General features: G+C 39.5%; 3 protein-coding genes and 2 long non-coding RNA genes across 7 annotated transcripts in view; 3 read left to right on the forward strand and 2 right to left on the reverse strand.

The window, feature by feature from the left end:
• The window catches only part of PCF11 (PCF11 cleavage and polyadenylation factor subunit), a 22814-nt gene extending 20258 nt beyond the window's left edge, over nucleotides 1-2556 (forward strand). For both annotated transcript variants that reach the window (XM_004763480.3, XM_004763481.3), the window contains exons 14-16: nucleotides 1-90; nucleotides 581-616; nucleotides 1451-2556. The exon at nucleotides 1-90 is cut by the window's left edge and continues 3 nt beyond it. In XM_004763480.3, the coding sequence (XP_004763537.2) occupies nucleotides 1-90; nucleotides 581-616; nucleotides 1451-1666 (342 nt within the window). In that variant the 3' untranslated portion in view covers nucleotides 1667-2556. The remainder of the gene's footprint in view (nucleotides 91-580; nucleotides 617-1450) is intronic.
• A 5157-nt stretch (nucleotides 2557-7713) lies between these two features.
• Nucleotides 7714-10595, reverse strand: LOC106006923. 2 transcript variants are annotated; one of them, XR_006604226.1, is made up of 5 exons: nucleotides 10389-10595; nucleotides 9575-9636; nucleotides 9371-9409; nucleotides 8585-8697; nucleotides 7714-7781 (listed from the first exon to the last, which is right to left on the reverse strand). It is a non-coding gene; the product is annotated as an uncharacterized LOC106006923 (long non-coding RNA). The 2 variants fall into 2 exon arrangements; XR_001181267.2 differs by having other exon boundaries at nucleotides 7714-8697.
• A 31-nt stretch (nucleotides 10596-10626) lies between these two features.
• Nucleotides 10627-66728, forward strand: ANKRD42 (ankyrin repeat domain 42). The gene is made up of 11 exons (XM_045071530.1): nucleotides 10627-11660; nucleotides 13687-13850; nucleotides 25725-25844; nucleotides 27454-27589; nucleotides 37304-37504; nucleotides 42268-42393; nucleotides 47060-47165; nucleotides 50542-50717; nucleotides 60101-60227; nucleotides 62672-62813; nucleotides 66594-66728. Exons 1-11 carry the CDS (start codon nucleotides 11603-11605, stop codon nucleotides 66681-66683), a joined length of 1446 nt encoding a protein of 481 aa, XP_044927465.1. The 5' UTR covers nucleotides 10627-11602; the 3' UTR covers nucleotides 66684-66728.
• Nucleotides 66729-70182: 3454 nt separating this feature from the next.
• CCDC90B (coiled-coil domain containing 90B) lies at nucleotides 70183-107960 on the reverse strand. The gene is made up of 9 exons (XM_004763477.3): nucleotides 107451-107960; nucleotides 101090-101209; nucleotides 99824-99927; nucleotides 84927-85028; nucleotides 84274-84315; nucleotides 84118-84189; nucleotides 83980-84033; nucleotides 82777-82891; nucleotides 70183-70722 (listed from the first exon to the last, which is right to left on the reverse strand). Exons 1-9 carry the CDS (start codon nucleotides 107548-107550, stop codon nucleotides 70667-70669), a joined length of 765 nt encoding a protein of 254 aa, XP_004763534.1. The 5' UTR covers nucleotides 107551-107960; the 3' UTR covers nucleotides 70183-70666.
• On the forward strand, nucleotides 70712-93298 carry LOC123389598. Its single transcript, XR_006604227.1, has 4 exons — nucleotides 70712-72214; nucleotides 75047-75113; nucleotides 76157-80905; nucleotides 92601-93298. It is a non-coding gene; the product is annotated as an uncharacterized LOC123389598 (long non-coding RNA).
• Nucleotides 107961-133933: the final 25973 nt, after the last annotated feature.

Here is a 133933-nt window from a genome sequence, read left to right on the forward strand (position 1 = left end):
TGTGAAATCTGTCAAGAACAATTTGAACAATACTGGGATGAAGAAGAGGAGGAATGGCATTTAAAGAATGCTATTCGAGTAGATGGAAAGGTAATTTCCAGTTCTTTGTAACTGTTAAGATTATTTTTTAGGGGGGAACTTGCCACTTTGAATGAAAAGTGTTTGTTTTTTTATTTTTATAAGAAAGTTGTTTGTCTTTAGTTACAGTGTTTGAGTTGGAACATATCTTGCCATCTTATTTTATATAAGAGGTCGCGTAACTAGGTAATGATAAACCCAGATGGGGTCTACTACATCTAGTCATTCTTCTTTCTGCCTAACCACACTACTTTAATTTTGAGTTTGTATTTCATTATAAAGAACTGTTACTGTCTTCAGAGTGTATCATGTTATCTGTTTAAGCGTATAAAGCAAGTTAAAGGAGAAATTGGGATGGAATTTTTTTTAACCCACATTTTTAACAGTTGGTTTTGTTACCTTTTCAAAGATAGCTATTTTCTGGTGTAAATTAATCATATCAGAATAGTCCCTTAGAAATGAATATACATGTGAATACCTACTTTTTCTCTTCTTGCTTCAGATTTATCATCCATCATGTTATGAAGATTATCAAAATGTAAGTTCTTTTTGGTTACGGTTTGTTTTCATTTACATGAGTAAATTTTGTTATTTTTTGCATCAGAGCAATATTTTTATTTTAACCTTATTGATGTATTGAGCTGCGTTGATGTATCATTTAGGTTGTTCAAATATTCATGCTAGATTGATAGGATCTGATTTAAATTTTTGAAACTTCTGTATTCCGTTCTAGAGCAGTAGGCCTAGTGAAGTGTTGGAGAAACTGAAGATAAGGATCATGATGGGAACAGGTTTCTAGAGTTAATGGGTAGCACTTAACTGCCCCCCCCCTTTTAGCCATGTAACATAGGAATAATTTTTAAATGATCACAAGTGAAATCTGAAATATCTGTTGACCTTAGATGTTCACACTTTCATGTTTGAGAGTAACCCCATTTCTTTAAGCCAAACCGTTCGGGAGGCAGTTTGGAAGATTTATTTAGATCATTAAAAGAGTAGAACTTTCTAGGACATTTTGATGGTTTGTGAGGTCAGAGTATTTGAAATTAGGATAGTCATAAAAATTCCAGAATATATGTAGGAGTTACCATGTTTGTGGGGTTAACTATAGAGGTATGTCTGATCAACTTCTTTTTGCCTTAAATTGGTTACTGCTTTTCTTGGCATAGATCATTGCTGAGCACGTATTAAATGCTCAGTATGTATACCTTTTATTTGGCTGCTTTCATGGCGTGTCTTATGGGGGAGGAGGTATTTCAATTGGATTTGATATATGTATGTTTCTTTGCCCATACAAGGGTCTTAAAAAACTAGTCATTTAATGTGGTATTTTGAACTTTAATCAGAACTTACAGAGCTTTTCATTTTGTAGACATCTTCATTTGATTGTACACCGTCTCCCAGCAAGACACCAGTTGAAAACCCTTTGAACATTATGTTGAACATTGTCAAAAACGAATTGCAGGAACCCTGTGAAAGTCCCAAAGTTAAGGAAGAACGAATTGATACCCCACCAGCTTGTACAGAGGAAAGCATAGCAGCACCCACTGAAATTAAAACAGAAAATGATACAGTCGAGTCAGTTTAAATAAAATGAGAAAGGTATGTTTTTCTTTTTAAAAAAAGCTGCTGTTGGATATAGAAGGTGAAGAATTTTTTATGTATATATAGACATATATCTATATAAATTGTCTAGCTGAGGCAGGGCCTTCAGCTATCATTTGGTTAATAAATACATTTTAGTATTTGCATTTCCTACTGCCTGCACAGTTTCAGGTGCTTCTTGTGTGAAAGTTCTGTAGATGTGTGCAAATTTAACAAAATGAAATTGTATGTGTAAAAATGTACGATTTTCACTTGTGAAACTGTAAATTATAAATAAAAAATATTTTTGCTATCCATGGAGTGTAATATTTATGCACACCATCAAATAAAGACAGTGTTTCTGTACTTTTTATTGGGTGAAAATGGAATTAAACAGCAACCTCAACGTAAGATTTTTTTTCTAGTAGCTTCCCATGATTAAAGAAGCAAATTCTGGTTAGTTTTATCCTTCAAAAGAGGGGTCTGAGAGAGCACTGCAGGACTTTTCTCAAATAGAAAAGCCAGATTTGAAAATTTTTAAAAACGAAATAAGACTTTGCATATATATCTCTCTAGCTGTAGAGAACCATCTAGATGTCCATTTTTGAAAAGTATCTAATGAAGCAACTTTTATTGAAATTGGACACTGATGCCATCAAACGATTAACAAATATATTTAAGTACTGAAGGTGATTTTTTTTTTAAATGACATTTTCAAGTATGTCAAACAATTTAATGCAGATGAACATATTTCTATTTTAATTTACAGGGGAATCTGTAAGAATGTTCATTTGAAACGTGGTTAACCTTTTTCCTTTGTTGGTTTTGACTGAATTAGATGGATACCATGAGATGTTAATATTCATACATGTAATAAATAGAATGATGAAGAAACTTCTGGTTTGTATCTGTTTATTTCTTGAATGGCTTTAGAAATGTGGCTTTTCTTAGGTCTTTAAAATCACCATTCTTTAACGTGAACATGGCACCTGCTATAAGCCAGGAACTCTGAGATGGAAGATGAATCTTTTCTGCCATCTATTGGAGGAGAGGGGCATATAAAACAATGAAAGCCAGTTTGTTGAACATTTACTGTGTGGTAGGCATTGGCAAATTTTTTAGATGTTTCTTCTTTGGTATTTATAATCATACATAGTAGATATTATCTACTATGTACAGATTGAATCACTGAGAAAGTTGTAGAATAGGAATGTAGACCTAGCTTTGCTTCATTTTATTCTGTAGTATTTCTGTAATTACAAAGCATTCCTTGAGTAGGTACATCAGACTACCTGGAAGTGGGTTAAGGAAGACTTCAGAGGTGGTGGTATTTGGGTTTAGGAGAACTAGGAGTGGAGTCCACATTGGTGGGAAGGGTATGTATGGAGAAAGGACAGCAAACAAAGGCTTGAAAACATGTGTTTTCAAATTGTTCTATATGGTTAAAACCCAACAACTTTGAAGATTATGAAGTCTTCTTAGTTATGCTTAGAAGTTTGTATTATACTGGTGAGCATGGGGGCCACCAGAAATTTAAACAAATCCTATCTGCATCTTTTTAAAGAATCAAGTGAACAGAAATTTATGAGATTGTTGACTGTCAATACAATTATTATAGAAAGGTCCAATAAGAAAAACCGGTAGGTGTCCACTGGATTTGAGAAGTGAGAACACATTGTGATAGTTGAACTTCCAAATGTAAATGAACACTGTCATGGAAGAAGTGCTGGGGTCTGAATCCAAAAACAGGCAAAATTTTCTGTTGTCTTCTTTTGGGGGGGGATCGTAACTTGTATCAAATGCTTAAAAGTATTTGATCAGAGGGGCACCTGGGTGGCTCAGTGGGTTAAAGGCTCTGCCTTTGGCTCAGGTCATGATCTCAGGATCCTGGGATCGAGACTGCATTGGGCTGTTCAGCAGGGAGCCTGCTTCCTCCTCTTTCTCTCTGCCTACTTGTAATCTCTATCTGTCAAATAAATAAATAAAATCTTAAAACAAAACAACGAAACAAGTATCTGACTGAAGAAAGGTGACATTCACATCTACCAGTGTATGAAGAATATCCATATAAAGGAAGAGGATCACGGAAAGGTTCTTGAGGAGCAAACATTAAACACTTAAATGGGAGGGTGGGAAAGAAGTACTACTGAGGGGAAAAAAAAAATCCACAAAATCCATAATGGTTGAAAAAAGGCAGTAAACAAAGCCAAGGAAATACGGGATGATAAAGAACCCCTAAAAATTGAACAGGTGAGTATTATGGGTGTTAACACTAGTTGCAATGGGGTAGTGAGGGTGAGCGGTGACAAAATTTTATGAGCTACTCTTCATTTAACTGTAGTTAGAATGAGACAAAAAGATGTCTAACATACATGTTAAAAGGAGTTCAATGGAGACCTGTTGAAGAGAGATGACTGACAGACCAGAGATTTATCAATAGCACAAAAGGAATTAGCTTTGAAGTGGCAGAGGGGTAATACTTCCTCCGAGATGATCACAGGTACTTAATAGTTGGAACTGAAAATCCAATTCCTAGTTTTTCTTCGAGGTAGGAGGTTGGATACTGGGCAGTGATTTAGATGTGTGGCCCCCAAATTTCACTGCATTACCATCAGCAAATATTAAGAACAGATGGTCTCTGAAGGATCTCATTTAGCAAACTCTGAGATCCCTCTACCATTTAGAAAGCTCCAACATGCAAATAATGTCAATTATATCTTAACTTTAAAAAACCCTTGGGTAACTTAAATGAATAGCTAGATCTGATAACTGATCTAGGAAACAACAATGACTTTGTAGCCCCAAAAGATGGAAAAGTAATAGTCAACACAGATCAATGGGAATTAAAACTAGTTAGTAAGCTACACTGGAAAGTGTAGCAAGGAAAACCCAAGAAAGCCTCATGTAAGATGAAATATTTTTTGAAGTAACAGCTGAAGTTTGTGAGAACTAACATTTCCCAAAACCTGAAAATTTCATTGTTAGTACCCTCTATGTTCTGATTTTAACATAATCTGCTTACTTAAAACCTAGTTTTAACTTTACTGTTCTGGAAAATACTATAGTTATCTGTTACTTAACTAAAAATAAGCTTCAGAAAAAAAAAAAGACCTACCTATATAATAAAAATTCAGATTTTCAAGTAAAAACTAAACCCAAAATAGACCATTTGTTTTGTTTTCCCAAACAAACTTTGTTTACAACCTGTTTAGCAACTACTAAATGCTACAATAAGTTTATACAAAATTTTCAGAAAAATACTTGGCATCTCACTGTGCTGGCAAGTGAAAAGTTTTTAGCAGACGAAAGAAGAGGTAATCTGGAGGTAGAAATGGAGTCAGGCTAAAAAAAAAAGGGGGGGGGGCTGAACTTCTCTCAAAGTACGGTTTCCTCCTAATCCTATACAGAGTTGTGCAGGTAGGAAAGAGCAAGTTAAGCAAGAGCAAAAAAGCACTGCGGGGTGAAAGTTTGGAGAGGTGTCCAATGAAAGGAGAACAAGAATGCCTGGGAAGCAAGAGAAGAGTATTTAGCTATTTAGGCATAAGGAAGTTGGTTACCAAAACACATTTAATTGAACTTTTGGCCTGGGGTTGGCCCCGCTCCCTCCTCTGGCACTAAATGCAAAAAGCTGATTTATGGGGGATTTAGGCAGAGCCCTCTGGAAAAACTAAGAGATGGAACCTTAAGTTTCCTACTTACACAGAGCTCCATTTCTCTAGAATGCCAAGATTCCCACTTCAGTGTGTTCTGGAATGGTTCACATGAGACATTTCCTTCAGTCAGTTCCTCACTTACCTTGACATCCTGTGCATCCGGGGTTTTTATATCTTGACTCCTCTGAGTGTTACCAATAATTGCTAACTGCCAAACCAGTGTTTTTCTTAGCTTCTTAATCTTTCCTGACCCATGTGCTCATAAGAAATACTTTTGTTTTATATAACAATACATGTTTTCCTGTGCTGCTGTATTTTTACTTAGAATTTTTGTAAAATTAAGAAATATAGAAAAGTCTTTTACATCTTTCTTGTTCTATACTGAGTTTTAATCTTCTACATTCTTTGAAAAAAAAAACTTTAAAAAACTAAATGAGGGGCGCCTGAGTGGCTCACTGGGTTAAAGCCTCAGCCTTCGGCTCTGGTCATGATCCCGGAGTCCTGGGATCGAGCCCCACATCGGGCTCTCTGCTCAGGGTGGGGGGGGAGCCTGCTTCCTCCTCTCTCTCTCTGCCTACTTGTGATCTCTGTCTGTCAAATAAATAAATAAAATCTAAAAAAAAACTAAACTAAAAGATTGCATATATATTGCCTTTCATTCACTTTATCTTTTTCTATGTTAATAATGTAGAACTCATTTCTACAACTGTGTATTTCATAGGCATGTAGCATAATTCAGCACTGTTTCACTGATGGATATTAAAGTGTCTAATTATTTACAACCATAACACTTTGCAATGACTAACCTACTACAACAGAACGTTATTTTGAAGATTTTACAACTGGATAGTTTCTGACTGAAGGGTAACATATGTTTAGAGTTTCAACAGATACTGCCAAACTGTCCTTCCTGGGTCATTCCAATTTAATCTCTCACCAGCAGGGTCTTCAGACCTCTTTTAGCACTCATTATCTATCTTTTAGTTTTTATCATAGTGCTGTGCAGAGCATTCCTAATGAGTTCAATAAATTTTGTTCACCACCCCCCCCAAATTGAAGTACAGTTGATGTACAACATTCATTAGTTTCAGGTGTACTTGCTTTTGGTATTTTTCATCATTTTTGCTCATTAGTTTTTCTAGAGTTACTCTTTCTCAGCCTTGATAATAAACATTGTCTACTTCTGGTCTAAACTTCATGGTAATGTATCTTTTAAATGTTTGTTTTCTCTGTGATCCCTGGGGCTGATATTACTTAAGAAGGACTTCCTAAAATATAAACAGCAAATTCCTGTATTTTCTTCTAGCACTTTGATAGTATCTTTAACTCTGAAATTTTTGCATATGAAAATGAAGAGCTTACATTTCTGTATCTGAAATGCTACCCCTATAATAAGTGTATACATATATTTCTGAATTCTAGTTTGTTCCACTACTTATCCAGTCTTATTCCAGTTACCTCCCTGTTATACATACCCTAGCTTTGTAGTTCTGATGGGTATTTGGGTGAGTTCTCATTCTTATTTTAAAAAAACCATTTTGGTTAATCTTGCACCTACATTCTTTGAGATAAAAAAACCATCTTGTGGGGCGCCTGCCTTTGGCTCAGGTCATGGTCTCAGGGTTCTGGGACCCAACCCCACATCAGGCTCTCTACTCAGCAGGGAGCCTCCTTTCCCCTCCCCCTCTGCCTGCCTCTCTGCCTACTTGTGATCTCTGTCAAATAAATAAATAAAATCTTAAAAAAAAAAAAGTATGGCTTTTCTTTAAAAAAAAAAAAAATCGCCTTTTTTTTCCATTAAAAATTGTTAGAATTTTTAATTGAAATGCAACAAATTTATAATCTGAGGAGAATCTCATCTTTAAACACTGAGCCTACTCACCTAGGAATAAAGCGTATCTTTCCATTTATTCTAATTCTAGTTTTACGTTTTTGTTTTTTTTTTTTAAGATTTTATTTGACAGAGAGAGATTACAAGTAGGCAGAGAGGCAGGCAGAGAGAGAGGAGGAAGCAGGCTCCCTGTTGAGCAGAGAGCCAGATGTGGAACTCGATCCCAGGACCCTGAGATCATGACCTGAGCTGAATGCAGTGGCTTAACCCACTGAGCCACCCAGGCACCCTAGTTTTACGTATTTTTAATGTAGGTTTGGCCTATTTCTTGATAGATTTCTAGAATGTTTCACCATTGTTGGTGCTAATTTGAGTTCTTTACATTTAAAAGTTGATTATATCGTTTACAAAAAATCATCTGGGGGCGCTTCCAAGTAAACGATATAATTTATCTTAATTTCTTGCTAATTTCATACCTTATCTCACTTACTGGATCCATACTATACTGGATCCAAAATTCTCAGAACAATGTTGAATTGTATGAATGACAGAAAAATATAACCTGGATCATGAAATTAAGTTTCTTTATTGCTGGTTGATACCCTTCATCCAGTTAAGCAAACTTCCTTTTGTTCCTTATTATAAAAAAATTTTTTTTTAAATCAGTAATAGATGTTAATTTCTCAAGTGTTTTTTCAGTATCAATTAAAGTTATATAGTTTTCCCCTTTATCTACTAATGTAGAAGATTTTCATTACCTGTCTAATGTTGACCATCCTTGTACAGGTATGATTAACCCAACTTGGTTATGACATTATTCTCTAAATGCACTGCTAGGTTTTTTTTGTTTTTTTTTTTTCCATGTATTTTTAAGTGAGACTGAGCTATATTTTATTTTACTATCTTTTAGATTCTGCTATGGTTATGTTCCTTTCATAGTTGGGACACACTCCCATTCATCTCTATGCTTTGTTCCTGGTGACCTTCATCAGGGATATATAGGGCATTCTTTCATGATTATCAGTTCATTATGGTTTTCTAACGGTAGAGCCAATTTTTCGGGATGTGTATTTTCCTAGAAAATTGTCCAGGTCAATTTTCAAGATTATCCATATAAGACTATTCTAGATTCACTTCCAATTTTCGAAGTCCCTCTTATCTGTAATATGTTCCATTTTTCCAAATATTTCTTTTCTTTAGATTTGTTAAGTGTCTATTTATTGTCCTTTTCAAACAGAAGGCATTACCATCAATTTTATTTTCTATTTCATGAATATCTTATTTTTAATTCCTTTACGTTTATTTTGGGAGATTTTCTGTTTTCTGCTTCTCTGCTGTTTTGGTTTTCTTTTCTAATCCTTCCTGCCATTTGTGCATCCTTTGAGGATGTGCTGACCCTCAATGAATTTACCCATATAGCAACAAATGAAACCTTTACCATTATTATGTAAGTGGCTACAAACTCTCTATTAATTTGGAGTCAGTCAGAGTGAGTTCCAATTCCCCACTTCCTATTATGTGATCTTGGCCAAATGTGAGCAGTTTCTTCATCTGTAAAAACAGAAATAATAATAGAGATTAAGTCTGAAACTATTTGTAAATCATTTAGCATAGAAACTGGCCCCTATTAAAATAACTCAATCGATGTCTGAGAAAACAAAACACCTCAGTTGCTCTATTTCTAAAAATAAGCAGACTGGGATGACTAATCCCAAATTCCCTCCTAGCTGTAAAAAAGATGATTTTCGGGGCACCTGGGTAGCTCAGTGGGTTAAAGCCTCTGCCTTCCGCTCAGGTCATGATCCCAGGGTCCTGGGATCGATCGAGCCCCACATTGGGCTCTCTGCTCAGCAGGGAGCCTGCTTCCCCCTGTCTCTTTGCCTGCCTCTCTGCCTACTTGTGATCTGTCAAATAAATAAATAAAATCTTAAAAAAAAAAAAAAAAAGATGATTTTCATTCTCTCAGTTCATCCACAACAAACAACTGACCATCAAGCCACATCCTAACCCACACCACAGCTACTAAGCTCTCCACAGTCCCTACCTCCCAGAAGCTCAGAGTCCTTGGGGAGTCAGGGTGAAGACCAACTGTTAAATAGGTAATTTTAAAATAATGTGAAAAGTGGTCTAATAAAGGCTGCGGAAATTCAGAGACTTTGAGAAGTATGTCCAGCAAAAATCAAAGATCTAGGTTGGATACCTAATTCAGGTACTTAATACTTACTAGCTGTGAATCTTCAGGCATAACTGGTGCTTTTTGTCTCTGTAAAAAGGAAGAATAATACGGTTCGGATAGGTTATGTTAGGATTAAATAACAAAACTAACAGAAAGTACTTAGTACAGTGTCAGACTCACAGGAACTCAGCAAATGGCAATTATTAGTATTACCACTATTACAAGAGGCTATGGAAGTTAAAGTCAACTTACTGTACTTCACGAGAGGTAAGACAGGGTCAGGGTAATTTCCCAAATGTGTTTAAGAACAAAACCTGTGGCAAAGAAAGAAGGATGGGGAAAGGGGAAAAAAAAAGTTGAAAGGGGAATTAAGGTGGGTGATACCCTTGGAGGGCAGAGAATTCTACTGTATTCTCTGCTGCTAGCACTAAATCCGACCCATGTATTTTCTTCTAATTTTCTTTTTTTAAGAAGGCTCCACGCCCAACGTGGGGTTGGAACTTCTCTCTGAGATCAAAGTCGCGTGCTCTACCAACTGAGCCACCCAAGTGCCTCGCGGCCCCTGGCCCCACCCGAGTATTTTCAATAAAGAGTGAATGGAAGAATATATGTTAAGCAATAAGGTTAGATAAAAAGATTTGGGCCAAACTGCTGAAAGTGAACATTTTACATTAAAAAGAGCCTTGGATTTGGGAGTCAGGAACCCTGGGGCAGTCTTCTGACTACTGACCTGTGTTTATACTGGTTCCGTAACTTACCTGTTTGTCCTTAACGAATTACTGATACCTTGAATCGGCTAACCTACAAACCAGAGACAACACCTACCTTACAAAAATTATTGAGAATTAAGTACCAAGCAATTACCGAAGAGCCTGGCACTAATAAGCATTCAATAATGAAAGCGGCTGCAGCTGCTAACTTTTCCTTTGGGTCTTTCTCCACACCTGTGAATCGCTAAGGTAAGAACCTATTTCCTCCGATGTTCCAGCGAGCACTGAGAAACTATACTAGATTTGTCAAGGACGAAGAAAGGCCCCACCCGGCCCGCGCGACACAGGTCACCTACGCAAACTGCAGTCCTGGAACCTCCACCTGCTTCGCTGAGCCATGGAAAGCGCGACGGATGCTAGGCCATTGGAGAAAAAGGGCCTAGATAATTTGGATGTGAGGCCGTACGGAATTTCACAAAAACCGGTCCTTACCACCCTCCGACGTCTCTAGAGGCGAAGCCTAGAAAAAGGTGGAGGGGAAGCCGGAAGTGACGCAAGACCGTGAGGAACAGGAAATGACCGCAGCACGCCGGAAGTTTACCCGTTTCCAAGGCAGCGGCTCCAGCACACCTCCAACAGGTTGGCTGGAGTCGGGAGGCTGGAAAGCAACTTGGAGGAGAGGGTACTAGCCCACGGCGGCCGCCGCCGGAGCGACTCGCGGGGAGTAGCGACCGAAGACGGCGGCCGCCTCAGTAGCCACCGCGTGTGGAGGATAAACGGCCGACACGGCCAACGCCGGGGCCAATTAAGGCAGAGAGTTAGCGAAGACCACGACTGTAGTCCCAGCGAAGACAGGGAAAGAATCCGTGAAGATGGCAGCCACCTCTGTAGGGACTCTAGCAGAAGACTAAGTGAAGACATCGGTTTCTCCGGCAGTGACTCTAGAAGAGTTAGTGAAGACCTGGGCAGTGTCTCTCTGGAGAGAGTTACGGGAGACGGTGGGCGCCGTCACAGTAGCTCCTGGGAGAGAGTAAGGGGAGACCAAAGCTTCAGCAGCAGTGACGTGAATTTAAGTGAAGTCGGGAGCCACCAAACTAGTGACTGCGAGGGACTGGTCAGAGAAGACCGCGGCCTGTGCTTCAGTGATTCTTGGGAGGGTGTCAGAGTAGTCCCGGACCCCCAACTCAGCCACTCCGGGGAGAGAGGCAGTGACTACAGCAGACGCCGCCTCAGTGGCTCTTGGGAGGAAGGGAGTGTCGATGGCGGCCACAGCCTCAGTAATTCCTGGGAGGGAGTAAGTGAAGACCGCGGTTACGCGGCCAGCGACTCCTCCGGGGTGAGCGTCAGCGTAGACGCCAGCCGCTGCCTCCGTGGCTTCTGGGAGAGAGAACGTATAGACGAGGGCTTCCGCAGCGGAAACTCTTGGGAGAAAACCCGGGAGGATCAGGTACCCAGTCTTAGCGACGACGAAGGCAGCCACTGCAGTGGCTCGTGGGTGACAGCAAGTGAAGACCGCCGCAGCAGCGGGGGCCTGGACTCGGGTCCTCCCCGGAGTCCAAGGGATCGCACCATGCCAGGGGCTTCCGATTCAGGCCCTTCCACCTCCTCTAGGGAGAGTGCAACCCCGTGTGAGTCAGACTACTTCGCTTGCCTTTGTCTCTGCCACTCTTTTCTGATTTCATCCACATCTGCTTTGGCCCTTTCTGGCAGTTTCCTTTCTCAGCTGTGACTCCTGATTTCCCTTAATTGACTTGTTTTAAGTGGGTCCCAAAGCTGTTCACCTGTTTCTTATCCTTCTTCACTCCAGCTTTCCTCTCATTCTTTCCACCTGCACTATTCCTGAGACTTCTAGTCCAGACTGACATAAACGCTTGTTAAATGTTAGACCCTTGGCTTCTCTGCAGCATTTGACCCTCTGGAGATGACTTTAGACTTACCTAGTTTTCTCCCTTCCACTCTATTGACTCTCCCTTTCCCGTAGTTAACTTTTCTTCCATCCTCTCCTTAAATCCTATTATTTCCCCCTGGATAATGCCATCACTGGTGCTTTTTTCCCTGGTCGTGTGCTGTTACTGAGAACTGACCGGGAAACTTGTGTGGCTGTGAGATTCTTGTGCCATCTTGGTTTGAGCAAGGACTACTGATAACACCCTTAATGACTTAATTTTTTGAGATTCAGTCCTTTTCTCTGATACATTATAGCCCCCAAAGAAAAATACTCCCAAGCATTCGAGGCCAGGTGGTATGGTTTCTTATATCCTGTTCACTGTCTTAGCTTCTGCCTGCCAAGCACTGTGATAATATTGAAAAAGGAAAAGGTTAAGGTGTAGGCAGGGAAAGATATTATGACAGTGCTTGGCACATGGTAGGTGCTCAGAAAGGATTTTTGAGTAAAATGTGCAGCATTTTGTTAAGGAGTGCTATAAGATATGATACTAGCCCTCAAGAAACTAGCATTTGAGTTGTGGAGAAAGGACATATACATAGATAAATAGTAGTATAGATTGCATAGATTATCTACCAAAAATTAAAAAACCATTTGAGGTCAGGAATCATGCCTTTTTGTTCAGGATATACTTTGATTAAATTCTCTTCTTTCTCTTCCAACAACTGTTCATGCTTAGGTACCTTTGTTGCTTCTGGCTTAAAATATTTCACAGTCACAGGGACGCCTGGGTGGCTCAGTTGGTTAAGCAGCTGCCTTCGGCTCAGGTCATGATCCCAGTGTCCTGGGATCAAGTCCCATATCCGGCTCCTTGCTCAGCAGGGAGCCTGCTTCTCCCTCTGCTTCTGCCTGCCTCTCTGTCTGCCTGTGCTCGCTCGCTCTCCCTCTCTCTCTCTGACAAATAAAATCTTAAAAAAAAAATTTCACAGTCACAATGTAGCTTTGATGTTTGGAACATTAAATTGTAAAATATAAGACCGCTGGAGTGTTATGAAGTAAACATTGTAACCTGCCATTCCTTTCTTAGTGTAGTACAAATGAGAAGGATAAGAAAAAGATTGTGGAATATATCAGCCTATGTGAGTTAGGGCTCTGTTAAAATCACTGGAGAGTAGGTCTCTCTTGTGGAGAATGCACTGGGTGTATTTCAGAATGGTTACTTTACCTCTTTCCCTGCCAAAGACATGAAGTAATTCTTTTCACAGTGATAACCTGGTGGGATTTACCCTGGTAGGGTAAAATCTATGAAAATGTGGGGGCATTTTAAGACTGTAGCCCTAGAGAGTTTCTCATTCGTAGGCTAATACTTGCCCAGCCTCTAGCAGTTTGTCAAAATTACCATTTCAGTGCTTGGAAGTTTATGGCTCCAGTGGCTTTTGCTCCAGGTAAGCTGAACTTGTTTGTGTTTCTCTGTATTTGTGTGTCCAGACTCAGGGAGGCAACTGGCTCCGAGAACTTGGTTCTCTGATGAGTCCAAGAAAAGTTGTTGATTTTCCTTTTGTCCAGCTTTTTCTTTACCTATGGGAGTGATAACTTCTGTGCTTTTTATGTGTTAGAGCTGAAATGGAAGTGTGATTGAACTGTTAATCAGTTCTTTGTAGTAAATTGTTTGGAAAGCCAAAGTGATTTTGTGCTTTCTGTTGAATCATTGCTTTAGTCTTTTTTTTTTTTTAAAGTTTTGTGATATATGTTAATTTGATTTTCAATAGGTGCCCGGAAGAAAGTGCATTTTGGTAACATACATGATGCTGTACGGGCTGGAGACGTAAAGCAGCTTTCAGATATAATAGAACGAGGAGCCAGCATAAATGAAGCAGACATTCTCCATAAGTTTACCCCTTTACATTGGGCAGCACATTCTGGAAGTTTGGAGGTAAGAGGCTGTATAAATTATTAAACTGAAGTAAGTTTACAACTGTTAGCAATTTTGAAATTTAGCAAATAGGACTGAGACTTTATACTAGGCACTGGAAATATTTTTTTCTTTTCATTTCGTTGTAATATTTGTTGTTCTGGTTACTGTGCCTTTGTAACAAATTGTCTCAAAAGGTAGTGGCATGAAATGACCATTGGTGCTCAGGAGTAAATTAGGAGTTTGGATCTCAGGGACAGCTTGTCCTGTTTTGTGATGTGTTGGGCTTCAGCTAGAAGATTTAAATGCTGAATCTGGAATCTTCTGAAGGCTTGTTCATGCAGGTGTCTGGTAGAAGATGCTAGCTACACCCTGGCCACCTTAATTCCTCTCCATGTGGGTTTTTATGTGAAGTCTCTCCACCTGGGCATGTTTGTGATTCCTCACAATGTAGTTACTATGTTCCAAAGGCAAGCATGGAGGGTAATTTATAGACGGTAGCATGGGAATATCCAGTTCTGTCAATCCTAAAATTTTTCCTATAGTTATTTTAGATTTTTAAAAAAGAGATGGAATATTATAGTCGCGTGTGAAGTCCCTTAGCACCCCCTTCAGGTGCCATTCCTCTCCTCCCAACTCATATGTTGTTATTACATATGATTATAGCATTGTTTTTAATGACATTTTATATAAATGACATCATACTATGTGTATCATCTTGTAGCTTTTTGTGTTCAATGATGTGTTTTGGATCTTAACTATGTGGCTACATTTATGTACTCCATTTCTTTGAGACATGTTACAATACCATCTACTTAGATTAATATCAGAATTTATCCACTTTTTGATTGATGGCTATTTAGTTGGTTTCCATTTTCAGCTAGTACAGGCAGTGCTTAGTGAATATTTTTATGCAGACTTTCTCTTGGGTTGTGTGAAAAGCCACCTGGACTTTTTCCTCATGATTCAAGATTGTGTGGAGCTTATTTTCGTGACTACAGCCTGTAGGCTGCAGTGGTTCTGTTCGGTACAAAGTCTCTTATTGCTCCAGACACACAGAGACTGCTTTCTCTGAATATGGTTTCTCTGTGTGATTTCCTGTTTGGGCTTCTCTGCTTCTTGGAACCAAATCTGGTCCTGAGGATTATATTAAATAGCTTGAACTTTATCCTGTAGGGGATGGGTTTTGGACTTAAGGAAGGTTTCAAGTAATATCAGATAATTAGTTTGAGAACGATAACTTTATACTCTCCACCAGTTTGTGTGCCCTGCTTGAACTGTTGTAAACAGGATTTTTGCTTTGGCCTTTTAGTGGCTCCCTTTCACCTAGGAGAAATGTGCCTTGACAGTTCTTTGTGAGTTTATAACCCTGGGTGGGTAATTTTTTCTGTTTCCTTCCACATCCCTTCTGGATCGACTTTGGTGGATCTCCCATCTCTTCTCTGGCTTCAGATGTCAGTCCTAGTTTCATTAAAGATGGGGTGTTCTTCCTGCTTATCTTGCCTTTTTTTTTAATGATTGCTAAGAGAGGAAGAAGTAGTGATCTCACTCTGCCATAATCAAATAAGATGGGGTTTCCTCTTTTTCCTGGTATCCTTCATCCTTTCTGATTACTCTCGGTCTTTTTTGATTAATGTCCTCTGCCTGCTCTACAAATAGAGGCATTTTTTTATTCCTCTGCTAATGACCTTTTCTCTCCTACTTTATATCCTTTCTTTAGGTCGTCTTTTAGAGTTCCTTGGCTTTACTGCTACAACAGAATAATTAATTGGTTTGCTTTTTCTCTTGAACTCTGGCTTATGTATCAGGTGCTTGATCAACACCTCAGGCATATCTGATAGGATCTCACATTGGTCTAAAACTAAACCAGTATCCTTTTCCCTCCCTTTCTTAGTTTTCCAGGCTAATAACTTTGCGTCATTATTGACTTGTCTTCATTTTTTCCAGAAGCAAACACAGTATCAACATTTGTCTGAAGGTGTACTTCATAATGCATATTGATGTAGTGAGAACTGATTACCAGATCCTTGATTTTGTTCCATCTTCATCTCCTGTTTGTCCTCTCCATCCTCCTAGCCATTGCTTTAGATCTAATTGATTTCTTCTTTTCTGTCTCATCCACCTTTAATTCATATTCAGTATAAAGTTATCCCTCTAAAACTAATATCTGATGTTACTTAAGTCCATGTAGTGACGCACTCCCCCATAAGTTATTATAAAGTTTAAGATATTTACTAGAAGGGACTTCTCTCTCCAACCTCATCTCCCATCATACTTGTTTTACTCTGTAGTACTGGTGACTACTGTCATGTCCTACACAAGTCTGCTGTTTCATGTTACTGTAAACTTATCTTGTTTTTATCTGCTTAGTCTCATCTCTTCATACTGGTTTCTTGGTTGAAAACTAGGCCAGGCAGCACCCATTTGGTAAAGCCTCTGTGTTCCCCACCCCCCTTATATTCCCCAATAAACTACCTAGGATCTACACCTAAGTCTTACACATATTTAAAAAGTTGTATTTGTATGTATCACATTGAATTTATCACCTTGAACCTCTTTTAGAGTTTTGAGCTTTTTGAAGGTGCCATTTAGGTTTTATTCCTCTTTTTTTCCCCCAGCATCTGGCATAATGTTTGGCATATTGGATTCATAATAAATGTTGACTGTATTGCTGAATTTTTTGATTTTTAAAAAATTTTTTAAATTTTTATTTTAAGTGTCTGGAACAGTGTATAACAGATATTCCAGAAATGTTTGTTGAAATTTTAACAAAAATAAATCTAAACCAAAAGATTTTGGTGACTTTCTACCTTCCCATGTAAAGATCATCTCCTAATTATCTACTTGAGTACTACATCAATGCTTTTACGTTTTGTTATCCTTTCTGAAATATCTTTTTTTTTTTTTTAAGAATTTTTTAATTTATTTGACACAGAGAACGAGAGAGGGAACACAAGCGGGAGGAGTGGGAGAGTGAGAAGCAGGCTTCCCGCTGAGCAGGGAACCTGATGCAGGGCTCCATCCCAGAAGCTTGGGATCATGACCTGAGCCGAGGGTAGACATTTAATGACTGAGCCACCCAGGCACTCCCTCTCTGAAATATCTTAAGACTGTGGTACTTATGTTGGTAATATGAAATGGTTACTAAATAAACAACTGGTAAAACCTGCTTTCTTAGACTTTAGTTCTTTTCCTTCTGTCAGATGATATCAGTTCTTGAGCCCCCTGTGGTAAACTTTATTTCAGGTATATTTTTCACTGCCAGAATTTATTTTCCTTCTTTCTTTTTTTGAAAAAATAATTTGTCTCTTTGTACAATTTTTTCCTTTTTTTTTTAAATTGTATTACATCTTTCACATTTTTGAAGTTAACTTTGGAAATACAATAGTATATCATGTATGTGGATGTGAATCAATATTTGAATATTCATGGTCACAGAATAATTAAAATTCAAAATTAAAATGAATCTTTATAAATAAATGTACTATAAATTATAGTCTCAAAAACAGAGATATTTATAGTTTTATTTAAATTTCATAACATTGATTTTTATCCTGAACGTTGAATTGTTTCCCAAACGTATTGTGAATTAGGCTTTTATCCTGAACGTTGAATTGTTTCCCAAACGTATTGTGAATTAGGCAAAACTTTAATTCAGTTAACACATTTTTATGAGTGTTTGTATGTAAAAAAATGTTTTTAAAGATTTTATTTATTTATTTATTTGACTAAGAGGGAGAGAGTACAAGCAGGGGGAACAGCAGAGGGGTAGGGAGAAGCAGGCTCCCTGCTGAGCAGGGAGACTGATATTGGGCTCTATCTCAGGACCCTAGGATCATGACCTGGGCTTAAGGCAGATAGTTAACTGACTGAGCCATCCAATGGCTCACCACTGAAGATTTTATTTAATTTTATTTTTTTAAAATCTCTACATCCAACATTGGGCTTGAACTCACATGCTCCACTGACTGAGCTAGGTAGGCACCCATATATATATTTTTTCATAAGTATACTCTTTCATCCCCATCACCTGTTTCAGCCACTCTCCACCTACTGCTTCTCTGATAACTATCATTTTGTTCTCTATAGTTAAGAGTCTGTTTCTTGGGTGCCTGGGTGGCTCAGTGGGTTAAGCCGCTGCCTTCGGCTCAGGTCATGATCTCAGGGTCCTGGGATCGAGTCCCGCATCGGGCTCTCTGCTCAGCAGGGAGCCTGCTTCCCTTCCTCTCTCTCTACCTGCCTTTCCGTCTGCTTGTGATTTCTCTCTGTCAAATAAATAAATAAAATCTTTAAAAAGAAAAAAAAAAGTCTGTTTCTTGGTTTGTCTTTTTTTCCTTTGCTCATTTGTTTTGTTTCTTAAATTACAAGTGAAAGATAGATCATATGGTATTTATCTTTCTCTTATTTCTGTTTGTCTGTATTTTCTATTGGATGAGTCATTGTCATCATACTTTAATTCTTTAGATATAAATTCTTTTAAAAATTGTTTCAGTTCTCTGGAGCTATTTATAATGGCTGCTTTGAAGTCACACTAAGTCCAACATCTGGGCCCTCTTAGAGATAGTTTCTATTGATTATTGTCTCCCCCGCTGCCCATGTATGGGTCACACATTCTTTGTATAATTATAATCTCATAATTTTTTAGTTTGCCTAGACATTTTGAAAACTGTACATTTTAGATTATCTATTGTAGCAGCTTTTAATTCTGTTCCTATTCACTGCATCCCTCCCAGATGTGCTTATTGCTGTGTATTTGCTTGTTGACTTGCTTGGACTAATTGTGTGGAGTCTGTTTCCCCACAATATGTAGTCACTACACCATTTTTTAAATTTGTTTGTTTTGGTTTTTAAAAATTCTTGTTAGTATTTTTAAGTCTGGCTAGGGGTCACTTTGGGTCAGTGATTGATCAGAGGTTGTGCTTGAATACCTTTACCTAGTAAGGATTAATCTTTTGCTGAGTCTGTGTGCGGAGAATGTTTTCAAAGTCCAGTTTACAGGTCAATTTGACTTTGTTGTTGTTGTTTTTCCCAAATGTGTTTGCAAGGCCTTAGGTTTAGCCAGGAATGTCTAGCCAACTTGGGCCCTCTTCAGTCTTTCCTGAATGTAAGCAATTTTGTACATGTACCCTGCCTTGTAGATGACAAGGGTTAAGGGGAATCTTAGCAAGGCCCACTTGTTGTCTCTTTTCTTGGCTTTTGTTCATTAATTTTCTAGGTGGTCTTTTGTTGTTTGTCTTCACCAGTATTGTGACTTCAGGTGAGTGCTAATGTTGGCTTTCCCAGGTTTTTGGCGCCAAAGGTTGGACTTGTTTATGACTTTGTGCGTGGGCATGGAGTCTTCATTCCTTCCTGCAGGGCAATGGAGTGGTCCGCTGGGTAGAACTTCTGCACCATGTAGCTCGGGTTAGGGATAGTTGTAGTCCCAGGCTTTCTGCTGCTGACTCCACCTGTTCTTATTGAGATTCAGAACACTTTCTTGAGTTAACGCTGCTTATTTTGTTTAGTGCCTCTGACATTCTCAGAGTCTTTACATTGTTGTTTTTGACAACTTTGCCTAGTTTTGTTTTTTTTTTTTTGAAGATTGTATTTATTTATTAGAGAGAGCGCGTGCACGCACACACACATGAGTGAGAGGAGGGGCAGAGGGAGAGGGACAATCAAGAATCCCTGCTGAGGGGGCGCCTGGGTGGCTCAGTGGGTTAAGCTGCTGCCTTGGGCTCAGGTCATGATCTCAGGGTTCTGGGATCGAGTCCCGTATCGGGCTCTCTGCTCAGCAGGGAGCCTGCTTCTCTCTCTCTCTCTCTCTCTCTCTCTCTCTGCCTGCCTCTCCATCTGCTTGTGATATCTCTCTGTCAAATAAATAAATAAAATCTTAAAAAAAAAAAAAAAAGAATCCCTGCTGAGGGTGGAGTCTGACCTAGGGCTCGATCCCAGGACCCTGAGATCATGCATGACTTGAGCCGAAGTCAGATGCTTAATTGACTGAGCCATTGAGGAGCCCCTACTTTGTCTAGTTTTATCACTGCTTCTTTGGGGGGTATTTTTCAAGCTCCTCACTTAGCCATTTCTGGCTCTTAGCCACATCAGTAAGATTGATCAGTTGATTTAAAAAAAAATAAATAAAAGATTTTATTTATTTATTTGAGAGAGAGAGAGCACAACTGGCAGGGAGCTGGGGGTGGAGCAGAGGGAAAGAGAGAAGCAGGCTTTCCGCTGAGCAGGGAGCCTGATGTAGGACTTGATCCCAGGACCCTGAAATCATGACCTGAGCTGAAGGCAGACATTAACTGGGTGTTAATGATCAGTAGTAACTGGGTGCCCTGATCAGTAGACTTTTGACAAAGATGCAAATGAGGTCCAATGGAGAACAGATAGTGTTTTCATTAAACGGTACTGGCACAATGGAACAGTCATATGTGAGAATATGATATATTTGGCACCTTATGTAAGAATGTATTCAAAACAGATCATAAACAAATGCAATACGTAATGTTCTAAAGCTTCTAGAAGAAAACATTAGAGAAAAATCTTTGCAAATCACATATCTTAAGAATTTATAACCAGAACATATGAAACTCTAATAGTTCCATAGTAAGAAATAAAAAAACTCAATTAAAAAAATGGGTAGATGGGGTACCTGGGTGGCTCAGTGGGTTGAAGCCTCTGCCTTTGGCTCGGGTCATGATCTCAGGGTCCTGGGGTCAAGCCCCTCATTGGGTTCTCTGCTGAGCAGGGAGCCTGCTTCCCCCTCTCTCTCTGCCTATATCTCTGCCTACTTGTGAACTCTCTGTCAAATAAATAAATAATACCTTAAAAAAAAAAGGTCAAATGACTTTGACACTTTGAAGGGACATATGGATGGCAATCAAGCACATGAAAAGGTATTCAACATCATTAGCCATTAAGGTAATGTAAACTAAAAACACAATCAGATGACAATACATTTCTATTAGAATGGCAAAACAAAAAACAAAAAATGATACTACCAATATTGGCAAGAATATGGAGCAGCTGCAACTCGTATATACTGCTAGTAGAAATGTAAAATGGTATAGCTACTTGGGAAGAGAGTGTGGCTGTTTCTTATAAAATTGAACATATACTAACCTATGTTCCGGTAATCCTACCTACATATTTACCCAGGAGAAATAGAAAACTAGTTACATGAATGTTTCCAGTGGTTTTTATTTTCCTATAACTGAATAATGTTAGCATGTAGTAGTCTCTCCATAAATATTTGTTGATAAATGGGTGACTTACTGTGATTAGTAGTGACACTGAGCTTCTTTTAAATCTTTTTATTTTCTTGGCCGCTTATCTCTGTGACAGGCCAATGATAATTAAATGTTAAGCCTTTCAACAAATGGTAATGGCTATGACTAATATGACAGTGTATACTAAAGATACAACCAATTCTTTAAAAAGAAACTTCTTGAAGATAGAATCCCCAAACTTGAACATATAAAAACAGTAACATCATATGTGGCACAGAACTCTAGTACTGTATTCTATTGAGATTTACATTAATTAAAATATTAAATGAAGATGCATTTGACTCTCCCCCTTTTTTTTGTAAGCCACTTTTTTTTCCTTTTTTTAGCAAATATCACCAAAATAACAATGTTTGCTCTGATACAGAAGCATCGGGGCTCATTTAAAGATTTGTGGCAGAGGTTGCAAATTGGCAGCTTTTGAGTGAATATGACTTGCAGATTTGTTTTGTTTGGCTTACACAATATGGGTGAAATATAAGATTTGGATTAACATTTCACTTATAGTAACAACTGGCTGAGATTAAGTAGCATTTATACCTTATGGACAAGGAATGAGATCTCCAGTTTGCCACAGCTCCCACTGTTCCCTGTTGTTGACCCAATAATAAGGCCAAGTGGTTACCATATCATTGTTCTTATGCTTTTGTTTTTCTTAAAACTAGCCCCTCACTTACTTAGGATGCTTCCCAGGCTATGGTATTTCATGATAATAGACTAAATTTCAAAGATCTAAAGATGTTCAAAAAAATCCGACTTATAACTTAACATGTTATTTTCTTAATTTAGTGTCTTCATTGGCTCCTCTGGCATGGAGCTGATATCACACAAGTAACCATGAGAGGTTGGACAGCAGCTCACATAGCTGCAATCAGAGGTCAGGATGCTTGTATGCAGGTAATAATAATTTTGATTACTTTAAAAAAATCAGTACATTTAATAACTTTAGCTTAATTTTGTTGGGCTGTTGTTTTTATTATAATAATATGACCCATAAATTTAGTTCTTTGTCCTAAACGAGTACTTACTGAATTCCACGGCTCAGATATTTGGTACCAAATACAGCTTAAACAAATTGTGTAAGACTGGGATCCTTTTATCTTTGAAGTAATTGGCCATCTGATAGGTCATCTTTTTTTTTTTTTTAAGATTTTATTTATTTATTTGACAGAGAGAGATCACAGTAGACAGAGAGGCAGGCAGAGAGAGAGGAGAGAGAGTGGGAAGCAGGCTCCCTGCTGAGCAGAGAACCCGATGCGGGACTCGATCCCAGGACCCTGAGATCATGACCTGAGCCAAAGGCAGCGGCTTAACCCACTGAGCCACCCAGGCGTCCCAGGTCATCTTTTTTTTTTAAAAAAAAAACATTTTATTTATTTATTTGCCAGAGAGGGAGAGAGAGAGAGAGAGAGCAAGCAAGCGCACACAGGCAGGCAGACTGGCAGCAGAGGCAGAGGGAGAAGCGGGCTCCCCACGGAACAAGGAGCCGGATGCGGGACTTGATCTCAGGACGCTGGGATCATGACCTGAGCCGAAGGCAGCCACTTAACCAACTGAGCCACCCAGGCGTCCCATGATAGGTCGTCTTAAAGGGATGTCTCAGACATGTCCAGATTATCTCCTTAATAGCCTGTTATGCCTTAAATTTCTTATTTAATGTATTTCCTGGCCAGAATTTCACATTAATATGTGCAGGATCTAGCTTATTAGATTAACTGGATATAATCAATACTGAAGTAGACTGGAATTTGGAGGAATGAATACAAAATTGTATAAGCAAATGGTTCCTCCCTCTAAGAAGCCTGAGATTCTACTTGGAATGAGAGGTTCTCTACTCAGTGAGTTACAAAACAGTACAAAGTACAGTCTATGATTAAGGTCTTAATGATTAGAAGGAGATCGAGAAATCATTAATGGAGACAATAAAAATTCAATTAAGCCGAAAAGAACAGGTTGAGTTCAGAAAGTAAGGAGCAATAAAAAATGATTATTATTTTTTATGTGTGAATTATGGTTTTCCATTCATCACTTCATTTAATACAGTAATCTTAGGAGTCCCCCTTTTTATAGATAAAGAATCAGATTCTGAAAGTTAAGTACCTTGCCTAAGTAAGTGACAAAACCAGAATTTGAACCTAGGTTTTATTTTATGAATCTCTATGCTCTAATTCTATGTGTAGTACTTAAATTGGAAAAATTAGATGTGTTCAAGGGGTAAACTATTGTATGAGCCTGACTAAGGTGTAGATGTTTTGTTGTTGTATACTGTTATGAATTAAGTTTGGATAGCCAGATAGGTAAAATGTCTTAGAAGGAGAATTAAGATTCATTTGTGTAAGAGTTTTGTATGTGTACTAATATATACTCTTACATATACATATATCACCCATGCATACTTATGCATACATACACATGCACATTAACAGAGGACAGTAATGAAAGTAACAGTAACAGTAATGAAAGCAGTATTTCAGGAAATTATTCTAACAAGATGTATCTGGGCTTACCTAGGATGAGGAAACAGTTTGGAGGGAAGAAGACCAGTTAGAGACTTTTGGTGTCATCACTACCCACAGAGGGAGAAATTAGGTGGTGGCAGTGGGAAAGAAAGAAAATGACAGAAGCCATCTTGAAAAGCAGGTGTTGACATAATAGAGTGAAAATTTTAAAGTTTTGAGGCAGTATGGCAGATAATAATGACACTACAGATAGGGAAATCTGAAAAGCAAGAGAGATATGGGAGCAAAAATATTGAATTCATTTTGGTACATGTTGTTTAGGGGGCTTATAGGACATTTGGGTGCAGAAGATCCAGGCAGTTGAAAAGGGTGATGGAGACAAAAATTTAAGGAGTAATAATGTATAGGAAAGAGAATAGAGTGTTGAAGATTGAATGTTGAAGGATGTTACTAGTAGTGATGGTAGGAAGCAGAGAAATGAGTAAAGAATTTGGAGGAGGAAGTCAGGATGCACTGGACTGTGCAAATGAGGGAAGAATAGTTAGGCTGAGTGTCAGAGTTACGGGATGTAAGGAAATGCCAGTGGACTTGAGAGTCACTATAGGGTGAGGTTTGCTGAATTTCCATGTAGTGGTAGGACACCATCTTGTTTGCAGGTTGATTTGGAGTTGAGGCATTGAGGTATTAATTTGAGAAGTAGGCACTGAAAAAGGAAATAAAATAGTAACTTCAGGGAATATCGGGGTCAAATAAAGCTTTACTTGATGCTTTCCTTCCTCTAAGCAATCAAACCATTCCCATAGCCCTGATTGTCCTTGTCTCCCTCAAAGGGATCTTTTCATTCTCAGAGATTTTGTGGTACTTTTTTGTACTGTACTGTGTGGTTGTTGATTATCAAGGACTGCTTTGTATAATTGATTATCATTGTCTCTACATATGTCCTAATTCTCTAAGTTGACATGTCTTCATATTCCTTGTAGTGATTTTTAAAGTGCAGTAAATATTCAGTGTGTGCTTTGTGATGATTATTGACTAGTTTGTTAATTATGAAGACTATTCTTAAAGCTTTTAATATGAGTTATGATGGAGTCCTTTGCTAAGATACTGGTAAATAAATACTGGTTAAAAAAGGTTTAAGGGAGGGATGCCTGGATGGCTCAGTGGGTTAAGCCTCTGCCTTCGGCTCAGGTCATGGTCTCAGGGTCCTGGGTTTAAGCTCTGCATTGGGCTCTCTGCTCAGTGGGGAGCCTGCTTCCCCCCCCCAACCCCTGCCTGCCTCTTGGCCTACTTGAGATCTGTCAAATAAATAAATAAAGTCTTTTTAAAAAAAAGTTCTGAGGGAGTACAACTAAAAAATATTAACTAGTAATTCTTTTAAACAGATTACTTGGTATATTACATAGAGGGGTGTGCTGTGTTTATGATATAATCCTTATACAGAAGCTAGGCTGATTGAAAATTCAGATGGAGGGCGCCTGGGTGGCTCAGTGGGTTAAGCCGCTGCCTTTGGCTCAGGTCATGATCTCAGGGTCCTGGGATCGAGTCCCGCATCGGGCTCTCTGCTTGCCAGGGAGCCTGCTTCCTCTTCTCTCTCTCCTCTCTCTCTGCCTGCCTCTCCATCTACTTGTGATTTCTCTCTGTCAAATAAATAAATAAAATCTTAAAAAAAAAAAAAAAGAATGTGACTTCTTGAAAAAAAAAAAAAAAGAAAATTCAGATGGAATTTCCTCAGATGCAGTTAGAAATTTGATTTGGAGCTAGAACGAGTTACTTTAATAATGAAATCCTCCTACAGTATATTCAAAACCTAGTTAATAAAAGATTCTGCTTTTGAAATAGTGACAGTTTACTTTTTATTTTATCATTTTAGTATTAAAGTATTTAGCTTAGTGGTTATTAATCTCTGTGTACCTTATAAATCGTATGTACATGTTGAAATCAGAATGTGAAATCTGGTATTATAAATATCTCCTAGGCAAGGTTAAAAAAGATCTCAAGTATTTTCTTAAGATTATCTAAGAATTTCTCATACTTTTTCTATGGCACATATATAAGAACTTACATAATGTAGCCATAGGTTGATAAATTGCTTGCCTATTACACATCTGCATTCATGATTTAACATTTATATTTATGTACACTCAGTGTTATTTCTCTATTTTTAGGCTCTCATAATCAACGGAGCAAATCTGGCATCTCAAGATGATCGTGGATGCACTCCTTTACACCTTGCTGCAACACATGGACATTCTTTCACTTTACAAATAATGCTTCGAAGTGGAGTGGTGAGAGATTCCTGTTAATATGCGAGAATGTGTGATCATATAGATGGAATAGCATTTAGTAGCTAGTTATCTCTTCCTGACTTTTTAAATTCCTTTTATGATCAGAGCAATTTGATCTCTCTCTTTAGCTTTTCTATCTTTAAACACAGGAGCAATAATTTAGATAAAGCTTCAAAAAATCCCAGTTTAGCTATACAAAGGATTTCAGAGGCTGGGGGTTCTTCATGTCGGTTCAGAGTTTAACTGGGAAGATTCTGAAGCTTCCAAACCCATTTCAGCCAGTGATTATATATCTTTATGAATTTCTGTGTGTTTACCTATTTTTTTGTAACTTATTTCATACACTGATTTAGAAGGTGATTTTTATCTCCAGAAATTTCATTCATTGTGATATTTATTTTCATTATTACTTAGTGGTTGTAAAAAAAAACTTAGAAGAACTACTTTTATTGAAGACATTTTGGTAAGAGTTGGTGTTTCTATAATTAGAGAAAAAGTAAAGGGCCTATTAAGTATTTTTTTATTAACTCTTTATGCTTTCAAGGATATGATTGGACCATTGAATCCTTCCCTTTCATTTTATTGGTCAGAAGCCTGTGACCAGAAAATGACTAGTTAAGTTCCCTTTTTACCCCTTGAATATTTATTTATTTTAAAATAAATAAATCTTCACATTTATTTTATTTTATTTTAAAATTTTATTTATTTATTTGAGAGAGAATGAGTGAGAGAGTGCATGAGAGAGGAGAAGATCAGAGGGAGAAGCAGACTCCCCAAAGAGCTGGGAGCCGGATGCGGGACTCGATCCTGGAAGTCCGGGATCATGACCTGAGCCAAAGGCAGTTGCTCAACAAACTGAGCCACCCAGGTGCCCCACATTTATTTATTTTAAAAGATTTATTTATTTTAGAGGGGGGAGAGAGCATGAGTGGGAGGGGCAGAGCAAGAGGCAATGGGAATCCCAAGCAAACTCTTTGCCGATCATGCAGCCACACGTGGGGCTTGATCCCACAACCATGAGATCATGACCTGAGTGGAAAGCAAGGGTGTGATGCTCAATAGACTGTGCCACCTGGGCGCCCCATGATTTATTTATTTATTTGAGAGAAGGGGAGGGTATGGGAAAGAGGGAGAGAGAACCCCAAGCAGACTATGCTGAGTGCGGAGCACAGCTTAGCTATAAGTTCCTTTTTAAAAACTATTTTTATGGGAGCGCTTGGATGGTTCAGTGGGTTAAAGCCTATGCCTTCGACTCAGGTCATGATCCCAAAGTCCTGGGATCGAGCTGCGCATCTGACTCTCTGCTCAGCAGGGAGCCTGCCCCCCCCCCTACTTGTGATCTCTGTCTGTCAAATAAATAAATAAAATCTTAAAAAAAATTTTTATGGATCAAATTGTGTTCTTTATAAAAAAAACTATTTTATAAAATTTTATTAGCTCATGTTTAAATCGGTGGTAGTAAATTTTTCTATTACATTTATTGTTTGCCTTATAGGTCTTTTTTGCCTTTTTTTTTGACTTATAGTTTTCATGTGCAGAATTAAGCTGCTAGACTTACTCTTTCTCCTCAAATGGAAAGAAACTGAGTTCTTGTGAATGTTATCCCTAGGATCCCAGTGTGACTGATAAGAGAGAATGGAAGCCTGTGCACTATGCAGCTTTTCATGGGCGACTTGGCTGTTTGCAGCTTCTAGTTAAATGGGGATGTGGAATAGAAGATGTGGACTATAACGGAAACCTTCCAGGTATTCACAAAAGCAAATGTTTTAGATTTTTGTTAATGTAAACTTTTTTTTTTAAAGATTTTTAAATTTATTTATTTGACAGAGAGAGATCACAAGTAGGCAGAGAGGCAGGCAGAGAGAGAGAAGAGGAAGCAGGCTCCCTGGCAAGCAGAGAGCCCGATGCGGGACTCGATCCCAGGACCCTGAGATCATGACCCGAGCCGAAGGCAGCGGCTCACCCACTGAGCCACCCAGGTGCCCTGTTAATGTAAACTTTTAAATGATTGATTGTGTTTAAGAAATTTAAACTGTCAGGGCACCTGGGTGGCTCAGTTGTTAATCTTCTTGCCTTTGGCTCAGGTCATGATCCCAGGGTTCTAGGATCGAGCCCCACATCAGGCTCCCTGCTCAGCAGGGAGTTGGCTTCTTCCTCTGCCACTCCCCCTGCTTGTGTTCCCTCTCCCACTGTCCCTCTCTCTGCATCAAATAAATGAAAATCTTTAAAAAAATTTTTTTAACTGTCATCATTCTAACAGTCCTTCAGAAAACTAAAGTAGTAAATATGTTGTCATGAACATTTTTTATTCTTATGCCTGTGTTATACACCTGTCATGTGATTTTCTTTCTGGAGCCATATCAGCAAAAGAGAAATTGGCAAAACTGAACTGGATTTACTCTTCGCACCAGCTATTTCCTTCATCTTCTGTCCAGTGTTATTATTTTTTAACTTCATGCAGCTCCACTTCCCAGACTGCTGCTTATAAGAAATAGTATAAATAGTAGTTGCTAGCGTATTTGAGTTAATTTGCTAACTTCCTGCAATTAGCTGGCCAGTTGCGACCTATACTCTAAACACCCTGTCTTCTCCCAAGAGGTGCTGTAGAAATGCAGATGAGGGTTAGATCATAGTGAGAGTGGAGTGAGGATTACTAAAAATGATACTTGAATTATGTCTTTAAAGAATCTTAAGTAGCAAACAAATGAAGGGGAAGTGTAGGCAGAATGATATGAACAGGTTTGATCAAATCACTCTGTTGCTTAAATACTCCATAGATTTCTGAGGAGCTCTAATTTCTTAGCTTGGCATGCTATACCTTTATAATTTTTTTTTTTTTTTTTAAAGATTTTATTTATTTATTTGTCAGAGAGAGGGAGAGTGAGAAAGCGAGCATAGGCAGGCAGAGGCAGAGGGAGAAGCAGGCTCCCTGATGAGCAAGGAGCTGGATGTGGGGACTCAATCCCAGGACACTGGAATCATGATCTGGGCAAAAGGCAGCTGCTTAACCAACTGAGCCACCCAGGCGTCCCTCTAATTTGGTTCTTATATACCTCTTTGGCCTCATCTCTCTAACATCCTCATCTAACTGGAGAATACTCTCCAGTTCCATCCGTATTGTTGAAAATGGTAAGATTTCATTCTTTTATGGCTGAATAATATTCCATTGCATCTATCTATCTATCTATATGTAGATATATATACCACTTCTTCTTTATCCATTCATCTATCTATGGACACTTAGGTTGTTTCCATATCTTGGCTATTGTAAATATGGCTACAGTAAACATAGGGGTGCATATATTTTTTTGAATTAGTGTTTTCATTTTCTCTGGGTAAATACCCAGTAATGGAATTACTGGATCATATGATATTGCTATTTTTTATTTTTTTGAGTTTCTTCAAAAAAACCCAAAAAAACCTCTTTTCCCCAGTAGTTGCACCAATTTACATTTGCACCAATGGTATGTGAGAGATCCCTTTTCTTCACATCCTCTCCAAAACTTGTTATTTCTTTTTGTTTAAAGATTTTTTAAAAAATTTATTTGACAGACAGAGATCACAAGTAGGCAGAGAGACAGGCAGAGAGACAGAGAGAGAGGAGGAAGCAGGCTCCCTGCTGAGCAGAGAGCCTGATGCAGGGCTTGATCCCAGGCAGAGGCTTAACCTACTAAGCCACCCAGGCGTCCCTTGTTATTTCTTTTTTTTTTGATGCCAGCCATTTTGACTTGTATGAGGTGATATCTCATTGTGGTTTTGATTTGCATTTCCCTGATGATGAATGATGTTGAGCATCTTTTCATGTGCCTGTTGGCCATCTGTACATTTTCTTTGGAAAATGTCTGTTCAGATCCTCTTCCCATTTTTAATAGTATTGTATTTTTAGCGTTGAGTTGTATAGGTTCTTTATATATTTTGGTTATTAACCCCCTTATTGGATATCATTTGCAGATATCCTTGTCCATTCAGTAGGTTGCCTTTTTGTTTTGTTGATGTTTCCTCTACAAAAGCTTTTTATTTTGGCATAGTCCTAGTGGCTTATTTTCTTTTACTTTTTAGCATGAGGAGATGTATCCATAAAGATGTTGCTAAGGCCCATGGTGAAGAGATTACTGCCTTTGTTTTCTTTTAGGGGTTTTATGATTTCAGGTCTCACATTCAGTTCTTTAATCCATTTTGAGTTTATTTTTGTGTATGGTATAAGAAAGTGGTCTAGTTAAATCCTTTTACATGTTGCTGTCCAGTTTTCTCAGTGCCATTTATTGAAGTGATTGTCTTTTTTTCTTTTTTTTTTAAAAGATTTTATTTATTTATTTGACAGAGAGAGATCACAAGTAGGCAGAGAGGCAGGCAGAGAGAGAGAGAGAGAGAGGAAAGCAGGCTCTCTGCTCAGCAGATAGGCCGATGCGGGACTCGATCCCAGGACCCTGGGATCATGACCTGAGCCGAAGGCAGCAGCTTAACCCACTGAGCCACCCAGGTGCCCCTGAAGTGATTGTCTTTTCCCTATTGTATATTCTTGACTCCTTTGTTGTAGATTAATTGACTACGTAATTGTGGATTTATTTCTGGGCTATCTTTTCTGTTCCATTGATGTATGTGTCTGGTACCATATTGTTTTTATTGCCATAGCTTTGTAGTTATTCTTGAAATCTGGGATTGTGATACCTCTAGCTTTGTTTCTCAAGATTACTTTAGCTTTTTGTGGGTTTTTTTGTGGTTCCATTCAAATTTTATTTGTTTAAATTTTTATTTGTACTAGTTTTGTGAAAAATAATGTTGGTATTTTGATAGGGATTGCATTTAGTCTGTAGATTGCTTTGGGTAGTGTGAAGATTTTATCAATATTGATTTTTTCCAATCCATGAGCCTGGTGTATTTTTCCATTTGCTTGTGTTATTTTCAGTTTCTTTCACTGTCATCTTAAGGTTTTTAGAGTACAGGTCTTTTACCTCCTTGGTTAAATTTACTCCTAGGTATTTTATTCTTTTTAGTGCAGTTGTAGATTCTTAATTTCTCTTTTTCCTGCTTCATTATTGGTGTATAGAAATGCACCTGAATGCTGTGTATTAATTTTATATCCTGCAACTTTACTAACTTCATTTATTACCTCTAACAGTTTTTTTGGTGGCATCCTTGGGGCTTTTTAGGTATAGTATCAGGTCATCTGCAAATAGTGACAATTTTACTACTTCCTTACTAATTTAGATGCCTTTGTTTTTCTTGTCTGATTGCTGTGGCTAGGACTTGGGAGTACTCTGTTGAATTAAAGTGTTGAGTGTCTGCCTTTGGCTCACGTCATGATTCCAGGATCCTGGGAATGGGCCCTGCATCAGGTTCCCTGCTCAGCAAGGGCCTGCTTTTCCCTCTACCTCTGCCTGACACTCCTCCTGCTTGTGTTCTCTCTCTGTTAAATAAATAAATAAAATATTAAAAAAAAAAAAAAAGAGAGAGAGAGGCTCTTAGTTCATCAGCACTGAGTATGATGTTGGCCATGGCTTTGTCATATCTGGCTTATATTATGCTGAGTATGTTTTCTCTCCACGCACTTTGTTGAGAGTTTTTATCATGAACGGATGTTGTGTTTTGTCAGATGCTTTTTCTGTATCTAGTGAGATGATTTTAATGTTTTTTTTTTTAAGATTTTATTTATTTATTTGACAGATGGAGATTACAAGTAGGCAGAGAGACAGGCAGAGAGAGAAGGGGGGGAAGCAGACTCCCTGCTGAGCAGAGAGTCCGATGCGGTGCTCGATCCCACAACCCTGAGATCATGACCTGAGCTGAAGGCAGAGGCTTAACCCACTGAGCCACCCAGGCACCCCGATCTTCTTGTTTTTATCCTTCCTCTTCCTAATGTGATGTTTCACATTGATGGATTTGTTAATATTGAACCATCCTTGCTCCCTGGAATAAATCTCATTTTATTGTGGTGGGGGAACTTTTCAATGAATTGTTGAATTCAGTAGGCTAACATTTTGTTGAATTTCTGTGTCTATCTTTATCAGAGATATGGGCCTGTAGTTTTTTTTTTTTTTAGTGTCTTTGGTTTTGGTATCAGGGCAATGCTGGCCTCTAAGAATAAAGTTGGAGGTTTTTCTTCCTCTCCTATTTTCTGGAATATTTTGAGGAGAATAGGTGTTAACTCTATTAAATCTTTGGTAGAATTTTCTTATAAATCCTTCTGATCCTGGACATTTGTTTGTTGGGAGTTTTTTGATTACTAGTTCAATTTATTACTAGTAAATAGTGTGTTCAACTTTTTAAATTTCTTTCTAATTCAGTTTTGGAAGATTTTATATTTCAAGGAGTTTATCCTTTATTTTTTTCCTGGGTTCTCCCAATTTGTTGACAGATGATTTTTTTTCCTTTTTTTAATTTATTTTTTATTTTCAGCATAACAGTATTCATTATTTTTGCACCACACCCAGTGCTCCATGCAATCCGTGCCCTCTATAATACCCATCACCTGGTACCCCGACCTCCCACCCCCCACCCCTTCAAAACCCTCAGATTGTTTTTCAGAGTCCATAGTCTCTCATGGTTCACCTCCCCTTCCAATTTCCCCCACCTCCCTTCTCCTCTCTATCTCCCCATGTCCTCCATGCTATTTGTTATGATTTTTCATAGTCTCTTATAATTCTTTGTATCTGTGTTTCTCATTTCATTTTTTAATTTTTAATTTTTTAAAAGATTTTATTTATTTATTTGACAGATCACAAGTAGGCAGAGAGATAGGCAGAGAGAGAAGAGGAAGCAGGCTCCTCGCTGAGCAGAGAGCCTGATGTGGGGCTTGATCCCAGGACCCTACGATCATGACCTGAACCGAAGGCAGAGGCTTAACCCACTGAGCCACCCAGGCACCCTTCATGTCATTTAAAAATATATATATTTTTTTAATTTTTAAGTAATCTCTACACTGAATGTGGGGCTCTAATTCATAACTCTGAGATCAAGAGTTAGGTGCTCTACCAACTAAGCCAGCCAGGTGGCCCTTTCCCATTTCATTTCTGATTTTATTTATTTGAGTTCTCTCTCTTTTGTTCCTTGATGAGTGTGGCTAAAGGTTTATCAGTTTTGTTTTGTCTTATTGTTCAAAGAGCCAGCTCTTGGTTTCATTAGTCTTTTTTGTTATTATAATTGTTATTTTTTAGTCTCTCGTTCATTTCTTCTTTGATCTTTATTATTTCCTTCCTTCTGCAAACTTGGACTTTGTTTTTTTGTTTTTTGTTTTTTTTTTGAGTTCCTTTAGGTGTAAGGTGAGATTGTTAACAATTTTTCTTGTTTCTTCTTCTTCCTTTTATTTATTTATTTTTTAATTTTTCTTGTTTCTTGAGGTAAGCCTCTTAGAACTGCTTTTGCTGCATCCCAAAGATTTTGGACCATTATGTTTCCATTTTCTTTTGTCTTCATGTGTATTATAATTTCCTCTTTGATTTCTTTGTTGGCCCATTGGTTGTTTAGTAGCATATTGTTTAGCCTCTGCATGATTGTGTTTTCTGTTTTTTTCTTGTGCTTGATTTCTAGTTTTATACTATTATAGTTGGAATAGATGGTTGATATCATTTCAGTCCTCTTAAATTTGTTGAGATTTGTGGCCAAATGTGATCTGTCCTGGAGAATGTTCCATGTGCACTTGAAGTCAATGAGTATTCAGGTGCTTTGGGTTGGAATATTCTGTATGTATCTTTTAAGTCCATCTGGTCTAATCTGTTGTTCAGAGCCACTATTTCTTTATTGATTTTCATCTTGGATGATCTAGCCATTGATTTAAATGAGGTTTTAAAGTCCCTTACTATTATTTTATTACTATCAGTTTCTCCCTTTATGTCTGTTTGTATTTGCTTTATGTATGTAGATGTTGGGTGCATAGATATTAATAGTCGTTAAATTCTCTTATTGCATGATTGTTGATCATGTCGTAATATCCTTATTTATCAAAAGGTCTTTGTTTTAAAGTCTGTTTTGTCTGATATAAATATTTCAACTGTAGCTTCTTTCCCCCCACTTCCATTTGTGAGTGAAATAACTTTTTCCATCCCTTCCTTTCAGTCTTTATGTGTCTTTAGGTCTGAAATGAGTTTCTTATAGGCAGCATATAGATGGGTCTTGTTTTTTATCCATTCACTTCCCCTGTGTCCTTTGATTAGAGTATTTAATAATTTATATTTAAAATAATTATTGATCAGTATTATAGAACATTATTTTATATATTTAATGGCCATCTTGTCATTTCCTTTCTTTTTAAAAAAATTACTCTTCTTTTTATTATTTTATTTTTAATTAACATGCAATATATTATTTGCCCCAGGGGTACAGGTCTGTGAATCGTCAGGCTTACACACTTCACAGCACTCACCATTTCACATACCCTCGACAATGTCCATAACCCAACCACCCTCTCCATACCTCCCTTCCCCTCCAGCAACCTTCAGTTTGTTTTGTGAGATTAAGAGTCTCTTATGGTTTGTCTCCCTCCCGATCTCATCTTGTTCTATTTTTTTCCTTCCCTATCCCCCAGACCCCCCCCCCCAGTCTGCCTCTCAAATTCCTCATATCAGGGAGATTTTATTTTATTTCTTAAAGATTTTATTTATCTACTTGACAGGTCACAAGCAGGCAGAGAGGCAGGCAGAGAGAGGCGGAAGCAGTGAGCCCAATGAAGGGTTTGATCCCAGTTCCCTGAGATCATGACCTGAGCCAAAGGCAGAAGCTCAACCCACTGAGCCACCCAGGTGCCTCCTTTTTATTATTTTAAAAATATGTTTACTTTTAAGTAATCTCTATACCCAGTGTGGGGCTTGGCCTCAAACCCTGAGATCAAGAGTTGCATGCTCTCCTGACAGTCAGCCAGGTGCCCCTGGTTATTTTCTTTTTAGAGTACCAGTTCAAATTTTTTGTTGAGTTCTATTTTTTATTGAGTTTTTCTCTCTTTTTAAAAATTGTAGGGCTTCTTTATGTAGTCTAGATACAAGATCTCTGTTACTTATATGTGTTGCAAATATCTTCTTTCAAATATCTTTTCCATCCTATGGCTTGCCTTTTCATTTTTTTCAGATTTTTTTGATGATAGAAATTTTAACTGCAATTTAGTAAGTTTAATAAGCTCCTCCTTTATAGCTAGTCCTTTTGAATCCTATTAAAAAAAAGTTTTTCCCCACTCTTTGATCATGAAGGTGTTCTTTTATATTCTAGAAAATTTTTTTTAAAGATTTTATTTGTTTATTTGACAGAGATTACAAGTAGTCAGGCAGACATAGAGAAGGGGGGAAAGCAGGCTTCCTGCTAAACAGAGAGCCCAATGCAGGGCTTGATCCCAGGACCCTGAGATCAAGACCTGAGCTGAAGGCAGAGGCTTAAACTACTGAGCTACCCAGGCGCCCTTCTTCTAGAAATTTTATTTTACTTTCACGTTTAGATTTCTAGCCCACCTGGAACTGACTTTTCTGTAATACAAAGTAGGGGGCAATTTTGTTTTTATTTGATTTTTTATTAAATATGCCTGGTCATTTTTAAAAGTCTTTCTGCTTGCTCATTTTTTAAAAAATTGACATTTATTTCTTCAAACAAGTATAGTTTTTTATGACCATATGTAGTATATTTTTAAATAGTATAATATAGAGGTTAATAATTTGGCTTCAGTCTCTGCTCAGCAGGAAGCCTGCTTCTCTTCCTCTCTCTCTCTGCCTACCTCTCTGCCTACTTGTGATCTCTGTCTGTCTAATAAATGAAAAAAATCTTTAAAAAGAAAAAAAAAAGAATTTGGCTTCAGTACTAGATTGCTTGTGTTAAAATCTCTTAAGTTATTCATTCAGCATTTCTTTGCTGAGCATCTACTACGTGTCAATCCCTCTTCTAGGGATGTCCCACCAAATAAAACAGACCAAAGTCCCTGCCTTCATGTGGTGGTGGTCAGGACGTAGATAATAACAAAAGAATATAAATTATATTATAGAGTTATGTGTGTGGATAAAATCAGAGAAGGGAATAGAATATGAAAGAGGATGAAGTTTAAAATAGGGTGATCAGGGAAGCCTTCATGGAAGAGGCAATAGTTGGATAAAGACCTGAAGCAGCTGAGGGAGTAGATCTTGTGACCATAATGGGGAAGGGTTATTTCAGAAAGAGGTAATAGCCGGTGAAAGCTCCTGAGGCAGGAGTGTATTTGAGAACAAGTAGTAACAGCGAGCCAGTATGGTTAGAACAGAAGTGAGAGGGTGAGTTATAGATAACAAAGTCAGAGAGGTAACAGGAGCCATTGAAGGATTTTGAGCACAGCACTGACATGATCTGACTATATTTAAGAACATTTTCTCTACCCCTTTCCTGCCTGCCGTTGCCCAGCCTAACCACACCACTCTCCACACGGAGATTTAGTATATTGCTTCCAGTGTCTTCTCCAAAGCGTTACTTACCACCTGTGTCCTTTTCAATTAAGTCCTTAAGCCCTCCCAAGCTGTAGTTTCATCATCATAGGATTTTTGCGGCACTTGAATGAAGTAACATATGTAAAAGAAATGTTAAAGTTGTTTCCACTATTCTTTGACTGGAACACCAATGGAATCAGACTGTACTCTTCTCTCCATCTCTGCCTCTGCCCTCCTAGCCCCAAAGTTCTAGAATCCTAGAATTTACAGATGTTGAACCACCCTTGCACTTAGGAATAAAACCCATTTAGCCACAAACAGAAGAATGAAGCTGGGCCATTTCCTTACAACATACACTATCGACTCAAAATGGTTGAAAGACCTAAATCTGAGATAGAAATCATCAAATTCTAGAGGAGGGCATAGGAAGCAAATTCTGTGACCTCAGCCGCAACTTTTTGCTAGACATGTTTGCAAAGGCAAAGGAAACAAAAGCAAAAATGAATGACTGGGACTTCATCAAGATAAAAAGCTTTTGCACAGCTAAGGAAACAGCTGACAAAACCAAAAGATGGCCGACTGAATGGGAGAAGGTATTTGCAAAAGACATATCAGAGAAATGGCTAGTATCCAAGATCTGTGGGAACTTATCAAACTTATCAAACTCAACATCCAAAGAACAAACAATCCAATCAAGAAAAGGACAGAAGACATGAACAGACATTTCTGCAAAGAAGACATCCAAAAGGCCAACAGACACATGAATAAAACCTCCACATCACTTGGCATCAGGGAAATGCAAATCAAAACCACAGTGAGGTTGTTGGGGATTTCACTTTTCAAGGAAATATTTTGGGGCCTGCTCTTTGGTATCTCTTCTCTGGTGTCTGTACATTCATAGTATGTGTATCTATTTAATAATTTAGTCTGCTGCTTTGGCAAGAGTAGAAGGCTGAGTAAGGACTTGTTGGCTCCCTATTACACAGGGAAGGGGCAGTCATCTCCCTGTGAGGATGAGAGCCAATGTTGTTATTTCTTTCTTTGAGTTATTTTATAGTCCATTAAAATTTATTTTTTCTCTTCCTGCTGTAGTTCACTTAGCAGCCATGGAAGGTCACCTTCACTGCTTTAAATTCCTACTCAGCAAAATGAACAGTAAAACCCAAGCTTTAAAAGCCTTCAATGATAATGGAGAAAATGTATTGGATCTGGCCCAGAGGTTCTTTAAGCAGAACATTTTGCAGTTTATCCAAGGAGCTGAGTATGAAGGAAGTGATCCAAAAGATCAGGAAAGTAAGTAATAAACCTGAAATGTTTTAGCATTTAATAAGTAGAGTAAGTAAAAAAAAAAAAAAAAAAGAAGTTATAAGGCAAATGTTATGTTTAAATATGTTACTTATAATTGTCCACACATTCATTCAGTTTCTCTTCTTTATTATGAAATATTTTAGGCAGAAATATATAAAGATTAATGCAATGTAATGAATACATTTTTTATGCCACTGATTTAAGAATAAAATGCTGTATATTTAAAAGCCTCTTGGTTCTGTCTCTTTGATATCATTCATTTCTTTTTCTTCTCAGAGGTAACTGTTGTTTTGGATTTTTAATTCCATTCTATAGGTTTTCTATTTAGTGAATATGTACTCACAAAAATATGCACTATTGTGTGTTTTTGGAGAAATAGACTAACATGTTCTAACTAAGAAATCCTAAAATTCAGCAGTCGAAGGATTCATATGATTGGCCCAGGTTGAAGAGTGAATCTGTGCTGTGCTGGCTTTCTTCCCAACTAGCTTTCTCTGCTTGTAGCAGATTTAGCAGGAGGTGGGGAAGGGAGCAAGACTGTAAGATTCAGACCAGAGATTTTCAAGGTCTGATTTGTACTCATTACTTTTGCCAGCATCCCATTGGTGAAAATTGAGTCATGTGGGCATACTAGTTGTGGGGAAGCATTGGGGATTCAGTACCTAGCTGAGAAGACTCACCTCAGCTGAAGCTCTCGTACTATTGAAGGCAAAGCATTTTAGTAGACAACTAACAGTCCTTGAAACTTCTTTTAAAATCTTATGAAAATGGCATTTAAACAGTATGCATTCTTCTATTCCTTGCTTTTTTCCAGAAAATACTATGTTTTTGATATTAGGCCAATGGAAGTATTCCAGTTTATCCTTTTTGTTATATAGTATTGCATTTTATGAAAACCATCATTTATCCATTTTCCAGTTTGTTATTTAGATTGTTTTTCACTATTACAGTCAGTGTGGTCATGGATATTCTTGTATGTGTCTCCTTAAGTACATATACAAGAGATTTTTTTTTTTTTTAAGATTTTATTTATTTATTTGACAGAGAGAGAGATCACAAGTAGGCGGAGAGTCAGGCAGAGAGAGAGAGAGAGAGAGAAGCAGGCTCCCGCTGAGCAAAGAGCCCGATGTGGGGCTCGATCCCAGGACACTGAGATCATGACCTGAGCCGAAGGCAGGGGCTTAATCCACTGAGCCACCCAGGCGCCCCTACAAGAGATTCTTTAGAGAAGTAGGTCACTACCTTTTTAACACATAGCCCCCACAGACAGTATTTGCGTGGCACACTGGGATTGTTGGTTGTGCCTTCTTGAGGGACTGCCTATCTTCTCTGAAGACTGAGAGTTAGGAGCTTGACTTGGGTAAATAGGTGTGCATTCTGCTTTAGGGTTTGCTTGGTGGGATATGCCCATCTTCAGTATAAACAGGGATTGCTAGATTCTTCATCAGAGTAATTACAGAAGTTTACACTCTCATCAGTAATGTTTGGTGGGAATTTAGAGGAATGATATTCAGTATTGTCAGACTTTACAATTTTTGCCAATTGGGCGTGAAAAGCCTTAATTTGTACTTTGATTTTCATTTTCTTTTTATTATGAATGAGATTGAATATCCTTCTGTAAGTTAATGGCTATTGTAGTTTTCTCCTCTATAAATTTCTTGCCTATACTTTTCTCTCTCTTTTTTTTTAAGATTTTATTTATTTATACATGAGAGATAGAGAGACAAAGAGAGAAAGAGAGAGAGAAAGGCAGAGGCAGAGGAAGAAGCAGGTTCCCTGTGGAGCTGGGAGCCTGACAGCAGGACTCCATCCCAGGACCTTGGGATCACAATCTGAGCTGAAGGCAGAGGCTTAACTGACTGAGTTACCCAGGCACCCTAGTTTACACTCATGAAACCATCACAATCTAGATATAAAACATTTCCATCATCTCTGGAGTGGACCTCTTGCAGTTCACCCTTACTTTCACCCTGGCCCCACAAAACCACCTACTTGCTTTCTGTCCCTATAGATCAGTTTGAATTTTCTAATGGAACTATTTTGAGATTCACCCCTGTTATGTATATTAATAATAGTTCATTCCTTTTAATTGTCGAATAACACCCCATTATATGGTTGTATTGTATATTTCTTTTTAACAGTTCACCTGCCGATAAACATTTGGATTATTTCCAATTTTGGACTATTACTAATAAAGCTGTTCTGAACCTTTACATAGATATATGTTTGTAGTTCTCTTGGTAAATATGGAAGAGGGGGATGTATGGTGGGTTTTTGTTTAACTTTAAGAGGTTGTGTAACAGGGGCACCTGAGTGGCTCAGTCATCTAAGTGTCTGACTCTTGACCCCTAATCAGGTCTTGATCTTAGGGTCATGAGTTCAGGCCCCATGGTAGGTTCCATGCTGGGTGTGAAGCCTACTTAACAACAACAACAAAAAAGTTGTTATCAACTATTTTGTAAAGTAGTTGTATTGCTTATATCCCCACCAGACATGTATGAGAATTCCATTTGCTCCATGGAATTGCTAGCACTTGATATGGTCAGTCTGTTTTATTAGCTGTTCTAATGGATGTGTAGTGTTACCCTACCATGGTTTTAGTATACATCTTCCTGAAATCTAATTAATATTGAGCATCTTTTCAAATGGGCATTCGTATATCTTTTTTTTTAAAGATTTTATTTATTTATTTGACAGACAGCACAAGTAGGCAGAGAGGCAGGCGGGGTGTGGGGAAGCAGGCTCCCTGCCGAGCAGAGAGCCCGATGTGGGGCTCCATCCCAGGAACCCGGGACCATGACCCAAATCAAAGGCAGAGGCCTTAACCCACTGAACCACCCAGGCACCCCGCATTCGTATATCTTTTATCAAGTATCTGTTTAATTCTTTTGCCCATTTGTAAATTGGGTTTTTTGTCTACTAATTATTGACTTTTGACAGTTCTTTAGAGTTTTTGTCAGGTATATGTTATGGCCTATATTTTCTCCCTTTCTGAAGCTTGCCTGGTTTCATGGCAATATGTACATATATTTTAAATTTTTATTTTAGAGAGAGAGAGGGCATGTGATTAACAGGGGAGGGGCAGGGAGAGAAGGGAGAGAGAATCTTAGGCGCCGTGCTCAATATGGAGCCTGACACATGGCTTGATCTCATGACCCAAAGATCGTAACCTGAGCCAAAATTAAGAGTTGGATGCTTAACTGTCTGAGCCACCCAGGCACCCCATGGAGTGTCTTTCAAAGAATGAAAGTTTTAAATTTTGGTAAAGTACAATTTATCAGTCTTCATGTCTTTTGTTGTGTGTCCTATCTGTGAAATATTTGTTCACCTCAAAGTTAGCAAGATATCCTTCAATAGTTTTCTTCCCTTTTTTTTTTTTTTAAGATTTTATTTATTCATTTGATAGAGATCACAGGCAGAGAGAGAAGGGGAAGCAGGCTCCCTGCTGAACAGAGAGCCCAACGTAGGGCTCGATCCCAGGACTCTGGGATCATGACCTGAGCCAAAGACAGAGGCTTTAACCCACTGAGCCACCCAGGCGCCCCTCTTCAATAGTTTTCTAAAAATTTGTCAGTTTTAGCCTTTTAATTCAGATCTTTGATCTACATCAGGTTAAATTTTATGTGGAATTTTGAGTGAAATTAAGTGTTCATTTAAAATTTTGTTTACCCCCCACACACATACAGCTACTTGTCCTAGCACCATTTTTTTTGGAAAGGCTTTCCTTTCCCCATTGAAATATTTTGTCAGCTTTGTAAAAAGTCAGTTGGCTATATATGTATGGGTGTGTTTCTGGCCTCTGCATTCTGTCTTATAGATCTGTTTATTTGCCAATACCACAACTGTCTTGATTATGATAGCTTTATGGTAAGCTATCAATCATATCAAAGCTATTATGATAGCTTTATGGTAAGACTTAGAATCGGGTAGTCTAAGTCTCCAACCTTGTTCTTTTAAAAATACTCTTTGTAGGGGCACCTAAATGGTGCAGTTGGTTAAGTGTCCAGCTCTTGGCTTCAGCTCAGATCACGATTTTGGGGTCGTGAGATCGAGCCCTGTGTTGGGCTTTGTGCTCAGCACAAAGTCTGCTTGGGACTCTTTCCCTCTCCCTCAGCCTCTCCCTACTGTATTCTCTCTTTCTCGCTCTAAAATAAATAAATCATTCAAAATACTCTGGCTGTTCTGTTTCATTTCTATATTTAAAAATGAGAATAACTATATCTCATTTAACAACTAAGTTGTTAAAATGGTTATAATGAGGCATTACTTACCAGTGCTTACTACCATGTCTGGCATTCAGTTAAGGGCTCAGTATATGTAGTTGCTACATTAAAAACATTTTATCAAGTACTTACAGTTAGGTACTAGGTCAGGTACACTTATACAGCCATGTGTGTATGTATATGTGTTTGTATATATATGTATACTTCATGTGCTTCCAGTTTTTATACAAAGGGTTGAAAATGACCATCTTCTTATGTTTTGTGTTGGTCTGACAATGGAATATGGCTAAGAATAGTTCTGGTACAGTACTACTCTTGGCATGTTTGAAGTCCTGTGGGGAGAAAGGGCTACACATAATCTTATTTTATGATTCTCTTTTTATTACTTGTCATTGTATCAACTGAACTAATTCTAGTGTAACATTCTTAATTGAGTTAATATTGAAATTTGAATTTTGTGACTGCTTAAGGCAGGGGAAAGAATGACCTGATACATTTACGGAAATGTTGAATTTTTATTCATAGCTTTAGCATTTCCAGGTCATGTGGCTGCCTTTAAAGGTGATTTGGAAATGCTTAAGAAATTAATTGAAGATGGAGTAATTAATATTAATGAACGTGATAATAATGGATCAACTCCTATGCATAAAGGTGAGTTATGAGTCCTGCTTCATTTTCAGTTCTGACACAATTACTGTTTTTTACCTTTTAAAATAATTATCCCTTTGAAACATGTGAAAATGCAGAACTTACCCTAATACCCTAGAGGATATCCGTCTCCCTTATATGATACACAGAGTACTTATTTTCAGTTCATTTGTGATACTCCTCTTATGATGCCAGAAATTAACTATCACATGTAGGATAATTCCAGTGAAAATTCTCTTAAGACATTGACGTGTTAAGATATGAAATTCACAGCTGGAGAAGTTTCTTAGGACTAATACTTTCTTAGGACTAAAATGATCTATTAATTCTTGCTAAAGCATGATAAAGGTATAACAGAACTTGAAAAAAGGTATAGCAGAATTTTCTTCTTGTACTCTGTAAAAATGTGTTTACTTTTATAGAAATATCAATGAACATTAGATTTAAACACAATTTCCATATGTCCGCCACTTTCATCTGTATTCCCTACTTCCTTCTGTGTGGAATTCTAAAATATTAATTAGCTTTTTGGTTTTTTAATCAGACTTTGTCAAATTGTCAACACCTTGTTGAGAGTATGGGTACTCTAGGATTTACTTTTGCCAGTCTTCCTTTAATTTATAAAATCAAATACCAAATCTTTAACTTAATGCATCTGAAATTTCCATTCTGCTTCATTTGTGATATTGTAAGCTATTTCGTAATGTAATGACCGGTATTTCTTTCTTTCTTTCTTTTTTTTTTTTTAAGATTTTATTTATTTACGTGATAGAGAGATCACAAGTAGGCAGAGAGGCAGGCAGAGAGGGGGACGCAGGCTCCTTGCTGAGCAGAGAGCTTGATCCTGGCTCTATCCCAGGGTCCTGAGACCATGACCTGAGTCGAAGGCAGAGGCTTAACCCACCGAGCCACCCAGGTGACCAATGGCCAGTAATTCTTATAAAAATTTTAAAGGGGGCACCGGCTAGCTCAGTCAGTAGAGCATGTAACTCTTGAAGTTGGGGTCATGAGCTCTAGCCCTATGTTGGGCATAGAGATTACTTAACTCTTAAAAAAAAAGAGGGCAGGGGTAGAGTAAAAAGACAGTAGGGTAGTTAAGGCAGTCATGTGTTTGAATTATATTTTATTTTGTAAATAACTTCTGATAGTCCCAATCATAGGTTATGTTCTTGTTGGTTAGCTTCTTAGTTTAATTGTTAAATTTGGTTTACTTCATAATGAATCTCCGATATAGAATTTAAACATCATGTGTACCAATAGTTTTATAAGAGAGGTTAGGTGGAGTAAGAAGGGGAATGCAAAGGGGGTTTCTTCTACACACAGAGAGGTTCCTATTTTGGCAAACACTTTATTCCAGACTTGGAAAATCTCACTTCTCCATCTTAGCTTGGCTCTCTAGGGGTTTAGCTCTTCACCATGGGATTTGTGAATGGGGAGGAAATTTAAAGTGTGCACTATGTATATGTATATATATTTTAAAATGTGGTACCCTGGAGCAAAGCCTTCATTTATTATCCTAGATAATACCACTTAAAAAAAAAAGATTTTATTTATTTATTTGACAGAGATCACAAGTAGGCAGAGAGGCAGGCGGGGGGAGGGGGAGGGTGGGGAGAGCAGGCTCCCTGCTGAGCAGAGAGCCTATGTGGGGCTGGATCCCAGGATCCTGGGATCATGACCTGAACTGAAGGCAGAGGATTTACCCCACTGAGCCACCCAGGCACCCCTAAATATAACCACTTTTTATTACTAATGTATATGTAGGGTATCATTCAGACACTGTAGCAAAAGATAGGTGTTATCATAACGTTTATATTTCATCTTCACAGGAAGAATTAAGTTTTATTGATGGCTGTTTTTCAGCCTTTCTTAGTCATTTCTTCACCACTGGAACTAAGATTGAAATGAGGGACCTGGAAGTAGATTCTCAAGGGCTTAATGCATAACAGTAGGGTGTTTGTGATGCAGCCCTTGTGAGAAGATGGGAGGGTGAAATTGAGGAACCCAAAGTGTTTGCCTTTCACCCTTTGTCTTGTCAGTCTGTCCATTGAGGACTCCCAGGCCCAGGGGTGGAACAGGGAGTGTGATGGGGGATGATAAGTGGCTACAAGTAGGGGAAGGGGCCTTTTCTGTACACTTGGCTTTCCTGATGAACATCTGTGTGTTTAGATTATATCCAAATTGGGTAAATTAAAGTTGTCCCTTTATAGCTTAATCCACATTTTTTACATTTATTAATCTCTGCTTCTTTTTCTTTAATTTTGATTTTGATTCAATAAATAAGTTACGATGTTTAAAGATTCTTTTTTTTTTTTTTTTTTGATAGAGATCACAAATAGGCAGAGAGGCAAGCAGAGAGAGGGGGAAGCAGACTCCCTGCTGAGCAGAGAGCCTGATATGGGGCTCAATCCCAGGACCCTGAGATCATGACCTGAGCTGAAGGCAGAGGCTTAACCCACTGAGCCACTCAGGCGCCCAGTTGCAGTGTTTATTATTGAGGCATTTTTCTTGGTCATTTAATAATTGTTAAATCCACTGTGACTGCTCCTTTTTTTCATTTGCTAAGCCATAAGTATTTCAAATGATTTCTTAAAAATTTCTAGTCACAGAATAATTTTATCTGTTCTCTTATAAAACATTGGTCAAATTAATCACATATCCTAACCAATGTACAATAAGGATCTTGGGTAAAAATCCTTTTATTTTATTTCATTTTAGAGAAGTTACTTAGCTTCCCATCCCCCTCTTTGTAAGCATTGCCTGTGTAATAAAATTTAAATGTGGGGTTAAGCTCATTCTATCTTTGACAAAACAATTATCTGTGATTCATAAATACCTTTTGTAACTTTTAAAGATGGAATATATTGCTGTTTTTGTCTAAAGTGAGGTCTGGGAAATCTTGTACTGTTTTGAGTGTTTTTTTTTTTTAAATTTTATTTATTTATTTGAAAGACAGAGATCACAAGCAGGCAGAGAAGCAGGCAGAGAGAGAGAGTGGAGGAAGCAGGCTGTCTGCTGAGCAGAGAGCCTGATGCAGGGCTTGATCCCAGGACCCTGGGATCATGACCTGAGCCGAAGGCAGAGGCTTTAACCCACTGAGCCACCCAGGCGCCTGTGTTTTGAGTGGTTTTGGATTTTCTGTAGGAGAGAGCAAGAAAGCCCAGAATTTTCAGGGGCCAATTCTGAGTTAGGGAGATGGCTCTCAATGAACTAGAGGAGGACAGAAGAGTTCTTACTTTGTCACAGTATCTGACTTTGTGTCCTCTTTTCTCTGTTGTCAGTATTGAAGGTGAATTCCCTTTTTGAGGCACAAGAGGTATATCAAAAGCTCCTAGTCTTTGATTCATTTTACAGAGGCACTTATAGTCAGCACCCACCATATGTCTGCACCACGTAGACAGTGTGAGGTCCAGACCTTATTGCTAAGGAGTACATGCTTCCAACCATGAACATCTAAAGATTTGTACAAGTCAGGAGTAATTGATGCCAAAAAGTATTTGTTTCTTAAAATACATGCAGTAGGAATTCAGGAGTAGAAACTGAGGAATAGAAGAAGTTGGTAAAGGTTAAATTATGAGAGACATGTTTGTGGGAATTCAGAAATAATACCTTATGTTTATATGCTACTTAATGGGATGTAAAACTGTCATCACATTTAATCCTTATTTTAATTTTATGAACCCTCTTTCTAAGTATGAAATCATCTCTGTAAAACATGAGGAAATTGGGGTCCAGAGGAATCAGTTTTCTTGACTGAGGTTACACATCTGGTAAGAGCAAAGCTGACATTTTTCTTAGTATCCTCATTCACTTATTCATGCCTCAACTTCATAGACCTTTATTGAGGGTCTGTATATGCCAACCACTTGCTAAGTTCTGTCCTGCCCTCCAGTCTCACTGTTTAGTAGACCTAAAGTCAGATCTTTTAAGTTTATTAAGTATCTTTCCACCCAGCTTCCCTGAATCTTCAGATGGATCTAGAAGGATGGGTAGAAGTTAGATGAACACATAGCTGAGGGCTGGGCACTAGGCAGGAGGACACATAGACAGAGTTGTGGAGGTGAAAATTAATCCTGAGTGCTTGTATTAAGGACAAGATTTAGAAAAAGGTGGTAAACAGTTCAGGTGATTAGTGAGGGGCCTGTAAATGTTGAGTCATGAGAGTCAGAAGAAGAACCTGTTTACATAAGATGACCAAGATTTTCAAAGTCCATGTAGTCAGCCATGTGGCTGGACTGTGCTCATATTTTGGTCAGATGCAAGATTCGTCAGGAGCTATAGATAGCAGCAGGTGAACTCTGGATAAAGACTGGGAAAACCTAGATTATAGTTTCAAATCCATTACTTGTGTGCTGCGTGATGTTAAATAAATAACATCTTTGAGCTTCAACTTTTATATCTTCTTCAAATTTTTATATAAATTTTATATTGGGATGCAAAGTCCTCTGTATTGGAGGTAAGCCCAGTAGATTTTTGATTAAGTGTTTGCCTAATGAATACATAAATGAACAGAGAATAACATCTGCCCAACCTTTGTTGGTTATTACAAGGATCAGTATTTATTAAAATATTCTCTAATGGTACTGTCTGAGATATCAGACAACTGTTACTAATAACAATAACTTTTTGTGTGTATTTTTGTTTTTGTCTTTTTTTTTTTTTTAAACAGCTGCTGGGCAAGGCCACATAGAGTGTTTGCAGTGGATAATTAAAATGGGAGCAGACAGTAATATTACCAACAAAGCAGGGGAGAAACCCAGTGATGTGGCTAAAAGGTATCCCTGTCTGCTTCACTTCTTTCTTTTGTTTTTAAGGTTTTGGGTATACTCTCTTACACTCAGAAAGCTCTTAGGATTTAATGGAATTATAGGACTCCATCAAATGCTGACAGAGTAACAATTTTCCAGCTGAATTGACATTTGATGATAAATCAGCTCTTCTCACTAAAGTAATGATTTTCAGCTGGAAAGTAGTATTGTCCCCTTTCCTCGTGGGGGGCAGGATTTGGAAATGTATGGAGGAGTGTCACATGACTGGAGACTATCACTGATATATAGTGAGGTCGGGTCCAGGAATGCTAAACATTTGACGGTGCTTAGAACTGTGGTACAGAATGAAGAATGGTGTCACCCAAATGCCCCTATTTCTTTAGAAATACTGTGTGATTAAGAGGCATAATCAAAAGGAGCCACTTAGATTTTGAAACAAATTTTAATATTTACATTTGAATTAAATATAGCACCTGCTATTAAGCATCTCCTGCTCATCTCCTATGCAGGTCCTCAAGGAAAATTTAGTCCATCCATTTATTCATTCGGTTATTTTTCATTCAACTTCCTATGTACTTAGCATGTCCCTATTGCTATGGTTAATGTTAGGATTACAAAGATGAAAAAACACAGTTCTTGTCCTCAAGTCTAAAATCTTGTAAAGAGATTCAGTACATAAACATAATTATTATTAATTATAATCATTGTAACATATTACATGTTATGTATAAGATACAATAAGAACATAGGAGAAAAAGTGCCCAGGTCTTCCTGTTTGAAAGTTTTGGGGAAGTTAGGAAGGAACAGAAGGGGGACAGAATTTATATAGAGGTCAGGGAAATTTTTTATTTTTGGAGGAAGCAACATTTATGCTGATGCCTTAAAGGAGGAAGTGTTGTAAGATAGTACCTTATGTGTTTGAGGAATTGCTTGTAGTCCAGAACTGCTTGAATGTAAAGTAGGAATGTGGGCTAAAATTTGCAAATGAGGCCCAACAGGATGCTAATCATTCAATGTTAATCATGCATTGATTGCTGTGCAATTTTTAAGAGTTTATTGTCCTTACAATTTTGAGGGATTTCTTTGAGGCTTTGGAGCATGATTTTGTGGTACCACATACCTAGGATCATTATCTACTTAGGCCCACTTTAGTTTTACTTTGGAAAACAGCTTTATTAAGGTTTAATTGGTATATGATAAAGTATACATCTTTGTACAGTACGAACTGATGAATTCTGACATAGGTACTTACCCATGAAACCATTACTGCCATCAAGATAGGGAAAGTCTCCTTGTGCCCCCTTTGTAGTCTGTCTCCTTCCCACTGCTCCCCACTTTCCCTTCCCCAAGCAAATGCTGATCTGCTGTCTGTCACTATAGATTAGTTTGTATTTCCTAGAATTTTATATAAATGAAATCATATAGTACATATGCTTATATATCTGCCTTCTTTCGCTCAGGTTAATTATATATGAGGTTCTTTCATGTGTATTTGTAGCTCATTTCTTTCTTATAGCTGAGCAGTACTCCGTTGGCTATAGAATTCCATAGTATTCCATAGTTTGATAATGTGGTAACCTGTCAAAGGACATCTTGATTATATCCATTTTTTGGAAATTATGCATAAAGCTGCTCTATCCATTTTTTAAAAAAAGATTTTATTTATTTATTTGTCAGAAAGAGAGAGAGAGAGAAAGCACACAAGCAGGCAGAGAGGCAGGCAGAGGTGGAGAGAGAGGCAGGCTCCCTGCTGAGCAAGGAGCCCGATGCGGGACTTGATTCCAGGACCCTGGGATCATGACCTGAGCCGAAGGCAGCGGCTTAACCCACTGAGCCACCCAGGTGTCCCTGCTTTATCCATTTTTGGTAATTATGCATAAAGCTGCTCTAAACATACATGTACAATATATTTTTAAAGATTTTATTTATTTATCAGAGAGAGAGAGAGGGAGAGAGCGAGCACAGGCAGACAGAATGACAGGCAGAGGCAGAGGGAGAAGCAGGCTCCCTGCTGAGCAAGGAGCCCGATGTGGGACTCGATTCCAGGACACTAGGATCATGACCTGAGCCGAAGGCAGCTGCTTAACCAACTGAGCCACCCAGGCGTCCCTCATGTACAATATTTTTTTGTGTGAACATCAGTTTTCACTTCACTTGGGTAAATAATTAGGAGTAGGATTGCTGGGTCATATGATAAGAGTATGTTTGCTTTATAAGAAATTGCCATCGTGCCTTTGAAAGTAACCATGCCAGTCTGCATTCTCATCAGCAGTGGATGAGAGTTTCTTTTGTTTCTTATCTTGCCAGCAATTGATATTGTTCATTCACCAATGGAAAATATACAGATGGCAAATATGTATATGAAAAAAATGCTCAAAATCATTTTTGTTAGGAAAATGCAAATTAAAGTTTAGACAATGAGATTCCCCTATATATCTTTTAGAGTTTTTGTAATTCATGCACCAAAATGCTAGATGTGTGTATAGTGTTATAGAAACACTATGAATCTGGCATAAAGTAGGTACTCAGTAAATAATAGCTGTTAATTTTAACTTAGTAGTAAAGATAATGAAGTCTATTAACCTTACAACTTCTTAAGATGTTTGTTACCATATCTTTAATTATGTATAGTACCTGGTGAAAGGTAAGGATATTTGTGTGCATGTGGTTGTATAGGTGTGTGAAAAAAGTGGGATTTGAGATTTTGTGTTTGAGTAGTTCTCCATGTCATAAGAGAAAACATTAAACATTTCAGTTAGCAAGACTCTGAGAAAACCATGCAGATTATATGCAATCACAACATCAGCTCCAAAAGCAAGGCTATATTACTGGAAGCTTCATTGAGATATGGGAAAGATCAAAGAAAATAGAAAAGGTAGATGGAAAAGTCACGATTTTTTCATTAAATTTCAAGGCCATGCCACGTTTTGGGGTTGAGGAAGGATGAAAATTAAGGGGCCTAGAGCTATATTTAGCCCTAAAACTGGAACCAGAACTATTTCCGAAATCTCAATTTGGCCATCAAAAAAGGTAGTAAATATAGGTAACAAGTAGGGTGGTTCTGGGCTTTCTATTCAGTTGAGCAGCTCTGTCTGGGGGCACCCCACATATTCTTTTGATATTGGGTCTCCTCTCCCAGTTGGATTTTTACCAATAAAAATTATGGAACAGCCTTTAACATGACTGTTTGTCCTCAGTGTCCAGTAACTCTTTGAGCTGGACGTATGTTTAATTGTCGCTGACTTTTAGGTGCAGTTTTGCTCCTTTACTTGGGGCATTGGTAGCATAATGTACAGAGTGTAATTCGCTAAATTAAGTGGAGAGTGCAGTTTCAATTTGAAGAGGATTGTGAATCTTGTTAATTACTGATTCTTTTCTACAGGTTTGCCCATTTAGCAGCTGTAAAGCTGCTAGAGGGACTACAGAAATATGACATAGATGATGAGAATGAAATTGATGAACATGATATAAAGTTTTTTTTAAGACATGGTGTTGAGGGAAGCACTGATGCCAAGGATGATTTATGTCTCAGTGAGTCGGATAAGACAGATGCCAGAAGTAAGTGTGGTAACTCTGTTGTGATTTATTAAGAAATACAATAGCCAGTTTTTACCACAAATCTGGAAATTATTCTAAAGACATGGGTGCCTGGGTGGCTCAGTGGGTTAAAGCCTCTGCCTTCGGCTCAGGTCATGATCTCAGGGTCCTGGGATTGAGTCCCACATCGAGCTCTTTGCTCAGCGGGGAGCCTGCTTCCCCCTCTCTCTCTGCCTGCCTCTCTGCCTACTTGTGACCTCTGTCTGTCAAATAAATAAATAAAATCTTTTAAAAAAAAAGACACTTAGCATCTGCAAAGTAAAATACATTGATATTTTTCGGGGGAAACAGACTAGTACAAATACTTGTACTAGGGGTTTTTGAACACAGAATGTAAGACATGATCTCTGTCCCTCAAGGAGGAAAAAGTTATATAGGAGGAAAAATTACTTAAGTGGATCACAAGAAACAGGGAAATAAACATCTCAAGTATTTCCATGGTTAAGTTGGCAAATGATTTTTACAGATAATAATAGCAAATATCTATTGATTGTCTACTGTGTGCCAGACAGTGATGTACATATAATCTTGGGGTTGTGGGATCAAGCCCCACCTTGGCTTTGTGCTTAGCAGTGAGTGTGCTTGTGATTCTGTCTCTCCCTCGCCCTCTGCCCTCCCTGCCCCAGGCCCGTGCACTTACACAAGTGTCTCTGTTTCTCAAAAAACAAAAAAACAAAACCAAAAACCCTTAAAAAAAGATAGAACTGATAGGACTGATAGGATTTGCTCATAGATTTGGATCTGAGGTGTTACAGAATGAGAATAATCCAGGTTGACTCTTAGATTCTTGGCCTGGGCTACTAGGTGGTAGTTTAAAAACACTGTTCACAACAGAGTAGAGTAGCAGGGGAGGCTTTTCACAAGTGGAATTTGGATTTATCCTTGAAGGGTGGCCAGAATTAATTAATTGTTTAATTTATTAGAGAGCACATGAATGTGATAGAGTATGAGCAGAGAGGAAGGGCAGAGGGAGAGGAAGCAGACTCCCCACTGAATAGGGAGCCCAGTGAAAGGCTCAATTCTCGGGTCCTGAGATTATGACCCAAGGCAGACACTTAACAGACTGAGCTACCCAGGTACCCTAAAGGATGTCCAGAATTTAGATAGGCAAAAAAAACCCCACAAAAAACAAAGAAGCACTCCATTTACCCAGCTTATATTCCAATATATACTGTGCGCACAGGTCTAGACTAAGGGACTAGTGCAGTGCATCAGAAAAAGTCCTGCTTTCTGAAATTCAGAAAACATTCTGAACCTGCTCAATATAGTATTAAAATAAGTGACTGAAATCGTGCTGTTTTGATTCTTTTTTTCTCTCCCGTTATTCAACATAGGGAGAGAATACCTGTTACACATTAGGCACTGTTCTAGGTGTTAGGTTTACATTGGTGAACAAAAAGATAATTTTTCCATATTTACAGAATTCTTTTTTTCTTTAAGATTTTATTTTTTTTTAAGTAATCTCTACAGCCAATGTGAGGCTCAAACCCACAACCCCCAAGATCAAGAGGCACATACTTTACGGACTGGGCCAGCCAGTGCTTCCGTATTTGCTAAGTTCTTAAACTGACCTGGTTCTTTTTCTACTTTTTCAAGCTCTTAAAGTCTTGATATACACTCTTTGATTCCCACAATTAGTAACATATTTGTTGGTGGGATTTCCGAAAATAGTCTTGTAGTTTCATTATGAAATAAAAATTTATAACTAAGTAAAAAATATTTTTTATTTTTTCTTTCATATGAATTGCATTATGGAGACATATATACCAAAGTTATAATTTTCATAATTAGCAGTGAAGGACAGTCGTATATCATTAAATGATGTGCTGTTGTGCTTGGATTGCCATAACAATATACCATTGATTGAGTGGCTTAAACTGTAGACATTTATTTTCTTACAGTTTTGGAGACTGGATGTCCCAGGTCAGAGTCTGGCAGAGTCTGTGTCTGGTGAGGTCTCTCTCTCTGGCTTGGAGATAGCCACCTTCTTTCTGTGTCCTTGCATGGGAGAGACTAAGCAAACTTTGCTGTGTCTTCTTATAGGGATACTAATCCCATCGGACCAGGGCTCTACCTTCATGACCTCATCTAACTAATTACCTTCCAAAGACCCCATCTCCAAATACTAACCCATTAAAAATTAGGATTTCAGGATATGAACTTAGAGGAGATATAAACATTGGGTTCATAACAAAGGGTTAAACATTGAAGTACTCCAAATTAGTGAGTACAAGTGGGTGTGTTTCTGTCTTCTAAGGGGACATGTTATTGTCCCCTTGATGCAAATGAATATTCAAGAATGAGCAGGACTGTGGTTTATTTTATGTTACATTATTGAACATACTGGATCTCATTTGATGTCTAGTAATTGGAGCAAATTTTAATTTCTTTAACATTTCTACTGGTGGTAAGGCATAGAACTCTTGTGTCAGAACTTATATTTTCCAAAATCCTAATGGTCATTATTTACATTTTCCTAGTGTTTTACACTCATAGACTCCTTCTACATACATCATTCACAGTAAGCGTGTGAAATAGGTAATATCTTTGTTTTCTGTTTCAAGAAAATCTCATTTAGTATAATATTCATATTTGATAAAGAGTCTGATGTTTATTTATTTAAGTACTCTCTACACTCATGACCCTGAGGTCAAGAGTCCAAACCTGAAGTTCTCCATATTTAGGAGTCTGTTTCTTTGTTGTTTGTTTGCAGTTTGTTTGGGACAACATCATATACTTGGAGGGTATTACGCCAAGTGAAATAAGCCAGACAGAGAAAGACAAATACTGTATGATTTTATTTGTATATGGAATATATAAAAAAAAAAAAAAAGCACAACAGATGAACAAAGAAATGAAATTTGTGAGAGCTCCCAGAACGTTGTCAGGCAGATCACTAGTCTCCAGGGTTTGGTGAAAGCCTCTTCCCTAGCTAATGCAACCAAGGGAACACCTGAAGATGTTGATGTCAGGGGCTCCTAACAAACAGCCCACTGAGCTCACCCTATAGTGAGGCTCAAAGTTAATGATCCTTCAGTATTTCCAGATAGCTTTATTTTAAAGAGCTTTGTTTACTCAGTTTTAGAATGGCATGTTGGGGCAGAAGGAGAGGGAGAGAGAGACTCTTAAGGAGGCTCCCAGCCCAGTGCAGGGCCTGATGTAGGGCTTGATCTCCCAACCCTGAGATTGTGGCCTGAACCAAAACCAAGAGTTGGGTGCTTAACTGACTGAGCCACCCGGGCATCCTTGAGTAGCTTTATTAAGATATGATATTAAGATATGATTCACAGATCATTAAATTAACCCATAAAAGTTAACACAGTTTAATGTTTCTTAGTTTCTTAGTATAGTCACAGATTTGTGTAACCATCAGTATAATACATTTTTAAACATTTCCATCACACCTAGAAGAAACCCCCACGTTCATTAGTAACCATTCCCCATTACCCCTACTTTCTTTTAACTTCCTCCCAAATCCCATCACTAGGCATTTTCTTTTTGTATAGATTTACCAATTCTGAGCATTTCCTATGAATGGAATGGTATCATATGTGGTGTTTTGTAACAGGCTTTCACTTAAAACAATGTTTTCAAAGTTTATATACCTTGTAATGTGGAGCATTCCTTTTTATTGCCAAATAGTATTCTTGTATGGATATACCAATTTTATCATCAGTTCATCAGTTGATAGACATTTGAGTTGTTTTCACATTTTGACTATTATGAATAATGTGAACATTCATATACATCTTTTTGTGTAAACATATATTTTCATTTCTCTTGGGTATATACCTTGGTCTTAGTTGGAACTGCTGAGTCATTTGGTAACTATAGGTTTAACATTCTGAGGAACTTCCAAACTGTTTTCCAAAGTGGCTGCATCACTTCACATTCCCACCAATGATGCATGGGGGTTTCAGTTTTTCCACATCCTTGCCAATATTTGTTACTGTTTGTCTAATTGATTGAAGCTCTTCTAGTGAGTGTTAAATGTTATTTCATTGTAGCTTCTGTTTTTACTTTTTGTAACTGAAGTATAATTGACAGAGTTTTATTAGTTTCAGGGGTACAACATATTGACTCAACAATTCTATGCCTTACTCAGTGCTTACTTACCGTGACGAAAATAGTCACCATCTGCCTCCATCAAATATTCTTACAACATTATTGTTTATGTTCTCTATGCTGTACTTTTCATCTCTGTGACGTATTTATTTTATAGCTGGATATTTGTGCCTCTTAATCCCTCTTATTTATTTCACCCATCCACCCACCTGGGAACCATCAGTTTGTTCTCTGTATTTAAGAAATTGTTTTTGTTTGTGTGTCCATTTGTTTTGTTTTTTAGAAGTCAAAAATAAGAGAAATCACATGGCATTTGCCTTTCTCTGACTTATTTGATTTAGCATAATACCCTCTAGGTCCATCCACATTGTCACAAATGGCAAGACCTTATTCCTTTTTATGGTTGAGTAATATCCCATTGTATCTGTATAGCTTCTCTGGTCATTCATCAGTGGACACTCTGGTTGCTTCCATATCTTGGCTATTGTAAATAAGGCTGCAGTAAACATAGGGGTGCAGATATCTTTTAGATAGCGTTTTCTTTACTTTCTTTTTCTTTTCTTTTCTTTCTTTCTTTCTTTTTTTTTTTTTTTTTTTTTTTGAGTAAATACCTGGTAGTGGATTTACTGGATTCTACTTTTAGTTACTATATTTCTATTTTTAATGTTTTGGGAAACCTCTGTACTGTTCCTTACAGTAGCTGTACCAGTTTATCTTTGCACCAACCGTGCACAAGAATTCCCTTTTCCCCACATCCTTGTCAGCACTTGTTATTCTTGTCTCTTATATACTAGCCATTTTGACTCATATGAGGTAATATCTCATTGTGGTTTTGATTTGCATTTCCTTGATGTTGAGCATCTTTTCCTTTATCTGTCATCCAACTATTTGTCCTCTTTCAAGAATGTCTATTCAGATTCTCTGCCCATTTTTAATCAGAAATTTGATTTTTAATCAGAATTTTGTAAGTTCTTTTTATTTTAGATACTAACTCCTTATCAGATGCTATCCTCGCAGGTATTTTCTGTTCACTAGGTTGTTTTGTTTTGTTGATGGTTTACTTCACTGTGCAGAGGTTTTTATTTTGATGTAGTTACAATAGTTTATTTTTGCTTTTGTTTCCCTTGCCTTAGGAGACCTGTCCATAAATATGTTGTTAAGGCCAATGTCAAAGAAATTACTGTGCTATGTTTCTTTCTAAGAGTTTTATGGTTTTATTTGGGTACTTAATGTATTTTGAATTTATTTTTGTGTATGGTAAGAAAGTGGTTCAGTTTCATTCTTTTGTATATAGCTGTCCAGTTTTCCCAGAACCATTTGTTGAAGAGAATGTCTTTTTCCTTATTATATATTCTTACTCCTTTCCTGTAGATTAATTAATGACCATAAGGACATGGTTTATTTCTGGGCTTTCTATTTTGTTCTATTGTCTATTTTTGTGCAAGATTTGATTTCTACACCTTAGTGGTATATCTTGAAATCTGGAATTCTGATGCCTCTAGCTTTGTTCTTTCTTAAGAACAAAGATTCTACTCAGGATCTTACATACTTAACATACAAGTTTTAGGGTTATTTGTTCTAGTGCTGTGAAAAATAATAACAGCTTGTTTTTAAGAGGATTTAGTTTTTAAAAATATTTTATTTATTTATTTGATGGAAGAGACAGCAAGAGAACATAAGCCGGGGGGAGTAGGAGATGGAGAAGCAGGCTTCCTGCTGAGCAGGGAGCTGGATGCGGGGCTTAATCCGAGGACCCTGGGATCATGACCTGAGCCAAAGGCAGACACTTATTTTTTAAAGTCCTTTTTCCTTTTTGCCCTTCACCTTGGGTGCTCTCCTTTATCCTGTCTCCCGGATTATTGATCTGTGTTCTCTAACGTTGATCCTCTCTAGTGTTTTTTTTTTTTTAATCTTGTTTATTATATTCTTCAACTCTGATTGGTTCTTCTTTATATTTTCTCTGTTTGTTAAAGGTGTCACCGAGTTCATCCACTCTTCAGTCTGATGGGCATCTTTATGTCAATATTCTGAACAATTTATCAAGTGGATTATTTGTCCTCATTTCGTTTAGTTTTTTTCTACAGTTTTATCTTGTTCTTTAATTTGACTCATTCTCTTCCGTCTCATTTTGCTCGGCTTTCTATGTTTGTTTCTATGAATAAGGCAGAACAGCTACTTCTCTTAAACTTGAAGGAATGGCCTTATGTAGGGATGTCCCTTGTGTTGTCTGGTGACTTTGGCTGGCTGGCTGGAGGTCCTAGAGCACTCTGCTGGGGCTGCCCTGGTGGCATGGGCAGAGTAGGGGTTGGTGCAGGGCAGGGTATTCCTGGGGCTCCAGTTGCAGAGGGCATGCTGGCTGGACAGCTGACGCTCAGCTGAGTGTGGCTCAGGGCTCTCTGCATTGAGGGCACCTTGGCAGGACAGGTAGACCTCAAGTGGGTGCAAATCAGGATGCCCCAAGGTACTCTGTCCAGGGGGTTCCTCGGTTGAGCGGCTGAAGCTGAGGTGGATGCAGGCCGAGGGGTTCCTTGCACTGTGCTGGGGATTCTCAAGCAAGTCATCCTGATCCAGCGTGGTATGGGTCTTGATGTTCTAGAGCACTTTGAGTCTGTGTCACACTGGCGAGGTGGCTGGAGCTATAGTGAGTGTGGACCAGAGTGTCCTGGTGGGCACCACCCTGGAGCCCACCGTGGTGGGGCTGGTGTGGGCTAGGGGCCCAGGGTTACTGAGGGGACAGGCTGGCTATGGCTGTCTGTTTGACGTCTGTTTGGATTCTAATTCTGCTTGCCCCTTTAAACTTTGCCTTTTTTTCTGTGCCTCTGGGCAGATGAATCTGCTCTTTGTTCCTCAGTAGGTAGTCCCTTCCCTCTGTAGTTCACAACATCAGGAATGAGGATTCCCTTCACAGTGTCTGTCTCTCTTGCTGTTCTCTATGTGGTCTCTCCATCTTTGTGCAGAAGCTGTTCAGTCAGCCTTCGGTTCTTACTCAGGAGCAACTGCTCTATAAATAGGTGTAAATCTAGTGTGTCTGTGGAGGAGGTGAGTTTAGGGTCTTTCATCGCCATCTTGGACTGGAATCTTGCAAAATTTTAAAATTTTGATGAAGTTTGATTTATCTACTTTTTATTTTCTTATTTGTGCTTAAGTTACTTTTTGGTGATTCTATTGAGAATTAGCAAGGACTTAGGACCCCAGAAAATGAGTGGTTGATTTGTAGACTTTCAGTTTACTTTTGAAATTATTTGAGTAAGAAATGTTTTAAGGGGATCGTTGTCAGTGAATCACAAAATTTTGAAAAGATGTTTTAGAAAAGAGCAAAGATGGGACTAGAGCAGTATCCTATTGTGGTGTGTTTGATAAAATTCTATTCTTAGCCCCTTGCTGTACAGTGAAGCTCACTGATAGCTGCCTAGGGTGTTTGCAGATGGTGAAGGTATGAAATCATGTGCTGTCTTCTTGTCCCAATTTAATTTTATTCCAGAGCAAAACCCAAAGGACAAGATGGCCTCTTCTTGGGATAATAGGTTTTGTCAGAGCACCTACAGCAGACTGGATTTCTTGTCATTCCAGAATTCCTGGAACTGTGCCTTAATTCAAACCATTCTTTAGTAAATTATATTTAAGGCTATGGCATCATAGAGCCCTATTTCCATTTGAAGTTTGACTCTTGACTCAACATTCCTCTCACATGTCATCCAGCATCCATTTAGTCAGCTTCAGTGGAAAGATACTCATTATTTCTCAGGGGTCCCATTTTCATCTAACAGTGTTTGTCAGGATTAAAATGTATAAGGAAATTAGTATAGTGTCCACAAATACAGGATAGCTCTTACTGTTTCTGCTGAAAAGTTTTTCCTTTGTTGAGTTAAAATGTCTCTTCCTGGAGCTAATCTCATTTAATCCTACCTTTTACCTCTTATGACTCTGTAGAATAGCTCTTTCAAAACATAGCCTTCAAATATTAGAGAATTAATATTATTATTATTATTTTTTAAAGATTTATTTATTTGACAGAGATCACAAGTAGACAGAGAGGCAGGCAGAGAGAGAAAGAGAGAGGGAGGAGGAAGCAGGCTCCTCACTGAGCAGAGAGCCCGATGGGGCTTGATCCCAGGACCCTGAGATCATGACCTGAGCCAAAGGCAGAGGCTTCAACCCCCTGAGCCACCCAGGCACCCCGAGAATTAATATTATTTTTTAAAGAATGATTATATAAGCTAAATAGGCACAGTTCTTTTGATCTCTTCTTCTGTAACTTTTTTTTTTTTAATTGCCTCTACTTGGTTGTTAGTGGTTACAGTGGTTCCCAAACCTGTCTGCACATCAAAAATTGTCTAAGGGACTTTTACTAAGTACCAGTAATGCCTGAACGTGTAGGTCTGGTACGGGACACAAATGTACATTTTTAAAGAGTACCCCAGTTGATTCTGATATATGCAGTTTGGAACCTGCAGCTCTATAGCCTACTGAGAGATAAATCACAGTGTTAAGGGTTAGGAAGAAGAGGCTGTGACTTGCTAACCTGGTCCCATAAAGGAGGGTTTCTCAACTCCTGCACTATTGATATTTTGGGCCAGATGCTTATTTGTTGAGGGGATATCTCCTTTGTGTTTTAAGATTTTAGTAGCATTCCAAGCCTCTAGATGCCACTAGTCTAATTCTCTCCATCCCCCAAGTGTGACAAGCAAAAATGTCTCCAGATGTTGCCACATGTCTTTGGAGGAGAAAATCATCCCAAGTTAAGAGCCATTGCTGCAAAGAATAGGAAAATTCTAGTTTTGGTAGTTGGATAATAGCTAAAAGCAGCTCTCAATAATTCTTTCCCCCAGTGTTCTCTCGCATAAATAGATATTACAAGTGATTAATCATAAAATTGTGGGCTGGGTTAGATCTGGCTTATTTTAAATATATCAACCATATTCCAGTTTTTCTAATTTTCTTATATATAGTAGACTATGCGTGGTCTTTTAATGCACCATGAATCATAAGAAACTGCAGTCTTCTTTAAACCTTCCTGTTTATAGTATTAATAGCTGTATCAATTTGATACATCCTCTAATAGCAGGAAAAGAGTCCTCCACGTAGGTCTTTCAGTGCCTGTTTATTCTGATATTTTGTTACTGATATTTCCCCTTCTGTGTATATGCCACCTTCCTTCCACCTCCTGCCTAGAGCACTCAGCACCGGCTCTAGCAGAAGCATATACTCAGGACCAGCATCCTATGAGCACACGAGCTGTTGTCGGTCTAATCTAGGTCTGTATTCAATTTGTCTTGCAGTGAGAGCTTATAAGAAAATTGTTGAATTGAGACACATGCTGGAAATTGCTGAGAGCAACTTTAAACACCTGGGAGGGATAACAGAAGAAGATCTAAAGCAGAAGAAAAACCAGCTTGAGTCTGAAAAGTAATGTCCTCAAAACTCAAATGGTTTGTTTTAGTTACCTTTCTAAATGCTGTGTGAAGGTTTGTTGACGAACAACTTGTTTTTCCATCCTTAGCAAAGAATGTAAGGTTCTCTCCAGTTTTTCTCTTAAGGCCCCAGACAGAGAAGATGTTAAGATTATTTTTAACTGTGGTAAAATATACTGTTAAGAGGTAAATGTATCCTCTTAACCATTTTTAAGTGTACAATTCAGTAGTGCTAAGTACTTCTACAGTTTTGTACAACCAATCTCCTGAACTCTCTTCAGCTTGTAAAACTGACACTCTAGAGTTAAGACTTTTAAAAAAATCTATTTATTTTAGAGAGTGAGTGAGCCTGAGCAGGGGGAGAGGGAGAGGGAGAACCGCAAGCAGATTAACTGCTAAGCCCGGGGCCCGACATGGGGCTCAGTCCCAGGACCCTGAGCTCATGATCTGAGTGGAAATGAAGAGGCAGATGCTCAACTGGTTGAGCTACCCAGGCGCCCCAAGACTTTTTTTTTTTTTTTTTTGAAACCATGGCTATTTTGAGCTTTTCAACCAACCGCCTCTAACCATTCCTGTCCAGTTGGACAGGAAGGGTGGGAGGGGGGAGCCAGAATTTGAACCTGAGTCTCTTGGACTCCAAACCTGTTATCTAAGATGACTATGATTCGGAACTTTTAATTCTAATGATAGCATTTCACTGTGAAGTGGTTATACTATTGATGTGATTTTGAACAGATTCTTTTTTCAAGATCGCTTTGCCTCTGAGCCAGAATGTACTTTCACGTCAGCTGAGACTGAAGTGTGTCTTCTGAGTGAGCTTTATTACTCTCTAGCATTGGTTCTCCACTTCATGTTGAGTACATCTTAAGATATATTCTTTAGGTACAAATTCCTGCTTTTAGGTCTGTTTGTCAAGAAAAACTGGGTAAGTATTGGTTTGAGGGATATCCTCTTGATTTTGTTGTTATCTGTTAGTTAGATCAGAGTCAAAATACAACAAAGCATTGTTGTATTACTGTGTCCTGGGAATGACTTTCCCCTTCTTATTTGCTGAATTCTGGGCTTGCACAGTGGGCATTCTTCTTCCCTATTCTCAGTCTCAGCCGCACACACTTCCATACCGGAGCTACTGCCGAATGCTCTTAAATCGCCCTCCTGGGAACCTGACATCCCACCCAGATTGCCTTGGGAATCCTCTTCCCCCCACCCTCCAGCAATAAGGCAGTGCTTGTTTATTCTGATATTTTGTTACTGATATTTCCCCTTCTGTGTGTATGCCACCTTCCTTCCATCTGGTTCAAGTCACATCATCTCTTGTCTGGATTTAGTTTAACATCTTCTTGATATGTCTCCCAGCTTCCTGTCCCTGCCCCTTAATTCCCACTCCCCCATTCCCTGCAGTCTGTTCTCAACACGGTGTCCAGAATAATCATGTTAAAACTTAGGTACAGTAAATCTCACATACCTTTGACTGAAAGAAGCCAGGCACTCAAAAATATGTAGTACACAATTTCATTTATAAGCATAGGCAAAACTAACCTAACATGATAGATACTCAGAATGTGATTCCTATGGCAAACAGAGGTTGCCTGGGAGAGGCATGGGGGACCTTTCTGAGGCAATTGACATATTCTATATCTTGGTCGTGGTGGTGTTCACAGGCTTTACACGTTAATCAAAACTCATGTTCAGCTGACATTTGTGTATTTTACTAATAGTAACTTACAAACCATTTAAAAACTACAAAAGCAAAAGTGAAGAAATCTCAGATCATGCCAATTCTCCGCTCAGACTCGCTGGTGGCTTCCCTGTTCGCTCAGAGAGCCTGAGTCCTTGCTGTGACTTCTAAGGCCCTGCTTTTCTGGCTCCCTTTGGCCTCTCCCAACCTATTGCTCTTCCTTTAAACTACCGCAGCCACATTGGCTTCTGCTTTTCTTCCAGTTCGCCAGGCATACTTCCGCCTTAGGGTCTTTACCCTTGCTCTTGCCGCTGTCTGGAATGCTCTTCCCCTCCTTATTTCCCTTAGGACTCTGTTCAGAAGACCCCTTCTCAGTAAGGTGTTCCCTGGCCACTGTGTGCAAAGTGTTAGTCCTCTGCTCCACAGCATCTGATATCAATCACTTTTTCTTGCTTTTTTTTCTCCCGTAGCATTTTTCACCTTCCCCATAGTATATATTTGTTCATTTGTGCTCTTTCTTCCTCCACTGCTCAGGTAGGCCCCAGGAGGGCGCATTGGGCCTGTTTTGTTCATTGCCATATCACTGGTGTCTAGATCAGTATTGGCTCGTAGTAGACTCCCCATTCATACTTGTCAAGTAAATTATTTCTTTGTTTTATTTGCTGTACATGCAATGCCTGGATGCTTTTCACTATGGCCAAATTAATTGTTAGCTGATACTGGAGATTGAGAACAACTTTTTTTTTTTTTTTTTCCGACAGGACTATCAAGGAGCTGCAGGACCAGCTGGAGTACGAACGGCTTCGTAGAGAAAAATTAGAAGGTCAGCTGGATGAGTGTCGTGCAGAGGTGGATCAGCTCAGGGAGACACTGGAAAGGATTCAGGTCCCCAGCTTTGCTGTGGTTGGTGTCCTCCTTAGCACATTTCTCTCTCTCAAGAAGTATAGAAGAGTAGCTAAGAGCATAAGCTTTGGACTAGGACTCTTTGGGTTTGGTTCTTGGCCACAACCTTTTTTAGTTTGGACAAGTCATTTCACCTCTTGGCCGTACTTTTAAACTGGAGATAATGATTTATACTTTGTAAAGTGTTGTAAAGACTAAAGGAATATATCTCTCTACATGGCTATATCTTTATGTGTAATATGTGATCTGTACACACACATACATATGTATCTATCCATATAGGTACCAGTTAGAACATCATTCTCATTCATAAGTGTACAGTGTTACTGAGACATAGAAGGAAAAAATACTTTTTTTAAAAAAAGATTTTATTTATTTGACAGAGATCACAAGTAGGCAGAGAGGCAGGCAGAGAAAGAGGAAGGGAAGCAGGCTCCCCGCTGAGCAGAGTTCCCAATGCGGGGCTCGATCCTAGGACCCTGGGACCATGACCTGAGCCAAAGGCAGAGGCTTTAATCCACTGAGCCACCCAGATGCCCCAAGCTTTTTACTTTTTGTTAAGATTTTATTTATTTATTTGACAGAGATAGTGAGAGAGGGAATACAAGCAGGGGGAGTGGGAGAGGCAGAAGCAGGCCTTTGGCTGAGTGGGGCTTGATCCCAGGACCCTGGGATCATGACCTGAGCTGAGGGCAGACGCTTAATGACTGAGCCACCCAGGCGCTGGAAAAAATAATTTTCTAAGAAGCAGACTGATAAGAATTCCCAGACAGTTAAACTATGTATATTTTAACATTCTAAATAGCCAAAATAAAGTATAATAGAGTCCATGGAAGATAGCTTTAGCTCATCAAAAAAAGTTTTTAGTATATGTGATGCCAAAATAAGCATATCCTCAAAAGAAGTTTGAAGAGTAGAAAGGAGCCAGGGTGGGAGTTGTCGGCGCATCCCTTTATTCAGATTACAGAGTAATGAAAGCTAACTCTTGTAACACTTCACCTCTACAAAGTTCTTTCAGGTGTTATCATATGTCATTTGATCTGCCCTCATTTAACATGTGAGGAAACCGAGGCTTAGAGAGGTTGAGTGACTTGTCTAAATTCACACAGCTAGTAATGGTGGGACCAGTGTTTAATTTTTGGCTTTTGACCCCATAGCCTTAGCTCTTCTCATAATTTATAGCTAGAAATATGAATTTGAAATTCAGAATATAGCTCTGAAATACAGAAAGATGCTTTCGAGTGACAGGAAGGACAACTCTGTAGAAGGAAGCTGAAAAGGAATGAACATGGAAAACAGATACAAAAAACAAATATTGAAAAGCAGGTGGAGTATAGAGAATATAGTGAAGACAGCAGGAAACCCCCAGCGGTGCTTGTATTCAGGCCGCCTTGTCTCAGAGTAGACAGGCAGAGAGCACCCTGGGGATACACTGTGATCCTCATTCTCTCCTGTGAGTGAAGACAGCCTTGATGTGGCCCTTGGGGAAGCTCATGTGACACAGCGTAGGGCTTCAGGTACGCCTCATATTTTCCTTCCATACGGACATGTTTTCTTCAGTCATCACGGGTGAGTTAATTCTGTTCCGGACCCGTATCACCTTGAACCTGTTTACTGAAAAGCACTTCCTGGCTCCTTATATTTTGCACAAACTTATCATTAGTCTCTAATGGCTACCTTTAAAATATTAAAATAGTCTGTGTGCTTGTTGTAAAATGTTAAAAACAGGGCAGTTGTTCCCTTCCACACCAAGTCCCGGTCTCCGGAGGAAGCTATGGGGAACCGTTTGGCAGGCCTCATGTTCTACAATGTTCGATTCATTTACAAACACGTATGTGTGTTTGTCTGCATGTACAAATTCAAATGCTTTCGCCGTGTTTCAGTATTTCACCAGTCCTTAATTTCCCAAGAGGTGTAATTAATTATAATAACCCGTTCTCTTGTTTTGTGGTGCTCACCTTGTACCACACTTAGCCCCCCGGGGGAGTTTTGCACAGACAGGCCAGCCCTCGCAATCACAGGCTGTCAGCTAGAAGACTAGGGGACCCTTTCTTCCGTTAATGACCGCTGACAGTCCCAGCCTGGTCATTGCCTTGTCACCCTGGGGCAGGCACTCTGCCGACCCTGCCACCACAACAGGAACTGTGTTGTTTTGTCTCGCTCCTAGATGCCTCAGAAAGTACCCGAGCCTCACCTTCTTCTGAGTCCTTGCACATTGATTTGCCTGCCTAGAATACTGATGCTTTTTAGTGAATGTTTAAAATATTTTCTTACCCTCAAGTGTCTGTTTTCAGGGTTGGGTTTGAGTCCATACTCTCCAGCACATCCTCCTTCAAAAATTTGCTCTCTACCAGCAGTGTGTAGGTTTTCAGGAGAGCTGACTCGAGGGCTCTGTCCTCTGGGCCCACTGTTTATTTGCAGCCCTGCTCAAGGTTAATTGAATTTTTGTGAATGAGCGAATGTTGCCGACATCTAATGACAGCTGCAGTCCTGGTACTGCTTTTCTGAAAAAGTTTCTGAGTCTCAATTTCTTCTTTAAAAGGGGAAAGCACTTACCTCACGAGATTGTATTGATGTTAAATGAAATACTGTGTGGAAATACTGAGGTATTTTTTATCTGGTAGTACTCATAGTATTTCTATTCCCCCTTTGGCATATCCTTTTCTCCTTTTTCCTTCCTTTCATTTTCTATATTCAAGTTGAATAAATATGGTCAGTAGATAAGTAAATGTGTAGAGCCCAGTGCTTCTGAGAGTAGGAGGAGTTAGTTTATTTGGGAGTCTAAATATATAAAGTAGAAGTTCAAATGAACTTTCCATTCAGTGATCATTTCTATCTTCAAGAAATTCTGCCTTAATCTCCTGCCACCTTCTGGTCAGGACCTATGATTACATTCAGCTGTACCTTAAAGACTCTGCCCTGCAAAACAATCTGAGAATAGTGTAATTTCTATCCAGGAAACAATTTCTCAGGGTAGTCTCCTAGGATAGTCTGACGTATATAATTCACTTAACTGATATTATTGATAATAATAACTATTACTGTTTTGATAACTATTTTTGTAGCCCAAGGGTGTGGGCAGGAACAGCTTGGGGAATAAGTTCAGGGGTCTGCCCAGCCCTGCCCAGGGTCTTGTGCCTTGTGCTGTTCTTGGAGCCCCTGCATTCAGCTCTGTCCAGACCAGCTGGGTGTGGGGAGAATTAGTCATAAAGGATTAACATCCAGTGAGCATCTATTGTATTTCTAGCCCTCTCTTGCTCCTTCCCATGCCATTCGTTAAGTGAGCCCTCTGTGCTGGGTGTCGATGATACTGCGATGAATGAGAAAGATTTGGCAACAGTGGCAGACAGAGTAGGTGGTAGAGGGATGTTGTGTAAACGGAGGAGGGAATGGAGCAACCAAGAAACGTGATTCCTAGAACGATGGGGCTTGCAACGATTCCAGGCTTTCTAACACTGCCCAAGTCAGAGAGCAGTAAACTGAGAAGTGCTAGGCTAAGATAAAAGCAGAAATCACTAGGCGTTCTCTTTTGGGGATGGGATATTTTGGGTACAGACAGGACTGGCTGATTTCTCTAGGTGTCCTCTAGTCTGTGAGGCAGCACAGAATATATGTACTGTCCCTCAGATTGGAAAATTTACACAAAATCCTAAAAGAAATGGAGTCCAGAGTTGAAAATAATAGCATGGCTCAATTTTTCCTGTGGAACAGATAATGGAGAAAGATGAAATTGTGTCTAGAGTAGTTATCTCATGTGGCCCTCTTTTCCTTTGTTTTTAGGAAGATGACTCTTCTTGTGAGTCAAGCAAAGAGAAGAAGCGAATTAAGAAAAAGGTGTCTTCTGGGGGAGTTTTTGTGAGAAGATACTAATCAGTGGAATAACTTTAAATAAACTTGCTTTATTTTTCTTGTAAATTGATATAAATGTAAATCTATACAAATTCTCCTCAGAGTTCGTCTTATGTACGATTCCAATTCTGAAGGCAGAGATATGTTATAGTATCAAAGGGATTGCTAAAATTCTATGCACTCAGCTGGGCTCCCCCTCCCAGAATATTTTTTAATATATTTATGTAGACAAGGCTCTACATTTATGAGGAATTAATTTTACAAGTATTAACAAAAACTTTATAAGTCTAGTAATCAAAAGAAATATAGACATTAAAAATTATTTTTTATTTTCTAGAGTATTATTTTTTAAACTTTTCAAATGACTTAAACATCTGGAGTTGGGAGAAAATGCAAAATAAGATGAGTAAAAGGGTATCTTTACACTAACAACCAAATGCCTCTGGAAAGTTTTATATAAAATATAACTATGCTCTTGTAAAAGAAAAAAAAAAACCCTATGTTTGCTAAAAATACTGATTTAAATAATCTGTTTTAGGATTCAATCCATTTTTCTGTCTTGCAAGCTTTGTAAGAAAGCAATATAAATATGAGGCCGACTGGACAGGATAATAGACACATGGCTTATTATTCTCTCTTCCCTCCCCCTGCTGTTGCAGACTAAAAAACAACAGGATTTTGTTTCAGTTCTGACTTCATGCCCTCCTTTCTAACTCCACCCACTTCCTCCTCAATGTAGCCAATTTGTGACTTGGGCGGTTGTCTGGATCTGCCTCCCTGTGAAAGGCAGCAGCCTTCTCTCCACATACCAGACTGCCCACCCTCTGGGCTCTGGCATGTACTTTCCCTGAAAAGCCATTCTGACGCCGCATCATTGGGACCAGTTTGCCCAGACATGAGCGTGTTTGCACGCAAGACTAGTTCGGGCTGGTCAGGGGTCTGTAAGCAAGTTTTTAAAAATGCCTTATCGATTCTTTTTGATAACCTTTATAATCAGTATTGTTACTTTCTCTGTAGTTTGCAAGAGGCCTTCGATCTGTAATAAAACATTTATTTGGTACTTAGTATGGGTTAGTCCTGTGCCCAGTCCTGTCCATGTATTATCTTGTAATTCTCAGCACAGCAGTAGGAGATAGGTAGAGTTTACAGATGGGATTTGTGCAGAATCACGCGGCACAGTGGAGCCAGGATTCTAACCTTAGTGGGGCAAGTCCAGAGTCTGCAATCTTAACTACAGGAATCCCCAAATCCAGTTTCTCACCTCCTGGGATTACACACAGCCTACCATCCAGCCTGGTGACCCTAAAGTGAATCTAGGCCCCCTCTCCAGTCTCTCTACCAGTGCAGTAGGAAATAACTAGAAGAGTGTTGTCACAGAAGCATGCACCCTTGAAGGAAGAGGTTCTCTGGTTGTCCCCCAGTGCCTTTTCTCCTTTTTCCACAGAGTTAGGAACTACCTGGGCTTGTGGCTGCTCAGGATAAAAGCTGACATCCCAGTCTCTCTTGCAGCTAAGACACCAAGTTGTGGCCAATAGGGTGTGAACAAAAAGTGTGTTTATAACCTCGGGGTCATGACCTTAAAGGGAAGGGGCTTGCCCACATCTTGTCCCTTTCCGCTTCTGGAATGTGAATATGGTGGTGAGTCACTGGACCCTGTGAATGAGGGCAACACCAGGGACAGCAGAACAAGAAGATAAAACGGATCCTGTGCCTGGATACCTGGAGCTGACACACTAGCCTGGGAATGCGTATACCTAGACGGTAGGTAAGTGAGAATGTAAACCTCTTTGTTCTTAAACCATTATTATTCTGGGTCAATTACAGCCACTGAATCAAAATTGTAATACAACCCTGAAATTATATATATTTAGTCATAAATTACATATATGTATTATTGTCCGGTTATGCAGGTGTTATATAACATCCTGCTGTGTGTCCTGTTATGTGGTATTTCCCCACCACAACCAATTCTTGGATTTTCTGGACACCATTTGGGTGTTCCAACATTTCAGTTCTGACACTAACTTCCCAGTTAGCGTCCAACTCCACAGGTTGAGCTCAGTCCCAAAAGAATGTCGCCACTTCAGACACCCTTTTGCAAGTCCCACTTTGTCACGGATACTTCTGACTAATCAGCAGTTCAGGAAACCCCCTCCTCAGGTTCCAGTTGGTTGGAATGACCAGTATAATAGAAAGGATACATCCCAGGAACAACCAAATGGAGGAGATGCAGATGGCAAAGTGTGAGTGAGAGGTGCATGGGGCTTCCACCCTCCAAGCACCCTGATGTGTTCCTTGGATTGGCCAGTGGGAACTGAACTCAACCTTCAGCTCCTCTCCTGTCTTCTTCCTTTCCCAGCAGTTGCGTTGGGAGGTCAGGGAGGCTGAGAGTTCCAGTCTATAATCACGCCTTGGTCTATCTGGCAACCAGTCCCCAGTCTGAAATTATAGAAGGGCTCCTGGCCGCATGTCCTCTCAGCATACAGAATACACACTTACTATTCAGGAAATCTGGAGGATTTTAGGAGTTTTGTGCCAAGAGAACAGAAGCTTGTAACTACCCCTATCAAGAAAGTGCAAGGGTTTTAGGAGATCGTGCCAGAAATTGGGGACAAAGACCAAATATATATAGATCTCTATATATTTCCACATTATGTTTTTTACACAAAAATTGGAGTGAAGATGTTATCTAACATCAAATGTTTTTCCTCATGCCTTAGTTGTTTGTTCATCTCTTGACACACAGGCTTCAACTTGTAGGTGATGAGAGCACTGAGTAAAAAAGAGCCTGCCTGGCATATGACGACTGTGTGGCTTGTCTGCTGTACAGCCTTGGCAACCACGATTGTAGGAAGTTACAACTGGGTGGCCTTAACTTCATTTAGCTTGTTTTTTTCAGCTGTAAAATAAGGATATTACCACCCACCTAAGAGGACTGCTTTGAAAAAAGAAAAGGTGAGCTAATATAGATTATTTAGCATATTCCCTCTTGTATAGTCAATGGCAGCTCTTATTCAACAACAACAATCACTAAGTTCAGCGTTGGTGACCACTGCTTTTTCCATTGCTTGTTTTTTTTTCTTTATATTAAAAAAAATTACATACTGTTAAATATTCATGTATCTAAATTCTTGAAGACTGACAAAAATAGGAATTATAAACTTTGATCTGTTTTTCAAATACAGTGAAGGGTTTTTACTGACTCTTCACTGGTCCCTATATAATCCTGCTTGGTCTACTTAGTCACCAAGTAGAAGTTTATTGAATTTAAGTGAATCATTAAAAAAAAAAAACAAAAAAAACACCTCTTCATTTTATGTAATAAATTTAAGATGGGTCCCTAAGAAGCAGGGATAAACTGGTATTTGTAAATTCAAAAATTTTTAAGTATATGTAATAATCAGAGCTCAAGTCATAGCAACTTGAAGATTTCACACCAGGTGTCCTACAGTTGCACTAGGGCACACATTATTTTAAAATTCCTTGTTTTAATTTACTGCCAAGAAACCCAGTCTCCATATATGGTAAGTTGCCTTGAAAATCCAAGCAACTTTGTTAGAACAAGATTTTATTTTCTATGAAAAAGTAACTGTGCAGCAGTTACCAGGGAAGCTGAATACAATAACAAGTATGTAGGCTTGGGAGTAGTTTTTAAATTTGCAGCAGACATCAAAGAAATCCTAAATGATACACATTTGTTCAAGCAAACACAAGAGAACTCTGGATCAGTTTCTATGAACCATGAAAAGGGTAAAGACAAAAAGCCTCTTTATCTCAATCAGGTTTTGAATGATAGCTTTTTAACATAATAAAATAAATAAAGGCACACAAAACACCAACTCAAAGCGTATCTTCCCACTTAAAAATATTTTTTAGTCCATATGTACTCTGAATAATCTTGCTGTATTGAGTATCTGCTGCAACTTCCATGTTCAGAGTAAACGTAGCCTGGCGTAGTGTTCTCAAGTCTGCGGCAGCAGCGGCATACTGTCATAGTTTCTCAACTATTTCCAGATTCTGTAAAATCCCAATGCTATTGCTAGGCAAGTAAACACTGAGGCTGTGAAAAGATACCATGTTATGGATCACGCATTTGATACTATTTTGCAGAGACAAACACAATACTGTCATCTTCAAATTAAACGAAGAGCACAGAACCAAGGAAATCCCACCAATTTTCTACCTTCAGTGTTTTGTTCCCAGAAAAATTATGCTAGGGGTAAAGTATATCCTTTAGGGCACAATAAATACCAATTTAAAAAAGCTTCCTATACTTTAAACGAGAATAAGGATGACAGTTTACAAATTATGTCAGTTAGAATCTATAATTAGTGCTTCAAGTCATTAGCATTACATTAACCATGACTACTTTTAAGTAATTATGCAATCTAATTTTAGATCTTATAAGTGAGAAAACCTTACCTGTATTAAGAAATGATGTAGTTAAGCTAATAAAATAGACATCCATATCATCCATAAAAGTATGCCTTTCAGTACATTTAAAAACAATTTCATGATTATAAAAAATTTATAAGTGAAATTTTAATGAAAATCCTCTAAAAAATTACAGGTAGAAGAAAAGGCTTTTAAAGTAGTTAATATGCCACTGCTCTTTTATATATGGACATTTTGAAAACTTTTGGTTCTCCTTTAAGAAACTGAATCTGCGTGAAGCTTTTAGGGACTCCCTAGTTTCTAGTTTGTTTAAACAGCCTTGACTTTTAAAATAGAGAACCAGAGATAAAGGGCAAATTTTTATGACTAAAGATTCAAGAAACAGCCTTCCATAGTAAAGCGACTGTAATTTAAACACATAATTCCACACATTATCCTATTTGATCTTAATAACTAATTGAAATTTGGTTAATGACAAGGTCCTTATTTATTTTTTCATTTCCTTAATTTTAAGAAATGGGATTAGGTCTAAATCACAGAGGGAGGCTGGATATTGAGGAAAAAGAAGTAACATTTAAGTTTCTTGTCGGTTACACACTCTGGTCAATTATCCATTCATCCATTTGATCCTGATACTCTTTACCATGTTCCATGGCAGTGTGCTGAGCAATTACATACATTACCTTATTTAACCACAGTTAAACCATGTAAGATTGGTGATATTATCCCCTTGTAGAGAGAAGGCAACAAGTCCAAAGTTAGAAACTGCTGGCAAGTGGTGGAACAAGGACTCAACATTATGTGTACCTGAGTCCAGAGTTATTGTTTAAAAACCATTCTGTTAATCTTATCCCTTGCCCAAACTGAAGGATTCAATCTGATTTGTCATTTCTTGAGCCATATAGTGCTGTGTAGGTGATTAAGTTCTCTGTTAACCCAGACAGCTGATAAATTTTCTTTGCCTACCAAATAAACACTTATTTACTGTGGAGGCGGCATTTCAATCATTTTTAGAATATATAACACAATGGTTACTATATTGAAGTTTCTGTTGTGAGTGGTTACCACGTCTCATTGGTGTTCTTTTGCTACCCAGGTTGCTTTCCCCTTTATCTTTCATGGCCTGTCAAGGACACATCCCTGCATAGGATGCTCAGGTGAGCATGTACATGTTACCTCATCAGTACTCTGTAATGTTAGCTTGTCTTCTTACTTGTCTGTTTGGAACAGAATCTGCTGCATTAACTATACAGATCACAGGGAATGACCATTATCTTACAGCTCTTATCTTCTTGGCAATAGTGACTTGGGTCAAAGAGTGGTGTCTGACTCAAATAGGGCCATTCACACGCCTTCCCAGGGATTTTCTGACTTGGAAATAAGGAAAGCGGTAATTTTTCTTCATTGGTGAAACTTGAATCATGAGTCTAGAAGCTACTAACAGTCATGTTTCCGATGGAGGGAAAAAGATGGCATAAGAGAATAAGGCAGATATTCAGAGACAAGATACAGAGTAAACTGTGATTCCAATTATCTCTGAGGTCAAGCTCTATCTATCTGTGCCCTTCCATAATTCAATATGTAAACTAATACATTAACCAAACTGATTACAATTTATAATTTTATAGGGATTTCTTTTCTAAGGAAATCCCAAGATCTTGAAAAGCTGGGGCTTTATTAGTATCTTTTTTTATTTTCCCTCTCTGCTCTTGATTAAATTTAGTATGTGCATAAGTGGAATATTACTGTTTTCTTGGCAACATCTCAGGTATTCTACATGCAATGGATCCACTCATGATGTTAATTTACCACCAAGAGTATGGGATTTTAATTTCCTAAAAGGCTTAACAGTAACAGCAGCAATAACAGATTTGAAGGATAAGGTAGAAGAAAGAAAATGCCTTCAGAATGGCTTTATGAAAAAAGGAAAGGAAGTAAACTCAGAAAAAGTATTTTTGTAAACAATGATGTATTAAATTCTTTTGTCACTGCCACTGAATTCTATTCAATTCTGCCTTACATTCAGCCACTACTGAAAGAAAGCTTTCTGGAGACCACCATCTTCAAACTGAGGGTAAAAGGGACTTTAAGAGACCGGTCTAGGTAGACACTCCAGGGTCAGGTCAGTGGAATCTGAGGCTCCTCCTAACCTGGGCTGCTCTGAGATCTATTTTGAAAATGGGAATGAATACTGCAAACTGGGCTATTTTGTAACTTGTGAATCACCAGTGAACTGAAGATCTCTGGTTCCAGAGACTTTGCTAGAATAGTGGTTTTCAAAACTTACTTTAGCCTTAGAACTCTTTTTCAAATGAATCTTCAACAGAAGCTAGGTATTTTAAAAAGATAAAATATGTTAAAAGATTCAAGTTGAAGAGAGGAAGGGAGGTATTATGAGCTGAAGGCTGGGAGCTCCACATTTACTCTCAGAGGCTGCCCAGAAAACCACTGACAGTATAATCAGTTTTATTTTGGACAGTTCAGTAATATAAACCATTTTAGATGTGCATATCTTTTGGTCCCCCAACTTTAGATGTTCCTGAACAATTATATAGAACTACTAGCATAAGGGCACAATGATATGTGTGTGTGTGTGCACATGCCTCACACACGACTGTTGGGTATAATATCATTTCTAATAATGAGAAATCAGGAGCACAATGTTTGCTAACAGAGGTCTGGAGAAATTAGAGCATTTTCATACAATGGAATACTTTCTACTAAAAAGATACATATGTACAGATTTGCAAAGATAAAACATTTGGTTAAATTTGAAAAAGCTGTAGTCTGTATAATACAAATCCAGTTATTATTTGTAATAATCTGCAATACTTATATGCAGAAAACAAAGCCTAAAAAGAAATATATTCTAACAGTAAAACATAACTTTTTATAAAAAGAAAGAAAGCACTATGAAAGTAGGGCACTCTTCTCATTCCTTTGGGTTCTGTAACTGGGTCAGGTCACATGGTACTTGAGGAGCTCAGTATGTGACAATCTAATTTTTGGGTCTCTAATATTTGTGCTCAGCTGGATTCAAAGTAAAAGGTAATTTTCCCCCTATTCTTGCCATGGTTTTTGCCACTGTTTTAGTGACCTTTCTCTGTAAGTCCCCTAAAGTCCTTATGGAAGAACATAGGAATAAAAGTAAAATTTTCATTTTGTTTCCATTATGGAACAACCAATTTATCTCTGTATCACTTCGTACTTGTATTTATGTATTTCTTTGATATCCATATGCCTTTTCCTATTAGTAGGTTGCAGAGTCCCCCATTAAACTTATATCCTAAACTTAGTGCTGTTAAACTTCTATTCTTCCAGCACTGCCCAGTGATAAAGGAAACGTGTTCTAGATCCTCTTTTTTTTCTTTTGTGCTCCATGGTTACCCTGGGAGATAGGAGCCAACAGATCTCAATATCAAATGACAACAATTATTTTCTCTGACAAAACATTAAAAGGAAAACCAGGGGCCCCAAATAGGATCACTTAGGCCAAGTCCCCAGACTGGAGCTTAGTATCTGACTGTAGTTTGAACCTTAGTGTGGTCTTAACCAGTCAGCCAGGAGTTTTGTGGACCAGCAATAAGTCTGCCACATAAGTCCTCTCCATCCCCCACAAGATGATGTAATCTGCAAAAGATTCCGGGCTCTTCCACTAGGGGAAAGTGACTGCTTGGAATAATCCTTTTGCTAATAACCCACTTGCTCCTCTCTCCTTTTTACCTTTTTTTCCCTTAAGTTTTATTTAAGTAATCTCTATACCCAATGTGGGGCTCAAATTCACAATCCCAAGATCGAGAGTCACAAGCTCTCTCAACTGAGCCAGCCAGGTACCCCAAAACGGTACATTTTGTACAACTCCTGGGAGCTCCCCTCTACTGGCTAAGTAAGATGCTGCCCAATTTAGGAATGATTTAATACAGCCAATTAGATCCTCAAGTCTACTCAGTTTTTTTTTGTTTGTTTGTTTTTGTTTTTTTTTTTAACAGAATTGGCTGGCAGTGGTGGGATCTGAAGCAAATATCTATTGGCATTTAGGAACAATGAGAAACACAGGTATGGCACCCTGAATATGCTATGAGTTCACTGTCTTTCTTGCCATATGGGGGCCTTTGGTATATCAGTTTCAGCTCTGCTTTTTGCGTTCAAGCTACCCATCTAATTGGTGTTCCACTCCAGGCTTGATGACTCAGTCTAGACTAACAAAGGAGGCTCTACTGGAGCACCAATCCTCAGCCCTTGGTTCAGTCTATAATTCAATGTTGGAATCCTTCCCCTAATCCTTCTCCTAAATCCTTATTGGGGTTTACTGGTTTAGTCCTTTCCTCATTTCTAGTCCACAGTCTGCTTGAGTCCAGTTTAGGAAGTGCTGGTGGTATGCATGGCCTCTTGGACAGTCTGTAGCGACATATTTTGGTTACTGCTAGTGTGTTGAGGTTCATGTTTATTTTATTTGTCTTTTATGTAAAGACCTTTAACTTTTCACAAGCAAAATAAGACATTTCATTGTTTTGACTCCCCTAAGTTTAAAGGATTTATACCAAGATGCTTTTCTGATTTAGGATTCACTCCTTTTGGCAGATCCCTATTTCCCTGTTTAGTGATAAAAATAAATGAGGCTATGGTCATGAACTTCTCCTTAATTCTTAAATTATTACAAAATCTGCTGCTAAAAAATTAGCAGTCCACCAAAGATCCTTAGATTCTGTAGCCAAAGTTGTCCTTGATAAGAGACTAGCTTGATTATATTTCAGCTGAGCAAAGTGGTGTCTATGCTCTGGTAACCACCTGCTGTGCCTCAACCAACACTTATGGGAAAGCTGAAACTCAGTTATAGAAGATCAAAGAACAAGTTGCTTGGCTTAAAAAGATGATTCCCTCCAGAGTCTCTGACTTGTTTGGATTTTGACTGGCCCCTATGGATCTTCCTCCCCTTTCTATCTGCAGGATCTGTAACCCCTCTCTTTAGCTCAGGATGTCATGTAAGCCTCACGTTGCCTGTCTTTGGATTTTCATGTCTTTGGATTCCCTATGTACATATGAAACCAAATTTGAATTTCTCTCATTAATGCTTCATGTCAATTTGATTCTGCATCTAGCCAGAAGAACCTTGAAGGGCGGACATTCATCCTTCCTGACAGCTGGCATAAAGAGCAGGATGTTTTAAACTCACTGGATACCACTCTCCCCCAGCATTGCTGCAGCAGAGAGATCCTTGGGAAATCTGACATATAGCCAGCAGAAGGTAAGATTTCTTATCACCTCTGTCTCCTGGAATCTCTATGAAGTCTGAGTCAAGAGCAATAGTGGTGAGAACACTTTTTCTAAATGAAAATGAGCAGGAGAAACTATTTGTGGAACTAGTTCCTTAGGCTTAGTGACTCTTGGTAAATTTGGTAGACTCCTTGTTTACGGATCCATTTCATCCCAGGAACTTTGTTTTCCTGTGTCTTTTATGTCATTTGTCATAGTTGAGGTAAAAGCTGTTGCTAAGGGACATCTTGGAAGCCAAAGCCACCAAACTGGTGGGGATGGGTTTAGCACTTAAAAGCCAGTAGAGTGCTTGCCACCTAGCTGAGAGACTCCACTGCTAGGATAAGTTGGTCATGGATGCTTAGATTGACACAAGTCACTTGCCAACTTCCAGAAAGCTTCTGTGCAACAAGGAACACTATAAAACACACAATCCACCGCATAAGCCTCCCAGATATTAGTGTAGCTCCAAAAAACCCAAGGCTTAGCTACAATAAAAACTGGATGGTTTTTTTCCTTTTGTCTTATTCTATGTCCTAAGAGCTTGGCTTTGTGATCACTGAGAATATTCTTTTTGGTCTCCGCTATCCAGAGGGTGTACCTTGATGGCCACTTGAATTGGCGGGTTCTCAGTCTGTTTAGCTATGCCAGCTAGCAGAGTTTCTTGTGAGAGGTCCCAGGCCATGGGGACATTTGTTCACTGTTACTGCTGGAAAGTCCCATTCCTAGGTGGCACCTGCCTGGTGTCACAAATTAGTGGGTTTGTGATGGGAGGAGTCTCAAATTTTTGTGGGAGATCAGAGATGGTTTTCATTGCATTATCCTTACTACCTATGAAGGCCTTTACTTCCTTAGATTAATTTTGGATCACGGGGGCTACATTATCTCCACTTTTCTCTGAATGCTTTTGGCTAAGCCATTTAGTTACTTCTAACAGATGTGAGTTACTACTGATGGATCTCATTTGTCAATGCCTAGACAGTGGATCCTTTAAATTGGCTATATTTTAAAAATACCTATTTAAATGTAGCTCTCAATTGTATTAGTATAATGGCTAGCCTTAGGGACTCCCCTGACAAAATGAAGAGAAATCACACTTCAGACAAAAATCAATGTCCATATCCAACATAAATGCCCCTTCTTAAAATCCAGTCTCATCTGACTATTTTCACATCCATTTCCCTATAGGATTAACAGAGATCTCTGGCCTAATCTCTAGGTTAAAAGTATATAGGTTGCTCATATAAATGCTGAAAGCCAGAAAAGGAATGTTAACAAAAGCACCCAACACTGGTAGTAAGTGTCTTTGCTTCTCTCTTCCAGGGCTCTGAAATCAGGCTCTGCCAGTTTTAGGCATTTCTATGCAACGTCCTTTAGAAGTAGATCCTAGACCACCTGTCACAAAAGAAATTGTGTTCCCTGGACAGCAGAAAATCTTTTAAACTATAGAGCTCTTTCACCTCTACTTTCAGAAGATCCTGCCATATTTAGAGAAGAATTAAAAAGATTAATGGCTATTCGCAGCCCCTCTATGGAGAGGAACAATGACCACAATTTTTCCTAGCTCCTCCTACAAATGGTTTGCAAAGGGCCAATACTCAGGGGCTAATAGAAAAGCCAGGGTTGAACTATACACCCAGAAAAAAGGGTTTTGTTAAAGTGCTTCAGAAAGATTTTACAAAAGCATAAAGTTTCTGATTCCAATTTTAGTTAAAATTCTGATATAAAGCAAATTTAGTTCAAAAAACAGACCAATCCCCTGACATTCAGGACACAATCCAATTTTATGGAAATTAGTAACAACTGTCTTTGTTTTACAGATCTCTGAAAAAGTAGAACTGTAACTCTAGAAACAAAGCCCACCAATGCCTCTTAGAATGTCTATAGCTTTCCAAGATTACAATATCGAACTAAACTGTCCTGCACTTAAGAAAAAATGCCAAATCTTAAATAGCAATCTGAAACTCTGAAGGAAAAAACTTGTTTTGCATTCTTTCACTGTCCCTTGAAATTCTTAGGTCTTTAAAATGTAAACACAACCCACAACTGCCTGTGACTGAAAATTAAAAACGCCAACTTCTAAAAGGGCTTTTGTGGCAGACTCTAGCACCTCTGGTAACAAACTGGTACATTCTATCTCCACCTTAGAGAAAACTTGGATGATCTCTTCAAACCTCTGGAATGTAAATTTCCTACCCCTATCAGGAGAAGAGAGCCATTGTTTGAAATACCAAGGTCAGGGAGAAGTTTTTCAATGGGGTGGGGTCTTTGGAAATCAGGGCTTTAATTAATGTCCTCTAGATAGGTGTGAGTTAAAACAAAAGCTATAAAGAAAAGGTGCAAACAAAAGTCTTATATTTGTCTATATATGCTATAAATGTGAGATTTTTTTCTATCTCTGGGTGGTAATACCAAAATTTGTAAAAGAGCTCTATTTTAGTGGTTTGAAGACAAGTGCTTGTTAAGGACTGGGTGTTCTAAAACTCAGAAAGCTAGAAACTAATCCACATGTTTTCAAAGTTCATGTGATTACTTAGTATTGTTGGTTAAAGACACATCTATTATGCATGTGTTTAGAGTTAAATATGTTCATGTTACCTTTTTTGCAAAACTTAACAGAAAGTAAGTTTAGGACAGTGGTTGACTTTATAAAGAAGTTTTGTGGGTAGTCTGAACATAATTCTTAAGAACAAGTAAATAAACATAAAAAAGGTTTGTATGTAAACTTTTAAATTTCTTCCAAAATCTTTGGCAACCTGAAACTTTAATGTTTTGCTAAGTTAAAATAACGAATTAAGATAAACTCATTCAATTATCTACTTCTTTCTTATTATAGAAAGACTAAAGATAAATTTGGATGTTGGAAAATGTTTTGTGATTTGCTATGAAGGACATGTTTCTAGACATTACAGTTTACAACTGCTTATAACATAGTTTTCACTAGAAATTAATTTCTAAGAGTTAAGGGGAAAACTGTATGTAGGGAAAAGTCAGAGTATGAGGAATAAGAACTGTGTCCTTAAACTGCAGTATGCAACTGATGTTGGCCTTCTCTGACTTGAAGTCTCAAGTGACCAAGGAGAAATCAAACAGGCAGAAGCAGAAAACGAGTTAAAACAGAGGCATGCAAGCAATATTTTCTAACAATCAGATGTGAGAGAAACTTCAATTTTAAGGACTGTAACAGATTATACTTTGCAGATACAAAAGGGAGAGGGTATATGTCCTTGTATGCAGTTCTGAGCAGTTCTTTGCAATACGAAAGACGGTCTCCCAGGCTATGGTCCTTGGTGAGACAAAAAAAGCATTTACTAACCTACTTTGAGGTTGGTTTTCTTTCAGCTGACAAAAACATAGCTTTGCTGAATGAAAAGATAATTTTGTCCTAAAGTGAGGGCAGTTAAAGAGGGAAAACTTATGACAAAATCTGAATGTAAAAAATAAAGCTGGATAAGGTTTATGGAACAGTAATTTTAGAAAAGAATTTTACGTGTGATCAGTACTGGTTAAGATTAGGATGAATTTAAGTAAGCAAATAATTTTCTTGAACTATTGGTCTGCTCTTAGTAAGAAACTGTAAACAAAGCTTTTCTTTACCTTTAAAGTCATCTGCCAAGAAAACAAGGATTCTGTGTTTGGTTATCTTTGAAGACTTAAGAAAACTTAGTCAATATTAAAAGAGCTAAATTTTGCTAACAACAACGTAACCACTTCTCTTTGATTTTGAAATCTTTTATTGTCACTTGGGCTAAATAATTACATGCTATTTCATAATAATTAAATGTTCAAACCTTTTAAATATTTTTTATGTTTCTGGATCATAATAAAAACTTTAAAAAATTTTGTGAAAAGGTGGTATAGTAAATTGCAGCGGAAGCATTGCAAAGTGACACTAAATCCTCTTAGATTGTTTGTATAGACATGTTAGTAAAATTAGTGAAACTCCTAAAAATCTGGTATCTTCATATGTTATCTTGAAGTGTTGTATATTATAGACAAAACAATTTCCTTATCAACTGCATTGTAATGAAGTCTAATCAGATCTATAACCATGGTCATCTTTAAGTTACTCTTTTACTCTGATGGTAATGCAAATGTCCTCAGTGAGACTCACATAAAGAATCTGAGTACAAAAGTTTCCAATAATCTTAAAATCATAAATCCGAACCAGGTAAGAATTTCTGAACTAATAAACAAAAAAAACCAGATTCAAGCAGAATAAGAATAAATTGGTCTGAATGAACTAAGAATTATTTTTATGACTTTGAAACACTGCTGACTTTTTAAAATGTTTTGTTTTTTCAGACTGAAGGAAACTTTTCTTAATCTAATTGATTTACAGCAATTTGGAACATTCATCTCCAGCATTCAGAAACCCATTGAGTATTCTCAGAGTCCATTCTCCTTTTAACAGGACACATTGGGTAAATTGGTTATATGATCCAGGCTCTGACTAAATGTCCTATTTTAGACACAGATTTATACGGACTCAGATATGACCAGACAGCTTTAAGGATTTTATGGAGCCTATAAAGCTCCCTTGGAAATATCAGCCTGATAACTATTGCTTATGGAGTTCTCAGCAACTTTACCAGGTAAGAAAAGAAGATCATTTCCTGGCCAGTGCAGGAACCTAGAGAAAAGAATTCACCCAAATCTATAGGTACTGCAGGTGAAGTCTAATGGCAACTGACAATTTAATCTGGAGATTTCTTATGAATAGTTCCAGCAAAGCAGGTTTAAAGAGCCTATATGGTCAACTGCTATTCTTGCTGCACTTAAGTAAATTAATCAGGCCATGTTCTTTTAAAACCAAACTTACTTTGCAAACAAATTAGTGTCAATTTGGCTATCTTTGGTAGAAATGGTGATTACAGAAAGAAAAACACATCTGTGATTTAGATTTTAATACTACTCATCAAAAACTGGACTAGATCCAGATTACCTCTAGTTTCCTCCAATGACTAGCTACAACTCTCTAAACTCATATTTTCAGTTTTTCTCCTACCCTTCTGACTAGGAATCATTTGAGAACTAAAACTGCACTCTTCCCTGAAGCCCTGCAAAGCAAATAAAAACAACTTGAGGTAACCTTCAGAAAGATCACACTACCTCCCATCTAGACCCTCTACATCCCTGTTGTTCTAGGGGCCACTCACAAAAGCAGAGATATGTGGACTCTAAACCAGGAAAATCTGTCAGACTGTCACTTTTTACTCCCACTCCAGCTGAGGATATGTTCAACTGGACATCTAGAAGTCAGGACTGGCCACCCTCAGAACTCAGAAACTTTGATCCAATCCTTAACCATTATTTCCTTTTGTTCTGATAGAAACAGAACACCTGATTGATTATTTAATTAAATCACAGGCTCACTTTAAGAATATACCTGCATCATGGCCTCCTGAAGTGAGATTATAACTGAGCTGATCTATTGACAGTACTAAAAGACTGATTCAACAAGATGGAACAATCTACCAGGGCTCAACTTTATGTGTGTGAAACTTCAGGGATGTCTCAGAGGAAACTTCAAGTGCCAAGGGCAGGCACTAAGATGGGCCACTTTGTCCATGCCCATTACTTTCAGTTAAAAGCAGTCAAAAACCAGTAGATTTAGGAAAAACTCCTTACCTCCCCACCAAATGCCTATGTTTACAATTATAGAAAGGACAGCCTATACCCTGAGAGAGCTACTGAGATTCCTTTTTACCTAAGATGCTTATTTGTGTAACAGCAACCTTTATTTTCCAAACATCTCCTCTCACCTTCAGGCTAATGGCTGTCCTTCCCTTTATATCCTCAGAACCCCTACTCCCCCTATTCTTACCTCAGGATGTCATATAAGCCTCACATTGCCTGAATGTCTTTGGAATTTCATGTCTGTTTTCTCCTGTTAATCTGTCTCATGTCAATCTTAGTCCAGCTAGAAGGGCAAAGGACATTCTTCCTCCCCAGTAATACCAGAAAAAAGAACAACAACATAATGGTAACGGAGAGCAGCACTAATGTCTCAAATTTTGATCACATTTTTCAGTTAAGCTGAGACTGAGCAAAGGGGGAACTGTTAAACTACAGGCCCCAAATGGTGTCACTTAGGTCAAATCAGGGCTTAACACCTACATTAACTGCACTTTCAAACTTTCCCAGAAATGTAGTTTTAACTGAATAATGGGGGATCTTCTGATGAGTGAATGGGCCCTCTACACAGAAGGTAATTTGTGTAAGACCCCTTGTTTTTATCCTCAGGGGAAAGGGAGCGTGCCTGGAACAATCCTTTTCTTTTGCTAGTAATTTTCTTGCCCCACCTTTCTTCCTATAAAAACCTTCCATTTTGTACAATGCATCGGGCTTCCATACCCTCTAGTTGCTAGATAAGAGGCAGCCCAAATAATTTAAAAAAGTGAATTAGATCTTCAGATTTACTCCACTGATTTTTGTTTTTTAACAAGAGAGCAAATTGCCTTACCTGCAAGGTAGCGAATTGTTTCAAGCTTGTTAGACTCCATCAGTGTTTTCAAAGAAGCAATTTCAGTGTCAATCTTATTACTGGTCTCAGAAATAATACTTCTGGTTTTGGTATCCTGCAGAAAGTAAGAATGAGACAAATTTTGTCCCTGTGAATTATGGACACAAACATTTATATTAGAAACCCTTACTTATGAGCTAACTTTGTATTGCAAAAGTCTTAACTGGGGAAACAGTAAAAGCACAGTGATAGAAAAAACATACGAACTTAGTTACAAACTGACAAAAAGAATAGACTACTTTTGATATTTAACCATGTTAAATACCCTAAAGGGTAGGTAGAAAGATAAGATGGCATATGGAGATTAGAAATTAGCTCTCAGAGAGAATCTGATTTCCTTGTTTATTTCTTTTATCTGGCCAAGAAAAGACCAGAATAGAATAATTGGAAAGACAAATGAGGCCTTCCCTTCTATTTAATTATAATTAAGAAAGAGTGATGCTCGTCGAGGCACATGTGTGGCACAGTCAGTTAAACTGCCACTCTTGGTTTTGGCTCAGGTTGTGATCTCAGGGTCAGGGTCATGAAACTGAGCGCTGCCTGTGGCTCTGAGCTCAGCACAGTCTGCTTAAGACATTCTCCTGCCTCTCTCTGGGTTGTGCACTTTCTAAAATCTTAAAAACAACAAAAAAAGAGTGATGTCTCTTCTGGTGGAATGTAGAATTTATAGGCTGACTCAAAAAGCTGGGTTTTACTTAAGCCATAGAGATTAAACAAGGATCGCAATTTAGGAGAAGGTAAACAGTTGTAGAATATGGAGTTTAGAATCCAGGGTCACATTCTGGCTCCAACACTTAGTAGCTAGGTGACTTTAATCTCCCTGTGCCTCATTTTCCAAACTAGCAAAATGGGAATAAAGGGGGCCTTTAGAGGCTAAGGAGAACAGAAGTAAAGCAAGCAAAACAGTATTTAATACATAATAAGCATTCAATAGATAGTTACTGTTAGCCTCTGCCTTCATTTAAAATGCTAGTTGTGAATCCTTGTCTTTCAAAAAATAGATCTTTTGTTTATAGAAATAATTTAGTTATAAAATATGTTACCAGGAAAGCTAGATTCTGACAGAGATCACAGTTCAGGTACAACACATATAAGCAGTTATACATGAGAATGGATAAAAGACATTTTTACATACTAGTTTACCTTGCTGGTAAATTCTGTGGTTGCTTCCATCAGTTTCTTTTCTTGATCTGTAAACTAAAGGATATGATGAATCAGGAGGTTAAAAAAAAAGGCTAGAGGAATTAAGTTACCAAGAAGGCACATTTAGAAGCACATTACCATATCAGTTACTCTGCTCCTTTCTAGGTTGATGTCCAGTTTATTGTCTGCTCTGATTTGACTGGTTTCATTCTTTAAAGAAAACGAAAATATTAAGAAATCTCATAATGTTTGTTCTGAAATTAGTAAAATATTCTGAAGTGCTTAAGTACTTACAATCAGTTGTTGCTTAACTTGTTCCAATTCAGTTTTCATTTTCTAGATATAAAGAAAATCACATGCAATTGCCATTACATCAAACATCTACAGCATAATTTATTCAACAAATCTGAAACCCTGCAATAGCAAAAACTGGACGATATCTATACATTTCTAATCAAGGATTAAGTATAACTACACAAAAAAGGAAAATATTTCATCATATTCAAAAAATTCTTATGAACAGTCAAAAAAAGTATTCTTACTTTACCTTTAAATCATGACTGATATTCTAAATTTAAAAATATTTAAGGTAGTAAACAAAATTCCAACTGAAGTATAAAGTTTTAACTGACAAAAGTTAGCACAGAATCATGTAAAATGGAAAATGTCCCATTAAATTCCAAGAACATTATATTGAGCTGTATGAGAAATTTTACATAATAAAGAGCTCAAAGATTTTCCCTTCCATATAACTTGTATACGTGTAAGGTACAACCCTTAATCCTTGTTCAAGAAACTGATTTATACATAGAAACTTAGTTACAGTTAAACATGTAATATACTTTGATCTATGACCACATAAAATCATTATTTGGTCCTACTCCTCACCAAGTGGAATACATGTGAAATCAGTTATTTTATTAGTAATGACCCAAAACCTGTATCACCTGATTCTCTGCTCTCAGATTTGCAAATTCACTTTTTTCTAGGATGACCATGTCTTTCCTGATGGAGTCCAAATGAGACATTAGTTGTTGTACTGTTATTTCCTGGAAAGCAAAATTAAAAATAACAGTGATAATGAATGTCATCACCTTACACAGAATTGTATTGATGAAACTTAGAAGAATCCGTTGTTATGCTACAAGGTATAATGTTGCTTGGCTAACTAAGCAAAACCAAACCATATGAAAACTGTACCAAAATGAAAAGTTCTAGTCCAAGGTTGCCACATAGGAAGACCCTGAACTCCGCTCCTGAACTCAGCTCCTCCAACAAATTACACCTATTTCCTCCTGAAGAACAATAAAGGGCTAACCAAATAGCTTCTGCACAGCAAAAGATAAATCCTATACAAAAAGGCAAGAGAGAGACAGAAACATAGTCATGAAGGAACCCCCAAACCTGACACTGAGAACCACAGTGGAGGGGATAATACTGAAGGACTATGAGCAGATCTGTCTGCCCTGGGCTACAGAAAAAACAATGAGGTTTCAAAGGGTAACTAGAATATAAAAGATCCTGCCCCAGAACTCTGCCAAGCAGTGTAGGGGCTTGTGAGGGGCTGGTGAGCATCACGGTCTTCCCTGTCCACCCTGAGAGCACACATACAAGTTCATCTGGGCACTACAGCCAGCTTACTACTTCAGCAGCACCAGGCCCCTGACCCAAACCAACACAGTGTCCGTGAAAGTGGCCCCAGTGGAGACCACAGCAGAACACCCATGGTCAGTGTTCCCAACAGCTGACTCACAAAGGTGACACAAGCGCAAAGCACCCCAGAATAATCCAGACCCCCACCACTTCACCTCCAGATAACTTGCCAGGACACCCCCGGTTCAGAGCATCCCAGGCCCATCCAAATTAGCTCACACCCAACCAGGGTGCCACCTGCATGAAGGGTCTTGGGAAGCCCTGGCCCATGCTCAGTAAAACTCAAGTTGTCCTGCCCAGGGCACTAGCTCCATGGAGAGCCCCAAGCTGCCCAGAATGAAACCTCTTCAGCTTCAACTGTCTTACCAGGCAGGCAAAAACCCTGGGAATGTCTCCAGATAATACCTACTATAGCACCAGCTGTCTGGCCAGGGGGCACTCTATGTGGAGAGGTGTGAGACTGTCCTGGCCTGTACGTGCTTTGGTTCTGTACATCCCACCCAAGTGGCCCAAGTCCATGACATCCACACATTCAGAAAGCCAGCTAAAGTCACCAGGCACACATTCTCCACAGGCAATGACTACCCAGTGTCATTCTACTTTGGAAAAGCAGTTGTTGCATATAATTCACAGAAAAAAAGTAAAGCAAGAGGAGGAGACAAAGGAGTCTACTTCAAACAAAACCAAAACCTTGGAAACAGGACTAAATAGAATGGAAATAAGAAATATGCCTGATAAATAGTTCAAAATTATGGACATAAAGATGCTCACTGGATTGGACAATGGAGTTGATAAACTTACTGAGAACTTGAACAAAGAGAAAATTTAACAAGAACGCATCAGAGTTGAAGAACACAATATCTGAAATGAAAGATGAACTAAAGGGAATCAACAGATAAGAGGATAGAAAAGAACAGATTAATGATATGGAAAAGAGGGCAACAGTAAAAAAAAAAAAAAAAAAAAAAAAAAGAAAGAAAAGAAAGGTTAAGGGATCTCCTGGACAACATCAAGTGAAAAAACATTTGCATTATAGGGGTCCGAGAAGAAGAAAGGGAAGGGTGTAGGCAGATAAGTTATTTGAAGAAATGACAGATGAAAACCTTCCTTACCCGGGGAAGGAGACAGACCTTTAGGTTCAAGAAGTGTAGAGAAGCACTAAAGATGAGCCCAACGAAGTCCACACCACAAATAGTAATTAAAATGTCAAAGATAAAGGGGAGAGGTTTAAAAACCAGAAAGAGAGAAGCAGTGAGTTACATAGAAAGGAAATCTCAGACTATCAGCTGATTTCCCTGCAGAAACTATACAGGCCAGAAGGGGACAATATGATATATTCAAAGTGCTTAAAGTTGTAAAAATCTACAACCTGAATACTCCACATCATTCAAAACTAATGAATTTTCCAGAAAAACAAAGTTTTAAAAAGTTCATCACCTGTAGAGGCCTTATAAAAAAAATATAAATGGTGATTCACAGACCTATACCCCTGGGGCTAATAATACATTATATGTTTATAAAAAAATAAAAAATTAAAAAAAAATACAAATGATTTCTTTGAGGGGAAAAGAAGAGGCCATAATTAGAAGAAAATTATGAAATGAAAACTTCCATGGGTTAAAGGTAGTAAACACTTAAAAAGTATGCTTGAAGATTAAAAGATAGAAATAGTAAAGCCCATTATATTTAAAAATCAGTTAAGCGTGGGGTGGCTGGGTGGCTCAGTGGGTTAAAGCCTCTGCCTTTGGCTCAGGTCATGATCCCAGGGTCCTGGGATCGAGCCCAGCACTGGGCTCTCTGCTCAGCAGGGAGCCTGCTTCCTCCTCTCTCTGTGCCTGCTTCTTTGCCTACTTGTGATCTGTGTCTGTCAAATAAATAAATAAAATATTTAAAAAAACAAAACAGTTAAGCGGACTCACAAACTAAAAAGATATAAAATATGACAACATATACATAAAGTATGGAAGCAGGAGATAAAAAATGAAGTTTCTTTTAGAATGTGTTTGAACTTAAGTAACCATCAACTTAATACAGACTGCTAAACACTTAGGATGTCATATATGAACCTTATGGCAACCACAAACCTAAAACCTGTAAGAGATACACAAAAAATAAAAAAGAGAAAGAAAGGTAAGCAAAACACTAAAGAAAGTCATCAATCACAAGGAGTGAGAGCAAGAGACCAAGAAAGAAATGGAGAAGAAATACAAAAGCACCAAAATGGCAAAAAGAATATATATATCAAATAATTAAATGAAATGGTCTAAGAGTTTCAATCAAAAGACACAGGGTCGCCAAACTGTGGAAAGAACCAAGATGCCCTTCAATGGACAAATGGATAAGGAAGATGTGGTCCATATACACTATGGAGTATTATGCTTCCATCAGAAAGGATGAATACCCAACATTTGTAGCAACATGGACGGGACTGGAAGAGATTATGCTGAGTGAAATAAGTCAAGCAGAGTCAATTATCATATGGTTTCACTTATTTGTGGAGCATAACAAATAGCATGGAGGACAAGGGGAGTTAGAGAGAAGGGAGTTGAGGGAAATTGGAAGGGGAGGTGAACATGAGAGACTATGGACTCTGAAAAACAATCTGAGGGTCTTGAAGGGGCAAGGGGTGGGAGGTTGGGGGAACCAGGTGGTGGGTATTAAGAGAGGGCACGGATTGCATGGAGCACTGGGTGTGGTGCAAAAACAAAGAATACTGTTACGCTGAGAAGAAAAAAAAAAAAGACAGGGTGACAGATTGGATTAAAAAAAATAAGACCTATCTAAGTGCAGTTTATAAGAAACTCACTTCAGTACTAAAGAAACATACAGACTTAAAGTGAAGGGATAGAAAAAGATACTCTATGCAAATTGATGGGGGGGAGCAAACCAGAGTAGCAATAATTAAATCATTAAAAATAGACTTTAGGGCGCCTGGGTGGCTCAGTGGGTTAAGCCGCTGCCTTCGGCTCAGGTCATGATCTCAGGGTCCTGGGATCGAGTCCCGCATCGGGCTCTCTGCTCAGCAGGGAGCCTGCTTCCCTTCCTCTCTCTCTGCCTGCCTCTCTGCCTACTTGTGATCTCGCTCTGTCAAATAAATAAATAAAATCTTTAAAAAAAAAAAAATAGACTTTAAAATAAAGACTGTAGGGGCACCTGGGTGGCTCAGTGGGTTAAAGCCCCTGCCTTCAGCTCAGGTCATAATCCCAGGGTCCTGGGATAGAGCCTCAAGTCGGCCTTTCTGCTCAGCATGGAGCTTGCTTCCTCCTCTCTCTGCCCGCCTCTCTGCCTACTTGTGATCTCTGTCAAATAAATAAATAAAATCTTTTTTTTTTTTAAATATTTTATTTATTTATTTGACAGAGATCACAAGCTGGTAGAGAGGCAGGCAGAGAGAGAGAAGAGGAAGCAGGATCCCTGCTGAGCAGAGAGCCCGATGTGGGACTCGATCCCAGGACCCTGAGATCATGACCTGAGCTGAAGGCAGAGGCTTAACCCTCTGAGCCACCCAGGCGCCATAAATAAAATCTTAAAAAAAAAAAAAAAAAAAGGACTGTAACAAGAGACAAACAAGGGCATTACATTATAATAAAGGGATCAATCTAACAAGAGGTTATAATAATTATAAATATCTATGTACCCAACACTGGAGCACCTACTAATACATAAAACAAATATTAATAGATGAAGGGAGAAAGTGACAGTAATACAATCCTGGGAGACTTTAATACCCCACTTAGAACAACAGATAGATCATAAAGAATGAAAATAAATAAGGCAACAGTAGTTTTTCAGCCAACATATTAGACCAGAGGGACTTAAAAGATACATACCCCCAAACAACAGATTATCCATTCTTTTTAAGGGAACACATTACATTTTCCAGAACAGATCGCATGTGAGGCCACAAAACAAGTCTCACTAAATTTAATAAGACAATTCACAGTAATCTTTTCCAACCACAACATACGAAAACTAGAAATAAATCACAAGAATAAAAGTGTAAGAAACAAATATATAGAGGTTAACCACATGCTGTGAAACAACCAATGGGTCAATGAAGAAATCAAAGAGAAAATAAAAAAAATACAAGGAGACAAATGAAAATGAAACACAATGGTTTAAAATCCTTGGGGACACAGTGAAAGCAGTTCTAAGAAGGAAATGCATAGTGAAACAAGCCTACCTCAAGAAACACAAAAAATTTCAAATAAATAATCTAACCCTACGTGTAAAGAAACTAGAAAAAGAACAGAATAAACCCCAAATTAGTAGAAGGAAGAAAATAATAAAGATGAGTAGAAATAAATGAAATGGAGACTAAAACCCCCAAAAGAAATAGAATAATGAAACCAAGAGCCAGTTCTTTGAAACGATAAAAGTGATAAACTTTTAGCCTGACTTATCAAGAAAAAAAGGAGGACACAAAAAAATGAAAGAGGGGCGCCTGGGTGGCTCAGTGGGTTAAGCCGCTGCCTTCGGCTCAGGTCATGATCTCAGGGTCCTGGAATCGAGTCCCACATCGGGCTCTCTGCTCAGCAGGGAGCCTGCTTCCTTCTCTCTCTCTCTGCCTGCCTCTCAGTGTACTTGTAATTTCTCTCTGTCAAATAAATAAATAAAATCTTTAAAAAAAAAAAAATGAAAGAGGGTAACCAACAACTGACACCACAGAAATACAAAAGATCAGAACAGAATACGTGACCTCCTGGCGCAATGGTAGCGCGTCTGACTCCAGAACAGAATACTACAAAGTTACATGCCAGCAAAATGGCCAACCTACAAGAAATACATAAATTTCTAGAAATACATAAACTGTCAAAACTGAATCACAAAGAAACAGAAAATCTGAAGAGGCCCATTATTAGTAACGAAATTGAACTGATGATCAAAAAACCCCAACAAACAAAAGTCCAGGACCAGATAGAGTCACAGGTGAATTCTATCAAACATTTAAGCAAGAGTTTAACACCAGTTCTCCTCAAAATATTCCAAAAAATATTCCAAAAACAAACAAACAAAAAAGAGTAAGCTTCCAAATCCATTCTATGAGGCCAGCATTACCCTCATACCAAAACCAGTCAAAAACACTACAAAAAAAGGAAACAGGCCCGTATCAATGATGAACACAGATGCAAAGTTCTCAAAAAATATTGGCAAACTGAATTCAATAATACAGCAGGAAGATCATTTACCACGATTAAGTTTAATTTATTCCTGGGATGCAAGGATGGCTCAGTAGTCACAAACTGGTCAATGTGGTACATCTCATTAATAAGAGGAAGGATAAAAACCACATCATCTTAATAGATGCAAAGAAAGGCATTTGACAAATTATATTATCTACCCATGATAAAAACTCTCAACAAAGTGGGTGTAGAGGGAGCACACCTCAACATAATAAAAGCCATATTTGACAGCTAACGTCATACACAATGGTGAATAATGGAGAGCTTTTCCTCGAAGATCAGGAAAAAATGAAGATGTCCACTCTTACCAGTTCCATTCAACACAGTACTGGAAGCCCTAGCCACAGCTATCAGGCAACAAAAAGAAAAGGCAGAGAAGTGCTGAAGAAGAAGTACAACTGTCACTCTCTGTAGATGAAACTATACAAAGAAAATCCTAAACTACACCCAGAAAATCCTAAGCCCTAAACACCGCCAAAAAACCTCTACTAGGAATAATAAGTGAATTCAGTAGAGTTGCAAGACAGAAAATTATTACCCAGAAATCAGGTGGATTTCTATACACTAGTAACAAAGTGGCAGAGAAATAAACAATTCCATTTACAATTGCACCAAAAAGAATAAAATGCCTAGGACTAAACCAAGGAGTTAATAAATCCAACTGCATCTTTCACAGAACTGGAATAAATAATTGTAAAATTGTACAGAATGACAAAGAACTTCAAATAGCGGTAGCAATTTTGAGAATGAACAAAGCTGGAGGTGTCACAATTCCAGATTTCAAGATATACTATTAAGCTACTGTGATAAAAACAACCTGGTACTGGCACAAAAACAGACACACAGATAACACAAGAGAGTAGAAAGCCCCAAAATAAATCCATCCTTATATGGTAAATTTTTAAAGAAATATTTTAAAGATTTTATTTATTTGACAGAGAGATCTCACAAGTAGGCAGAGAGGCAGGCGGGGGTGTGGGAAGCAGTATTCCCACTGAGCAGAAAGCCTGATGTGGGGTTCGATCCCAGGACCCCAAGATCATGACCCGAGCGGAAGGACGAGGCTTTAACCCGCTGAGCCACCCACGCTTATGTGGTAAATTAATCTATAACAAAGAATGGCCAAAATATACAATGAAGGAAAAAACAATCTGGTTAGGAATTTCTGGACCAGTGTCAATGAGTCTGCCACATGGGCACACTCCATGCCCCAAAGGAAAGATGATGCTCTCTGCCTAAGACTCTCTGCTTTTCCCCTAAGCAACAATTTTTCTTTTGCTAGTAACTTTCTTGCCTTACCCGCCTATAAAAACCTTTCACTTTGTACAACTCCTCAGAGCCACATTGTACTTGCCAAATGAGCTGTTGTCGGATTTATGAATCATTTAATAAAGCTAAGTCGATCTTTAAATCTGCTTGGTTGATTTAAATCTGCTGTCTCAGTTGGTAGAATATGTAACTCCTAATCTTGGGGTCATGAGTTCAAGCCTCACATTGGGCACAGAGCTTACTTTAAAAAATAAAATAAAATAAAATTACTGGTTTGAATTTTTATTATTTAGCCATTTGGTGGGCAGTGAGGGAAAGCAAAGCAAACTTCTGGCAGCATTCAAGGAGAATGAGAAACAGAGACATGGTACCCACAAACCCTTTGAGTTCAGTGTTTCCTGCTGTTTCTGAGGGCTGTGGTAATTTCCTCTTGTTTTTGACCTCTATGTGCTCTCTCTCTCTCCCTGTTTTGTGTTTTTCCATTCAGCTCCTGACCTAATTGGCTTTCCTTTACAGGGCAGGTCAGCTTGAAATGGCAGATGGTTATGCTGGAGCCCAGTTGAGCCAGCAGAAGGGTCTTCTAGGAGCCAAGGCCTTCAGACAACAATTCCCCGTGTGGAAAACCCCAGCTAGGTTCTATGTGAATTGCTGATGGTATACACAGGGCCTTGTGGCCAGGTCAGAGTACTTCTAGTATGTTCAGGTGCAACGTTTTCTTGTTTTATGTAAATAAAGGCTCTTGCTAGCACGTATCTAGAAGGCCAAAGAGCCACAAAAATTGTTGGACAGAAGTCGAGCATTTAGAGGCTGTTAGACTGTTTGCCACCTCAAGAAGATATCATACAAAAAATAATAGCTTCGGATAATGGCTGACTTTTTCTAAGATTTAATGAAGTTTTTGTAAGTAATTTAAATATAATTAAGAACAAGTAAATAAAAGTTTTAGATAACCTTTTTAAAGAGTCTCCCCAATTCTTTTTGGTAGTGTAAAATCTTAAAGTTTTAAGTTAAATGATGAGTTAAATTCATTAAATATCTAGATCATTTCCAAATACGACAAAATACTAAACCATTAATTATTAAACACTGGATAGAACTAGGGTGTAGAAAAAATAATTATAAAAGGTTTATGAAAAAGGAATTAAAAAATATATTTTATTTATTTATTTGACAAAGAGAGAGATCACAAGTAGGCAGAGAAGTAGGCAGAGAGAGAGGAGGAAGCAGGCTCCCTGCTGAGCAGAGAGCCCTATGTAGGGCTTGATCCCAGGACCCTGAGATCATGACCTGATCCGAAGGCAGAGGCTTAAGCCACTGAGCCATCCAGACATCCCAAAAAAGGAATCACTAAAAAGGAATTTTAATGTGTAGTCAAACTGCTTAAGATTAACATAAATTTATTAAAAAAATAACTTTCAATATGAAAAGTTAGCTGGTGCGAGATTGGAATTTAGCTTTCTATTAAAGGGACAACGTTTTCTTGGACTTTTGGTCTTTTTTTTAAGACTGTCAAAGTTCCTTTCTCTTCTAAATCTTAAATTTCCTAATGATCTGTTATCTTACTCATGCGAGTTCTTTAGAATCTTTTTTGACATTTTTGGGGCACCTGAATGGCTCAGTTAAGTATCTGACTCTTGATCTCAGGTCATGATGTCAGGGCTGTGGAATCAGCCCTATGTCCGGCTCTGTGCTCAGCATGGAGTCTGCTTGTAGAGTCTCTTTCCTTCTGCCCCTCTCCCCACGCTTGCATGCTCACTCGCTCTCTCTCCAAAATAAATAATTTTTAAAAATCTTTTTTGATATTTTTGACAAACTTTTCCAAATCAAATTCTAAATGAAGTCTTTTTGACCTGGCATATTCCAAAGGATTTGTTGAACCAATCAGGCTTATTTGACATGCAAATTACATGGAAAGCATTGTCAAATAAATAATATGAAGCCTTCTTTATACTGTATTTGTAAAATTGTGGTACATGTAGACAATGTCCATTCTGCTTCTGCAAAATTGGCACCTCACTGCCAGACTTTTGCGCTCCTAACGTCCTTGTAACATGGTGACAGTGTACTCCTAAATCAGAAAAATTAAAATGGGTAAGCAATGGTTATAAACTGAATAAAGAGTCAGGCATATGGGGAGGCTTAAGACAGAGGCTTGGTTCTTCCTGGCTCCCTGACAAATTCCATCTTCTATTTTTTGCATACCTTCACCCATGGTAGTACATTTAGATGACTCAAATTACAAATAGGTACTGGCGTGAAGACTCGTGGAAAACTACAAGAACTACCAGCAGGGTCTGACCTGTCTGGTCCACAATCACTGGAAAAATTGTTTTTGTTTGTTCTCAGACGCCTCAGATCTCCTTTTGGACCTTCTGAATACCAGCAGCCAGACTTCTGTGGCCACTTAGTATGGGCTATCAATGTTCTTGTTCTTGTATGTGTGTTTTCTGGATGAGTTAAAGCCTTTCCCTGCTGCAAGGCTCATACCCTCAAAGTAAAAACAAAACATAACTTAAAAAAAATGTATTTCTCACTTAGGGTATACTTTCCTCTACCTCCAATGATCAAGGCACTCACTTTGTGGACAGACATCATAGGCGCCTCAGAAAAAACCTTACAAGCTTCTTGGAATTCTTTTAGTATACAACCTTCTGCTGATTCCCTGTTGTCTTATGCTGGTATGACCAAGTTACAGTAAATCTCTCTGTAATGTCTTATGGTCAAGCCTATCATCAGCAGGTTTAAGAAGTCTTCCTGGATCCCAATTCAAAAGAACATGTCAGTCACAGTTTAGAACCTAGTGACAGGGTATCATAACAGGTAACATAAGAGAGGAAGATAGCCTTTGAGTCCTGTGGACAGGGACCAAGTGCTCCTGACTACTGACAATGCTGCAAAACTAAAAGATGCTAGAGACTCTAAATGTAATTTATGAGGAAGATAAGTATCTGACATCCTTTCCTTTACACTGGTATTGGCCAGCAAAAATAACGCCTTCATCTGTATCTTCTAATACAGTTGCTAAAGGGGTGGTAACCTCTTCAGTTTGGGCTAAGAAAAAAAAATCTGTGTCCCTAATTTTTCATAAGTAAAATTACATTTCATTGGTCAATTCCCACTCTTGAATTAAAAAAAGACCTACCACTGGGGAGCCTGGGTGGCTCATCTGGTTAAGCATTTTTTTTTTAATTTTTTAAAAAATGGATTTATTTGCGATTGGGTTATGTACATTGGGGAGGGTATGTGCTATGGTAAGTACTGTGAAGTGTGTAAACCTGACGATTTACAGACCTGTACCCCTGGGGCTAATAATACATTATATGTTAATAAAAGATTTAAAAGATTTAAAAAATGTATTTATTTATTTGTATTTATTTATTTGTTCACTGGTGGCTCCAGTGAACAGAAGTCCAGGATCAGATGGCTTCACAGATGAATTCTACCAAATATGAGAAGGCGAGTTAATACTACTCTTCTCAAACTATTCCAAAAAATAAAAGAGGAAGGAAAACTTCCAAATTCATTCTATGAGGCCAGTACTACCCTGATATTAAAAGTAAAGACACCACAAAGAGAATTATAGGCCAGTATCTCCAATGAACACAGATACAAAAATCTTCAACAAAAATACTAGCAGGGCACCTGGGAGGCTCGGTGGGTTAAAGCCTCTGCCTTCGGCTCGGGTCATGACTCAGGATCCAGCCCCGCATTGGGCTCTCTGCTCAGCAGGGAGCCTGCTTCCCTTCCTCTCTCTCTGCCTGCCTCTCTGCCTACTTGTGATCTCTGTCGAATAAATAAATAAAATCTTAAAAAAAAAAAAAACTAGAAAAATGAATCCAATAACATATTAAAAAATCATTTACTACCATTATTTCTGGGATACAGGATGGTCCAATATTTTCATATCAATCAATGAGATAACCTCACAATAACAGAAAGGATAAAAATCATATTATCCTTTTGATACAGAAAAAGCACAAAGCACAAAGACAAAGTACAACACCCATTCATGATAAAAAACTTCAACAAAGCAGGTCTAGAGGAAACATACCTCAACATAATAAAGACCTTTATGAAAAACCCACAGCCAACATCATAATCAGGGGGGAAAAAGAGCATTTTCTGTAAGGTGAAGAAAAAACGATGTCCACTCTCACCACTTTTATTCAATATAGTCCTAGCTACAGCAATCAAGACAACAAAAAGGAATAAAAGGCATGCAAATTGTTAAGGAAAAAGGAAACCTTTCACTATCCGTAGATAACATACCATATATATATACATACACACACACACTATATGTACTAGTACTAGTATACATATATATATACTATATGTACTATCTATATAGATATCTATCTATCTATATATATAGAAAACCCTAAACCACTAAAACTGATTAATGAATTTAGTAAAGTTGTAGGATAAAAAAATCAATGTACAAAAACCTGTTGTATTTCCATACACTAATAATGAAACAGGAGAAAGAGAAATGAAGAAAATAGTCCCATTTACAGTTGTACCAAATATAATAAAGTACCTAAGAATAAACTTAACCAAGGAAGTAAAAGACCTGTACTCTGAAAACTCTAAAACACTGATGAAAGAAATTCAAGACAACACACAGAAATGCAAAGATAGGGGCGCCTGGGTGTCTCCGTTGGTTAAGCATCTGCCTAGGCTCAGGTCATGATCCCAGGGTTCTGGGATGGAGTTCTGCACTGGGGTCCCTTCTCACCAAGGACTCTGCTTTTCCCTCTCCCTCTGCCACTCCCCCAGCTCATCATGCTCCTTCCCCAGCTCACTCTTTTATTTTATATAAAAATAAAATCTTGAAAAAAAAAAAAAAAGAAATGCAGAGATATTCCATGGTCATGAATTGGAAGAATAAATATTGTTAAAATGTCTATACTACCCACAGCAATCTATACGTTTAATGCAACTCCTATCCGATAGCGTTTTGCACAGTACTAGGACAAACCAAAAATTTGCATGGAATGACAAAAGACCTTGAATTGTCAAAGCAATCTTGAAAAAAACAAAACAAAACTGGAGGTACACAATTCCAGATTTCAAGTTATATTAACAAAGCTGCAGTAATCAAAGCAGTATGGTAGTGGCACAAAAACAGAACAGAAAGCCAGAAATAAACCCACAATTACATGGTCAACTAATCTTCGATAAAGCAGGAGACAATATGCAATGGGAAAAAGACAGCCTCTTCAACAAAGGGTGCTGGGAAAACCAGACAGCTACATGCAAAAGAATGAAAATGGACCACTTTCTTACACCATACCAAAAACAAACTCAAAATGGATTAAACACTTAAATGTAAGACCTCAAACTATAAAGTCCTAGAAGAGAGCACAAGCAGTAACTTCTGACACTGGCAGTAGCAACATTTTTAAAATAAGTCTTCTAAGGCAAGGGAAATAGAAATAAAAATAAACTATTGGGATTATATCAAAGTAAAAAGCTTCTGCACCGCAAACAGTCAACAAAACTAAAAGACAACATACTGAATAGGAGAAGATATCTGCAAATGACATGTCCAATAAAGAGTTAGTATGCAAAATATATAAGAACTTAGACAGCTGAACAGCCCCCAAAACCAAATAATCCAATTAAGACACAGGCAGAAAACATGACAGACATATCTCCAGGGAAGATATGCAGATGGCCACCAGGCACATGAAAAGATGACTAATCAACATCATTTATCATCAGGAAAATGCAAATCAAAAGACAATGAGATATCACCTCATACCTGTTGTAAATAGTTAAAATCAAGAAACAACAAATGTTGGTGCGCATGTGAAGAAAAAAGGAACATTTCCGCAGTGTTGGTAGAATGCAGACTGGTGCATCCATGATGGAAAACAGTATGGAGGTCCTCAAAAAATGAAAAATAGAACTACCCTATGAACCAGTAATCACACTACTGAGTATTTAACCCCCAAAATACAAAAATACTTACTCAAAGGGATACATGTGCCATTATGTTTATTGCAGTATTATTTATAATAGCCAAATTACAGAAGCAGCCAAAGTGTCCATCAATTGATGAATGGATAAAGATGATGTGGTGATATATAAAGATACACACACACACACACACACGAAGATTATTCAGCCATAAAAAAGAATGAAATCTTGCCATTGATAGCAACATGGAGGTAGAGCACAATGCTAAGTGAAATATGTTAGAGAAAGAAAAACACTACATAATTTCATTTATATGTAGAATCTAAAAAAACAAACAAAAAGGCAGAAACAGACTTGTAAATACAGAAAACCAGTCTTTGCTAGAGGGGGGTGGTAGTGGAGTGATGGGTGAAATAGAAATAAAATAAGGGAATAAAATAAATAAATAAAATAAGGGAAATAGAAATAAAAATAAACTATTGGGATTATATCAAAGTAAAAAGCTTTTGCACTGCAGTCAACAAAACTAAAAGACAACATACTGAATAGGAGAAGATATCTGCAAATGACATGTCCAATAAAGAGATAGTATGCAAAATATATAAGAAAAGAGAATTAAGAGGTATAAACTTCCAGTTATAAAATAAATAAATCCTAGAATAGTCAATAACATTCATTGTAAAAACATTGTAAAACATTGTAAAAACATTGGAAAACATCGTATAGTGACAGTGACTACATATATCATGGGTTAGCACTCAGTAATGTAGAGAATTGTCAAATCACTACTTTGTCCACTTGAAACTAATACAACATTGTATATCAGTCATATTATAGAAATATGTATTATAGAAATACTATTATAGAAATAGTATTTCTGCAAATTGTAAACCATACTTTTAACAGCACATCATCTGGGAAAGGAGGAATAAAAAAGGAAGACAAATCTTAATTCCTAAGTAAAAATATCTGTCAACTCCAAAGGGGTGAGGATATATATAAAATATATATCTTTTATGTAAATACAAAATTATAGGAAGAAAACAAATTCTTAAACACAGTGAATTCATGAATTATTATGAATTTTATGAATTATTCTACAGTTAAGCTCATTTAGCTTATTCTATGCTTTATATAAAATTATTGCTTTTTCTCCATAGCACCACAGTGACAGCTCTCAAAAATTACTCAACGTGATTCACTCTTCAGTGGCAAAGTAGAATAATTCTACCTACTTTTCAAGACTGTCAGAGGAATTACATAAAATAATACATGAGAAATCCACAGTTCTGGGCATCTCTCATCCTAAATTCTTAGTAAACAGCATTATTTGACCTTAAGGATTTATGTATCCAAATTAAAGCATATTAACAAAATTGTTCCCAGCCATATTTATGTCCCTTCCAGCTTTTTAAGTTTGTGAAGATTAACCAGAACACACATGACTACAGTAAAATGTTTTTATCTTTTAAGTTGGCTTTTGTACTGTGGTAGGTTTTCTATGGGGAAAAAGTTATTTCACAATCTACCATCACCACTTCATATAATTCAAATAATATATCATTTTCTTATATAACAAAACATTTGACAAAATCTCATTCTCTGTGCTACCATAATTTTATTATGACTCTTCTAACTCTGCAATCTCTTTAGATACTGACTTCACCAAAGAGTTTTGCTTCCTGTTCTCTGGTTCCCTTGTAGAGTATAAGGAAGATGTAGGTATGTTCAGGAGGTGGGTGGGTAGTCAGAGATGCAGTATAAAAAAGACTGTCCAATGAAACTGTCAGAAATGATAATAATGAAATTATTACCTGTTGAGTTCGAGTAACCATTTCCTTGTAGATACTATCTAGGCTGATATTTGATAAAGTGGTTAATGCTGATACAATTGTTTCTGCTTGTGCTTTGTCAAATCCTGTAAACAGCAAATATGTATTTATGTTTTTGTAAAAATGTTTATCTTTATCAACCTGAACAGCTAGAATAACTTTCCTCATCAAATTATTGTTAAAAAAAGGTTACAATTAAAAATTTCAGAGTAGGTTATTCTCCAATAGCACTCTATAATTTTAATTCCCACTGATCCATTTTCTTACACCTCCATCAACACTGGATATTGCTAGTGGTTTTGATTTTATAATTGGCATTAAAAAGTGAAATGGCACTGCATTATTTATCCTTAAATTTGCATTTCTTTAGTCAAGTAACTTTACATATATTTATTGCCTATTTATCTTTTCTGTGAGCTATTTATAGCTTTTGCCCATTTTTCTATAAAGTTACTGTAATTTTTTTATTGATTCATATGAACTCTTCGTATATTAAAGCAATAGGTTCATTGTCATATATGTTCCTAACATTTCTAACTTTGTGAATGATACCTTTAGATATACAGATTTAAGTATTTCAGTAATCACATTGGTCAGTCTTTTCTGCTTTTGAGTTTTAGGTCTTGCTTCCTCAGTCTCAAAGTCTTAAAATATTCTATATTCTAGCATTTTTAATAGCTTTTCTCTCATTTTTTTATATTTGACTTTTAATCAATCTGTAATTTATTTTTCAATGAGAGTATCTAATGTTTTTTCAAACATCTAGCCATATAATCTATCAATTTACTAAATAGCCCTTCCTTTCCCTAATTTATAATACCTTCTTTATTGTTTGCTAAAAATGTCTACATGTATCTGAATGCCATTCTATTAATTCTATTCCTGTACTATCACATAATTTAAATTACTGTTTCGGTATCTGGTAATCGTTTGTCTTCTTTTTTGCTGTTCTTAAATAGTCCTTGCACTTCCATGAGAACTTTAGTATCAGCCTAGAAACTAGTTTTTCTTTTCTACATAATTGAAATCATACTACACATGTAATTTTTTGTTTTTCCCCCACTTAATCTGAGTATTTCTCCTATCAGTAAATATTCCTCAACACTTTTTTTTGACTGTAGAATATTCCACTGTATGGATGGCGCTTGTATTTAAAATGACTCTTAATTGTTCATAATAATGATACTGTCTTCACTAGGTAATTTACTGTGACTGTTAACATTCTTTCAAGAGGTACCCGTTTCTTACCATGAGTTTCCAAATCCTGAACCAGTGCATGGGTATCAAAAGTTAATTTCCTTTGTTCTAAAGGAGTTATGTCCACTCGCCTCATATCATATCCTTCCTTGGTTGTGGTGGTGAAGAAATCTGAAAAAGAAGACAGGTGTCTTCCTTGTAGTAACCAACACAAGCATGACATTTTAGCTTCTAAGGCATTTCTTCTATTTAGCACACAGTTCCAGCTCCTAGGAATCCTATAATTTCAAGGAAGAAAACTGAGTCTTCTGAGTGGCCCTCTCTTTCATCTGAAAAGTTTCTATTCTATATTCTATTCTATAATGGTGACCACTGCAAAAATATTTCCTTTCCTCCTTTTAATATTCAGATATATTTTGTCAGGAGTCAGTCGAAAGTTGTAACATAATATACATCAAAATCTTTAGGGGTGGGGCACCTGGGCGGCTCACTCGGTTAAGCATTTGCCTTTGGCTCAGGACATGATCCCAGGGTCCTGGGATCAAGACCCATATCAGACTCCCTGCTCAGCGGGGAGTCTGCTTGTCCCTCTCCCTCTTTCCCCCCTGATTGTTCTCTCTCTCTCTCTCAAATAAATAATTAAAAAAAAAAAAAAGCTTTAGGGGTGCCTGGGTGGCTCAGTCATTAGGCGTTTGCCTTTGGCTTAAGCTGTGATCCCACGGTCCTGGGACTGAGCCTCAAGCCGGGCTCCCTGCTCTGTGGGAAGCCTGGTTCTCCCTCTCTGACTTCTCCTGCTTGTGTTTCCTCTGTAGCTGACTCTCTGTCAAATAAAATCTAAAAAAAAGGGCAAGCTTTGGATATTACTGCCAAGTCTCTCATTACTGGAAGAGTAGAAACCACCCAACTCTCCTAGGGGCCAAGAAGTCTTTTATAGAGCTCCAGTAATTATTTATACCTACATCACCATATAAAGTAGCTTTCTGTATGCCCACTCTCTTACATACCCATTTTATTTCCATCACAGTTCTCAGCTCTAACCTGAAACTGTCTGGTTTGTTCCTCTGAACCAAAATGTAAGTTCCATGAAACTATGAGGTTTTTATCACTGTACCTTCAGTACCTAGAACGGTGCTTGGCAGATAACGGAGTCACAATATTTTACTGCTGAATCAACCGATAAATTTGATTTTAAATCCTAGGGTATATACTACTATCAACACAAAGGCCCTAGCAAATTTCTCATTTTTGTGATAAATTGTCCCACTTCAATAAATTCCCATTTTTTAACCTAGACAGAGTATGGTCCTTTTCCATATATTACTGATGAATTTCATTAAAAGGTATTCTTCAGAACTTTGTGTACATATAACTTCATTACTATTATTATGTATTAAATAAAATAACAGCTAATTATTGTAACTATTAATTGAATAGTAGGTACTATACTAGATTTTTTTTTTAGATTTTATTTGAGAAAGTTATTTGAGAAAACGAGCAAGAGAGAGCCTGACACAGGGCTTGATCCCAGGACTCTAGAATCATGACTTGGGCTGAAGACAGATGCTTAAAACAGATTGAGCCACCCAGGCACTCCATATACCAGATATTTTAGATCTTATGAATGCAAGGTGGTATTACCTACAGTTTTACAAAAGAAATGACCTAGAGTCATTGGCATAATCAGAATTAAGACTCAAGTCTTCTGACTCCAAAGCTCATGCTCTTTCTGTCACCCTATGCTTTTTTTTTTTTTTTATCCTAAATCACTTTATTTATCTAAATACTTAAAAGACATAACTGCAACCTCAGGTATTACTTTTCTGCTAGGTGATGTAGGGAAAATGTCATTCTTTCCTATGTATTTTTTCACCCGAATGCCAGGCACAGGGCATGATGTGCAAAACCAGACATAACTGATGTCTTTGCTGACTTTGTGGACTAGTAGGCAGGAAAGAGATATTTAAAAATAGCATTTGAGTATAAACTCTAAATTCAATGATAAAAAAGTAATGGCCAGTTCTTTATATTTATTTCATTCAAATACTCAGATAAAAAAGGAATCGGATGTAAAGGTGGATCAATTTTGCGCACATAGACATACACATTAGTACAGTGGACAGCAACCTTTTTGGCTGAGTGCCATCTAGAAGAGTTAAGCAATGTCCCTCTGCATCAACATTAGATTTGAAGAAGAGAAAAGAAAAAAAATGAGGGAAAAAGAGGGGCAGATTTCAGTAATATTTCTAATAGCAATTGTATTAGGAATGATTAGTACCCAGTTACGCAACCTTGATTAGAAGTTTAGTATTTCATTTGGGGTTTACTGCAGGGAAGGGGAGATTATATGTATACACACACACACACGTACATGAATGAATGGCACGATACTGCTTTCACGCCTGTTATTTATCCTTAAAATTCTCATGTTATGGATGAGAAAAACAGGTTCAGAAATGCTAAGTAACTGCCTGAGATCTTATGGTCTCAGAGCGAGGCAGATGACTGCACAATTCCTCTTTCTTCCATGAAGGGAAGCTTCCCACTGATACGAGAGAGACCAAATAAATATCTAACACTGCTGCAAATCTCTGCAGGATATCTCTGCAGAGATTACAGCTGCAATCTCATGTCCCACTGTGCTCAATTTGGCCCTCTGCTCTCAAGGACTCAATTCTTTAATTCCCTTAATAATTTAAGAATGTTCTCCTTTTCTCTGCCTGCTCATATTTATCCTTCAGTGTTCAGTTCAAATGTCTCCTCCACCAGAAAGCCTGCCCAGACTCTTTACGGCCAGGTGTTTTCTTGTTAGGGTTTTCCACAGGATCCTAGAAAGTTACTTTGCCATACCTCAAAATTTACACATTTATATGATTATTAACTGTTTACTTTTCCCACTAGGCCAGGGATCAGGTTAGCAAACCACAGCCTGAAGGCCACCACCTCCTATTGTTCTAAACAGTTTTACTGCAACACAACCATGCTCATTCACTTATGAATGAAAAACACGAGAATTATCTGAATATAAACTCTAAGTTCAAATGATAAAAAAGAAACAGCCAGTCCTTTTTACACCTATGGGTGTTTTCATGTTATCAATACAAGAAGAGTATTAAGTGACTATATGGTCCACAATGCCTATGTAATGCCTACAATGCTCCTTGTAGAAAAACTCTTGACTACCACCGCATTAGATTACAAGGTCCCTATCAGCAGGAACCACACCTGTTGTTGCTCATCATGGAATCCCCAATGCCTAATACAACTCTGCGTGCTCAGCAGACATTTGCTGATTAACAGAAACTGTATTAGGTGTTGTGGATACAATGAAGATCAAGGCCATGGTTTTAAATCATGTGCTATCAAGATATATCCATAATGGAATAGAGAGGAGAGACATTTGGTCCTTGATGAGAATAAAGGGTTAAAAATGGCTATCTGGATGAAATCTTACCATCTGCAGCAATGTGGATGGAACTAGAGGATATTATGCTAAGTCAAGTCTATCAGAGAAAGGCAATTATCATATGATTTCACTCATATGGAATTTAAGAAACAAAACAGAGTGATAGGGGAAGGGAAGGGAAAATGTAAAATAAACAAAATCAGAGAGGAAGACAAACTGTAAGAGACTCTTAACTAGAGGAAACAAACTGAGGGTTGCGGGATGGGAGGAAGTTGGGAGGATGGGGTAACTGGGTGGTCGGCATTAAGGAGGACACGTGACACAATGAGCACTGGGTGTTATAAGCAACTGATGAATCACTGAACTCTACTGTGAACTAACAGAACACCATATGTTAACTGAATTTAAATAAATTTTTTAAAAAATGGCTAGTTATAAAAGATTGACAGTAAATCTTAAAGAGTTACAGTAAACCTTACAAGTAAACCTTAAAGAGGGGTTAGCCAGGCAGGAGGAACAGGATAAGCAAAATTCACAAAGGCATGAGCTGTCTTTGCTATTTCTACCTTGGGTTCTATTTACTATGGGGCTGAGGAGAAACAGAGAAGGATCTGTGGAACATTCATTCCTTAGGTGTACTCAAACAGTTATGTAATCTTTGGCTAAGTCCCAATCACCCTAAGAACTAGGTGCTGACACCTTCCCTTGCAGTAGGACTTTAGAGAGCACTCTTTGGAGGGAATAAGGAAATGGAAAAGCTTTGATACCACAGCAGGGCTTCACAAGTACTTCAACTCACCCCCTGCCTCCAAAAGCACTTTTAAGAATAAGTCTTTGCAAGCATATTAATAGGTAGAAGAGAGGAAGTAGCCGGATTCATCGTTCTTAGCTCAAGATGGGATAACAGGTCCTTGAAACCTTAAAAGTTCCCAGAACTTATACGATTGTACAAAACCCCAAACCCCTCCTTTCATATCTATCTTGTAGTTTTCTTAAAGTAAGAAACACTCTGTTTAAAGACTTAACCAGCATCACAAAGCTGTTAACCTGTGTATCTTGGATTAGCAATCTGGCCTACCTTGAACCAAGATGCCTCTTTACCAGGAAAGGCCAGATTTTACTTGACATTAACACACGTAAAATCCTGCCTCACTAATTCTAAGCTACAAGTTTTATATCAACTTCTGCTAACTTCAGAGAATACTTCAGTGACATAGCTGGTTATTAATATACATTTCTATACACTGGTCTGTTGGCAGGCACTTTGCTAGATACATCAGAATTACCAAAATTAAGTAACACAGATATCCCTGGGCTCCACCCGTGACGACCAACTCCATAGTTCTGCAGTGGAGGTTAATTATGTACTTTTACAAAGTATCCGCAGGGTTTCTCTTCCGCTACATTTGGGAACCAGTAATGAACTAGGAATCCAGCACTATTAAAACTTAGACAAACTGCATCACCTTCCCATCTCTTCTATTATTTACCTTTAAAAAAGATACTGAACTAAATAACTGAGATCCTTCCACAGGTCGAGGTCAAGGTTTTTAAATTCCTTCATTACTGACATTATTAGTCAAGTTTAAACTACACAGTAAGTATTCAATTAATATTTGAGTACACAAATCCTATTAGGTATAACAGGCCACTTAAGATTTCTCCAAGAAAGATTTAAGTAGGGTAACTCAACAAATGTTAAAAGACATCACTGTTTACTTATTAAGTATTTTCTAGTACTTCAAAAGTTCATTCTCCGAAACTGTTCAATATTCTTTGTTTACATATTCAAATGAAAACACACACTCTCTCAAAATTTACAAAGATTGAAAATGGGATGATTCCCCAAGGTTCAAAATACCCTATCTCCTTTTTCAAAACTCCATCATCATGCCTAAGTCAACTCAACACCTAAATACGTAAGCAAATACCTGGTGACAGACACTGGGAGTTCAACAGCAGCCTTACAGATGGGGGAATCAACAACTGCAATCTTTTTTTTTTTTTTAAGATTTTATTTATTTACTTGACAGACAGAGATCACAAGTAGGCAGAGAGGCAGAGAGAGAGAGGAGGAAGCAGGCTCCCTGCCGAGCAGAGAGCCCGATGCGGGACTCGATCCCAGGACCCTGAGATCATGACCCGAGCCGAAGGCAGCGGCCTAACCCACTGAGCCACCCAGGCGCCCGACAACTGCAATCTTACTGTGAAAGTGAAGCAACTGGCAGAATGGCACAAAGTACAGTGGGCACCGGGCGGCTCATTTCCCACGGCACTGAAGATTGAAGACGGTGAACAGAGAACGCTAAGGTCAGTACGAAGTGCCTGTTCTGTAGACAGCCTTACAGAGTTTTTAAAAATGTGAGGGGAGATTCTGGAATCATCTTTCAGCATAAAGTCTGACGTCCTTCAGGACACAATGCTAACGAGGGAGCCAACAAATCCAACACTTGCAGGTTCCAGCATTCGCGTTTTGTTTGGCTTTGCATGGCTCCTCTGTGACCGCAGAGTACTAGAAATTACAGCGAAAACAAAGCTGGCCTGACCTGAAATGTATGCTGTGGTGTACCAAACACGCGGGCTTTACACAGCACCCAAAAAACACAGCCTAAGTTTGAAGAGGCCACGAAAGAAGCCAGAACTCTCAGACGCGACTGATCTTGACTGGTCTCGCAGAGGGCGGGGATTGACAGCCTCGTCAGACCGTAAGAAGGAAACCGAGCCTGAGAAAGAAGCCGGGGGCGGGGGAGGGGAAGAACTCCAGTGGCCGAGCCAGGGGGGAACCCAGGCTCTCCGACGCGCACTCTCAGGAGAAGGCGGTGCTCTCCGGGGTCCCTCGCCCTTCCCGCCCCAGTGCAAGCCGGGGAGACCCTGCGGCGGGGTCGCCCGCACCTGGCGGGGTTGGGAGGGGCGTGGCACCGTGGCCTAGGGCGCTCCCGAGGAGGTAGGAACCACCGGCTATCTCCCCACAGAATACTCAGGCATCGGTGACAAGCTGCCTCGTCTCACCTCTCCGCAGGGCCGGCGAAAAAACCCCGCCGAGGCTCGAAAACCGGCGGCCCTCATTGCCCTCAGAACACAGGAGCCGCCGAGCACAGCGACTCCACATTTCCGGTTTTCAGCGGGCGGGAGGAGGTGAAAGGGTGCGGGGGGAGGGGGTGCTGAATCACGCTCAGGCTTTCGGGCAAGGTAGTTCTGGCACCGTGAGGATGCTGGGAAGTGTAGTTTTTCGCCTGCCCCACGGGACACCACCAGCGGAGCCTCCAGTCGCGGTCCCGCAGAGATGGGCCTCTTCACAGATGGACCCACAGCTCACGAGCATGGTTCACAGTGGCTCCTGCTCTTCGCACCATCCCTTCCCAACCAGCGCACGACGTTACCGCCCTAAGAAAGCGGGACGGTGTTTGAGACCTTCCAATTCCCGTTTCCTAGCAGTGAGGTACAGCTCAACAGCAGAGGTTCCCCGGGAAAGCCAGCGGCCATTACTCGAGAGGGAGTCACATCCTACCGCCGGGCAAGCTGGGACTTGAAATCCTCGTCCGCTGAGCATTCCGGGAGATCGCGCAGGAACCTGGGATATGTAGTCGAACGAGGCCTTCATTCGTGTTGCTTCATGGCCTACTGCTTCGCCCTCTTGTGTGTAGGAGGACGAACTTCAGTTGGTTTAGTCCCGGTCTGGAGGGAAACAATTTCTCTTTCCAGAGTGGACTTGATTCTCACCACTTAAGCCGTTTGAGACCTGTTACTTCAGACTTTGTTCCACAAAGTAAAAATCCTGAAAATAACAACACACAGTAGTTGTGGGGTTCAAATATGCTCATATATTCTTTGTAAATTCTAAAGTGGTCCCAATAGTTAGGTTTTAGTGGTTTAATTATTCTCACAAGGATGTAAACAGTTACCCCTGGATTTTCCTACTTGTTTTCAAAGCTTTGTAAGTTTCAGCTGCTTAACGAGCGCCATACTAAGCACTGAGGCCCATTAAAGGAACAACACTTGATTCCTGTCAGCAAGGGTTTTAACAGGCAATTTATGGAGAAGGCTATTAAAAAATTGAAGAAAAAAATGGAAAAGCTTAAATTCACCGGGAAAATGAAAAAAACAAACATAAATATATACCAGTTTTACCTATTAAAGTTAAAAAAAGTTATCGATGCCAGCAAATACGCAATTAGATAGGGTCACCCATACTGCTGGCAGGAGTGTAAGTTAGTACAATACATTCGGAAAGCAATTTAATAATATATATGAAATTATAAAAAGTGAATAGCCAGAGTTTCACTTCTAAAAACCTACCCTAAGCAAAAGTAATCATAGCTATAACAAATATTTTTAAAAATTATAACCTATGGAATTTTATTTTAATAGTAAAATTTAAAAATAATCTAAATACTCAATGTGATTCAGCAACTTGCACAAATGCCCCAAATTGGAATACTGTACAATCATATAGTTGGAATTATTATCCAAATGGGAATATTATACAATCATGGAATATTATATAATCATTAACATGATATAATTATTTTAAAAATTCTTTACATATGCACATATATATTAATGATATATATAAGTGTATGTATATCCCATATGATTGTAATTCTGTCAAATGACATGATGATCACTGTTCTGGAAGAGCTCACAGACTACTGGAAGATATAGAGCAGTAAATGGGACCAGGATATTTTTAATTACCTTAAGTAATGATTATGGGAAAAAGTGTACCTTTTTGTATAGCCACACTTATTGGTTATTATTTACATTACTGTAAAACTCCACGACAGAAATAAAGTATTGATTAGTCAGGTGACCAAAGCAGGGCTAATTATTCTCTTTCACGGAACTCATGTCCTTGCTCTTGCCCTTGTAGTTCTTGCTTGTATCCATGATGGTAAAGACACATCTGTCACTGTTTTCTCCAACACCTGGCATATCATCTCACCCCTAATGAGCCTTCAGGAAGATGTTTTGAATGAATCAATAAACGTTTGGTGAGGTGACCTGATAGACTGGGGCATCGGAGTCATTTGGAAGATCAGGCAGAATTGGGGGAGATAAAATTGAAAATAAGAAGAAAAAGACTAAGGAATTGGGCTTGTACGATAGACTCTCAGGTAATTTTGAACGTTTTTTAGCCCAAACTGATAAAAGCTAGTTTGAGTACCTTTCCAGGAAACAGTCTTCTCCATTTGCTGGGTCAGGCTTATGAATCATTGCTCGTCCCAGTGTCTGATGAGGTGACCTGGCCATGAGAAGTGCTCTCTCTCTGAAAGCAGCTTGATTTAGCCGAGCCTCAGGCCAGTAACTTAGCAGGGAAGTGGGTTGTATCTTCTTCATTGTGAAGGGACACTTTTATTGTGTTTTTGCTCTTAATGAGCCCCCAATTTAAAAATATCTTACACTCTTTACCAACCACATATACGAAGCCATTACATATTTTCCTATTTTTGATTATTTTAAGACCTAGATAACTAGCATTTAGTGAGTAGGAGATACGCAGTGCTGATCCAATACCAAAACTGGTAATGTCCTGAAGGACAAAGCATTTGCCAGTTTGTGTGTGTGTGTCTGTGTGTGTGTGTTTCAGTTTCATCTTCAGTGATGTTACAATTTCCTTGGGCATTGTGAAATTCCAGGTCCCTCATGAAGACCCTAATAGTTTTCCTTCTGAGGCCCAGAAGTCTGGGAACCCAGGTTGGGCATAATTGCAAGAGATGGTGAATGCAGCTCTGCTGACTTCAAGGAGAGAAGATGCAGCCTGGACTGCTCCCCATATTGGTTCTTTTCTCTAGGAATAGGTGATGTGAAGGAGCCCTAATGTATTTTTTAGAGCACGTGAGTGAGGCTTTGGGAGACAGATGCGACCCAATGGGATCCTCTTCCTTCCTTAGTTTACTTTGAGTTTTTGACACTAGAGGGAGTATGTGGACAGGAAAGAAGACCATCTTTCGCCCTTGTTTCTACAACTGATTTTGTAGTTTTTGTATAATGAGTCAGAGGAGCCCATTGTCACCAAAGTTTTGTGCTAGTTTATGTTTTTTTTTTTAAGATTTATTAATTTATTTGAGAGAGAGCACAGGGAAGGGCAGAGGGAGAGAGAAACTTAAGCAAACTCTTCACTGAACTCAGAGCTTACTTGGGCTTGATCATGAAACTTAATCGACTGAGCCACCCTGGGCCCCTGTGCTAGTTCATGTTAATATCACATTTCTCATGGCTTGAAAGTGACTACAAACCCCCTACCCCCACGGCTCTGAGACCTTCTTTTCCTGATTATACTAAGGAGCTGGCAATGACAACCAATGACAAGTTTCCTGATTATAGTAAATCAAGAAAAAGGAAAGAAAAAGAGAACAAAAGAATTGTTAAAACATTACTGTGTTTTGCAATGTGACATCATGCCTGACAGTGTCTCTCACTGGTTATTCATTTATTCTTTCAATTAATCCTTAAGGAGTACTATTTATGATGTCAGGCACTTTGCTAAGCCATAAGGATCCAGACATAAGAGCCAATGCTGCCCTCTGATTGTTATCAGTCTAACTATGATCAACACTATGATGAAGGAGAAAGGTGCTGGGACATCTGGGTGGCTCAGATGGTGAAGCACCTGTCCTCGGCTCAGGTCATGATCTCAGGGTCCTGGGATGGTGTCCTGCATCTGGCTCCCAGCTCAGCAGGGAGACTGCTTCTCTCTCTCCCTTTGCCTCTCTCCTTCCAGTACTCTTTCAGTCTCTCTCTCTCTCAAATAAGTAAATCTTAAAAAAAAAAAAAAAAGAAAGAAAGAAAAAAAAAAAGAGGGAAAGGTACCAAGGAGAAAAGTCCCTTACACCAAGGGAAGGAACTCTTGATAACATGGAACTTTCTTCATTTCTTCATGGAAGCTCACTCATTCCTCTACATCAGTACATTTGAGTTCCTTAGTAACACCATGAGTGAGGCAGTTTTGATCCTATTTCACAGATGGGAAAACTAAGGTTCAGAAGGCTGAGGTAACCTGTGTCCCACGTCACAGAGCAAGTAAGGGGTTGAACTTAGAACTGAATGTACTGCTCGTGGTACAGAGAAGTCACACTGTCACTCACCCCTCCACCGTTGCTGTTCATGGCACATGGGGCACAAACTGTGAAATCATGGCTGCTATTAGGGACACGTGGCCTCTCCTCCTCCAGGAGGCTATTCTGCATCCTTTTTCATTTGTTCAAGAAAACAAAATCTCTCATACAGGGGTGGCAACTAGGTTTTATCTTCATGACGACTCTCTTGGACTGACTGCTCGGAACAGAGCGTTGAGTGGTCTGAGGCCACATCCTGGTGTGGTAGGGAAGAGTGCCCACTGTGGACTGGCCACGTCCGCCACAGATGCAGGAAAGAGAAGGGGCCGCACAAGTGCCGTTTGTAGTACACCAAGATCCTGCACCAGTCACGACGTTTCACGACAGTCACGACATCCACCTCCACCCCCAACACCCACTGTGTCCACTTTCTCTTATTCCTTCCCTTCCCAGCAGGAATGGTTCCTGTCCACTTACTAATAGCTTCAGTTGCCTGAGCAGGTAATGGGTTCAAGGCACTTGGCATATATTACCGCCAGGCCTCACAACAGTCCTGCAAGGTTCAGCGAGGTTCAGTGACTAGTTCAAGGACACATGAGGAGTAAGTAATTAAGTTGAACCCTGAACCAAAAGGTGAGTTTTACTTACATTTTGTGGTGGGCCATGAGTACCTTCCTATTTACTGTTTGCTTAAAGCCTCACAACGCCCCCAGGAGGTAGTTCTCTGGGTTTACAGCCTGGGGAGGCAGAGACCCAAAGGAGAGGAGCCGGCTGCAGAGTGGGGGAGCCCTCCAGACTGGAGTTCAGTCCTTCACCTGCTGCTCCTCCCCTCCTCCTGCCGAGAAGAGCCCTGGATTGCACAGAGCCTTTTGCACAGAGCTGATCTACACCACCATGGGGAGACTCTGGGGGCCCCTGATTAATTTTATTGAACGTTTTGAGTGATAGTACAAAGCTCTGGAGGAGGGAGGAGACCTGAGAGGATTGCTCTAAAATTAAGCATTTTAAAGTAAACAGTAGCGTTTATTTTACATTTGCATTATTTTACAACCACTACCTCTATCTTGTTCCAAAATGTTTCCATCTCAGCAGTGTAAATTGTTGATGCAGTAAGCAAGCTCTCCTCACTGCCTGCTCTCTCAGCCCTTAGCTACAGCCAGTCTGCTTTTTGTCTCTGTGGCTTCATCTGTTTGGGGTTTTTCCTATAAAAACAATTGCATTTTACAACATGTAGCCTTTTGTGTTTGGCTTCTTTCATTTAGCCTAATGTTTCAGAGGCTTGTCCATGCTGTAGCAGATCAGTACATCATTCCTTTTTATGGCTGGATGACATTTTTTTGACGTACGTACCACAATTATCTATTCATCCACTAATGGGCATTCAGGCTGTTTCTACTTCGTGACTATTGTGAAGAGTGCTGCTGGGAACATGTGTGCACACGTGCTTGAGTATCTATTTTCAATCCTTTGGCATATACCTGGGAGCGGAATTGCCGAGTCATAAGGCAATTCTATTCAACTTTTGGAGGGTAGACCCATTTGTTTTTGATGGGGAATTCATTGTAAAATAGATAGACATGTGTTTTCAGAAGACCCAGAGATGAAAAGGGGTCTCTTCTACAGATTCACAGAACCAGGATGGCTAGATATGAAAAGATGAGATGTGGCGAAGAAACTCCATTCCTCCAAAGAGCTATGGGCAGGAAGGGATGTGTGTGAGGTGAGGGGTGAAAAGTAGCCTGAGGTACAAAGCTTCAGTGGGGGTGGGAGCTCTCCTCGAGAGGGCACCTCTCCTGGAGGAGGTGCCCCTTCCTCTCAGCCCCAAGGGATGCTTGTGACACTGCCCAGCTCCAGGAAGCTGCAGAAAGCCCAGCAGGATTGTGAACCTCTTTAAATGTGAGCATTTTATGGATATCTGCACTGTCATATTAGGGATTATGGCCATAAATGAACAATAAAAATACTGTTACAGCAATTCTATCAGAACTTGAGGCCTGAACTTGGAACTACTACAGAAAGAGAGACTGAGAATTCTCAAAACCTCAACACTAACAGGTGGCCACTGAAGGCAGGAATGTGTGGAACATGGGCTGGGTGGCCCTAGGAAAGGACCGTAATGCAGAATCAGGACAACAAATGAGGAACTGCTGGACAGGAAGAGGGCAGAAATATTTCTTTAGATCTACCTGGCTAAGGTTCAGATGGTTTCACGGTTCCTGAAGATACCTTCCTATCCCAGTGTGGTGGTTATAACTGGTTTTACTTATGTTTTTAAAATTTGCATAGTAATTTCTATATGTTTTATTTGATGGGTTAGGCTTATTTATTCTCAACTTTTTGTAGCCGCTATTAAGGTTCCAAACACTGAATCATGCAGAGCAGATTCTGATGTCCAGAATGGGCAGACCTGTTAGGTAGTTCACACATACAAAAATGTCCAAATACAGGTGTTTTCTGGATTCAAGGCCTTGATCCAAACACCATTTATGTTGCCACCTTGGTCAAATGGATGCCAAGATGTCAGTATGATTTCTGATAAGATGGCAAGTCTTAAGTTGATGGGCACATGCAAAGGGTTCAGCCCTTCTGGTTTAAATTACCCAGACAGGGACGCCTGGGTGGCTCAGTTGGTTAAGCAGCTGCCTTCGGCTCAGGTCATGATCCCAGCGTCCTGGGATCGAGTCCCACATCGGGCTCCTTGCTCCGCAGGGAGCCTGCTTCTCCCTCTGACTCTGCCTTCCACTCTGTCTGCCTGTGCTCGCTCTCACTCTCTCTCTCTTACAAATAAATAAATAAAATCTTTAAATAAATAAATAAATAAATAAATTACCCAGACACTTGCCTTAGCTCACTCCTCACTACAGCAGCACGGTACAAAAGATAAACATCAGAAGTTATGTTCTTTTGGAGAGGAAGGCGCATTCCCATCTGGATCTGAAATCTGAAGACGGCGGTCCTCAAACATAAGCAGTTTCTTTACAGAAAGTTCCAACAAGGAGGAGAAAATCTTGGAACCAGTCTTGCTTTTGCCTACAAAATGATCAAACTGTAATTATCACATTTAAGGGGTAATTGTTCCAATTGTACCAGAATGGGATGCTCCAGCCCTCTTTCTTCAGCTGACACAAATAGAACTGCTCTGAAGATGGAACGGTACTTCCAGAACAGCTTGCTTTGAGCTTGTTCTTTTTATAGTGACTCTCGGGTCAGGGAGAGGTGCTGCGTGGGCAGGCCCGAAGCAGTCTGCTGGGGTGTAGGCCCCTGAAGCTCTTCCCTCTCCCCAGCCAGGCTCTCCGATACCCCCCTGCAGCCACAGACCCAGACCCCAGAGTAGCACCCACATTGACCTAAAACATTAAGATTTGTACCCTTCTTCCATCTGTACCCCAATGTTCATAGCATCAATGGCCACAGTTGCCAAACTGTTGAAAGGGAGCCGAGATGCCCTTCAACAGATGAATGGATAAGGAAGATGTGGTCCATATATACAATGGAATATTATGCCTCCATCTGAAAAAATGAATACCCAACTTTTGTATTAACATGGACAGGACTGGAGGAGATTACGCTGAGTGAAACAAGTCAAGCAGAGAGAGTCAATTATCATATGGTTTCACTTACTTGTGGAGCATAAGGAATAACATGGAGGACATTGAGAGATGGAAAAGAGAAGGGAGTTGGGGGAAATCGGAGAGGGAGACGAACAATGAGAGACTGTGGACTCTGGGAAACAAACTGAGGGTTATGGAGGGGAGGGGGGTGGGGGGGTTGGGTGAGCCTGGTGGTGGGTATTAAGGAGGGCATGTATTGCATGGAACACTGGGTGTGGTGCATAAACAATGAATCTTGGAACACTGAAAAAAGAAAGTAAAATAAAATAAAATATCTGCACCCTGCTTGTCAGATAGCAGGATTTAGCCAGGAGGCCTGATAGTTCTCAGATCTGCCACAGGGCAGATGAAGCGGGGAGGGGCGGCTCTGCTCCGAGTTGCTTTCATATGGGGCAGGATCAGGACAATAACGCTTTAAAAATAGGGACCCCAGGAAATGAAAAGAGGAAAACATGATGGATACTATCATATGCTGAGTGACTGCTATGTCCTAGGCACTGTGCAGGCAGTTTCTCATATGTTCCCTTAATTAGGTAGCAAAATCTCAGGTAGCCAACACAGTGTTTGGGAGTTGGCCGGGTGAGCAGTCCTTTTTTGGGTCTTGAACTTCAAGAAGGTCTTGAACTTCAAGAAGGTCTTGAACTTTTGTCTTCCTCATTCTGTCTCTGGAGAAGGGAGTAGTAGCAGGAGCCAAAAGCAGACAGAAATCCTGAAAGCTACTTGTGAGCAGCCGGGATGAGCTTAGATAGAAGGGGGGGTGGGGTTGGGAGAGCACCTGTGAGCACAGTTTCTCTTCCTAGTTGCAGATCACCATGGGAAATAGGCAGGGGTGGGAAATGAAACAGGAGCCAGACTCTAAAGGATCTTCCATGTTACATAGAGAAGTCTTGACTTCTCAGGGAGGATAGGCTGTGGTGGAAAGCAGCCCCAAGATGCTACCATGAAGTAGGGAGAACGGGCAGTGTTGCCCCAGCTGGAGTTGCCCGTCGGGTCTGGGCGCAATCATTGAATTGCTTGGAGAATGTTGAAATACACACATCTTGTCAGGAAAGCTGCTGGGCTTCATCACTTTGTAACCAACTGCATCCAGGCCTGAGGCTGCTAACCCCGGACACCAGCAACCACTGACTTACTGCATGTACCCACCTGGATCTTGAGTGGAGAAGCGGGGCCTGGAGGGTGGGTGGGGGGAAGGGTTGGGAGCCCACACTGAGTGCCTGTAGCCTCTACTCTGTCTCCACTATTCAGAATTTGTACCTAAAATATATTTTTTTAAAGATTTTATTTATTTATCAGAGAGAGAGGGGAGAGATCGAGCAAAGGCAGACAGAATGGCAGGCAGAGGCAGAGGGAGAAGCAGGCTCCCCGCCGAGCAAGGAGCCCGATGTGGGACTCGATCCCAGGACGCTGGGATCATGACCTGAGCCGAAGGCAGCTGCTTAACCAACTGAGCCACCCAGGCGTCCCTGTACCTAAAATATTTAAAGTAACTGATTTCAAATACAAATTAAAGGGCAAATGTTCTCAAAAGGAACAAAAAAATACTGGTGGGTTTTAAAAATATAATTTCACTTGGACTTGGAATCTCACATTGGTTGTCCAGTTGAGCGGGAAAAAAGTCAGATTTAGAGTAAGAAGGTGGTGGACACCATGCTACATGCTGAGAAGATATTATCTTTGTCAGGAATTTTCTTGTTCTTCGTGGTAGAAACTCGCATTGAGAGTCGACCATGTGTCGGTTACACACGCGTCCTGCTCTACTCACCCAGGGCACACTGGATCCATATGCAGCCTGGAACAGCTGGAATAGGGCCTTGAACATGAGCAGGCCTCTTGCCATCTCTTGTTTTTACTCCCTGATGCCTGCTGCCTCTGCAAGGCAGAGTCAGGGTCATGATGAGGGGCTCTAGAGCCAGTCGACCTTAGGCTTTGTTACTTGCTAGCTGTGTGATATTGCACAAGTTACTTAAACCTTGCTTTGCCTCAGTTTCCTCATTCAGAAACAAGGATGTTCATATTAGTGACCTCTGGGGGTTGTTGTGAGCTAATGGACATAAAGGGCTTGGCGTGGGGCTGGGTACATAGAAGGTGTTTAAAAAGTGTTAAGATTTATTACTTTTCTTCGACTGCAGTCTGGCTTTTCCCATATGGTAGGAAAACAATGGTTGACAGCTCGAAGTTTTACATCTGACCAGCCACCAGTGAGAGACTAACCGAGTTTTCCCTGGTCCCATGTCCAAATATCCAAAGGGAAAAGATTCAGAGGCTCACTCTAATTCGACTTTGTTCCTGGATCAATCAATGTGGCCAACTGGATGAATGCCATGCTTGCCCCACTTTGATCTGTGGTCCTTAGGGAGCAAGAAAGACCATTACAACAAAGTCCCTGGCTGGTCTACAGGAGAAGGTAGGATCCCCAGCTCTCCCAAGTAATGGGCACGGTAATGCAGGTGCACACAAGTCCAGCAGACCTTCCCATTTCAGAGGGTCCTTGCCAAAGTCTTTGGGACCTCTGCACTCAAGGAATCCTCTATAGATTCATATTACTCCCCACAGAATGCAGAAAAAAATAACAGAAATATTGTGATCCTATCAGGCTCTATTCACAGATGTGACAAAGGACTATGGAAATAACAATGGATGCTAGGCTCCTGGGGACCTGGTCAGCTCTCTGGGCCTAAGGCCTTGAGCTCCTCAGGACAACTGGTGCCTGAGCTCCTGATTTCCAATCAGCAGTGCTTTATTCCTGTTCCCGTGGACCTTGGCCATCCCCCTCATCCCACACGGCCTTCCCCTTTTCCCTTCTTTGAGAGCCGAGCTTGCCTCTCCTGAGGCCCCCAGACCCTTTAGCTGGGGCTCAGGAACTAGATTCTAATCTCTTACCAATCCTCGTACAAATTCTTCTCTAACAGAGTGAGTTAAAGGTGATGGTGAAGATAGAAGTTTCCCCATTTTCTACCCTCCTTTGCCCTCCAGGGCATTTTTTTTTTTTTTTAAATTTTATTTATTTGACAGAGAGAGAGAAATCACAAGTAGGCAGAGAGGCAGGCAGAGAGGGGGCGGGGGGGAGGAAGCAGGCTCCCTGTGGAGGAGAGAGCCCAATGCAGGGCTCAATCCCAGGACCCTGGGATCATGACCTGAGCCGAAGGCAGAGGTTTTAACCCACTGAGCCACCAGGCGCCCAACCCTCCAGGGCTTTTATACAAAATCTTCTCACCGTCTTCTTGGCTCAATAACACTTTCCCATATACCAGCCTTATAGCAGCAGCGATTCAAACTCTCTTCTTAACAAAATTCCAAATTAGCCCATGTCCTCAACCTCTAGGGTAGTTTGAAAATGCGCAAAATGGAGAACATTAGAATCTGTAAATGTCAAGGATCTACAGTACAGATGTGAAAGAGTTCTCCCTGTCCCTAGGGTTCGATTGGAGTGTTTTTGGTGCAGCTGGCACTGAGCTGAGCCACGTAGGATTTTGACAAGACAGGAGAGCAGTATGAAGAGTTAAGGGGAGGAAGGCACAGGGGAAGGGCAGGTCATGTTTTGGGGATGGTGAAAATTGGATGTTCCTAAGCCTCAGGGTGAGTGGAGAGATTAATAAGAAATAAGGTTGAAATAGCACAATGTGGCTGTTGGAATCTCCAAGACAAGCAGAATTCTTTTCCCAGCAGCCACACATGGGGAAGATCTTGAACGTCCCTTGCACTGTCGTAAGCAACGAGCGGGAGCCTCTATTGTGAAGAAACGGGGTAGAGTTGGTGGGGCATGTGTGTGTTTTGTTGTCCATATGGAAGTCAGCCTCATTATAGTGAGCAAGTGTTTTCTCATGGTAGATTTAAAAATTGCTCACCTCATTAAACATTTACTCATTTTTGTGTCACTTTCCAGAAGATGTTCAGAGTCACTGCAGTAAGCACATGTGGACGGGCGATGAGCTGCCTTCCCAGGGAGCTTTCCGGAACAGAAGTATCTCCCCTATCCAACCTTCTGGGAGTCCTTGTCTCTGGTGGGTGCATATGTGGTTCCACGGTTAGCTTCCTCACTAGACTATAAACCCCAGGAGGGCAGTGACTAGGTCGTATTCATGCCCATGATGCCGAGCAGGGCAGGTTCTTAACATGGCTTAGGTAAACTGAGCCACGATGAAGAGTGTGGGAGTCTGAGTCTGGGGAATAACTTTAGAAGGTGAGAGGCCAGCAGCAGTCTGAAAGGGGGTGAGGGGGGTCATAGTTAGAATATGAATTGAACTTCCAGGAATGACTCCCCCAAATCACACTGCAGAGTGGCTGCCTTTGCCCAAATCAGAAAGCTGCTGCCACAGCTGTTGCCTCTGAACCAAGGCAGGTGGACTCTGTTCTACCCTGAGAGCTTATGTCTCATGCCCTCTCTCTCTCCCTATGCAACTCCATTCCAAATTTAAGTCTCAGACCAGGGCATCTAATTAGAGAAATTAAATCATGTTTGGAGCTTGTGTGAAAAGACGTTTGAGCAGTTGTGGTTTTAGGGTTGCAGCCTCTGTCCAGAGCACATTAGAGGGGCCGGCATAAACCAGTTCCTCACCGTGTCCGCCACGGTGGGGCTGCTGGGAAGGCTGAGGGATGGGGATGAGGCACAGGGAACTATACTGCCTCATTCATTCAGCAAACATTCTCTGAGCACCTCCTGTGTTTAGGGACTGAGCTGGGAGAGGTGCAGAGGAAAGGTTCCTGCCCGTGGGGCACCATTAGTCCTAAGGACTTATGCAGAGATGCTCTGGATGAAAGTCTCAGTCCTGCCTCCAGACAGGACTAGCTCCAGAGGCTGGGTGAGGATACTGTCCAGGCAGGAGCCAAGTCTTGGCACTTATCCGCTGGAGGACAAGGGGAGCACAGATCCCGGCAATGGACTTACGACCGTGAGCTTAACCTTCTAGGCAAAAGCCTCTCACAAAGATTCTTGGAGCTGGAAGGGCCTTGGTGGTTAGCTGGTCCAACGGGGGTGATTGCACAGACTTCCTCTTCTCCTGCATCCCTGAAGAGTGATGAAAATCATTTTTAGCTTTATCTAGACTCTTGGTTTTATCTTTTAGTTTTTAGGTTCTCATTTTATGGGTCAATATGTGGCAGGTTGCCTCTTAGATGAAATATGTGAACAGGTGTAAGAATAGAAAATTAAGTAACAGCAAGTTTAAAAATGTTAATGAAATCAGGGCACGCAGGAATAATAAGAGCTTGGTTTCCACTGCAGCTTGGTTACTATGGCAGGTAATTGAGGCTGGAAACATATGTGACGCTGAGCTTCAGGTCCTCTCTGGAGGGTGGAAGGCGAAGGGGAGAAAATCATCATCACAGAAAGAGCTGGAGAGGATGCTGCTTACATCAGAAGAGAACACACACAAAGGAGTTTCCTTTCTAGTAACAGGACCTATATTGCTCCCATTTATTTTGTCTTGTCAGTGTGGAGTCCGATGGCCCAAATCTGAGTCCCTGTCTGGGCAGTGAGCGGTCAGTCCTCCTCTCCTGAGGGACCAAGCACTAAGGTATTGGTCACTGTGGCAAAGTCTAGGGCCAGCTCGATGGGCCACCAACGGTGGGCGAGGACCTGCCCTCCCGCCTTTTGGGCATTGAAGGTGGTGTGAGTACAAGAGAAAGGGGCATTTACTGATTCTTTTTTGAAGATTTATTTATTTATTTTAGAGAGAAAGAGAGAAAACATGAGTGGGAGGGGCAGAGGGAGAGAGGGGAGAAAATCTCAAGCAGACCACACGGAGCACTGAGCCCAAGGCAGGGATTGATCCCACCATGCTGAGATCGAGACTTGAGCAGAAAGGGAGAGTCAGACCCTCAACTGACTGAGCCACCAGGCACCCCCATAATGAGGCATTTAGTGTGGAGATGTGAAGTACTAAGGAAAATGGATGTGTGAGCCCAGGCTTGGAAAGTTCAACGACAGGTGGCACCTTGGGGTAAGGGAAGTACCCTGAGCACAGTCGGACATAAAGAAGCTCAAGGGGTGCGGAAGGATGCATTTCGAGCCAGAGGTGCATTAAGAATCCGGAGCCTTGGGACGCCTGGGTGGCTCAGTTGGTTAAGCGGCTGCCTTCGGCTCAGGTCATGATCCCAGCGTCTTGGGATCGAGTCCCACATCGGGCTCCTTGCTCGGCAGGGAGCCTGCTTCTCCCTCTGCCTCTGCCTGCCTCTCTGTCTGTCTGTGCTTGCTCGCTCTCTCTCCCTCTATCACTGGCAAATAAATAAATAAAAAATCTTAAAAAAAAAATTAAAAATTAAAAAAAAAAAAAAAAAGAATCCGGAGCCTCAGGAGTGGGGCTGTCTAGCTCCTCACTCTATTGCTAGACCCTTTGTGTTAGGGCTTTGTTTTTCTTTGTAAGTCTTTGGATTGGTCTAGGTCCCAGCAGGAAATGGCTGGCATTCCTCAGCTGGGATTTGTGAAGCAACTTCTAATGAAGGGACTATTGGAAAAGGTGTGCCCAGAGATAAGGATCCCTCAAGGAGACCCCAGAAACTAGCAAGGGCAGGAAGCCATTATCACTCCTGGGCTGATAGGAGTAAGGACGGGAGATGGCGATCTTGGAGCCTGGTTGAAAGTTGCTGCCATTTAAAGACTGCCTGGAGGGAACTGTGGCCATAGAGGAAGGCAAATGTCACCAGACCTAGAGTGTAGGAAGAGTAAATTCTGTGACATTTCTCTCCTCCAGTCTCCAATCTCTTGCCAGTTGCCCCACTGGCTGAACTTGAACCCAGCCAGAAGCCAAGAGGGTAAAGGAGCCTGGGGATGTATTCACAGAGGTCAGCCCGCAGGACCACAGGGGAAGAAAAGTGGAGGATGGGTCAAAGGGGGGGAGTGAGGGCAGGCAGAGAGTCACCAGTACAGAATTCCTGCTTCTTTCTCTATCAAGTTCCAGAGAGGGAGAGAATCAGACTGGCTCGGTTAATTACTCTGGCCTGTTTGGGCAGAGCTTCATTCTGTAAGTTTCTGGTCAGCCTTGGGTTGACTGACCTTGAGTGTTTGGACGTTTGCTCTCCAACGGCTCTGGCCAGGGGAGGAAGGACAGGTCTGGGGCTCAGAGCGTGAATTCCCTCTGTGAGGAGTGTGTGCAGAGCACTTTCCCTCAGAACTGGTTTAGTAGACTGGGCATGTCCACGTGCTACCCCAACTCTGCAGAGACAGCAGCAATGTGCTGGGGCCTGACTTACAGCCACACAGCTCTCCCAGGTAGTCCCAAGTTTGCATGGGCACAGGTGGCCTCATTTTGAGACCTCTAGGAAATGTTTTTGGCAGCAAATGCCAGAACCGAGGCTGAATGGGCTGACTTGGTGCCTGACCCAGGGTAGCTAGTCCTTGTGTCCTTAGGCCTCAGGAACACACCTCATCTCAGACTCCCCCAGGAGCCCTCCCACGTACAGCCCAATCTTCAGATGGTTTAGTATTAGCCCACAGCATATATACTCCTCTAGCCCAAGGGTTCATTCTCTCCTCTTATCTCCCCAGCAGTTTCTCACATAGCGTTGGATGCATGATACTTTTAGGGCCATTTCAATACAAAACATTCACAGGTATAACTTAGGCACTGCTGCACCTGGCAATTCAAAGACAAAGAAAACACAGTCCCTGTCCTTAAGGAGCTCCCCAGTGTGCCAAGGGAGACAGATCATAGACCAGTACTGTGTGTTGGGGGTTATGACGGAGCTAAGCAGTGGGAACTCTGCATCACAGATAAGGACCCTGCTTAGCCTAGGGATTCAGAGAACACTTGTTGGAATAGGCAATGCTGGGTCTTGAGGGATGAATAGGAGTTGGTTGGTATAAAAGGTCAGGCAGATTATTCTAGGCAAAGGGGAAAACATGAACATGGCTATGGAATAGTAGTGCAGACAATGCTGATGATGGTAATAAGAGCTAACTGTCTTGAGGACTTCTCGTATACCAGGCTCTAAGAATGACATGTGTAGGGGCACCTGGGTGGCTCAGTGGGTTAAGCCTCTGCCTTCAGCTCAGGTCATGATCTCAGGATCCTGGGATGGACCCCTGCATCCGGCTCTCTGCTCAGCAGGGAGCCTGCTTCCCCTTCTCTCTGCCTGCCTCTCTGCCTACTTGTGATCTCTGTCAAATAAATAAATAAAATCTTTAAAAAAAAAAAGAATGACATGTGTATTATGCCATTTAATCCTTACAAAATCCCTGTGAGATAGGGACTATATCATTTTCAGTTTACAAATTAGAAAGCATAAACATAGAGTAGATAATAAACCCAGTAGATAAAAACCCTCACAGAGCTAGTGAGTGGCAAAGTGTGACAGGAAAGAAAAGGTCTTGAATGCCATGTCAGGGAACTTGAAAGAGAGTGCACAGAAGAGCAGAGGGAGAGGGAGAAGCAGACTCCCCACTGAGCAGAGAACCTGATTTGGGGCTGGATCTCAGGATTCAGAGATTATGAACCTTAGCCAAAGGCAGATGTTCAACCATCTGAGCCACCCAGGTGTCCCTTGAACTTCATCTGTACTCAGTGAGAATGGAAGCACTTTCAGTGGAGCTGTTGTGTGATCAGATGAACAATTTGGATATCTCTGTGGTTGCAGAGCAGAGCAGAACAAGACTGGAGGGACAGATTATCTCTAGGGCTGTTATCCTCTCCAGAGCTGGTTCCAGCTGGTAAGAACTGGTGAGAACTTGCTTCTGACCCCCTCACTACTAATTAGCTACCACCCAGTCCTTCCTCCTGGAATAGATAAGCTCCATTCTCCCCTTCACGTCAATAATGCCAGGAGCCCAGAAGGAGATGGGAAGCATCATGTGTGTCTGTCCTTGTGCTGGTCATTCGTGTACGTCATTAGGGAGTTGTGCTTGCTGGAGGGGGGCACCTACCAGTCCCTGCTGCTGCCTCATCCTGTCCTTCTTATGCAGGAAGAGCACCGCTCCACATCACTCCTGTCTGCCTGCATTTTGCTGGATGGGGGAGGGGAGCATCCACTGGGTTGAATCAGTAAAAGATTTTATTTGCCAGTAGTCTCTCCACCCCAACATGGGGCTTGAGTTTATATACCTGAGATTAAGAGTTGCAATGCTTTCCTGACTGAGCCAGCCAGGTGGCCCTGCGATGAATCATTGAAAGATCAGAGCTTACATAGGGCTGGGAATCCTGGGATCCTCCTCCTTCCCTTTCTCTGGCTGGGGGAACACTGCAGCCACCTCTCTCTGGCTCGCTTGCGTTCCTTTAGCACCTGTCCCAGGCTGGGTAAAGGTGAGAGAGGCCAGGGGCTGGTTTTCCTGCCCCGCTCTGTGAAGCCCAGCCACAAGAGGCTCTCCCGCTCTGGCTCCTTCCAACGCACGTGGCTCCTTTGTTTGCCTGTGCTGTTTTCTGCGTTGGTCTGAGCTCCCGACATGAAATGTAAGAGCTGGGATCCTCACGTGGGCTGACAGGGAAGGAGCAAAGGAAGCCTCTCCGTTGGCTCTCAGCTCATAATCCAGGCTGTGTAGACAAAGGAGTGCTCCAGGGGGCTTAGTCTGCATTGGTGTTCACGGCGGCAGAGTAGGACCTCGTGCCACACTTCGATTTCCCTCAAGAACCCTGTGGGTTGTTAGGAGGATGGGATGCTGTACTGTGTCCAACCATCTGCTTTGTGAGGTTCTTGAAAACACAGCTTTTCTCAATGGTTCCTTCCAATACAATTCTTCTGTAACTCAGTATTTTCATTCCCACTTTACAGATGAGAGAACTCCGGCTTAGAGAAGTTAAATGACTGGCTCAAGGTCGTATTTACTCTCAGAACTGGGTCAGAGTCCCAAGTGGGATCAGAAGGTCTCTCAGACCCCTTCCACCATAGGCAGCAAATGAAGTAAGTAAAGCCAAGCGTTCTCAAGGAGCTGCTCAGGCATTTATTCCTAACGAGATATTACCCTGGCTGTCCTTTTAATATTTTTATCTTCTTCTGGTAAAAACAGCACAGATATATAATTTCAACTGCAAGATCTGTTCCCAAATGAAAATAGCCATGACATTTTTTTTTATACAAATATATATGCATCCCTCACGAACTGATATGTTTTTACCAGCCTCCAGATACTGGAGTACAGTGGTTTCAGGAAAATAGTCTTTGGCAACACTTGCTTTTGAAATAAATGCATTGGGATGTCTGGATGGCTCAGTGGGTTAAGCCTCTGCCATCGGCTCAGGTCATAATCTCAGGGTCCTGGGATCGAGTGCCGCATCGGGCTCTCCGCTCAGCGGGGAGTCTGCTCCCCCCCCCCCCCGTCTGCCTGCCTCTGTGCCTACTGTGGTCTCTGTCAAATAAATAAATAAAATCTTTAAAAAAAAGAAATAGATGCATTATTATGATTTAAAAAAATGTTTTTTTAAATTTTTTATTTTATTTTATTTTATTTTTAGATTTTATTTGTTTATTTGTCAGGGATAGAGGGAGAGAGAGCGAGCGAGCACAGGCAGACAGAGAGGCAGGCAGAGGCAGAGGGAGAAACAGGCTCCCTGCCGAGCAAGGAGCCCGATGTGGGACTCCATCCCAGGACGCTGGGATCATGACCTGAGCCGAAGGCAGCTGCTCAACCAACTGAGCCACCCAGGCGTCCCTAAAAAATGTTTTTGATAAAATTTCTTAGTCAAAGCAGAGATTCACTTAACTGAATTTTCCTGCAGAGCTGTTAGGTATTTCCACAACCGTAGCCTCCCTGAGTACAGCAGAGTACCGTCCCCAGGAATTCTCCCAGCTAGAGGGGAAAAAAAGAGTAAAAATAATTCTACTATCCAACAAGACAGTTATTTGCATTTTCGTGTATTTATTTAGTTCTTTTTCTTATGAGTTGTTTTCTTTAAAACATAGTTAAAATAAGTAGCAGTGTATATACAACTTTATAGCTTACTTTCTAAAAAACTTAGTATTAACTGTTTATTACTTGTTTAATATGAGTTGTAAATTATTGCCATTTTCTCATGTGCATATGGAGGCTTGAAGATTGAATTTTTAAAATCAATCTCTTATTGTTGGACATTTGAGTCTTCCTTTTTTAAAAAAGATTTTACTCATTTGAGAGAGAGAGAGAGCATGAATGCATGGGTGGGGAGGTGCAGAGAATGAGGGAGACAGAGAATCTCAAGCAGACTCTGCTGAGTGCAGAGCCCATTGGAGCTCAATCTCGTGACCCTGAGATCATGACCAGAGCTGAAACCAAGACTCGGACGCTTAACAGACTGAGCCACCCAGGTGAGCCTTGAGTCTTCTTTTGTAAACAATATAAAATATTTTCCATGTTTAAGACTGATTTCAATTTTTAAGGCTGACTGGATAAGAGCATAAATATTTAGTATTGTTCATTTTGTATATTTTCAAGTTGTTTTATGAAAAAGTTGTATAAATTTATCTTGGTATTTGTACTTTTGAATGCACATTTCCCTGTATCCATACTAGCACCAAATGTTATTGTGACAAAACCTGTTTTTCTTTACTAATTTCAAAACAGGATGGCACTTCAGAATCACTTTTAGTCCTTTTTGTTTTGATTATTGAGGTTATCTCTCTAAATGTTTGCTTAGTGGTTGCAAATCCTCTTGTATGAATCCTCATATCTTTTGTCCAGTTATTAATTAGGCTCTTAAATTAAAAAAATATATATATATTGTAGTGTATGGTGTAGAATTCTTTTGCATTTATATACCAGAGAAATAGTAATCCTTTCTCGAACATATGCTGTGAATATTTTTTTCATAATCTGTGATTTTTTTAAAAAATTATTTATTTATTTGACAGAGACCTCAAGTAGGCAGCAAGGAAGGCAGGGAGAGAGAGAGAGAGAGAGAAAGAGGAGGAGGAAGCAGGCTCCCCACTGAGCAGAAAGCCAGATGTGGGGCTTGATCCCAGGACCCTGGGACCATGACCCGAGCTGAAGGCAGAGGCTTTCACCCACTGAGCCACCCAGGATCCCCTGTGATTTTTTTTCCCTATGTTAACTCTTTAGTAATATGTATCATTTTAAAAGAAACAAACCAGAAACAGACTCTTCACTGTAGAGACAGACTGATGGTTATCAGGGGGGTGGTCGGTGGGAGGGTGGGTGAAACAGGTGATGGGGGTTAAGGAGGGCGCTGCTGTTGATGAGCTCTGGGTGTTGTATGGAAATGTTGAATCACTGTATTGTACACACGGAACTAATATACCATGGTTGAATATCTAAAGTTAAAATTAAAACTTACATAAAAATAAAAAAGGAAAGAAACATTTACAAACATCATTTTCAACAGGATAGCTGGGTCCACGAGGCTTCACAAAATCATGTCCCCAAAAAATGAGATCAAAAGGACTGTGTTGTTTAATCTGGATAAGACTTGGGGGAACAGGACTGCATTCTTCACTTACATACAAGGCTGGGGCATTAGAGAGAAATCAAACTTACTTTGCACAGTTTAAGAAGGCATACGCAGGGACTTTGGGAAGATGGGAAGTTGCAGGTAGTAAATAATAAATGAGATTTACTGATTATATTCTTTACACTAGGCTATGCGTCTAGTCTTCATTAATCCTCACCACTGTAAGGGAAGAACTATTATATCTCTCCTCCGGTGAGCTTAAGGGCACATGGACAGCCAGTGACAATTGGAATCCAGTGCAGGCCGGGGACAGACCTCTTTCAACGGACTGTGAGATGGAAGCTGGTCACTTCCTGCATCAGGGCCTCCGTTCTCTCATTATAACACGCGAGTTGGAGCAGAGGTCCTCCACGTTCCTTTCCAGCTTGACTAGGTGAAGGACAGACTGGGAGCTGTAGCTGCTCTTCTTCGCAGGCTGTCCCAGTCCTGGTGGACCCAAGAGAAGGTCACAACTCAAACAAGGCCTCTGAATTTCCATTAAGTGCTCTTTTCTTTTTTCAAGATTTTATTTATTTATTTTAAAGATTTTATTTATTTATTTGATAGAGAGAGACATAGTGAGAGAGAGAGAACGCCTGCTGAGCAGGGAGCCTGATGCGGGGCTTGATCCCAGGACTCTGGGATCATGATCCGAGCAGGAGGCAGACTCAACGGCTGAGCCACCCAGGCGCCGCTAAAATTTTATTTATTTGAGAGAGAGAGAGCTCAAGCAAGAGAGCACAAGCAGAGGGAGCAGCAGAGGGAGAGGGAAAAGCAGATCCCACTGAGCAAAGAGCCCGCTGGATCCCAGGACCTGGAGATCGTGACCCACACACCAAACGCACACACTTAATGGACTGAGCCACCCAGGCGCCCCTATTAAGTGCTCTTTTTACTAAGAAAAGAAGGCCTCTGCCTTTCTATTAAGTGCCTTTTTTTTTTTTTTTAAATAAGGAATGCTGCTTCTCCTTTCAAGTGTTCCCATTCAGCCTTCCCAAACCTGAGAGGTTTGCCATAAAAAGGAAGGTCCTATCTAGTACTTGAAATAGTCTGAGGGAGGGGTCCTGTCTAGGTCATATGAAACAGTAGAATTGCCTTTCAACATAGAGAACCCAGTCCCTGAAACCACACTGGCCTTTTTTGAGTTGAGTAAATTGGACACTTCTGCTAGGAAAAGTGTGGGGTAGTTTTTATGCACATGCTTAATTAAAAACGAATGAACAAGCAACCAGCTCTAAGTGCGAGATGGGGGTGGAAAGGGAAACACACACTGCACAGATGTTTCCAAGCCAGAGCACAGAAGAAACTAACAGAGAAGTTCCTTAAATCTGAACAAGCTTCAGGTTTTTTTTTTTTTTTTTTTAATCAATACCGTGGGGGATCATAGCATCCTTCACTGATTCTAAAAAATATTTCCTTTTCAATTTTATCAGCTCTGATATTGAGATGTACAGAAAATAAACTGTGGGGGTTGGGGGAGGGGCACTTGGGTGGCTCAGTGGGTTGAGCGTCCGCCTTGGGCTCAGGTCATGAACCCAAAGTCCTGGGATCGAGTCCTGAAAATCAGGCTCCCTTGGGTGTTTGCTTCTCCGTCTTGTGCTCCCCCTGCTTGTGCTCTCTCACTCTACTCTGTCAGATAAATAAATAGATTCTAAAAAAAAAAATAAATGGTGGGGATTTTTCCTGTAAAGAAATGGTACCTTTTATAACTGAAGGTGTCTCATACAGGGATGGAAAGGAATACATGAATTTATACACTTCATGTATTCATTCAGAGGATGGGGTATGTAATAAGTGTCAAATATAATGTATTTTATCAACATAACAAATTTTGTTTCTTTTTTTCCAAATAATAGCCCAACAAAGAAACTAATTGCTTATGGAAATAAAGAGAAAATAAGGAAGCGGTGAATCTTAGCTAGGAAACACAAGTTTTATAAAGAAAATTATAGGGGTACCTGGGAGGCTCAGTCGTTAAGCGTCTGTCTTCAGCTTGGGTCATTATTCCAGGGTCCTGGGATAGAGCCCCTCATTGGGCTCCCTGCTTGGCAGAGAGCCTGCTTCTCTTTCTCCCTCTGCCCCTCCCCCTGTTCATGCTCTGTCAGATAAGTAAGTAAAATCTTAAAAAAAAAAAAAGAAAATTATAAGTAAATGTGATATTTGGATTGAAATGATTTGAGGCTTAAAAAGATTTTTCAGTGTATTCCCCATTCTTTCCAAATTCTGTCAAAAAATACAACTGAAATTATCCTTGGAAATGAACTGTATTTATAGATTAATTTAGGGAGAATCAATATTTTCATAATATCAAGCGTTTCAATTCAGAGTATCATGTGTCAAGACCTACAGTATCATTTGATAGATTTTATTGTTTTTTTATTTCATATAATTAAGCTTATTTCTTGGTATTTTATAGCTCTTTGTTGCTGTTGCCTTTGATTTAGTCTCTAAAGGTTTGGTAGAACTCTAGTAAAGCTGTCTGGGCTTGGTGTCTTTTGAAAGGGGATATTGTGAGATCTCTCTCAAAATCTTCCCTGGTTATTGGTGGTTTACCTAGAAATTCTCCTTTTTTTCTTGAGTATTTGTGACAATTTATATTTTCTAATAGAGTAGTATTTTTCATCTAGACTGAATTTATCAGAAAAAGTATTATTCTTGGGGCGCCAGGGTGGCTCAGTTGTTAAGCGTCTGCCTTCAGCTCGGGTCATGATCCCAGGGTCCTGGACTGAGCCCCACATAGGGCTCCCTGCTCAATGGGAAGCCTGCTTCTCCCTCTCCCACTCACCCTGCTTGTGTTCCCTCTCTTGCTGTGTGTCTCTGTCAAATAAATAAATAGTCTTTTTTAAAAAAGAAAAAGTATTAGTCATATTTTTTCTCATAATTTTAATAATCTCTGGTTCTGTAATATCGCCCTATATTTAGCTTAATACTTGTTTTGAGGCCCTTTTTCTTTTTTGATCAAACTTGTACTCTTTTCCACCATTTCAAGCAAAGACAGAGGACCTATCTAAAGAGAGAGATTAGATTAGGTGATTTACCAATTCATGGAGTTCACTTAGTGGTTTTGCCCTTTTGCTGTCCAAGGAGCTAGGTCCCCATCTGCCTTCTGCAGGCAGTGACTCAGTGGGCCAGCCCCTGTGTTTACAGAATTCTCTACCATGGGTGACCCTACCCAGGACCTGGATGAGAGGGCAGGGAGAATGCTACTGAAAGGGAAGGTGGAAGATTGTTGATTGACGTACCTGCAGTTCATTTCCTTTGGCATTCTGGCGCCACTCCAGCCTCCCTCTTCCCCCTTCCTTCTTACCATCCCCCCAATACTCCCCACCCTCCCCAGTTTAAGCAGAAGAAGGGACTTGATTGGCCACTGGGAGGGAGCATCATTCAGAGCTGTGCCTCCTTCCTGGAGCACTTGCAGAAAATCAGGTTCTAGAATTTGGAGGCTGAGAATAGCCCCTGGCTTTATTTTCCAGACCATTCAGTCAGAAAGCTGGAGAAGAGGTGGGGAGGCTTCCGTTAAAAAAAAAAAGTGTATTTTATTATAAATGTATTGCTTGCTTAGAAATAAAAAAGTGTGGAAATCTATAGGGTTCAGAAAGAAATTGTTCTCTAATACCATGTCCTGAAGAAAACTGCTGTTAATAGTTTGAGATATTTCTTTCCCACTGTGCCCCAACTTGCTTTTCTCACTGTCATGTCTCTGACATCTTTCTGAATCAGTACCTGTAGGTCTATTTCATTCTTCTTAGTAACTGCATAGTATTACATGGTATAAGTTAAACATTATCCTTTTAGCTGCTGTTTCTACTAATGGAACTTAAATTGTATCCATTTTTTTTTTCCTGGCTGTTACAAACAAAGCTGCACTGGCTATTCCTGTAGGTATTTCTTAGTGCACCAATGTGACAAAGTCTAGAGGAAGAATTTCTAGAAGTAGAATGGCCAAATCAGAGTGTGCACATTTACAATGTTGAAATATATTGCTATAGTGGCTTCTCTAATACATGTACTCTAATGAGGGTGGTCCTTAGCTGTCCATAGCTCTTACCAGCATGTAACGTGTGAATTGCCTCAGTCGATAGCTCCCGAGTCCTCTAGAGGTTTGGGCAATCCCCAATAACGCTTTCGTTGCAGGTCAACACACTTTTCTGCACCTGGTATGGATATTAAGGTAAGCATGGGGAATTCGAGGATGTCTGGAGGTGGAATGACATTGCATCTCAGAGGAGTTTATGAGTAGGGGAAGAGATAGGTAAATGAAAATTAAGAGATAATGTGCCAGGTATCAGGATATAAGTAAACTACTGAGGGAACATGGAGGAGGGAGTAACTGCATAACTGCCTCTTTCTGGGCCTCTTGGAGAAGGCCTCCCAGAAGAACTGGGCCTTGAAAGATGAGTAGGAATTCTTCTGGTAAAGAAATGGAGAAGGGCATTCTAGGCCGAGGGACTAGCATGAGCAAAGGCCCAGATATGGGGACATTCATGTGCTCTCTGGGGAATGATTCCACTGATCTGTAGGATGATCAAGCAAGGAAGGATGGGTGAGAAATCAATCAGGCAAAGTAGGCTGTCTTGTGAAAGACCTTGAATACCACCGAAGGGGGAAACGTTGAGATCGAGTGAAGGAAGGGCAGAAGGCAGAGAGCCTGTAGCTTGGAAGAGTGATTAAGGGACTGTGCAGAATTTCAGATGGAGGTGATAAAGGATGGGATCAGGGTGACAGTGCTCAGGACAGAGAGGAGAGGGCTAGAGGTGTGGACAGTATTTAGACACATTCCTCTGGGATTTCAGACTCAGACTGGACTCAGCCTAGAGACTGTCACCTGGTCAGATTTATTACACTGGATGGCTAATAAAACTGTATTGATTTCATTTTGTTTTGCAACAAGAAATCCCTCTGCTGGGAGAAATGTCAAATCTGATATGTCTGAGAGGAATGAACAATAGGACTGCTGGCTGGTTTAGCTGAAAACTGCTGTCTCAGGACCAGGACTGCCTGCACTATTTGATAGGCTGAAAGAGCCTTGACACTGACCTGGGCTAGAGATTGGGGAGGAGAGTGGGGAGAAAACAAAAGGTGAAAGCAAGAACCTTATAAAAGAAAACCCAGGAATTAGCATGGGCACATATCAAATAATCAATCAATTAACTCATGAAACCTATATAAAAATTGACTCTGTACTCAGCAGAGTGTTGGCCTCTGACACAAAAATCCCCTGTTCCCCAAGGATCGGGTCTAGGACCAGAGCCCAAAACACTTACAGATGAGTTGGCTTGGCATGGTAGAATCTTGTCTTAACAAAACAATGGAATTTGAGGTATTTGTCCTAGTAACTCCTTTGTACTCACCCACCCTGGGGCTTCCTTGTGCTGGTGGGTTGTGCGCTTTTCTTGTTCTCAGCTGATTGCCAGCTTATCTCCATTAAAGCAGTAAGTGATGATCAGAGCATTTCTAACAGTAGTTTAAGGCATGATCCATCCTGAGCTTTCTTTTCCAATGTGTGTGAGCAAGAGCCTGGTTCCAGCTGGTCCCAGCATGACTGCTCACTAGCTTTGTGACTTTGGAAAAATCATTTAGCCTTTCTGAGCCTCATTTTACTCACCTGAAAGTATGAGGCATCATAATTCCTGCTCTGCCCTCCTCACGGGATAGTTGGAAGGCTCAAAAGATGTGAATGTGCTTTGAAAATCGTTGGGTGTAACACAAAAGCCAAGAGTCTCCAGTTACTCCCTGTGCTCTCAGTTGATCACAGACAAAACTCTGGATTGTTATTGCAGAGTGTTCATGATTTACAAGCCCCCCTTTCTTTACCCAACCCTCAAGGGAGTGAACATGCCACACTTTGGTCAACCTCCTCCCATTTAAAGATGGCAGGCTCTGAGCTTAGTGGAGTTGGACTAATATTTCCCAAAAAGATATCTGTGAGAAGGGGAAGGTGAGTAAGATTTATAAAGGAATTCCTGAAGATTTGTATGCAGGTGACAGGGTAAGAGCAATTAGACTTGGATTACAGAAGAAGAGATAGGTCAAACATTGGGAAGAATAACCTGGTTTTATGGATTGGGAGACACTGGGCTGTGCGACTTTGAAACTTTCTAAGACCTGAGTGTTGTCCCGTCTGATCAACTATGCAACTTTTTTTTTTTTTAAGATTTTATTTATTTATTTGACAGAGATCACAAGTAGGCAGAGAGAGAGAGAGAGAGGAAGGAAAGCAGGCTCCCTGATGAGCAGTGAGCCCGATGCGGGGCTCCATCCTTGGACCCTAGAATCATGACCTGAGCCGAAGGCAGAGGCTTTACCCACTGAACGACCCAGGTGCCCCCAACTATGCAACTTTGGGCAAGTTACCAAGGTCACTCAGTTACCATTTACTAAGTTATCAAAGTTTCTGGGACTCAGTTACTTCCTAAGGGTTGTATTGAGGTAATATAGTATGTGTGCCAAAGTGTGAGCTGATTAAATTTCCATTT

This window comes from Mustela putorius, unplaced genomic scaffold (assembly GCF_011764305.1).
Source record: "Mustela putorius furo isolate JIRA1106 unplaced genomic scaffold, ASM1176430v1.1 tig00003987_pilon_pilon_pilon, whole genome shotgun sequence".
NCBI classification, from domain to species: domain Eukaryota; kingdom Metazoa; phylum Chordata; class Mammalia; order Carnivora; family Mustelidae; genus Mustela; species Mustela putorius.

What these genes read in the sequence shown, in the direction of transcription:
- ANKRD42 (XM_045071530.1), top strand. Translation starts at nt 11,603, where the DNA reads ATGCCAGGGGCTTCCGATTCAGGCCCTTCCACCTCCTCTAGGGAGAGT. An exon ending in CCCAGTGATGTGGCTAAAAG is followed by an intron (nt 47,166 to 50,541) that starts GTATCCCTGTCT and finishes TCTTTTCTACAG; the next exon opens with GTTTGCCCATTTAGCAGCTG. An exon ending in GGATAAGACAGATGCCAGAA is followed by an intron (nt 50,718 to 60,100) that starts GTAAGTGTGGTA and finishes TTTGTCTTGCAG; the next exon opens with TGAGAGCTTATAAGAAAATT.
- CCDC90B (XM_004763477.3), bottom strand. Translation starts at nt 107,550, where the DNA reads ATGTGGAGTCGCTGTGCTCGGCGGCTCCTGTGTTCTGAGGGCAATGAG. An exon ending in CCACAGAATTTACCAGCAAG is followed by an intron (nt 82,892 to 83,979) that starts GTAAACTAGTAT and finishes TACTTTCTGCAG; the next exon opens with GATACCAAAACCAGAAGTAT. An exon ending in AACAATTCGCTACCTTGCAG is followed by an intron (nt 70,723 to 82,776) that starts GTAAGGCAATTT and finishes ATCTTTTCACAG; the next exon opens with CCTCAGTGTTTACTTGCCTA.